A 144,179-nucleotide genomic window follows, 5' to 3' on the forward strand; every position below is an offset into this window, starting at 1 on the left:
AATTTAAAAACCAAGATTCAAAAAATGTATATATGTATATAATATATATTATGTGCATAGCAATAGTAATGTGTACCTATATAAAATTTTAAAATGAATAATGTACATATTAACAAGTTGTAACATATATGAATTATATAAATGCAACCATGTAAGAATATACAAAAGAATATAAGAATGACATACTATATAATATAAATCAATAATTATACAAAATAATTTGAAACAAGATTTACTTACCAACAATTAACAAGATACATAAAGCATAAAACTTAATATAAACATTGTATATAAAAAAATAGTAATATAGGCAAGTGTTTGAAATAAACAAAGTATAATTTAAAATTGGGGAATAAATGGTATACATAAATAGATTTAAAGAGAAAAATATAAACATGTTTGCAAGGGAATTCAAATAAGTAATTCAATTAAATTATGTATATATATATAATAAGAAAATAAAATAAAATAACAAAAATGAAAAATGAACAAAGGGAATACAAGAAATTAAAATCAACCTTTTTTTGCTTTGGATTTTTGATCTCTATCTGAAAATACAATGTTTTTTTTAATCCCTCCTTCTCCTTTACATTTGGTTTTATGATGGCTTTTATAGCCTTGTTACAACATTTTTTTTATTATTTACTATCTTATCTTTTTACAAGTGGTAGACAAAAGAGGACTAGGGCGACGCTTAGGGCGGCACATAGGGTGAAGAGGTTAGATTTTTTTCTTTTTCTTCATTTTTTTAATTTTTATTTTGGGTTGTATTTGGGCTTGGGGTATTTTGGGTTTTAGTTGAGTTTTGGTATTTGGGCTGTGATTTTATTGGGCCCCGGACAAAATTTGGGTCTTACACTTATGACAACCTTTATTTGCTAGAAATAGCTGCATCCTATAATAAAACCTTACATGTAGAATCACGTGGTATTAAATAAAAATTAAATAAGAAAACTTCAGCATCATTATGGCATAAGTGTTTAGGTCATATCTCAAAAAGTAGAGTAGAACGCCTTGTGTTTGATGGTATTTTAGAATCCCTTTACTTCACAGATTTTGATGTCTGTGTCGATTGCATTAAGGGAAAACAGACCAAAACCAAGAGATTGGGTGCCAACAGATCTTCAGACGTTTTAGAATTAATTCATATAGATATTTGTGGGTCATTCCCTACAGCATCCTAGAATGGTCAACAATATTTCATAACATTCATAGACGATTACTCATGTTATGGGTACCTATATCTCATTCATGAGAAATCTCAGTCTTTGGACGTGTTCAAAGCTTAAAAAGTTGAAGTTGAGAATCAACTCAACAAAATGATTAAAAACGTTAGATCTGATCGTGGTGGTGAGTACTATGGTAGATATGATGGTTCAGGTGAACAATATATAGGACCATTTGTGAAATTCCTAGGGGAATGTGGTATTGTCCCACAGTACACTATGCTAAGATCACCCTGTATGAATGGTGTAGTTGAAAGACGAAACAGAACTCTCAAGGATATGGTAAGGAGCATGATTGCTATTTCCACCTTACTTAAGTCCCTCTAAGGAGAAGCATTAAAGACAAAAGCTTACATTCTGAATAGAGTACCCAATAAAGCAGTTGCAAAAACACCTTATGAGCTTTGGAGAGGTCAAAAGCCTAATTAAAGCACTTTCACATTTGGGGATGTCCAGTTGAGGTAAGGCCTTATAGGCCACATGAAAAGAAATTAGACTCCAAAACAGTAAATAACTACTTTATTGGTTATTTTGAGCGATCTAGGGGCTATAAGTTTTATGATCTCATAATAAGGAATATTTTTGAGACGGGAACTGTAATATTTTTTGAGGATGTTGAGTTTGAGGGGAGAAATAAGGTTAGATACATTGCTTTTGAGGAGGAATTAGATTTTAACTCAGTTCCTACTATCACTTTTGACAATGTTCAGGTTCTCATACCTATCATTGATCAAGAAGTGAATCCAGAACCTCAACAAGACAATGCTGAACAACTCTTCATTCAAGATAAGGTAATTGTTTTCAAGAACAAATGACATTAAGGAGGCTACAAGAGAAAGGAGAAATGCTATTCCAGATGATTATGTTATATTTCTCTAAGAACATGAGGATGACAATGGAATGATGGAAGATGATCCAATCAAATTTCAGCAAACCATGAAAAGGCCTAATTCTCAAATATGGATCGATGCCATGAAAAATGAGTATAAGTCTATGCAAAAGAATTAAGTTTGGGAACTTGTCTCATTACAGGTGCAAAGCCAGTTGGTTGTAAATAGATATTTAAAACCAAGAAGGATGCAAATGGTAATATGAAGAGGTATAAGGTGCGTCTAGTAGCTAAAGGATATACTCAGAAAGAATGTATTAATTTTACAGAGACTTTCTCTTCAATTTCATCGAAAGACTCTTTCAGGATAATCATGGCGCTTGTTGCTCATTTTGATATTAAGTTACATCACATGGATGTTAAGACTACATTTCTTAATGGCGACATTGAAGAAACAATTTATATGGTGCAACCAAAAAATTTTGAGTCGGAAGACTCAAAGAATATGGTTTGCAAATTGACAAAATCCATTTATAGACTCAAATAAGCTTCTCGTCAATTGTACCACAAGTCGCATCAAATAATTGTTTCATTCGATTTTGATATAAATATTGTTGATGATTGTGTTTATCACAAATTCAATGGGAGTAAGTACATATTTCTAGTTCTATATGTCGATGACATTTTGCTTGTCGCTAATGATATAGGCTTATTGCATGAAACTAAGAGGTTTTTATCTAAGCATTTTGAGATGAAAGTTATTGAGGACACCTCTTTTGTTTTATGAATTCAGATACATCAAGATCGATCTCGAGGTATTCTTGGATTATCATAAAAAAGCTATATTGATAAAATACTCCAAAAGGTTTGGCATACAAAGTTATAGATTAGGTGACACCCCTGACGCTAAAAGAGACAAATTTAGTCTTACTGAATGCCCTAAAAGTAACCTTGAAATTCAGGAAATGCAAAAAATTTCCTATGCATCAACTGGTAGGAGTTTAATGTATGCTCAAATATGTACGTGTCCGGAGATTGCGTACATTATTGGGATGTTAGGCAGATATTTAAGCAACCCTGGTATAGACCATTGGATAGCAACCAAAAGGGTTATGAGATTTCTTCAGAGAACAAAAGATTACATGCTTTCTTATAAGAGATCGGATCTTTTGGAGGTCATAAGGTATTCTGATTCTAATTTCGCTAGTGCCAAGATAGAAAGAAATCTACATCAGGCTATATTTACCTGTTAGCTGGAGGAGTTATATCTTGGAAAAGTGTCAAACAGACACTTGTAGCTTCGTCTACTATGGCAGCAGAGTTTGTAGCATGCTATGAGCCATCAAACCATGGAATATGGTTGCGAAATTTCGTCACAAGGTTACTCATTTTGGAGAATGTAGAAAGACCACTCAAATTATTTTGTGACAATAAGTCAGCAATGCTGCATTCCAATAACAATAGGAGTTCATCTAAGTCAAAACATATTGACTTAAAGTTCCTAGTTGTGAAAGAAAGAGTGCAAAATGGTCAAATATCCATAGAGCACATTGGGACAAACTCCATGATAGCGGATCCGCTCACAAAAGGTTTACCACCTAAGGTCTTTTATGAGCACACTGCTCACATGGGTGTTACATTGTTTAAGGATATTATGATTTAGTAGGAGTTTATATATTTCATTTGTTTTATGTTTGTTTTCAAATATTTATGTATTTGGTTATTTTCTGATCAGAAATGAAGTATTCAGTTTATTCACTCTGTTTGTTATTTTGATACTGACCTCACTTAAGTTTAAGGGGGACTAGTTGGAAATAGATATGTTTAGATCATATTGCATGTAATTTCCATGCTACATATCCATACTTGATCTATGTCATTTATTTGTGTTAATATATGTGATTAGGGATAGATTTAATTACGATATATGTAACGAAAGTTGCCTTGGTTATATGTTAGCATAATTAATGGACAAGATTGTTCAGAATACCTTTTGGATATGATAGTAAAATTTTGAGCTCATAAGGTTATATAATGACATGTAATTATTAAGTAATTAGTATATATATGTGTGGTCCAAGTGGAAGATTATTGGAAAATATAGACATCACATATATAATAAGGGTGATTACATGTTATTATTTACTATCATGATAGGTTAGCCCAAATTAAAAGTGATCTAATTTTGTTAGAGTTTTATTGAGCTTCAATTATTAAATAAAGTATGGGTCAAATATGTGTAGATACTCTAGTAATTGAGTTCTAATCAAATTGTAATTAATGATGGGCTAGTTAGGAATTAGAACTAATATGCCAATGTTATAAATATTAAGGTTATGGTCCCCAACTTACACACAAGATATCTTCTATAATATCACATCCCTAGAAAAGAGAGAGCAAATATTCTCTAAATATTTGTGTGCTAATTTGGAAGATCAAATCCCCAAGATCCGTAGATTTCAAGGAATTCATGGATTCAGGTACGCTTCCGCATCTAGTTTTATTCTTCATTTATTCTTGATGATTTGACATGATAGATCCTAATTTATTAAGTTTTATTTAAGATTTATTTTACAAATCTAACATAAATGTATTTAATTGTTAAGTTTCATTGTGATGACTAATAAAATTTATGTTTTAAATTTTTATATAATTAAGAAATTAAAAGTTAAAATATATAAAGATGCTTACAAAGTTAATAAAACATGTAAAAAGAAGTTATATAATTAAAAGATAGTGGATTATGTTAACTGTGTGAAAAATTTATTTATTAATAATTATAAATGGAGTGGTAAAATATATATACATGTCTGATCCTTCTATACACGATTGTTAAAGACAAGAGCAACATCATGAGTATATTTTTTTTTCTCAATTACATTATGTTTAATAAATTAAAAAATTAAGTGTTAAAAAAATAAATATTGAAAAATTAAATGTTGAATTTAAGTTATACAAATTGTTTAGTGTAGGCTTGTCTATGAGTTGGGCCACTCAGCTCGGCCTAAAGGCCCGTTCAAAAAGTGAAAGAGTTTGGGTAAAATTATAGTTCCGAAAATTGGACTTAGACAAAAAAATAAATTCATTTTTTTGCCAAAAAATGAGCCTTGGATAAGTTTTTTTTGGCCTGAGCCTAACCGAATTTGTAAAAAAAACACTTGCTACTTTTTACTATTTTTCGTTGTTTTACTATCATTTTGCTATTATATTACTATTATTTTGTTGTTATTATTTGGATATTGTATAACTCTTGTTTTATTATTAATTTTACTACTATTTTAGAGGTATTTGCTTGTTAAGTTGTACTTATCTTAATGTTATTTAAGTATATATTTTTTAATTTTTTCATTTCTTGGGAAACATTTATTTTGATGTTTTTAATGTATTTGATATATTATGTTTTTATACAAAAAAAATTAATACAAGCGGGTCGAGCTCGAGTTTTAGCATTTTATTCGGTTCATGCTTGGGGCAAAATTTTAGGCCCATTTTCGGCCTAAGTTGGACTTATAAATTGGGCCTAAAGTCCAAACTCTGTCCGGCACATGAATAACTCTAGTTTGGCGTATTACTTAAAATTAAATACTTATTATAATTAGATTGTTTTATAAAAGATTATATAATATTAATGAAATAGGTTAAAATAAAAAATAATTGAATTTATGGCTTTTTTATCTGTATAATACAAATAAAAAAAATTTAAATACTGAAATGGTATGTCAATACCATTATTTACCAAAATGGCATGTTTGAAACAATAACAAAGAGTGGAGGGGAAGAGATGGGCGGCACCAGTATTTTTTAGTGCAAAAATATAGTTTGACTGGTGGAGGATGAGAGATAAGCGGCACCAGATTGAAATATGATTACTTAAAATATTCAGGAACTTAATATGGAAATTTGCCATTTTAATTGACTGCTAAAAATAAGAGCTTTTGGGTGCTGCTTAGAGGCACTTAAACTTCAAAAAGGTTAAATTTCTTTATAAGCCTTTCTTATTTACCATTTTCTTTTATTCTCTTTCAACACAAAAAATAGAGAGGCTTATTACCAATTAGCTCAAAAAATTTTTTTTGTAAAAAATCTAATTCCAATTGGAAATAAATTTTATTTATTTTTTAAAAAATATTTTTTTGTTCAAATAATTATTGGAATAAAATTAAATAATAAATTCTTACTTGAAATTAGAGGATCTTTTTTAATTGATTATTTTATCACATTGTGATATTTTACATCGTTGAATGGGCTCATGCGAAAACAATTAGATGATGACAAAATTATCAAAGATTGGGATTCCTTAGTTCTTTTCAAGAGCGTATGAATAGTTCCGTGATTTTGACTAAACGATTGTTAAATCCTTACGTTAGAATAAATAGAATAAAACGAATTTTTATTGGTACGATCTGACCTATTGTCATAAATCAATCCTGAACCTGACGGATCATTTCTTTTTCTGATATAAAAAATATATTATTTCACTAAGTCGATTCTTAGGAAATCTCGAATCAAACCTTTTGTCCTTATTTCAACAAAGGAAGCATAGATCTCTTCAGCGGAAGAACTTTTATTGTCTTGGTCCCAACTTAACACTTTACAAGTCCGAACTAGTTGAATACTTGTGTCAAAAATGCTCCGAGTCGGTTTGTCATTTCCATAAATGATGTAATTGACAGCTCAAAGTTGCATATTATCTTTTTCCCGAAATAAATCCTAGGGGAAGAATGTTGCTAAATTTAAACTGTGTGGTATTTCATATAATAATTTTACAAAAAAATTTATTTGAATAGTGGAATAAAATAATTTAAACAAAAAAAGTTATTTTTCAAAAAATAAATAAAATTTATTTCTAGTTGGAACCGAATTTAAAAAAAAAATTTGTATAAAAAACTTTGAGCTAATTGATAATAAGCCTCTCTTTTCTTTTCTTTTTTGGTATTGAAAGAGAATAAAAGAAAATAGTAAATAAGAAGAGCCTATAAAGGAATTAAACTTTTTTAAGTTTGGTGCCACCTAAGGCGTCATCCTAATTTTTTTCGTTCAATTAAAATGGAAAACTTACATATTAGATCCCTAAATATTTTAAATTATCACATTTTAGTCTGGTGCAGTCTCTCTCTCATCCTTCACCAGTCAGATTATATTTTTGTACCAAACTGGTGCCGCCCATCTCTCCCTCTCCACCCTTAAAAAAATATTTTTTAAACACACATCATTTTGTAATGATGATTCAACGAATGTATCAGAAAAATTATGGATGCCGCTTATCTCTCTCCCTCCACCCATTATTATTGTTTCAAACATACAATTTTAGTAAATAATAGTATTGACATGCCATTTCAATATTTAATTTTTTATTTGCATTATATATGTAAAAAAGTCTGAATTTATTCTTTATTAAGTGCTATGTAGGTCTCTATCTACATATCATTTTTCACACTTTCTTGTTGAAAAAAATTTTATAGTAAATTTCATTGTGGGCTATCAAACCCGTTTAAAAAATCAAGTTTCTAAGAATATTAAATTTTATTTGATTGAATTTTTTCAACACTTTATCAAACATGATCTAAGTTAGTATCTAATTAATTCGTGACACTAACTCAATTAAAAATTTTATAATAAATACAAATATTTTAATAATTATATTGAAACGAGACACAAAAACCTTCGGAGCCCATTCTCAATTCCACCTAATTTTTTTAAAAAATATTTTTCTTAATAGGGTTGAAATTAGAAATGTTTATGGATCGAATCATGTTAGGTTCATGCTCAGCTTGTGTATAATATTAGCATACTTTGTGTTTGCTCAAGTCAAATCTGACCCAAAATATAAGCTTATAATATTAGCATCACTTATGTTTGTAAATGATTGACCCAAAACATGTTTTAAGCTCGTCTAAATGTATATTTTTTAATTTAATATTAAAAATATTTTTAATATTTACATTATGTTATGTTATTATATATTTAATTTTATATTATATAAAATACATTATATATAAAATAAAAGATATGATACAAAAGTATAAAACAAATCGAGTTAGGCTTCGAATGTGAAAATCTAAATCAATTCATATTTTAAATAGATCTTTTATTTGTCTAAACTTCGTATATTTGTTTTTAACTCTCTCATAAGATTTCAAACTTAATTAGATAATTCGACTTATCAACAGATGTACGGAATAACCATGGTTTAGGGGAAAAAAAAACTAACATGAAGATTGATAGGTTAAGATTTGAAAATTATACTTTCAAAAAATTTGAAAATTATATAAAAGCAAGTTATTTAAAAAAAATGAGGGGTGGTTCACGCGCACGAAATGCGCGTGAAAAAATTAGTATTCGTGCGTCTGGTAAGAAGACAACCGACAAAAAAAGGGCATTTAAGTTTTGAGTTGCCAGAATTACGACTTTGACTTTTCTGAGGGTATTATTCCTCAACATTCTATTATTAAAAATTAATATAATCTTTTTTATAAAATAATGAAAAAACGATAAAAAAATATTTAAATTCAGGTAATATTTTCCTTCTTTTCTTTTCTTTTTTTCTTCCCTTATCCATTTCTTTAATTCTTTTAGATTTGTTTTATTTTTACAGTAAAAACCAAATTAATTTCTTTTGAAAAATCTCGTTGTTCCAACTAAAACTTCTCTGTTTCCTATGCAAACTCCTTCAGTGACTTTGTAATTTGGTTTTCCCAACAATGTAAGAACAACCCTTTTTTTAAATTTTTGTTTTTAGCATTTTGTTTCAATTTTTTAAATACCATTATTTTATTTTTTAAAAATAATATATTTGATGCAGAAGAAAACTTTATCAAAGCTGATGATCTTCTTTTCAATAGAAAAAGCCAAATATTTAGAATGTAAGAACTTTTTTATTTCTTTTTTGTTTTTGGATTCTAATTATTGTATTTTGCTTCTTGTTTAATGGATGTTTTAATGTTATTTTAGTGCAGATTTAAAGAAGTCATAAATGGGATTTTCCAAATAATAGCAGTGATTAGGGTCTTCAAATTTGAAGGCTGGAGATGTCTACCCAACATGGAAATTCTGATACCAAACCACCTTCTGGTAATGATTCATGCAAACCATTTAAAGACAAAAGGGCTGTCTTGCTTCTTTTTATGTTGTTGTTGGTTTATTTTCAATAATTTCTTACTTTGAATGATTATGAAAAAAACAAGAAGGAATTTGAAAGCAATGAAAAACATTCATAACATCAGATCATCTAAATTGTTGCCAAGGCAATGGATTTGGCTTATGTTGGAAACCATGTTGGCTTATGTTTTACCTGAGTTTGGGGGGAAAATGAAAACAAAACATTTTAGCTCCATATGTTGAATAATAGGTTAGATTCTTGAATTTCTCTAATCGTCCGTTGCCGATGATTGTGCTTATTGATGGTGATCTTCTATTTCTGGATCGATTTTGGCGAGTAATGATACCTTTGGTTGAACCGAAGCCAAGAGTCCTTCCACATATATTTTTTATGTTTTGTGAGCTTGTGATTAATTGTTTCCTTACTATGACATGTTGAACTTCCTTTAGCGGTTCCCCTATTAGTATTTCAATGACATTTGGCCGGGAACTTGGATTTTTCTGATAATATGTTTGGTTTATTCATTGTGTTGCACATGTAGGATCCGGTTCTCGCTTATATGATCTCCTATGTGCGGAACAGCCATATTGGAATCGACCAAGTGATGCAGATAGTACCCCTTGGAATTTTAGGGAGTTGTGGAAATCTTCCGGTATGATGGCCTTTAACTCAAATGTTACGCTTGAAGCATTACGAATGGAAAATGAAAAATAGCAATTGCAAAATGAAATGCGTCAAAGGGCATAGAACCTAATTCCAGCACGCTACACTATGTTGGTCCCTAACATGGATGCCTTTCCAGTGCTTATATACTTACAGAACCCTGTGTTGTAGTTTTGTGAAAGCACTCGTGTTTGCCTTTGTGCATTTGGATTAATTCTTTGGTTTATCCCTTTGAGGACCTCAGTCCGTGTTCGAATACGGAACCTATAGTAGCAGTAGTATCTCATTTGATTTCCCGTACAGCTATATAATTTTATCCTGATTTCTAAATTTTAACTTCTACTGTTCATTAAATAGGTGCAAAAGAGAGGCTGGAGAAATTGTTGAAAGAGTCTGGGAACGGTGTTTGTGCAGATTGCGGGACCCCAGATCCAAAATGGGTGTAAGTGAAGTACTTTGATTTATTATAAAGTTTGATTTGTTCGTTTTTAGGAAATAATTTGGATTTCTCGAGACTTAAGCTTCGGTATCTTTCTTTATGGAACTCCATTTCAAGTTTAATACTCTTTTCTTGAGTGACATGAATGCGTCTCCCAACTTTCCGGGGGTGAATTCATGTACTGAAACTGAATTCATACTTTTGAGCATATTGGTATTGGACAGGTAGCATTTCCATATCCGACACTTATCCTGAGTCCATGCCACATATGTCTATGCTCTATTTAGTAAATACTTTTTATCTCTCTTTTTCCATTGAAGTTTGTCCCAATATCTGTAATAGTGGCAGTAATTCATTTGTTAGCCCCTTTTCAGGTGTTTTTCCATTTTGTTTGTGCTTAAGTTTGGTATATTAAATCGACCTTTCCTTCTTTTTTACTTTGTTTTTCCTTTTCTTGCATATCAGATCATTAACACTTGGAGTTTTTATTTGTATTAAATGCTCTGGTGTTCATAGAAGCCTCGGAGTACATATATCAAAGGTATGGTTCTTGGATTTGGCTCATATTTTACTTGATTGAAGTTCTAAAGGATTGTATTACATTGTGTATTTAGTGAGACTTCTTAAAACTTATTCTAAGTAGAAATTACTTCTTTAAATACGATAGTCAAAGGATTCTACTGGTATAAAACCTTGATTTAGTTGCATTAAAACATCATGAATCAGCCATCCCTATGTCTGCTATGTACAGTCATTGTCATTGCAGAACACAAAAAGCCAAGAATCAAAATTATTTCATATTATTTGGACTTGCACATAGTAACCATCTTTGGTAACTGGAAGTTGCCACATAAAATTACCGGCCTTGCTGTATTAGTAATTTTTTTCTCATGGATACTCTGCATTTAAGTTTGCCAAATAGAGGCTATTCAATCAGTCCGTGGTCATTGATCTGTAATATGCTGTAGTGTTTTGATTATCTAAGTTACTCCGACTCTTCATTTTTGCTTGAAGTATCCATGTTTAACCCATGCCCTGACATGGTATGGGGATATGACATCCAAGAATCTTCAAATACATAGAAAGAATTGAAAAAAAAATGAAAATAACTGTGTCAGGTGCATACCTATACCCTACACTTACATCCGAATCCAAGTTACGTAGATGGTTACAGTGTTCTGTCCAGACATGCACTTATCTGCTAATTTTCTAATTTGAAATGCAATTATGCTAGGTTTTATCAGTGAAACTCGATGAATGGACAGACGAACAAGTTGATGTTCTGGTAAATTTGGGTGGCAATAATGTAGCAAACAATAAATATGAAGCTCTCATTCCTGAAAACCTCAAAAAGCCGACACCAGATTCATCCAATGAGGAGCGTGCCGATTTCATTAGGTAATGCCAAAATTAACTTGCCAATACCTTCTTTCTTTTTCTGGCTAGACCACTTAATTCGTTTTTCTTAATTCGTTTTTCTGAGTATTTTATTTCTTGAATGCTTAGGAGAAAATACGAGATTATGCAATTTTTTGATGGCAATAAACATGACCCCCATTCTCATCAACGGACTTCGTCTTCCTCCTCACAGGGTTCTTTGTCCAACCTGTTCAGTCAAGATAAAAGACAGTATGAGAAACAGCCGACCAGACATCGTATTGGGCAAAAATTTAGAAACAGCTGGGGAAGAAGAGACAGTGATAATCACAAGTCTGTAAGGAAGAGCAACTCATTGGTAATTATTACCTTTTCTTTTACCAATGCTTATTTTAATTTTCCGATTCCAGAAGCACTTCTTTCCGCAAGAACTAACTAGTTGGTGCGTATTGGGGTAAGAAAAATTGATATCTCTAAATCTGATACAATCTTCTATGCCTCATATCCTTCCAAATTAACTGGACTGGTACTACAGCACGGTTATTTCATGTTAGCTTTCTGGGAATATTAGTATGATCATAGAAAAGCCTTCAATGAAGTTATTTCTGCAAATTAACTGTGTTAATGTTATTTTTTCTTTAAATGTACTGTTTATAGGCAGGTATGGTTGAATTCATTGGGATGATTAAGGTGAATGTTGTTAAAGGCACCAACCTAGCTGTCCGGGATATGGTTACCAGCGATCCGTACGTCATGCTCACGTTGGGTCAACAAGTATGCTTTTATCTTTTTCACAAATTTGATGATGTTATTAAATCTTGAACTGAAACGGACAAATCTAGTGAAGCAAGTTGTCGTAAATGATCTGAATTCTTAGTAATCTCTTTTCTTGCAGTCAGTCAAGACCCGAGTCATAAAGAACAACCTAAATCCAGTCTGGAACGAAAGCCTAATGTTGTCAATTCCAGATAGCATTCCTCCTTTGAAAGTGGTGAGTTGGATTTTTTTAACACAAAAGCACGAAATGACTATACTTTGCAACGCAAGTTTTATTACACTGGTAGTACTATGTTTGCCTGTAAATCATTAAGAATATCTTTACTCGACCAAATGAACTTCTAGAGAAAATGATTAAATCTCTACCAAGACATTATAATTATAAGTTCCTGCTTTTGTCCAGGAATGAAACGTTTTCTGGTTAGATAGTGGTAATTTGCCTTTATGTTGTTCTAACTTTTTGTTTTTCTCTAATTACTCATATTTAACGCATTTCCGGACCTTTATATGCAGATTGTGTATGATAAAGATACTTTTTCACATGACGATTTTATGGGGGAAGCAGAGATTGACATTCAACCGCTTGTTGCTGCGGCAAAAGCCCATGAGCGTTCAGAGATTCAGGAATCAATGCAGCTAGGGAAATGGGTTGCGAGCAAAGACAACACCCTAGAAAAAGACGGTATAATTACCGTGACAGATGGGAAAGTAAAACAGGATATCTCTCTTCGGCTACAAAAGGTGGAGAGAGGGGTGCTTGAGATTGAGCTCGAATGCGTTCCGCTTACTCAATAGCTTGTAAAAGGGAGGAAAAATAGTCAGGTTCATATCAGAATGTCCGAAAATATGCTTGTTATGACCACTTTGAATGGATACGTGTAATTTTAGGAAAACATCATCATAGAAGGTTTTAAACATGGCTTGGTGATGATAAAGCAGCAGGCAAAACCTCATTTTATAGTGTGAAACAATGATGTGTATAATTTTGTAGCACTTAGTTGTACTCCTCAGCTTTCTTCTTTATAATGGTTCTTTCTGTTCTTTACTAGAACTCAAATATGAGCGGCATATACTAGTATGTTTGGTCTTTTCATATATTCAGAGGATCGTATCTCATACTTGTATCCGAATGTGTTGGAAGAACATAAGCCTCTCCAAATATTCCAACGGAGCAAATATAGTGAGAGTTATGCCTAAAATATGTATTGAATATAAATGCCAAAATATGGAGAATGGTTCTTTCTGTTCTTTACTCAGACTCGAATTTGAACAGAAGTTAATTATGTTTTAGTCTTTTCATATATTTCGAAGGAATATCTCATACCTACTTTCGAATAATGAAAATGGAGAACCGGAACAACATAAGCCTCTGATACTCCAATGGAACTAATATATTTCAAGGATTATAGTCGTGCCTAAATTGGATGTAAATGGCAAAATTTGGGGATTTTAGAGAAAATATAGTCCGGGTAACATAGGTGCATTTCCATGGCAACCATCCTAATGGTGAATGTACTCCCAATGTTGGAATGCAGGAAAATGGAGGCGTAAAATGGTGCGGTTTCTGAAAGATAATCCCAGTGTTCTCGTTAATTTAATAGCTAGAGTATCAGTTGCTCTTTCATGCATGCTCTTAAGGATAGCAAGTGGTCACCTAAATGTTAGTAACTTCATGTATACAATGCTCTCTCTTCATTGATTCATACCTGGAATATTCTACTGATGGAAAAGAGAGGATTGAAGATGAAGTGATTAGTGCCTACTCCAAGCCTAAGGAGTTTTGATGGTGACTGCTCACCTGAATTATGATGGAGATGGATTGTCCCGGCCAAACTAAGGGGAAGGGAATTAGGCCAGAAGCATCCCAAATTTAGGTCTACCTTCAGAAAATGGAAAGCTATTGTTTACAGGCACAGATAAGTGTAGAGAGTCTTTGCATTGTGTGGCCAAAAAAAAAAGTCCTTGTAGTATCTTATTTCCACACAGATACTTCAAGTGAACTGAAAAGTCGGAACTAACATAGCTGGAAAATAAAACAGTAAATAATCCTTGACATAACAGCCCTGATATCGATCAGTAATCAAGAGTTAAAACATGCAGGAGATAAAGTACAATATAACTTGGGCAAAAACTAAGAACAGTCTTTTAGGTAGAACAGATTTGTCATGAAAACACAACCCAGAAAATCCTAGAAACCAAATTTAAAGGAAATACTTCATAGACCAACACAACTACAGTTTAGCACTAATCATGTAACTCATGGCTCTTAAACATATTAAAAATTTGCCTCACAAGAAAGGGATAGAATGAATATAACAATATAGAAGTATTATCCAATGATATGTTTCTATGACTCTTCAATTTTCTTAAGTACCCCGTATAAGATATAAGATTATGAGCCTCCAAGTACAGAAAAACTTGGAAACAATAAGCATACCCATACTGTCACAACCAAGTCGAAGTAACATAGTAATTTGCTAACACTTTTACAGACTCCAAAATCCAAAATATTCCACCCTTTCGAGCATCTCTAAATTCTTAGCATATCAATATAGAGGCACAAGGACTGAAATGCATTGATAGAAAATTGGTACAAAGTAAAGTAGTTAGGCTATCAAATCAATGAATGCTTAAAGATAGTTGACATTTGTAGAATCTAGACATCAATCTGTCTAAAATCTCACAATCTATGCACTCAACACACAAAGCAGCTTTTGCTTACAGTTCACTCATTCCTTAAAGTAGGAATAATTCCAGAGCAATAAGCGATTAGGTTACAAATCCAGATATATATGCATTGCAGCTTCTTTGATTACAAAGTGAATTCAAGAAAAGAAGTAAAGCATAAATAATATTCTATTCTTATTATAATCTATCACAAAAATATGTGAGTCCATTACATTAAGATAGCACTAAATATTTACAATATCATATGGGAGAGAGAAATTTCGGATCTCCTCCGTAATTGAAATGCCAGAACCAAATAGGGCATTTTGATTTTGCATTACAATATTATTTGTCAACATCCAGTTGAACATGACAAACGAACGATCATCAGCTCTCTGCCAACAAAACGTTTCATGCCAAACACAATAGACCATTAAACACGACATCTACATTAACAAGCTTCTAAATCTGCTACCGAAAGGGCTCATACCGGTACACTAGACCATTAAACACAACATCTACATTCGTTAACACCTACATTCGTTAACGAAAATGAAAACTTCTAAATATACCTTAGCACCATGCAAGTACCAAAGCTTTAAGAGCAGCAATCTGGGCAACGAATCAAGCCATTCTCATTGCATTCCAAGCATCTTTTAGGCAACTCTTCATCTTCGTCAAACACTTTTCGACTCCCACTACAGTTCCAACAAGGCACAAACCTGACATCCCCACAACCTTGACAAACAAACCCAGGTTGTCTCCTTGGGAACCCATCAAGAATCTTAGCCAATTCCCCAACTTCAAACATGCTTTTAATCACATCAGCACCACCGACGTACTTGCCCTTTATAAAAACCTGAGGCAAACTCACTGTCTTCTCCTTCAAAACGCTTTGCAACTCTTTCTTGTAAGCTGCATCCATGGAGATATCTCTCTCATCGACCCAAACTCTGAACCCTCTAAATATCATCTTAACAGCATAACAATCCTCGTAAGTCCTTCGAATCCCTCGCAAACTAGTTAAATAAACAACAATTCGATCTTCAGTTCCCGGTAACCTTATCGGAGAGTTATTAAAGCTCAAAGAAAACGAGGACGAATACGCAATCGATTTCGAGGGTCTCAAAACAACTTTGGGAGAAGTTTCTTTAGGACTGGCTAAGTTCGATGGTGAAGACGAAGACTTAGCGGATTCGAACAAATTGCAAAGCTTTTTAACTTTACCTTTGACGGAATCGAAGGAATTGTAAAACCTCGAAATGGAAGCTGCTCGATTGAGAGACGAAGGGCTGTTGAGAAGGAGATGGAATTTGGGGGAATTCGACTCAGCTGCCGCCGTAGAGTTCATCGTGAACGAACGATTGAAGAACAACGACCCAGATGATGATTTCGCCTTGCTGTCTTCCATTTCTGCCATCGACCCAGATAAAAAAAATTGCAAATTAACGGAAAAATTCAAACTTTTCCGGAAAAAAAAATCAAGGTTATTGGGAATTGTAATTTGGGTTCTTCTTGATTTCGTTGATAAAACAACTAAAATATAGAATCCGTTTCAATCGGTTGAAAGAAGATGAAGGCTTCTTCTTGTTAGCTTTTTTTTTTTTAATTGTTTATTTGGAGAATGGTAACTGAAGAAAGAAGAGAGCTTTGCTTTTTTGTAGGCGTAGCAGCAAAGCAAGAAATATTTCTTGTTTCTATGTTGTTTAATTTTAAATTTACAAAATAATTTATTAAATTTTTTTTTTGGAAAGTTCTAATTAAATAAATTTTTATTTTTACAGTAAATGATTTTTTTCAAAAATCTGCTGAAAAACAATATTTTTCAAAAAAAATTGAATTTAAAATAATATTCAGGTATATTTATTTAGTCCTTCTTACGTCATTCATCGTTATAAGTAATTTTTTTTTAAAAATTTTATGTGATAAAAAAAGGGTCAGATAAGATATCATTTTAAAAACAATATTTTTTTAAAAATAATTGATGGAAAAATAAAAATCTTTGTCAAGAAAAAAAAAAGAATTCCTGATAAAAAGGAATTTTTATTAAAAAGCTTTTTCTTAATTAATTTAATTAATAAATTATTATATTAATATATGAAAGAGAAAACTTACTGTGTAGGTGAACAGGAAATGAGGTAGAAGCTGTCTCTTTTGAACGACGCGGTTTTTGGGCTTTTGCCTTTCTTTGAAGGGTGTGATTTATGGAACAAAATGATTTGTCTATTTATATATATATATTCACAATAAACTCACGTGTATAACACTTGCCACTACAAAATAACTCATTTCCTTATTCGTTCTTTAAAAAAAATAATTGCCTAATAATAATAGTCATAAAAATGGTAAATATAAATTATTTACAGTGTGCTCTCTCAGTTTCATCCCACTGTTTCTCTTTTTTTTTTTCACAATTTTACTGTGTGCTTGAAATTACTGCCCACAATCAATAAATTCAAAATGAAAAGGAAAATATATAGAGAAATAAAATAAATGTAATTATAAACAAAAATATTTAATTTTTAAAAAAAAAATTGTTAGAATTGAGCATATCTAAAATAAAAAAATGGAAATAAAAGTTTTGGATAAAATTATCTAAAAATAATCCAAATTGTTTAAATGAGTAAGTTCCAATTTAGTTAGTAAGATTAATAATATGCATTTTTTCCATTTTCTTTAATTTAATTTTGTAGAGCTGTTCACCGTATATGCTTCACCAAAAAAAACTCATTAATTTAGTTAGTAGAATGACTATTTTCCATCGTAATCTATAAAAAGTAATCCTTTTAAATTAAAAATACGAAAGGAGAGAAAATAAAAAAGATACATATATTAATTCAAAATTATGCATTTTTCAAATATTTTATTTTCTTTCTTTTTATTTTTCAACTCTACAAAACATAAAGAAAAATTATATTTTCTATCATTTTAATTTTTTACCTTTCCGATTTTTTATGTTTTCATTTTTCTTTTCACTCTATCAAATAAAATCTATATCTCAAATTTAATATAATAAAGAGATCGGAATAACAACATTATCTTTTAAATCAAAACAAATTTTGAAGAAAAAAAATAAAACAATCCAAAAAAAAATTATTATTATTATTATTTATTATTTCGATTTAAACTGTAAATGATCCGTTATAATAAAATAAGAAATAATTCAAAAAATATTCCCTTTATCCAAAGTCCAAAGTAATCATAAACAAATGAGACATGACACCCTAACCAAAGAAATTATGACCTAACTTTTGGTTCGTCGACTAATTAAACCTTACTCTCTCTTTTTTCTTTTAATATAAATAAAACAATTAAAAGTTTTAGAAGTAAAAAAATTGTAACCTAATATTGAAAATATTTCGAAAATAATTTTAATTCAGTCAACTTGATCCATAGTGACCAAATTAAATTGAAATGTCCTAATAATGAACTTGATAAAATTATTAAATATTATTTAAAATTGATATTAAATCAACATGACTTCATCAAAAAAATTCAACCATTATTTTCTTAATGAATTACTGTACCATTACGTTAACAATTCAAATTATGTTAAAATTTTGAATGGTTTAACTTTTTTAATATATATTTTAAAAAGAACTAATGTTTGGCTTTTAATGACTCTATTTCAAAGTCAAGGAAGTGGATAGGAGCTGGTGGGCGGATTAAAGTTTTGATTAAGTTATAAGCTAAAATCATTACTTCAATTTTAAATTTTTGTTCAATTTTTTATTTCCGGTCTAATGATAAATTTAATAACTAATATTTGCATATTTTGTCAAAATGGTCCGAATTATATTTTTAGCTCTTTTTAGCTATCAATCTTTGCTCTCTCTTTTTAATTTGTTTTTCTAACAGATCTAATGAATAAATTTAAGGTTTCAATTTTTATTTTCTTTCAAAAAGTTTTAATCTTTCATACATTTGTTTATTTTGTTTAAAATAAGAGTCTTTTTTTAATTTAATGTATTATTTATTTATTTTATTATTTTTTAATGTAATTATATTATTAGATTATCTAAGTAATAAATTATATCTCATTAAAAATATTCTACATATAAAATTCCGCATCATCCCATCAACTTTTTTAACAGTGTTTTCATTCAATCTGTTAGAAAAAGGATATTGAAAAAAAAAAGAACAAAGCTTGATGGCAAAGAAAGACTCAAAATACAATTAAGACCATTTTGACAAAACATGCAAACATTAGTAGTCAAATTTATGATTAAGCCTTTTTATTCCTTTTCATTATGGTTTATTTTTTTTTATTTAATCCATTTATTTTTTTACATGAAAATCAATATTTTGTGTTCTTTTTACATTTATATTAAGACAATAAAATTAGTTGATTGAGCCTTAATTTAGCTGACACTGTTAATTAGGAAAATATGAGTTCAAATGCTTAAGTACGTTTTTTTTTTGATTTAAGAGTTGAGAGATTATAAATAAAAATAAACATTGATAAAATGCGTAAGAGTGCAAAAAGTCCTCAATTTTTTTTCGAAAAAAGCAATTAAGTCATTGCTTTTTTTTTTGCACTTATTTAGATATTTAAACTTTCAAAATGTATCAAAAAGAACCTCAAACATTAAAAAAAAAGAAGCAATTAAGCCCCTACATTTTTTGCACTCAATTAGATACTTAAGCTTTCAAAATGCATAAAAAAGACCCTCAATTTTTTTCAAAAAAAAAAGAAATTAAGCCCCTACTTTTATTAAAAATTATAAAAAAAATTAAAATCAATAAAAGCTATAAGTATTATTATATTTTAATAAAAAATAAAATATTAAAAATTTATTAGAAATTAGAAAAATATATAAAAATCATTAAAAAATATAAAAATTGTAAAATTTTATAAAAATCGTAAAAAATTATAAAATATATAGAAATATAAAAATTTTAAAATTTTAAAAAGTCGTAAGAAAATTATATAAAATGTAAAAAAATATAAATTTCGTAAAAAAATTTATAAAAATTATCGTAACAAAAGAAGTATTTTATAATTTTTCTATAAATTTTATAATTTTTTATTTTTTATTATTTTTCGCCACATGTCACACTGTGTTGCGACACATGATGACTATAATTGAAAAAACTAGGGGTCGTTATTTTTATATGATTTTTTTACAATTTTTATAAAAAATTCTAATTTTTAATAAAATTCTAATTTTTTATATTTTTCTAAAATTTATATTTTTATTATTTTTAATAAGAGCAGGGCTTAATTTCTTTTTGAAAAATTTTGAGGGTCTTTTTGATGAATTTTGAAAGTTCAAGTATCCAATTGAACGAAAAAAATCAGGGGCTTAATTGCTTTTTTTAAAGAAGTTTGATGGCTTTTTTGGTGCATTTTGAAAGTTCAAGTGATTAATTGAGTGCAAAAAAAAGGTTTTTTTGAAAAAATTTAAAGACTTTTTACACCCTTAAACCTTTATAAAAAATATATATAAATAGATTTATTCAATTTATTTTATGTACATTAATCAAATTTATAAAAAAATATTTTATTAAAACCTCGAACTCCCCTTTTTTATCGGTTTAATGGACTTAAACGATCAAATTTATGATATTTATAGTTTAATAAATTTACCAAATTAAATTAATCTAATCTCATTTTATAAATAAACACAATTTAAAGCGACAAATTTTGGTTGTAATGATAGTATATACATTAATAAAACTCATTTATAAAATATAGTTTTTTTTAAATAATTTCATTTAGGTGATTATCATATCAACTCTTTTTGACACATCACCAAATTCATAAATAGGAGGATACTTGAACCCACGTCTTCATGTATTAACAACAATGTTCATACCAATCGAGTTAAAACTCAATCGATAATTTATAAAATATTAAGAAATATTGTCACAATGGTGCAGTGGTATGATTTAGTTACATTTCTCATCTTCTTATCTTATATTTTATCATATTCAAATAAAATACCTAATTATATGTTGTTGATAGGAATCACAACATATCAAAATCTGAATATAATGTAGAAATATGATATTTATGTATTAATTATGCTCACAAATAAAAGTATATTAAACCAATATATTATATTTGATTTATTAAATTTAGGTAAAAAATAGCAGAAATATATTCACAGAAGATCATGATTGCATTCAAATATAACTCATGACATCTTCTATATTAAAAAATTTGGGGGCAAAATTTATATTTTTAGCCACCATAATTTGGTTTTATTGAAACATTTATATTTTAAAAATTAATTGGATCTTTAATATTTCAATTAGGTACAAAAATTATATCAAAACAATGTTTTTATAATTGAATCAATGGTTGAGCTGTTAGGTTATTAGTTTTTGGTTTGACTAGTTAGTTCGGTTTGATTAAATAAATTATTTAAAAAATCATAAAAATAAAAATAAAAATTTAGCTCGGTTCAATTTGTACAGATTCGGAAGTCAACCTATTCAACTTCTTTATCCAAACCAGTATACCGATAGTTTAGTCCAGTTACAACAACCTTGTATCAAAGAGGAAGTCTACATGACAATGCTTTTTTTAAACCGGACCGGTTTAATTAAAAAATATTGAATATTTTAATTTTAATTTTTTTATTCAACCGGTTTTAAAGTGGTTTAACTGGTTCATACTAATTCCTGATCTAACTTATTCAATCACTTTTTAAACCGGTCTCCCGATTGGTTCCCGATCCGACCAATCCGATCCGTTTCAAACAAAATTGTTACATGATACAAGTAAAATTTTGAAATAAATTTAGTATAAAATCTACATTTTAGTTAAAAATTTTGATGATCACAAAATTTATTTTGCAATTTTTTGAACCTCGAGAAATTATAAGGAAGGCAACACATGGAGAATTGTGTAAAATTATTACACGGTACATAACACGTTTTTATAATCTTCAACATATATTTGTTTACAATTAGTTTAATACGACATAGGTATTTTAATATTTTAAAGCTTCCTAATAATGACAACTTTTTAACTAAGTAGTTTTATTTTAATTTTGTTTATATTATATATATCGTATTATTATTTATTTTAAATTATATGTTTTATTATTTAATAGATGTTATTTTTACATACATATATATATTTTAATATATAATTTTCACGTGCATACATTATTAATTATCTTTTTAAGTCAAATTAGTTAAATTAGTATAACTACGGAAAATCCATTATTCATTAAAATTTAGAGAGAGGTTAAACGTCTATCGATAGTAATTTTGTGCTTTTAATGTATCTATTTTTTTGGCTAATTTTTTCATAGAATACTATTAAACTTATTATTTATTGCTTAAATCTTATCAAGGATGAAATTAAAGTGCCAAAATTGGAAATCAAGCAAAATGGGTTAAATTGGAACAAGAAGTAAGAAAATGGGCCGAATTGAAAAAATTGTAGAATTAGTGACTGATTAAATCACATTTTGAAGTTGTCAAATTCTATAAATAGAAAAAAAGTTGATTTTAGTTGATATATTCTTAGGATTCGTCATGCTAAATTTAGCATATGAAAAGTATATAAATACCTTATATTGGTGCCATGAAAAAAACAGAATTAATGGAATTAAATACAATTGTTTTCTTTTATTTCATCTAAGGTCCGTAGCTTTTGAGCTTGTTGTCAATTGGAAGCCTTTTCTCCTTTTCCCCTATCATAATTACACTTAAATCCACTTTTAAACCCCAGTTGAGCATGATTAATTTAATGCTCAACAAAACCTTATTTAGCCTTAGGTTGGTTATCATTCTTATTAAAAATCGTGAGATATAAACTCGCACTAAAACCTTTCAATGCGGTATCATTATCTCTTCAGAATATGAGATAGTCATAATTGTCCCTTAAAGTTAATTCAATTTCAATTTAAAAAGAGCGCGTTGGGTTGAAGTTATTTGACTCGCTCGTATAGTTGGGAAAACGAGACGGTTGTTTGCCGAGTTTGAATTCTTGCAAATAAGTTGGCGTGTTCAATTGGAAAAAGCAAGTTGGATTCCATCAAGGAAGATAGTGATCGAATTTAAATGACTCAGGTGGTTGAGGTTGTTAATTCAAGTTGGGGCTTTTTTAGATTGCAAGGCTGTCGGGATCTTAAATTGCAGACATGTGTCGCATGATTAGATAATCGATAAGAGTTAGTTTGCAGGTTGTATCAAAACCAACTACACAAGGAAAAGTTGGCTATTGGGGATCCTTAATTTTATTTTGCAATCATAATTCTATTTTTTTATTTTATATTTGTTTTATTTTATTTTTTTATCAACTAAAATCCCCATTTTATTTTTTTAGCTCTATAACGCACAAGTCATGGGCACAACAGTTGCCTAGACTTAGGAATTTGACTATGTAAATAGGAAAATTAGGAGAACCAATCCTATAGGATTGACCGTACTACTTTATACTACTGGTTAATTAAGTTAGAGCGTAGGAAATTATATTTGGTGGTCAACACCCATCATCTATTGATTAAATGTTTATTTTTCCCAAAAGATACCAAATGAAATTTAGAGGCAGATTATTAGGGTTAGTTTAGCAATATTTTTAAGAAGTACCTTTGGGACAAAAAGCTCTTTTGAGATAAAAACATTCCAAAACAAACACTTTTGAAAGAAAAATACTTTTCAAATGCCAAAATTTGATCAAACGCAGAAGCAAAAAAATTTGAGCTTTTGCTGCAACTAAAATCACTTTTAAGGTGTCGAATTACTTTTACGCACACACCAACAAATTTTTTTTTTATTACTACACACCAACTAAAATAACTTTTTCTCTAGTTATTTTAACTTCTGCAACAATTCTTTGAACTACTTTTCCTTTGCCCTTCTTCTTCAAAGATACATCTTTTGATCTTTGTTCCTTTAAGGTATGTTTTTTATGTTAAGTTTATGCTTTTTTTAGGTTAATATCTAATATGATTTATATATTCAAATTACATTTTATAAAAAATAATACAAGTTATTTTAAATATATTTACCTTTTCTAATTAATGTATTAAAATATTAATATAAGTTACAATAAATTTTTTTATAATCTAATTTGATGTATTTCATATATAATAACATTAATTAATTTTAATATCATTTAAATAACATCATTATGTCTAAAATATACATTTTATCTTTTTAAAAGTATTTTTTCACAGCAATACTACACACTTAAATCTGAAATCGAACTTTTTAAAATCAATTCTGATAAATATTTTTTAAAAATACTTTTCAACAGTAATACTAAATAAGCCGTTAATTTTTTAATTTTTTTTTTATTAACAGAAGAAACCAATTGCTGTATAACGATCACCTTTGTCTGAAAAAGGGTGAAAATTGAGATATACCGGCTCGGCTCAGAAGTTGGCTCAGTTCGGCCCAACAAACTTCTATTTTGCCAATTAATTTCTTATTTTATAAAGCAAGCCTACTTCATAAAATTGGACCGCTCGATGCCAAGACCCGTTAACAAAACAGGATTTTTTTTTCTTGGAAATATTTCTTAAAACGATATTATATTATAACTTACGTCTAATTCTGCACTCAGTCCCTGCACATTTAGACTTTTGAAATTTAGTTTCTCTATTTTTAATTATATAAATTTATTTATTTGATTTGAAAATTAAAGTTAAATCAATATTACTTTTAAGCTTATTTGATTGACTATTAAAAAAATTAAATCAATTGAAAAATAATATTTTAAATAATTTAATTATTTTTTTACACATATTTGATAATCTAAAACAAAACAATTTGATAGAATTTTTTTATAAAAAAATATAGAAAATAATAAGTATATGAAAGCTGCTTATCACTTAGTGGAGATATTTCAATTAATTAGTTTATTTAGTTTAACATTATATTATCCTATAAAATTTTAATGTTTAAAATTTGATTTTTTTTAGAATAAGTTTGAAATGTTTGAATGTAGAATATTTTTTATAATTTAAAATATATATTTATAAAAGATATAATTATATTTCATAATTAATTTTAAATAATATATCAAATGATTTTAGAAACTAAATTCAGTACCTAAATTTTTAAAACTTATTTTGTCAGCACTTAATTTTTAAGTTTATGAAACAACATCTTAGTTAAATTTGAATATGTGATATCATTTGGAATTTAATTTATAAATAAAACCTTTGAATATTAAAATTTATTATATTCAAATTTAACAAAATTCTTTTAATAGCATTATTAATTCAACTTTTAATTTTTAAATTAGATAAGTAGAGACCCTATTTGGAATTAAAATTAGAGGGATTGTTGACTGAACTACGGTGGATGTAAAATCTTCAATTGACCTCAGCCTTGAGTTCAATCCATGGAAAACTCGAACACATTTACGTTATCAAAGAAAAGAGAGGGACTAAGTTTCAAAGTCTAAAAGATTACAGAGACTGGAGACATAATTAAAACTGAGATTTAATATAAAATTCTAATTGAATTGTTGAACATTCTCATGGATCTTTTTATGATTGATTGGATGAACACTGAGGCAGAAGTGAGTCAGAGTGGGACAAATGGCAGTTTTTGGTTCACTTACGTTCATGGCAGTCGTGCAAGCAACGAACTTACGTGGAGAAATACAAATAAAAAAAATATCCAAATACCCAATCGCATAATAATGGCTCCAGTTATTTTCTTTGAACTGAGTTAAATCAATCAAACTGTGGCGTACAGTTTCCGTTATTTTTCCTTCACTTTCCATTTGTTGAAGCAGAGGGAAAGTTTCAGCAATGGCGGCCATGAATCTGGTTTCAGCTGGGGTTCACTCTTTCAATTTAAAGGCCGGTAAAAGGTTTTCAATTTCCAAACCCAAGGGTTGCAAATTGGGTCCGCGAGCTGCTTTGGTAGAAGCCGGACCAAGAGGCGATGGTTCCCCGGCGGCTCTGCAAGTATCGAGAGGGGACCTTGCGGCGGACCTGCAAGCGGAGGCCAGGGCCATGGCGCGAGCCGCAAATGCCTCCGTTTACAGCCCCGAACTTCTTGCCAACAAATATGGGTCACGACCTGTCCAGGTTAGGCCCCAGAAAAATTGAAAAAAAAACACTGAAAACTTACTCTAATAATAATCAATTCAAAGTCGGTGTAATTCAATTAAGTTAATTTGGTTATATATATATATATTAAAATTAACCATTATCATTCTTCATCGCTCTTAAATTCATCACTATTTTTTTTAAAAAATGCAAGAAATAATTTATGGTTTAAATTTGAACATAATTCTTCTATCTTTTATTTATCAAAAATTGATCCCCTTGTTAGAGGTTAATTATTGAATATTGGTAAAAATTCAGAATTAGGGATAAATTTTGATTGTGAACGAATGGAATTAAGATGGGTTTCGTGTTTGGTTAATGGCGATGGAATTGATATGATGAATAGGCGGCGAAAAGGACATTGGAGATATTGGTAGCCTTAGGCTCATTTGCTTTGCAACTGTTGGTGGATCAACGGAACGGGACATTGGATCGAAACAAGAGAAAGCGAGCCATTGAATTAAGAGGCATATTTACCAGACTAGGGCCCACATTTGTAAAACTGGGTCAGGGTTTATCCACTAGACCCGATCTCTGCCCACCTGAGTATCTCGAGGAGCTGGCTGAACTCCAGGTAATTTTCTTTCTTCTACTTCTTTCGGTTTTGTAGATTATCCCACAATAATCAAAAATTGGAAATTGATTTGAATACATGTTTTTGGTGTGATTTATGAATTATTAGTTAAAAAATAAATTTATAATTAATCTATTTATTTTTATAATGTAAAAATAAATATTATATTTAAAATAGTGAAAATGATTTAGAATTTTTATATAAAAATATTTTTTAAAAAATGCAAGTATTTATTATTATTTACTTGAAATTTTATTTTTTTAGTTTTTTAAAATAATGCTTACTAAAAAAATATAAATCCTTATAAAATATTTTCAATTTTTTATTGAAAAGAAATTAATTTGAGTTTTCTCGTTAAAATTGATTATAGTAAGTGATTACGCAAGACAATAACATATAACATGTCAATGGTAACTAATGTTTACTTGACAAATGCTTGAAAATCAATTAAGCTCTATCGTTAAAGTTTATCCTGACAAATGGTTACACAAGATAATATATGATATGTCAACTGTAGTTGATATTGATGTTACAAATTCCCTCCACTACTTGAAATAATTAAGTTGATTGTGACAAATGATGCAAGACAATAGCATATGACGTGTCAACTATAGCTTATGTTGGTGTGGCAAATGCCTATCGCTACTTGAAATAGTTTGTTGGTTCGACTTTACTAAGTATTGTATGTTACTAGGATGCGCTGCCTACATTTCCGGATGCAGATGCATTCTCATGCATCGAAACGGAGTTGGGGATGCCGATCGAATCCCTTTTTTCTTCAATATCTCCATCTCCTATTGCGGCGGCCAGTTTAGGCCAAGTCTACAAAGCTCAACTTAAGTATTCAGGCCAAACTGTTGCTGTCAAAGTACAACGACCTGGTATTGAAGAAGCCATTGGACTTGATTTTTACCTTATAAGAGGCTTGGGATTTTTCATCAATAAGTATGTTGATATCATCACAACCGATGTTATCGCCCTTATCGATGAATTTGCACGCCGGGTTTACCAAGAGCTCAACTATGTCCAGGTTAGTTTCTCTACTACGTTACATGTAATGTTGGATATGGTGCGTGTTTTTAAGTCTTCTATATATCGGACTACATTTTGCACACTCATGTTTAAAGTATTGGATACGATGATTTCAGCAACCTCATTACAACATTATGCTTTTGATTCCCAATTTCGTTTTCAATAAGGAAACATCCTTAACCACTCATCAATTTCTCTTTTTTTGTTGTGTTTTCTATGTTTCCAAAGAGTGGGTTTGGATTTAGTTTTGTATTGTATTGTATCGTTTGAATGTTATTCACATACTATATAAAAAAAGGTTCACATATTTAGTTGGAGTCAAATCTCTATATCTATGTTCATACATGGTATCTAAGCAACATAGTTAAAACCTTGCAGTAAAATTAATTACTTGTATCCTTTTTGAATTTGTGAAACAAAATTCATGTTACTTAAACTCTTTATTTTTTTAAAATATTTCTACCACACATATTTGAATGCAAGTATGAGGGTATGATCCCAAGACAGCACGTTTCCCAATTCTAAGAGCATGAAAAAACATAGAAAAAAGTTAAAATTACTTGTGTAAGATACACATCCTTGTTAAACATTCACATTCGAGTCCGAGTGATCTTATAAAAGAAAATAGTAAATGATGTGCAGTTTCTTATTCTATATATGAGATGTTAATTTTAACAGGTTGCCTGCAGGAGGGACAAAATGCAAGAAAATTCAAGAAGTTATATGCTGACAAAGAGGACATCCTTGTCCCAGATATATACTGGAATTACACAAGTGGCAAAGTACTAACAATGGAGTGGGTTAACGGGGTGAAACTAAACCAACAAGCCGCCATTGAAAGCCAAGGTTTAAAGGTTTTGGATTTAGTAACAACAGGCATCCAATGCAGCCTACGACAACTACTAGAATACGGATACTTTCATGCCGATCCTCATCCTGGTAATCTTTTGGCGACCCCCGAAGGGAAGCTGGCTTTTTTGGATTTTGGAATGATGAGTGAGACACCAGAGGACGCAAGATCGGCAATAGTAGGGCATGTTGTTCATATGGTGAATAGGGATTATGAGGCAATGGCTCGTGATTATTATGCTTTGGATTTCTTATCGACTGATGTAGACGTTTCTCCCATTGTGCCAGCTCTTAGGGACTTCTTTGATGATGCACTTAATTACACTGTCAGTGAACTTAACTTCAAAACACTTGTTGATGGTTTGGGTAATGTTTTATATCAATACCCTTTTAATGGTGAGCTGATATTTCTTTTTGTCCATTTACTTTTGAGCCCTATAATTCAGTTTGGTTAGTAATTACTAACATTTTATGGAGGCTAATGGTTTGGTTTTTAATGTTGTTGCAGTACCTGCCTATTATGCACTGATATTGAGGTCGCTTACAGTGCTAGAAGGGTTAGCCCTGTATGCTGATCCTAATTTTAAAGTGTTGGCTGCCTCATATCCTTACTTTGCTAAAAGGCTTCTCACTGATCCTAATCCATATTTGAGAGATGCTCTCATAGAGTTGCTTTTCAAGGATGGCAGGTTCAGGCATGTATTTCCTAACCAACTTATTTATGCATCATATTTTATCTGTGCATTTGAGTTCCTGAAATCTAGCTACTGGGAATCTGTTGGATATATGTACATGTCTGACACGAGTATGTTTAGTTTTATAAACTTTTTTTCATACATACGGAAGGTCCTTAGAGTATTATATCATTATACCCATGTCGAAATATAAATTGGACACGAGATCAGATTAGGGTACTTGAAAAGTGAAGAGTCTGTAAACAAGATAGCTTGAAATACCTAAAATTTTTGTTTGTGACAGGTGGAATAGACTAGAAGACCTTCTTATTGAGGGAAGAAAAGACCGAGATTTCTCTGCAAAAGATGCATTACAACCTGTTTTAAAGCTACTTTTGGGACCAGACGGTGAAGAACTTAGAAATTTAACAATTAAAGAGGCAGTTCGTGTCACTGAAGCCATTATTTTAGGCTCAGTCGCCGATACATACAACTCTGCACCTTCTTTTATTCAAACTCTAATGATCAATGGCAATGGAAATGGAGCGCTTACAATGAGCACCGCTGATTTGGAAGCCACGATGGAGCTTCGGAACCAGGTTTTCAGAATCTGGGGGCTTCTGAGTTCCTCTGAAAATTTCGATCCAGCACTTTTGCAGCCTATTTTACAGGTAAGTAAACCTTTTTCTGGTATCGTTTGTTTTATGTCTAGCACTTATATGTGCCACAAATTCTAACATGGTATAAAAATATGAATATGACTCTCCATAGACGCTCTAAATACGAGAAAAAAAACCTTATAATATTTGAATATGACCATCTTAGAGGCATATCAATATCCGATACTCTCATTAAAGTCTGAATACCATAGGTTACTACAATAGAAAAGAATATACAAAAACACAGATATTCAGGAAGCCTCATTGGTGCAACGATGTTATATTTTTATGTCAGAAATTCTTTTTTTTTTTTAATGTCTTTTGTAAGTTCTTTTCTCAAAATGTTTTAAATGGTTGATACCTAGTTACACCCTGTATGAGGGCTGGGATTAATTGTTAATAGAGAGTTTAAAGTTGCATAAGTTGCTCTCCTTGGCATCTTACTTGAATACTCATTTAGATTATCCAAATTCAAGGGTGAATATCATATATGAGTAAGAGGAATATTATATTCTTGTATCTATATCAAAATATGTAACGACTTGAGTCAAAAATGTCTGTTTGCACTGAGACTTGGCAATCGCCTCCGGTTGTGCTAACATTAGAAGTCTTGTCTTCTTTGAGCACTTATCGAACCCTGAAAAAGTTAATCTCCAAAGACATTCTTCCCATGGTTCGAACTAAGGGAAGTGCACTTCAAAGGCCGGTGAGTGTGTAAAAAGAAAAATACTTTCGGTGTAAGCGCACTCACAGGCGACGGTTAGGGTGACACTGATATGGAAAGTGTTGCATTTGGCTGAAGCCATTTTCTTTATACAATTGTTACACTGAATGAAGTTGGGTAATGAAGGGTGGGTTGTGGAACAGGTCCTCCAACAGCCGGAGGGACGAAGTCTAGGGGGCCGAGTAGTTGGGGGGGTCACTCAGCGACTTGCAGCTCGCTTACTGCAACAACTTCTTCGAATACCAACTGTTCCTACTTCCTCTAGTTTATGACCATTGGATTTCCAGATAAAGGTTACAGAATTGTATGTTTATGAAACACGTTAAAATCTGCAACTATATTCTTTGTCCTGTGATTTAACATCACAAAAGATGTAACAAAAATGATAGACTTGTGTTTTGGAATGTATAGTTTTACCATTTCCAGCTATTCAGTTTATAGCTTTATTTACAAAGTCAAATTGGTGAGACCTTTGAGTCGTTGGTTCAATGATCTTATTACATACTTAACTTCAAAACTGCTAACTTGCTCCAGCTCGAGTTAAACTCAGTTTTCATTTTATATTATATGGTATTAACAACTCCGCAATGAGTTCCAAAATTTCTTTCAAGTTATATAATTTATGGAAAATTTAATTTAAATTAATTTTTTAAGGTTATGTTTGATGAATTGAAAAAAATAAGTGTTGAAAAATAAGTATTAGAAAATTAAGTATTAGTTATTTTGCATTAAATAATAAACATGTCTATCTATTTATCATTTTTTACACTTTTTTGTAGAAAAAAATCCAATCTGGTAATTTTCTAACCAATCAAATATGAATATTAAATTCATCTTTGAGTAAATGTATGGATAAATTTCTTATTTACATCATTGAAAAAAAAATGTTTCGCAAGATCGCAAATGGAGTTGTGAGTAGATGTACATCATTTAAATTTAGAATAATAATTATTTAAATATATATTTTTAGTCTAAACAAGCTAAATCTGGGATATAGTTAGGGGACTGCGGCTTGTTCTCCTTAAAATAGAAAGTTTTATTCTAAAGTTATTTAAAATTTTTAAAACTTTAAATTGGTAAAAATAAAATTATATTGTAGCCCAAAAAATAATAAATTTTAATTTAATCATTTAAAAATTATAAAGATATAGATTATTAAAATGATGAAATTATATTTTTACTATCGTAAAAAATTACAATTTAATTTCGACACCTAATTTTTTTTTACTTCGCCCCTATACTAAATCGACATTTGAAATAACATACAAAACAATATTTTTAAATATATAAATTAAAAATGTAATAAAACTAATTAAGTAATAAAACATTTTTCTCTAAATTAAATCACTATAACAAATTATTAGATTTTTTATATTTTAATATTTTATGTAAAGAAATTTTTGATAAAAAAATTATTGTGATAAATTATGTAAAATATGAAATGAATTGAAATACAGAGAAAATAATTAAAACGCGAAACAAAAATAACTTCAACATAATATATAAAAAAATATAAATTCAAGAATTTATCTATTTATAATGATAAAATTACAATACTACAATATCTAGGAAAAAAAATAAAAAATAAAAAAGAAGAAGAAAGAGAGAATTTTTTCTTTTTCTTTCTCTTTCCTTCCCTCTATTCTAATTCCTTTCTCTCATCTTTTCCCTTGCCTACAGGCTACAGCACCCAAAAGTTAAAATATTAAATGGGAAATTAAAAGGACACCTGGAGGGTTCATGGGTGTACAGATCTACAGTGCCAACCATACATCCTCTTTTTATATGATGTTTATAGATAAAGAAGAAAAACTCAGATAGATACAAGGAACTCAAACTAAGATTTAAGATATATATTGTTATAGCTCATGCATTTAGCAAGCTATCAATCCTTTATGCAGTTATAAACCACACACCAAAATGATTTTAGAAAAAAAGCAATATGTTTTTCATAAATTCAGAATATAAATCGGTAACTTAATTCAACTGCAGCTCATTCTCACAAGCAAGCTTGAAAAAATGCCAACTTGAATCATGAAAAGCTGCAAAATAATCGTCTGAAATTGTCTCGATCCTGAATTCATCTATGAATCTTCAAGCATCTAAGATGTGTGTGACTGACTCAGCTACAGATGAGTTCATAAGTGACACTTCCTGATCATAGTACTTAAATGACACATGCTGCTTGTAAGTTTCAAAGCTATTTCCGAACAGCGCAATTCGATTCAATGACTCGACTCCCCAATTTGCCTGTAAAAGATTGTTGTATAACTCTGCTTCACAATGTGGCATGAAGAAAAGTGTTGACTTCTTAGCTTCCCGCCTGCCTTGCTCATTTAAAGACAAAACGGAACAGCCAAGGTCTTCTAACACCTGAGATTCAGTTGCAGATAGAACAGGATCAAACACCTCAATATCCCCAATCCAGCTGAACTTTCTTTTCATCAAGAGTGCAAGGCTAAGTTGAAGTCGAGGAGTTTCATGAGACTCAATGCTGCCAATACCATATATCACCATTTGCAGTTGCGACTCAGATCCCAAAACCCTGTGAAAGTGATTCAAGACTTTCGGAATTTGCATCTGATCCAAGAAAGCCAGGAAAAATTGAGAGTTTTCAATTTTCTTCATACATGCTTGTATCTTATGCATAAGTTTTGATTGTCTCTCAGGGTCAATCTCAAGATCGGTTGGAACCCACAGCTGTTGTTCTTGTTGCTGTCCTTTTGCAATTGTTATTTTTCGGGAATTCCTTCTATGTCTACCCTTACGGGGTAGAACAACTGTCCACTCTCCGGTTTGAGTTGGACTCTCAAGGGCGAGAACTTTTGTAGAAGCAGCCATTGGCAAAACAAAGATTTTCTTGTCTCTGACAATCCGCCTTTTTTCCCCAAATCAATAAGGTACAAGTACTGTTAAGATCTTGGGGAGTAGTGGGTAGCATATGACTCTACATCAACTTATGCAAAAAACTCTTCTTCACAACGGGGAGAGATGATTGCACCTATTATCATTATTGCAAATATTGAATCTTAATCAGATGTAAATATAGAATTGCAGCGGAAGGAAAACAACACAAATACACAGGCAAGACACATTTGCATGCTAAGTTAGTTTGATTCGGGTGTGAGTATCAGAGACTGGCATGTTTAATTTTATTTTATTTACCATGATTTGCATGTTTTTAGAGGATCTTTAGAGGATCATATCTCCACTTCTTCATACCTACGTCTGTATATGCATTGGACATGAGTACTTCAAGAAATATGAAGAATTGGAGCAACATAGCATTACAACCAATGCTACAACATTCTTACACTTTAAACAACTTTTGAATGATGAATTTAAGTTGAACATATTTATTGCAATACTTAAAGAGCAGAAAAAGGTTTTTCAAAATGCCAGACAACCAGCATTAGTTCTTCCAAATTAAAGCCAATCATGATCATCCAGCTTCATGTTTTGTAACTTCAATGATGCATTTGAGAGAAAAACAAGATCCCGAGTCAGCTCTACTCTAATGGAGGAAAAATAAAGAACTTGAAATCTCATAAAGTTCAAATGTGAAGGAATTCTACTTTTCTTAAAGTGTCAAACATATAATATCTTAAAAATGTTTATGCCACAAGAGACAATAACACGAACAGGACATGAATATATCGATTATCATGTCAAGCAACAATCCCTAACCATAGGCTCAGTTTTTTTACAGTTTTTTGCGGTAGGGATCACATAGCCTAATTGGCTTTCCCGCTAACATGCAGATGAGGAACATAAACAAGAAATACAGCAACATGATCTGATGTCATCTTCGCTTTAAGGTGGAGAACAAAATCTATGATGATAGCTGAAAGGAACGCCTAAAATGTAATAAAATACAAGGTTGAACAAGAACCAATCTTTTGCCAACCAGATCCTACCTTAACCCTAACAGAGAGGAAGGAAAAAAATAACTAAACTGTTACTATCCCATTCCCAGTTCTCAAATCAACACATTCAAAAGAACAACTAAAGTCGGGTTTAGATATTCAAGTTTGGTAATATGAAACCAGGCATGTATTTTTCTTCTAACAATTTAACCAATACCCTAAAATTGATTGTGCAGAAAAAGGAAACAATGTTAAATTGGTCTCCTGGATGATTTCCTAGTGTGGAGCACCTTAAAAGTTAAAAGCTCCGTTGATCCGACTCGACTTTTTCGACGGCACACCGGTGCCAACGCGATTAGACACTGACGCCGATGTTTGAACTGTGTCAGATTCAATTGAAGCGGGCGATTATGGGTGGCTGTCAGTGGAGAAAGCAGATGAAGAAGATGCACAAAAAATAAAAATAAAAAAATTAGAGTTATTGGGCTTGATGATATTTGGGCCAACTAAAATCCAAAAGTATTTTTGGGTTTTGGTTAATTAAAGATATTATTAAAGAGTTTAGGCTTTCATCACAGTTTTTCATTTTCATTTTCCTTTTGCTAGTAAGCATAAGTTAAAAAAAAATTATATACCAAAATAGGTTCTGAGCCCGATTATTTACTAAAATGTGTTGTTTTTTTCATTCGGGCCTACCTGGCAGACGCGATTCAATTTTTTATATTAATTTTTTTAAATAAAATATTATTTTTTATTTTTATTAAAAATATTTAAATATATATACAGGTAAAAATACGGTCTAACGGGTTAAAATACGGGTAAAAACGGGTCGCGCCTGTCGGATAGGCGCAATTAATCGAGCCTGATAGGTAGGCGCGAATGGGCTGCCCACACAGTCTCCCTCCTACAGCAGTAGGCCGCCCACCCCGTTGCCCCTTCTGCCCGCACAGTAGCTCTCCTACCACCTCTGTTGCTGCATGCATGTAATTTTTTTGTTATTAATTATTAATTATAAAATATTTATGTTTAGTGTTTATAGTTTTGGATTAATATTTTGTATGAATGTATTTTTTTTGTTTTTTATAATTATTTTAAAATTAATTTGTTAGTAATTTAGGATTATGTTAAAATTTGTTGTGTTTGTAATTATTTTAAAATTAATTTATTAGTAATTTAGGATTAAGTTATAAATTGTTATGTTTAGTTTAGTATTTGGTGAGTTTAACATATAAGTTTATAAAAAAATTAAAAATCATTTCAATTTGAAAATGAATTTGGACAAATGATGTTTAAGCTCATTTAAATTTTTTAAGTTACTGTTAAGTATTGGTATGTTAATGGTTGTTGTTAACTCATTTAAATTTTTTTTATATCAACTGGATATCAAGATTAAGTTATATAAATTATTTAATGCCCACAAATATCAATGTTTCTAGTGTTTTGTATTTTAAGCAACAAACGTTCCTGTGGGCCCCACCATTTGCACCTCTGAGATAGGCACGATTAGTCGCGCCTCTGAGAATGGCTCAACTAGTCGCACAGAGATAGATACAACCTGTATTCGTATCTATACACGGGTCATACTGATCCGAAAATAAAAAATAATATCTTATTTAAAAAATATATATATTAATATAAAAAAAGAGTCGTGCCTGTCAGATAGGCGCGAATTAAAAAAAACAACCCATTTTGGTAAATAATCCAGCTGACAACCTATTTTGGTATATAATTTTTTTTAACTTATATCCGTAAAAAACCCATGCACTTCCACTCTAATTTTAACTAGTTATAGTCCTTCTTTACTCTTAGACGGGATGTTAATACATGTTTGGAACTTACATCCTTTTGTCACAAGTTAAAGCTTATAGTTGAGATGAAAGATCTCTGTTTATAGTTGAGCTTCCTTAGATTCAACGATATAAATTGAGTTATATCGACGATCAAGATTAAAACTTATCTACGATTGAGATTCTTAAGGGTTACAAAATCAAATCTTTAAATATAAGTTTTTATATTTACTATGACAACCCTTATTTTTATTAAGTGCTTTATTGGACCATCAAAACTTCGAGTAGATAAGTTTCTTTACGTATTCTATGAATCGAATCAGTTTGAGTTGATCGAATGTACCTTATTTAACAAATTGACATTTACGAGACTCTCTTTATGCATTTGTCAGGGGCTTTGATACTAAAGCTAATCGAGTTAAGGTTCAATAAAAAAAATTAAATATTTCAATTCACCCTTTTCAATTTTAAATTTATCTGAATTTGAAAAAATTGAATATAAATAATTAAAACTCAAATTAAATCCAAATTAATCAGATCTGAAACAACCTTTAATAGATAGATTCAAATTTAATATCTTAAAATCTAGAAACAAGCAAGGTTTGATTTACCTAAAATGAAATTAATTGTGGCAATCAAATAAAGGAATGATTTAAGCATATTTTCATAAACTGGATGATCCTAGTCCATTTTCATTAATGGGTAAAGACTAAAGGCCAGAACCCGGTCTTATTTTCTTTTCCTTGTCACTAGAAAATTTCTACTAGCTTTCCCGCTCCCAATTTCACAACAGAATTTAGGGTTTAGGGTTTTATTCAGCGCTTTCCAAGTACAGTCACTCCAATTGAATTTAGGGTTTAGGATCTGTGGGGTTTTCACAATGATGTACGGTGATCCACAACAGCAGCAGCAGAACCAGCCGCACCCGCAAGCTGGGGAGTTTCAGAGAGGTCCTCCGCCTCCGCAAATGATGCGGCAGCCATCTGCATCTTCCACTACTCTTAACTCAGAGTACCACCACCCTGGTGCTCCTCCTCCTCAGATGCCGCCTTATGACGGTAGAGTAATTATCTCTGTTTCTTTTGGTTCGAATTGGTGGGCATTGTAAGAATTCTATCGAAAAATAGTTACTTGGTTCTTGAAATTCAATGTTCAAGTTGGTTCATACTAAGGCACGTCTAGAAATTAGTAGAATACCGGGGGGGGGGAACTGCGCTTAAGGTTGAGAGGCTTCGCTCCTAGGTTTATGGTTGCTTTATAGATTCTTCTGGAAGGCATATTTGCTGCTGGAATTCTAACAAACAAGTTCTTTAGGCTTCAATTAATTTTTGCGCTTTTTTATAACTGTCTGCCTAGTTAATAGTGGGGATATTTGATGTTCTTATACTACAGGCTTTTATTGTAGTTTGCTTCTATTGGCTCTAAGCCTTGTGTATTTACACTCTGATGTTCATTTTCTACCATGAGCCTTATCTTTTGGTAACCCCTCTAGGTCTAAAAGTATGGCTACTCTCAACTGCCCGTTTAGATGAGTTACAATTCAGAGAAGTTAGGCTATCTAAATTTTAGTTCTGACAAAATTCTTTTATTTTTCTATTAAATACTTCTTTCAGCTCATGGTGACAATTTTGCTGCGAAAAGAATGAGAAAGCTGACTCAAAGGAGAGCTGTTGATTATACTAGTACTGTTGTGCGATATATGCAGGTATTTTTTTCATGTTTAGTTGTTTTCATAAGCGTTTTTCTTTCTATATCTTTCAATAAGTAGTTGCATGGTCAGATTGGTAACTCTGATTAACATCGATGCTTATGTTTGTTCTTAGATGGCTTAAATGTCTCTTCATTATTGTGCTTGTTGGCCTTCTCTTTATCAATATGGGCATTGATTTCTTTATCATAGATATCAGTTTCCTTTTATCTTCTGTAGCCTTTTGCTCAAGTTTATTATTCAGTGTACTTGACTGCTGTATTTTAAAGTTTATAAAGCTCTGTAGCATTATTATAGCCATAATTGTATCTTTATGATAGCTTAACTTATGGAGTTATGTTTCAGATTGCTGCTGGAAAATCCATTAATATGGAGGCAAAATGACTTGGTCTTGCTTGCCATTGATGTATGGTGTTAAGATGTTTTTTTTTTTGCTTCATGGGAAAAATATTAACTTGATGTCTTTTTATGTCATATTTTTCCTAGTTGCTAAGAGTAGCTCCTCTTTATCATAGTTTGGACCAATGCCAATAGACTTTGTGTTCATCACTATTCAGTTCATAATTCATGAGTAGAACCTATCATTACACCTATAATCCTTGTTCATGCTTAGGGGTGTAATGGTTTATATCCTTAGGAAGAAGGTGAGAAGGTGTTTATTTTGTTTGAATACATGTTCTCCTCTATTGATATTAAACGCAATTTTTTCCCTTTTGAATCTCAAATGATGTTGACGTCCTTATATCTAATAGCAGTGGTTTTGCAGATTCGAATGTCACAGCGGGATTCACGGGACAGGACAACATTGCAGCCTACACCAGCAGCAGCAATTGATGTTACTGAACATGCTTTTTCTTTATTCTGTTATTTCCTGGATTATGAGTTGCAAGATATAAATATGTACTTGGTTGATCCTCCATGCAGATGTTGCCGACAGCTGCTTATTTAGATAATCCATCCACAAGCTTTGCTGCCAAATTTGTTCATACATCTCTGAACAAAAACCGGTGTTCTATAAATCGCGTTTTGGTGAGATTTATTAGAATAATCTTTTTTAAGTAGGGTTATCTTTTCCTTAGCAAGTTAGATTACAATCAATCTTATCCAAGTGTTTTCTATTATTTCTGTGATTAAATGCTTCGGTCTAGCTTCACTTGGAGGAAGCAATGGAGCCCAAATTTATTTGGCATCTGACTTTGGGACTATTGTTTTTCAGTTAAAAGGTTCCATAACTAGCTTTTCTTGCTAGAAATGATGACACATGTTACTGTAATGTGTTTAACATGATACATACAAATCCAATTGAATTAACTTCTAAAATTTCGGGTTTTCTTTGTTTACCCAACAAATTGAAAATAAAGGAGGCGGTGATATCAGATGGCTAAAAAGCCAGAACCCTTCAACTTATCTCAGTGCATCTTTATCCACAAATCACTGTTAGGTGTAGTTAGGTAGCAAGTAGCACCTGTATTTATACTTGCATGCTTTCATTACTCATCTCTTGATGTTTTATGCATGATCACAGCTAAGCCTATGCTGTGCAAAAGGTTAGCTTGTCATTATTGCTGTTGATGACACTTCTTTTTGAAATTGTATCTGTATAGGACAGCGTTGGTTTATCTATTTTCTCTGGAATAACAATGTGTTTCACCCAGTTCCCGAAAGGGAAAATGTTTTTTGTTTTAAGTTACCAAATTTGCTAAGCTGCTATACCCGTTTTTTTCCTCATCTTAGTGGACTCCCACGGGTAGACGTCTTATCACAGGGTCTCAGAGTGGAGAATTTACTCTATGGAACGGACAATCATTCAATTTTGAAATGATTCTTCAGGTATTTTTATTAATTGAGATGTTTATCTTATTTAATTAGGATTACTCATTAAAGAATCCATATTGATGGCTTTTGGACTCATTTTCCCCGTAAAATATTTAGGCCCATGATCAAGCTATCAGGTCTATGGTATGGAGTCACAATGACAACTGGATGGTTTCTGGTGACGATGGTGGTGCAATAAAGTATATATTATTGTTGTTCTTTTGTGCTATTTAGCCTCACTGCTTTCATGCTTGTGGACTTTTGTTTGAATTAGACATACTTTTGTGCTGATATAATTGTGATCGTGACTTTACAGGTATTGGCAGAACAACATGAATAATGTTAAGGTCAATAAGTCTGCTCACAAAGAATCAGTTCGTGACTTAAGGTTCCTTTTCTGACATTTCTTTTTTGTGTAAAAGTTTTATCTGTATGGAAGTTAAGATGTACTGTTTTAACAGTTTTTGTAGGACAGATTTAAAGTTTTGTTCCTGTTCTGATGATACTACTGTAAAAGTATGGGACTTTGCCCGGTGCCAGGAGGAGCGTTCATTAACTGGTAATGTTTCTTTACTTATCAAGTATCAACTATAAGAACTAGTATATTTTTGTAGTAGGTATTTCCTCATTGATTACGCTAGGTATTCTGGTTTTTTGGCAGTTTTATGGTGATGTGTTTGTACTTACATATGTAATATCATTATCTTCCTGTAAAGCATTGTCTTTGACAAAGATTGTCAAAATGCACATATATTGGTATATACATGCATATACACACACACACATATATTTCTTGCATGCATGGATTCACCTAAGAGTTTCTTACATGGTTTGAACTCAGGCAGGCCATGGTTGGGATGTCAAAAGTGTTGATTGGCATCCTACAAAATCCTTACTGGTTTCAGGTATGTGTCAAGTTGATTTTCCTAGCTTCTTGCATGATCATTTTGCAAGTTGTCATTGTAATGCCATGCTTGGCTTCTCTTTAGGTGGAAAAGACAACGTTGTGAAACTTTGGGATGCTAAGACAGGGAGAGAGCTTTGCTCATTGTGAGTAAATATCTTGGTGAAACTAATAGAAATGCTAACAATTTTAATTATTTTGAGAAGTAATGCAAGTCTTTTGCAGTCATGGCCATAAAAATACAGTACTTTGTGTCAAATGGAACCAGAATGGGAACTGGGTGTTGACTGCTGCAAAGGATCAAATCATTAAGGTCACTATCCTTTTTCTCCCTGCTTTATTTAATTGATGGGAGTAGATATATAAACACATATATGTTAATATTTTCTTTTTCATATTCACTTTGTCCTTTTCAGCTCTATGACATTAGATCTATGAAGGAACTTGAATCTTTCCGAGGCCACAGGAAGGATGTGACTGGTCAGTCTTAGTGGAACCCTTTTTGCTTAAAGCATCTGGCCCATCAAATATATGCTTGAGTGCAGCATTTTGGTCACCATTGTGATAGAATTGATGAGAAGACTCTGTTGATTGTGGCTTATCGATATTATTGTGCATGATCATTTAGTTCTTTTCTTGCATGAATTCTATAAGGTTGGTACTTAAACTTATTGATTTCCAATTTTGCCAGCATTGGCTTGGCACCCATTCCATGAAGAATACTTTGTCAGTGGGAGCTTTGATGGCTCTATTTTCCATTGGCTGGTTGGGTAAGTCTTCTGATTCAAAGTACTGGCTGCATTACTGAATTCTTTAGTTTTGTCCTTTCCTCTGTGCTCCAGGTCACAAAGCTTGTCTGATTTTATTTGTTTTACTCTACATAAGGTATTTATCTTTCGGAATATACATTTAGGGTGGATTATTAAGTTGGTGTGTGGCAATGCCAATTATCAGAGACATCAAAACGTTTGAAACATTCAGTTTATAGACCTTGATGGGGTTAAACTTGTAGTTATAATCATTAAGGCTGATAATACTATAAGGGAACAAGACCTTTTACCAAAGAAAATTTATTATTTTATTGTGTATATATTTTTTCATATTAAAATTTATTTTTGATGTTCATCTAGGAACATGCTCATCTGTTTAATATACACGTGCAAGGTCCATTATGCCCTTCCATATCCAAAGCTAATTTATCTCTCTTATTTCAAATATTAGTTATATATTTATTGTTGTTCTTTGGAAGACTAAAGTAACAAAAAGAGTCTTGAACTTTATCACTTTTTTTTTTTTTAAACTTTAGCCCTTATACATTTATTACACCAAATAAGTCCTTTAATTTGCACCCAAATAAGCTTTTAACCTTTTATTTATAACCAGATAAGCCTTTGGCCTTTAATTTGTTCCAATTAACTTTTTAAAATTCGAGATATAAGTTTTTGTTTAGAATAAGGGCTTATTTGGATACAAATTTAGGGTTAAAGACTTATTTGGGTACAATAAAGCATAGAGGCTTACTTAGAAAAAGCGAGAAAGTTCAGTGGTTCATTTGATATGTTAGCGTCTTTCAGATTAATGGTAGTTGATTTATTATTATTTTAACTTATGTTTGCTAAAGATTATTATGATGTGCAGGCATGAAACACCCCAGATTGAGCTTCCCAATGCACATGATAATAGCGTCTGGGATATTGCCTGGCATCCTATCGGATATCTTCTATGCAGGTGCCCAATTCTAGACTTATGGTTGTCCTGCGTCCTTCTTGTTGATTTCCTAATATATGCATGCCATATGAAACTTAAAATGCATATGCTTCTATTTTTGACATGCTGCACTGTTTGAAAGCTGGAAAGTGTTGGCTATATATCATGTTTGATTTTCTGCTATAGAAATTGAATGAAATGTTTGGGAGAATCTCTAAAGCTGAAAAATGTCATCTGATCCTCATCTGACTCAATACCATTTCATTAGTGAACATTATCAAGTTTCTTATGGTGATTGTTGTTACTGTTTTTTCTTTTTGCTTCTTTTAGTGCTAGAACTCATTTGATTTTATTTGGATTTCTGTTCTTTTCCTTTTTAGCTGTATTTGGAATATAGAACTTGATTTATTCCTGGCCAGATCAGTATACTAATAAGCATTGAGTCTTATCAATCTGTATTATATGTCAATCCCATCATCAGGTGTTTTAACTTGTATTCATAATTATGCAGTGGTAGCAATGATCACACCACAAAGTTTTGGTGCAGAAATAGGCCTGGAGATACCCCTCGTGATAAATTTAACATTGGTCAAAATCAAGGTTTCTACTTATTCTACTGCTTTTTACTGTTTTCATCTCTTCCCAATAATCAGGAAAAGTAATAGGCGAAAAGAGAAAAATTTTTAAGCTGTTATATTTTTTTTCCACTCTACCTGAATGATTCAGTTGTGCAAGTCATTGTATTTGTTGCAAAAGTCAATGTTGTTCTGTAATTATCCCAGAGTATACTGTTTATACTTATTCTATACTTAATAGCACTATGAACTGTTTCTAGGCTATGGTGAGCAAAATCCTGCATTAGCTGGTCGCATGCCTGGTAATTTTGCTGCACCCGAAGGCCCAACAACTCCGGGGCCATTTGCAACCCGGAATGAGGGAACAATCCCTGGCATCGGAGTTCCCATGCCATTATCAGTTCCATCTCTTGATGCATCTTCTCAAGGGGATCAAAAGCAGCTTCATCCTGGTTCCTTGCCTTTTGGAGCTCCTCCTCTTCCTCCTGGACCACATCCATCTCTTCTAGCCAATCAGCAGCATGGATATCAACAAAACCCTCAACAAATTCAGCAACAGCAGCAACAGGGAATGCAACAGCAAATGCCTCCTATGCCAATGGGACCTCCAAATATGCAGCTACAACCTCCATCTCACATGCCCCTGCTTCCACATCCTCATTTACAACGCCCTCCTCCCCAAATGCCTCCTCTTGGTATGGCTTCACAAATGCCAGGATCTTTGAATCCACCTTCATCAATGCCAACATCACATCCAATGCCAATGCCTGGTCCAATGGTATGACTTTGTAAATAGCTCTACTACATAAATCATTCCTTTCTGCAACTCTGGTTTTCTTTTTTGTATATTGTTCTCTAAATGGGTCATAGTTAATTTTTTTCCAAAGAGGGAAGCTGTTTTATTCTCTACAGTTCCTTTGCTGACTGGCTGCATGCGTGGATGGCATGCAGTCGATATTTCTGTTGAAACTAGTTTTTTGAGTATGGGTTATGGAAGCATCTCTTGTAAAATTTCAAAATTTATTCCATATTTTGATTGGAAAGTGGATTTTTCCATAAGCATGCGGTGCTAAGATATTTGTTTAGATTCATTCTTTTACCAGAGACAAATTTAAGAAGCTTGATCAAAACTTATTTCAAAATTTTAGGGTATGCAAGGTACAATGAATCAGATGCCTCCTTCAATGCCACAAGGTCATTTTATGGGCATGAATCCAATGCACTCAGGATCATTACCCACCAGTGGTGGCCCTTCAGTTGGAGGTTTTCCAAATGGTATGCAAAATATGCAGGGCCCTGGAAATATGGGTGGTGGCCAAATGTATCCACAGGGTAGTGGATTCAATCGTGCACAAGGTGGTCAGATGCCAATGATGCCTGGGTACAATCCATATCAGGTAAATGATGTCGTTCACAATCTTTTGTCTTGTTCGTCTCTGCCCTTATATTTTATGTCATTGACTGGATTTATGGCCAGAATTAGTGATAGAACAGCATTCAGAAGCACTTAAGTGGGACTGATTGGTAAATGAATGAATAGCTGTCACTTTCCTTCTTTCCTGATGCTCCCTTCTCTTTATAGTAATCGGTGATAATCCAAAGCTTAAGCAGGAGTGAGGTTTGAACCTTGTCCCTGCATCATCAGTATGAGCCACAGGGCCAAAGGCTGCAGTTCCACTTCAATGTTCCCTTCAGTTTTAGCGGAATGAAAAGTTAATGGAAGCTATTGAGATTCTTTGCTCGTGCTTTTACTTTTGTTGAAAACCAATTTGATTAAGTGCTTATTTTCATTTTGTCTGGATTGAGAATAAAACCATTTATGCATCCTATTTCCTATAGGCGATGCTGCCATACTCGTTAGATTTCCACATTATAATCATATTTGGATACATACCTATATTCAGCACTCATAAAAACACACATTTGATTCTGCTGCACTGTTGTATAACGGCCGGAACGCTCCTGCATTTCTTGCAGCCTCATCTGAGGCAATTGGATTTGGGTAAAAATACCAAAGTTCGTATGATACTAACATGTTATTGCTTCCGCTTATTGCAGTCTGGTGGTCAGTCTGGTATGCCTCCACCGCCAACAGGTCCCCCACCACATGGCCAAACTCCGCAGTAAGACCTATGGTTGTAGAATGTTTACAAGTATTTATTTTGGCTTCGTTGAGACAACTGTTTTTGGTTTGACGTGGATGGAACAGTTGGGATATCACCAATCAATTGGTTTTTGTTTGTTTTTGCTGTACGTTATCATATGAAAATTGGAATGCTCGAAAGCTCAATCCTCATTTTGCCTCGGCTTCTCAACTGTACGTTTCAAGTTGTTCTCTTAGAAAGAAATATTGAACATTGGTTGACAAAATAATGATTTATTTTGTTTTAAATGTGTTTTTATGGGGATAAAAATTGAAATAACAAAGGAGAAACATTTATGCAACATTGATTGAAGTCAAATGTATTCCCAAGTATGCATCCTCCCACAGAAAGGCAATAGAGGAAGCTCAAAGAACAAAACCGAGACTTGCAAACGTTAAACACCATTTCTTTTTATATCTAAAGCTAAGCACCATTCTGAGAAATACATTCTCAAGGTCTTCAACACAAACAATGAATTGGTTTAGTAGGACTTCCCACAATGGATTAGGCTCCCTGCGCCCAAGAAAAGTCCGAATATTGCTGCACTACCCAATGTGGTTTGCCCAATATATCGAATCTTCAGCAGTCCTGGAACCTGCACAACTCAAAAATATGAATATTGACATACACAAAGCCATTTTATGCCATTGCGTGGCCAGATATATTTAACTACTACCTCCGTCACCATGGAAGTAGGAAAAACAGCAAAACACGACATAATCATTTCATGGGCTATAGAAATATGAATCATATATATCCATGATAGTTTTATCACCTCTCTTGAAATAAAAGGAAAATATTGGACATTACCTTGTACCTAATTGCCTCATAAGTCCCATAAACAGCACCTGCACAAGCAAAGTCACATAAATGTGCCTAATTCATGATCATAAACAAATTTACGTGATGTAATATGGTGCAATAAATAATTAAAAGAATTGTGTCAAAAATATTGGATCTTGGAAAGAAATATTTGCAATAAAGGTAGAATGTAGCTGCATTTAAAAGGTGGTACTAATAGCAGACCGTGTCCTTGAAACCACCTCCCTCGAGCAGCCTAATTTTATGCTAATCATCTTCATTCTTCTAACCTCTAAGGACATTCAAATTACATCTATGTTACTCATATTCAGGTGAGTGTCAAATTCGAGTACATATCCGACACAGCTAGGCCGACTCTTTCAAGTTTTTTTATTAAATTTGGACAATCCTAGGAGGATCAAATCTCCATAGATCAAACATGGGTGTCGAGCACATTATCCTAGAATTCCAACTATTTCTTTAAATACATTCTACAAAGTAGTGGTGTTGCATGTTCCTCGATAGTTGAAAACTATGTGCAGATGCATTGAATTCCAACACTGTGTCCCTAATGCTTAGAACTTTAACTTCCAACTAAAGGTCTGGGTTTGAAAGCCTTGGGAAGGACGGTTTGAGATTTACCAAATGCAAGAGGACAAGCTCCCTGTCATTAGCTGTAAAGGGATTTGTATTGTGCTTTGACATCTGCCAAAAAAGTAACAATGGCACAGTTCTAGATCCCAAAACTACAAATAACAATACTTTTGTCTCTGAATCATTTCTTTTCAATTTAAGCACACTATATTTTCTCAAGTGAACCAATTGAAACATACTATCAACAAAATAATTGCTTGATCATTTAAACACATATTCCACAAAATTGCTTTTCAATGTCACAATAAGCATAGACACTTAAGCATGAAACAAATCAAAGAATCAACAGTAAGAAGAAAAGAGAGAGAGAGAGAAACGTCAAAACAAGTATTTAGCTAACCAAAAATCATTAGTTCAGCCTTTCTTTTTCCTCTTTGGCCATCCATAAAAAAAGTTAGTAAAAGAACCAATTTTCCACATTTGTACAAAATTAAGACCATAAATATTATCCTTTATTTGTTTTTCTTTCCCTCTTATTACTAGGAAATAAGAAAATAGCATGCATAATGGTGTAACAGTGTAATAGTGTAATACTGAAAAGAAAAAAACCACCATCCATTCTTAAACAAAAAGTGGGGCTTTAGTTTCACATTGATTTTTTTATAAAATAAATAAAAAAAATTCTTCGAGTTTGGGGTTTTCCTTTTACTCGTAATTTTCTTTGCAAACAATCAGCTAAATCAGTATAGAAAAAAAGAAAAGAAAAAAGTACTATTAAAATACTTTATATATGTTATAAAAGCCTTAAATTCAGAAATCTAAACATTTTACTTCAAAAATTCTAAGCCCATAATTATAGCTATTTCTTAAAATTTATTTTTGCTTTCTGGAAATAATTCAAAGCCATAATTATAGCTATTGCTATTGTAATTCAAATAAAATTATTGGTTTCAATGTTTTCAGTAGCTAACTAAAACAGAGGAATGAGGCGTAGGGTTTTAGCGAGCAGTGGAAGAATAGGAAACTTACCAACGGCGCCACCAACAGCGCCTCCGACGGCGACCCCAGCGGTGACGCGAGCCAAGCAGCTGTCCCTTGCCATGTCGGCTCAGTATAACGTCTTCCCTTGTTTTCCGTTTGTTTTGTTTATTTAGGTTTTCTGCGAGTTCGGTTAGGCTTAGATGCTCAGATTGTCGAATGCTTCAACTTTTTTATGTTTTTGTACTATAAAACTTATTAAAATATTTAATTTGAAATTTTACTCAACTTCAAAATAGTCAGAATTAGATTTGATCATTTTTACAATGCTTAGATATTCATTTAGTCCCTCAAATTGGTATTTATAATTTAAGTTTAGGTACTAAATTAAGAAAAAATATATTAAGTGTGAAATTGAATAGAAATATTTTAGTAAATTAAAAAAAATGTTAAGTTTAAATACTAAATATAGAAAACATGTTAAAATATTTAAAATAAATATAATATTTATACTAAATTCACTAAGTTATTATATTATTTTTATATTTATTAAGAACTTTTCTTAGTTTTACAATCTTTTAGTTATATTTTTTGAATTTAAAAATTTAAAAGTGATATATAACGCTTTTTTAATCTCATCCAAAAATCCATGAAAATACCGCGTTTTTATATTATATTTAAAATTATTAAATTTAATTATATTACCAGTGTTTTCAAATATTTTTCAAAGTTTAACATATTAATCTATATATAATATATAATCTCATATATATATATTTAAAAATAATTATAATTCATTTACACTTTATTTGAAAATTTTCGTATTAATTTTAAAATAGAAATTGTGCTAATTTTATTTATAAAAAATATTATAAAAATCTTAATTATCACTTAATTAATATTAAAATTAATTAATTTAATTAGTTTTTCGTTTGAATCATGTTACTTTGCATTAATTATATAAAATATAACTATATCATAAGTTGAATATGTTAAAAATGTTTTAATTATGAATTGAAAATTTTCTATTATAATATTTAAATTATATTCAATAATTTAAATAAAAAATATTAATTAACCTTAATTACTACAATTAAAAGTAAAATATTTAAAAAATAGTTAATATTAAATGCGTAAAATCACATACAATATATTAAATACATTAAATTAAAATATATTTGTATATAATAATTTTAAATAAAAATTTTACTAGACAAAGATGAAAAATCTATATCATAGTACTGGTAGGATCTTATTGAAAAGAGATAAGAAAAAAGCAAGGATGTAATCCAACATAACCAGCAAAGATTAAACCACAGGAAGTTACATTTCAATTAGATATAGTCAAAACTTACGGTTGAAAAATCCCATGTGTTAACTTGATAGTTAGAGCGCTCATTGTCGCAGGTATAATTTGAGTTCAAGTCAGATTAGTCAAATTGCTATAGGACTTTAGTTCGAGTCAGGCTAGTCACATTGTTATAAGCTTTTACCCTTTCTTATAATTCATCAAAAAAACTTAGGGTTGAAAGTTTATTTTGTTTAATTTATGAAAATCAAATTATTTTTTGAAGAAATTTACAAATACAATCATAAATAATACATGTTTAATAAACTATAACTAGAATAGCAAACAACATAAATCACAACGAACTAAAAATTGAAATATATCCTAACATGATCCACATGATAAGACTTAAAACCAGAATTCTAATAATTGTTGATGGTGAGACTCAAACTTGAACTATCAAATCCCAAAACCTCGGCCTTTCTAATACAAACAAGGCATCATTGGCAGAATCAAATTGCTTAAACCAACCGTTTAGTAAAAAAAAAAGAAAGAAATTAAAGAACAAGCACATGCATGATGCATTCAGTTTATGAATGCTATACAATCAGACTGTTAGTAATTTCTTATGCATTTACAATCAGTTTCGAATACAAAGCCCTCCGCAGCCTAGTCATAAAGAACTCAATCAATTCCTCACAGTTTATCTCCTAAAATCCAACATAGTACAATTATACATTTACAGCCGAAATTTAAAGTGCCGAAACCAGAACTAGTACACACCCTCGCAAAACTAAAACAAAATTGAGGGCATCTTACCTTGGCTCAGTCTTGAAAGCTGTAGCCCGGAATGAACTTCGGATTAAGTAGCCAGAGTCTTGAATCTGCCAAGTCAATGAGCTAACCCTTCCCTTCCCACACCAAGAGTGGGTTTTTCAACCAAGGGAACGTTGTACCGCTGATATACTCTAGCCCTGTTTGCTGCCCACCATTGTTCTGCTTGCTTTTCGCTGAAACGCCTCCGACTGCCATCATGAGAACAATGACCATAGTCAAATGTAGTTTAAGAGGTGGGAGTGATAAACAAAGACCAACAACTAGAACAAAAAAAAATAGATTTATGATTAAAACAAAAAAAAAAAACGAGGTTAGAGAATACGGATGTTTCTAAACAGGGTCTAAGTTTTTTATTTACACTGCTCTTGAATAAGAACGCTTCAGTAAAACAACCCTGCACTCTTGTGTTTTACTTGAATAAATAAACAAGGAAGACATAGAGTAAGCAGTAAGAGGCCAATGCATCTGTTAAGTCATGGAACAGCTGGAGAACTATGGACTGCTTAATGCTTGTGCCCAATCAGAACTGAGTACTAAAGTTTCAATCAGGCACATGTTGGTTCAATCAATCCCTTTAATTGATGTTCTAATCCTTTTTTCAGACCATGAAAACTCAGAATCTCAGGCTGTTTAACTTTAAATGCAAAAAAGTTGGCAGTGGTCATAACAAACCTGAACCGAACACGCTTAAGATCTTTGATACCTCCAGGCAATGCAACAAGGGTAATGTATACACCAGGCTCATCTTGCTCAACCCATTCATCCCCATGGTTGGGTTCAACTTTTGTAGTTCTGTTCCTATTCTTTGCTGTTCCATCGGAATGATAGACATCAGTGTGGGTTGAAAGGTTGTTATTAATGGTTCCTGACCCATTAGAAATCACTAGGCTGTTTGATCCATTTGAATCCATTTCATGGCAACTTATTGGACCACTCGATTGCTCGCTGCCTGCAGAAGAAACATCCCGAGGAGGAGTTGAGCTAGAATAGAAAAAAGAGGGTGAATTGCTGCTTCTTGCTGCACCAATCGGTAATCTTTCAGCCATTTCCTTCAACTGCCATAAATAAAATAAGAAAACTAGTTAAACATTGGATGAAGTCTTGAGATCTAAGCAATCTACTTTGGCCCCAATGAAGTGATGCATGAAATTCTTAGGAACCCAAGATCCCATGTTCAAGATTGGACAATAATTAACCAAGCATTTTGCATCTTCATATAGATACCTTCTAACAATGGTCATGAAAAGTGCATAGATTTGCAAATTACAAGCAAGTAGAACTTATGGAGCTGCTGACACTCTAGCAATTGATAAGCGACTTGGGTGTTTGCAAATTTCACGAAGGAAATCATACAAATCAGGCCACCTAGATACTTAAACAAGCTGCTTTTGTACTCTTGGAAGTAGCCTTTCTTTTCTTTAAGAGCTAACTTTCCCCCTAATTTAATAGAAACTTTCAGAACTAATATTAAGCATGCATCCCCATATACATGATTGATGTAGCAATAGAGAATCTCATAAATATCCTAAATAGTATTGCTAGTGTTAAATATAAGTAGTCAAACTATGGAATTTGACACAGAAGTAGAAAGGTTGACAAGGACATAAAGCACCATTTTGGAAAGGTTTTCCCCTTCTCTTTATGATACTATTAAGAGATATTTAGTAGGTCAAAAATAACTTAGTATTTCAAGGACTTATCATCTTTGGAAGCTCGGATGAATGACATTTAAGCCCCAACAAGAGCGAGGCAGGAGGTAGGTGTTTTGGGAACTATACATGGAGCGGGTGTGGGACGATGAAACCTATAATTTGTAGATGTTTTTCCATCCTATCCAGGTCTCTTTGAGACATATGAATATTTCAAAAAGTTCTTAACTTTAGCACAGTAGAGTTTTTAAGGATTCAAAACTTACCTGAGACAATGCACAGTGGCTTATAGGAAGATCAGGCACAAATATTTTAAGTCATAGAAACTAAAGATTACCAATTATGATGTGAAAATAATAAATGAACAGTTAAAACCCTCCATAAATAGGCTTTAGGAATGAGTCAATTAACTTACTTGAGCAGTGAGAGACTTTATGACTTCCTTTGCTGCTTTGCATTTTGCAGTCTCTTCTGTTGCTACTGCTACGGCTTCCTTCAACTGTTGAGTTGTTTGTTCAAGCTCAACTTCTTGAACTTGTGCCTTGCGAGTAAGTTCCTCAACCTACATCACATAGCCAATTAGGTGCAGCAAACAAATTTAACACCCTTGTGCAAAGACCAAAAGTTTAAAGACTAAAAAACAGTTTAATTCAATCCATCCCAATATTAAAATCCAGAGCTAGCTATTTATATTGATATATTACTAACTTTATAGGCATGAATTTGCATACAGAATTACTTAACTTAAACTTCCATCCTTCCGCAGCACATTTTCTGCAAACAACTAATGCAGAAAAAGAAAAAGGGAAACCTAAGAACTATAAGGAAAAACACATTTCCCTGCAAATAATTTAACTTGTAAAATTACCTGAGTTCTTAATTTAACAATTTCTTCGCTTAGACCTTCATTTGTCCTTTTAACATCGTCCACAACAACCTTCTTTGATGAAAAGCTTGACAGAGTTGGTGTAGGTGTAGTAGCACGATGTGGACTAGCTCGTCTAGATGTAGGTGATGTTGCTCGGGATACAATTCGTGATGCAGGAAGAGAAGTGGAAAAAAATTTCTTGGATGACCCAAATAGAGCATTTGACGTTTTGGGGTTGTTTAGAGGAGCACATTGAGAAACTCCATTTGGGAATGGTGAAACTCGAGTACTATTAAAATCCAATCTCTTGTTTCTTTTGGAAGATCCACCATCCAGTTCTTTAGATGATTCAATTGAAGCATTTCGACTAAGTTGGGCAGGGGTTCTTGAATCCAACTTCTCCACCTTCTCAACACTGTCATCTGGTCCCTGATTCATACTTCCTCTTCTACTCAGAGCATAATGGTTTGATGAGCTAGTTTCAGAAGCTTTTGTGAGTTTGGTAAAACAATTATCACAAACACGATAAGGTTTGTTAGTATTTGGTGCCATCGAAGCCTTAAAAGACTTCTTACTGCTGCATGAGTTGCAGAATACAAGTCCACAATTATAACAGTTATGACGTTTTCTTTTGAAATTAAACAAAAGACGACAGCCAGAGCATTTTGATTGATCAACACTAGACACAGACTTATGAAGACAGATAGCTGCAGTAAAGCTTGTGCCACAAACAATACTCTTGACCTGTTTGTCTTTTAGAGCCTCAACAAGCCATGGAGAATTTCTATCATCTGTATCGCCATGACCTAACCGTCCATTTGCACCTTTTCCCCAAGTGTAAACTTCAGTTCTTGAAGTTAAAACAGCAACATGGTAGGCACCACAAGCTATTTCTTCAACAAAATTCTTTGTAAGCTTGCCCTCAACTCGGATAGGGAGTTTTCCATCAGCTTGAGGATTTCCCAATTGCCCATAAACAGGGCTTCCCATAGTATAGACATGACCATTGGTTGTAAGTGCAACGGTCTTGCTATGCCCACAGGATACTTTACAAAAGTTAGGCTCAACCAGAGCGGCAACACAAGTAGGCACCAATCGAGCTTCTTTGTCACCATGCCCAAGACGACCTTTATCGCCATCCCCCCAAGTAAAAAGTTTTCCTGAAGAGCAATTACTGGTCCTTGAAGGCCCAACCATAACTTCAACAACAGCAGCAGTGTGCCAAACACCGCAAGCTGCTCGGACAGTACGTAGGCCCTTGAGGGAATCTATTTCCCTGGGTACAGACAAACTTTTGCGGTCACCATGTCCTAAAACGCCAAATGTTCCATCACCAAAAGTAAATAATTGTCCAGCAGAAGTGACAACAGCTGTGTGCCACGGTCCACAAGACACTGATGAAACATGTATTCCCTCCAAAGGTCCATTTAATTTCTTTGGAACCCATTGACTTGTTTCAGTTCCATGACCAAGTAAACCAAAATTGCCTGAGCTACCACCCCATGAATACATTTCACCAGAAAGCGTTACAGCACAAGAATGGTACTCTCCGCATGCAACAAGTTCAACATTTATATTTTTAAGAGAATCTATAAGTTTTGGATGGGAGACATTGGAATCCACACCATGCCCCAGTCTGCCACCACATTCAGCTCCCCAAGAGAAAACCTCTCCTTGTTTGGTTACCAAAGCAGCATGTTGCTCACCACAAGCTATGTTCTGAACATCCAAAAGAACTGCAGATTCCAAAGCTTTAGGCAGAAGAGAATCTATCTTAATACCACTACAATCTCCAATTCTATGTATTCCTCCACCTAACACACCATCTCCAGTGCCTTCACCCCAAATAAAAACATCACCTAAAGCATCACCATCATAGTGACCAGACCCCTGACTTGAGGAACTAACAGCACTAGATAAACTAACTCTGGAAGCATCCCCATTCCAACCTTTTATGAACCCAGCTTTTCCATCTGAACCTGCCGATGACTGAGAATGCATTGATCCACAAGCAGATTCTGAAGGATAAAACACCTTGGGAGGCACAGAATACAATATTACATCAGATAATGCCTTCTCTAAACCTGTTTTAGGAGGACTCTCATGTGGAGTATGAAGGCGAAGAGAATCCATCCCATCCTATATCAGGAACAAGAGAATTCTCACTATATATATATAAAAGATTTTAGTAAAACACAGAAAATGGAAGGGGAAAAAAACCTTCTGTGAACTAGCACCACTACCAAATGGAGAGCTCAAAGGTGAACTTCTTTGGGTAGGTGCTTTGGGACTAGTTGCTTCAGATGAAACTCCATCACTTCTAGATTCAGGTCTGCCTTTCAGATGATGACCACGTGATATCAGTGCCTTTAAACCTGTAAACCAGACTTCTGCTTCATCTTTATCCTTGCAAATCTGGTGCAAAATAGAAGTTGGACTCATGGACTATAAAACAGTTTCATCCAACAAAAACTCGGTAAATAATTAACGATGCAATAATTATGCATGTATGGAGAATCAAACAACTAGAACTTAGGCACATGTGCACAATTCTCTAGCAGGGAATAGAAATGGGAAGCTTACCAAATCAAGGGATCTATCGTTATATATAAGAGAAAATGATTGATATTCTTTTTCAGGCCGAGGATACCTCTGAAAAATTGGCTGCAATGAGCAAAATTGAAAAAAAAAAAAAAAGATCAAATAAAATTCCACACGCAAAACAGTTGCGAATTTGCATTTATTATTGCTAAAACTAAAATTGGAATTCAATTAATGAACTCCAGCTTGAAATATTTTATTTGAATAAAAGTACTCCAACTCATTAAAAACTCACTTCAGAAAGAAATTGGAAAAATAACAGCTATCTAAATGCATATCTGTTATAACCTAGGAGTCATGCAACTGGAATATGTAAGCTAAGCTACAAATAAACATGTGGCTAAGATACCTGCCAGATTAGGCTACGTCACTTGTCAGTTTCCATGAAGGCATGAAACAAAGTAATCTACCTCAAGCATACCACGTCATTAAAAACTTTACAAATTTAGAATTTGGATAGTAAACAATACAAGTAAAACATCACTTGGAATTCAGGAAAAGAAAATTCTCATTCAATGATATTTAAAAGCAAAAACCTTCAAACATTGCAATTGTTACTATGAAGAATCACTTGAATTTATGTAGACTTAGTCTTTAGTGCTTGATATAACTAACACATGTAACAAAAGATAGACAAGGATAAACTTACAGTACGCTGACCAGGTATAATTCTGGTGACCTGGTTTAGTTTAAGGTGTTTTTCCTCTTTCCCAGAGATCCATATTAGAATAGATTCATCCTGAAAGAAAGAAGGAGAAGACATGTGGGAAATGAAGTTTTAGGTTACAGTAGGCTCTTGATGCAAACACCAATAAGATGACTGTTTTCACAGAAAGGAACAAAAGAAACAAAATGCAACCAACAAAATTCAGTGTGGACATATTGGAGGTAGACTATTGGCAAGCAACCGCAAAACATCATTCACAAATTGAATAAATGCCATACCTTATGAGCACATTTGAATTATCTCACATATTTGCTAAGGAAAGCAGCATACAAACAATAAAGAAAGCATTTTAAGGAAGCCACCTAGGACTGTCCTTCCCTTTACAAATAGTATTATCTTTTTCTTCTTAGTACTGTTACCTAGTTTTTACATGTCAGATTTCAGTCTCATGCTTGCTATTATCCATAAAATTGACACACAAAGATTCTTCAAAATCTAGTAAAAGCATAGAAATAGCAAAGGATAAAAGCTGTGTAATACAACAATTCCAGAAAGTAAGGGTGAAACTGGAAATTTTATATTGGGGCCAAAATTAAATTATAAAGTTGGGATGGGGGATGCAATTTTACCATTGTAAGCCTCACACATCATCACAAGCTTGATGGTTCACTTCTGTTTGTTTATTGCTTCAATGATACAGAAACTTACAAGTTTCAATGTACAATTTCCATATTTTTCACTTGTGTCCTAACATGTCACTTCTGTTTGTTCATTGCTTCAATGATACAGCAACTTACAAGTTTCAATGAACAATTTCCATATTTTTCACTTGTGTCCTAACATATAACTCTTGTAAGCAATGTTACTTATAAGACTGAATTCTTGAACCCATTCCGAAGGCTTTCTTGGTAGGAAGGAAAGAAACCTTTTTAATATAATACTTGGGTTTCGTTATCACTTTCCTACTCTGTAGTTTAACCATTGTATTAAGCCTTTAGCCTTCCTTCCTCTCAAACAAGTAACCCTAAGTGCCAACATGCATTCACTATAGGTAACACTCTTAGTTGCAACCTCTAAGCAACATAAGCCCCCACACTTAGTTGATGTTAAACAGCAACTGTTTACACAAGAAAAATAGTTGCTCAAAACTGTAAATTCAAAACCTTCATTTTGTTAGAAGTTAACTTTTCTTGCATGTCTAACATATAGGAAGCAGGAAGCTCCGGTGATAATCACCTACGACTAGATTTTGTAATCTTTCCAGTAAGGTTTATGAAACTCTAGGTAAAGAGGCTTCTAAAATTGAGTTTCTGAAAATTTATTCAAAAAAGTAATTATGTCGAGATCGCTAAACAGTCATTTTGTTGTTATTAATCTAAAATCTGTTAAAACAATCTGCATAAAATGTATCAGAGCCATTCATAACTAAGAAGAGATCATCTAACACCCCCTTCCTGGTACAGGTATATAAAAAAATTTCTGCTCACTGTCGTAGAATGACAGTTCTTCAGACATCTAACTTCCCAAAAGTAAAAAAGATCATCAACTTTTCAACAACTCCATCATGAAACATAGTTTACATAAATAGTAAGACAGATACAAAGCTAGCCGCATTCAAAGATGATTTTTACAAACAGGAAAAATAGTTAATGACTGCAGATTTATTAACAGAAATACACACAACACTTAACATATGCATCTTCAAATGCATTCGTTCTTACATTAGACAGCCTGAAGGGGCAAAATTTGGGCTTTCCTCTACGACCATATTTGAGCAATGGCGCACCTTTTTTAAGGGCAGTGATGGCCTGTCGTAAATAAATAAATAAATTGAAAAATATGAATTAAACCACAGAAAATCGAACTTGCAAACTGAATTATATATGGAAAGAAAAGATTTCTAGTTGTGGATTGATATAAGAATTTATTAAGGAAAATATGATCACAATGTGTTTTCTTTCTTTTTTATTTATTTATTAAAGGGTAGGGGAAAAGGGTGTTCAAGTTTGAACCAGGGACCAAATGTCAACAAGGATTAAAGCAACACAACACATTGGTCACTACACCTATTGCTTGTTGATAATATGATCATAATGCTATGTGCAAGTATGAAATAACTAAAAAGATAAAGCAGAACATCACATTTAAATCAGGAAGTTCACCAGACACCAAAAAAAAAAAAAAAACTAATCCGATAACAATCTCCACATTCCACTGAAGTTCTGATTTCGTATAAAATTTATGAAAATCAATATTCTGGACATCAAATTTGTTTCATCCAGAATCTCCATCTAAGCAATGGCTAATTATGCCAGTTAATTTCAACAATATTCAATATTAAAAGATTTCATAGTTTCCTCAAGTAAGGTATTGTCATCAAGTTCCATCATTCTTGTTTTAATACACCCACATTTACCAATCATAAATATATTCCCTACGTTTCTTTTCTTATCAACAAAATATTTGTTCTTCTTCCTTCTATTTCTTAAAATGTACACATTTTCTTCATCAATCGGGGCGTGGTGGGACATCATGGGTTACACATCCTTGACACTCAAATGCTTGCCTAATACAAGAAACTCAAGTTTTCCCTATCCATTGTAGCAAGTAACGATTATTCCACCCACCAACAAAACAAAATCCACCAACCACAATCATAGTCATATCCAACTCCATTAATTCAAAGAAAAGAGAAAACGCACACACACCAAAAAAAAAAAAACAATTAACAACATGCTTAACGGCTCTCAATCAGAAATCTACTCAACAAAGCTAATAATAATAGTAACAACCATTTTCCATTCTCCATTTTGTCACCAGACAAGCTAAGACATTCAAATAGGTAAGTAATAGCGTAATTCACTCTAAATAGCAACATACCAATCAATTTCCTTTTATAATTATAAACATTCTAAAAAGGATCAAAGTAAAAAGGTTTACCAACTCAATAGCCCTCTCCGGTACATCCGCCGTCCTCGATTGCTCCGCCCTCACCGCAGCCATCCCTTCCGACTTCAGCATTTACAAATAATAGCAATAGACTTTCTGAACCATACTCTGATCCATCACTTCCCAATGCACCCGCGCACACACGATCGAAACCTCTCTCACTCTTTTTCACCACATTAAACAATTTTTTAAAAAAAAAACCTAGTTCGATCGCAGCTAACCCCGCGTTTCACGTCGGCGACAAACCTTAAGCGAATCAAAACTCGAAAAAGGAATTTCCTTCAAAAATTAACATCGTTTTATTTAACAACTGAAACAGAGCTAAAATCGAAAAGACAATATAGAAACAATTTAAAAATTTAAAAAAAAAAAAGAAAAATCGAGTAAAACTAGGGGAAAATGGCAACTAGGTTGAAGCAAAGAGACAAAGGAGAGTAAAGGTAGAAATAAAGAAAAGGTGAAAAATCCTAAGATTCTCTTTGTACTTTTGTGTTTCTTTGTGCTTTAAAGGTCCATTTGGTTCAAGGGATTCTTTTTGAGAAAATGAAGGTAAATGCGAAGGAAAAAAAATGAAAAATGGAAGGCGGATCAGCTGAAAAGAGACATTAGTGGGGAAGGAGAGAGCTCAAGTAGAGTGAAAGGCGAAAAAAAAAAAAGAAAGAAAAAAAAGGAAGGAATCTGATGGAAAAGTTTGTTGAAAATGATTGTTTGTTTGGATGTAATACCGTTCAACATGTTGACTTCTTTTTTTTTAAAGTCAGGTCACCAATAGTCTTTTGCCACCTCATTTTTAACTCTATTAATAATAAATTAAATTTATAAACTGGATGACATTTAACATTCTTTTCCTTGTATTAGAATTTATGTTTTAATTTTTATTATAAAATTATTAAAAATATTCTAGTATCGTTAATGATTATTTTTATTATTGTTTAATAGATTTAAAAAGTTAAAATGTTGAATATTGAATATTGAATATTAAATATTAAATTATAAAATACTATTTAATATAAATACATAATATATATAATTAGAATCTTCGATAAATTCCAATATTAAATGATGGACAAAAGAATTTTATCAAGTAGTTTTTTTTATCTATTTATTATTATTAATTTTAAAATTTCATTGCAAAATTTTATGAAATAATTTTTATTATGAATTATCAAATATATTAAAAGTTTAAGAGTCTAGAAGCTGTCAAATTTAAAAAAAAAAAGTGATTATTTTTTTAATTAATTGAATATTTGAACTTTTAAAATATATTAAAATGGTCTTTAAATTTTTTCAAAAAAAGTAACTAAGTCTTTTTTTTTATTTGCCCTCAATTGGATACTTAAGCTGTCAAAATATATTAAAAAAATATATTTTAACCGTTAATTTTAATAGTTGGCTGTTAAAGTTAACTATATCTAATTTTTTCAATTAAAGTCACCACGTGTCACAATCATGGCGTGACATGTGACAAAAAATGATAAAAAATAAAAATAAATAAAAATTATTAAATTTTAATAAAAATAATTTTATTAAAAATTAGAATTTTTTTTATAAAAATCGTAAAAAATTATAAAATATATAGAAATATAAAAAAAACTATAAAATGTTATAAAGTTGTAAGAAAATTATAAAAAATGTAAAAATTATAAAATTCGTAAAAATTATAAAAATTATCGCACCAAAAGAAGTATTTTATAATTTTTCTATAAGTTTTATTTATTTTTATTTTTATCATTTTTGCCACGTGTAACGTTTTGCGATAGTAATGGCAATAACTGAAAAAATTTGAGGGTTGTTAATTTTAACTGAAAAAGTTTGAGTGTCTTTTTTTATATTTTGAAAATTCAATTACCCAATTGAGTGCAAAAAAAAATAATGACTTAATTACTTTTTTTTGAAAAAGTTCAAGGATATTTTTTATACATTTTGAATGTTCAAGTACTCAACTGAGTAAAAAAAAAAGATAGGAACTTAATTAATTTTTTAAAAAAACTTGAGAGCTTTTTACACCAACCTATATTAAAATTTTAATTTTTAATTAGATTGTTTTTTTAAAAAATTATCGAGCAAGTTAGTTTCCTTAATAATAAGTGGTAAGCTTACAGCATTTTTGGTTGGGCGGCTTATGAATAGATTCCAGCCTAATTCGGCGGGCCCACCGCCAAACATTAGTTTAGTTGGCTGTAATGCTATTATAGCCTGAATCTATTCAGGGTGTATTACAGGAAAAGGCTGAATAGTGATTCTCTTCCCTCACGACTGAAGAGTTATTCATTCCCATGCAAAGTAAAAAAAAAATTGCCCTTTTTCAATTTTTGCCCTCACCACTACCTAGAGAATGAAGAAGCACTACAACCATCATCTTTTCCCTCGGTTCACGGGTAATTTTTTTTTTCAAGCTCAGCTCTTGTTTTTCCATTTTGTGTTAGTGCCGACGCCATTTGTGGTTTCATTTTCTCCCGAATTACAGTTCTATGCATAGACAGATCGATTTAGTAGGCGTTTCCTGTAATTTTTATTCTTTGAACATCTTGATTAATTGCTTTTGTCAATTAGGTCGAATTGATTTTGGGTTTTCTGTTTTGGGGCTAAAGTTAGGTGTCGAACTTAGTGCTGTAACTTTTTCAAATTTGATTGATGGGTTTTGTAATCAAAGTAAGATTTCTGAGGTCGTTAGTATATTCGATGAAATGACTAAAAGAGGGTATCAACCTGATTTGATTGTTTACAGTACAATACTTTAGGGGTTGTGTAAGAGCGGTAATACTGATAGAACTGTTGGGTTTCTAAGGCTGATGAAAGGCAGAGGTTTTGAACCAATATTGTAGCATATAGTACCATCCTTGACTGTTTGTAAGGATGGGTTGTTAAAGGAGGCTCTTGATCTCTTATCTGAAATGAAGGTTAAAGGCATTAAACCAAATATCATTACTTATAGTTGCTTAATTCATGGTATGTGTGATTCGAGCCAACAAGAGGAGGCAACAAGGCTTTTGAATGAAATGGTGGATAACAATATTTCACTAAATATTGTCACATATACTATATTGATTGATGCACTTTGCAAGGAAGGAATGATTTCTAAAGCTGTGAGACCATTGACATGATGAGAAAGCAAGGCATTGAGTCTAATGTTGTTACCTATGATGCATTAGTTAATGGGCACTGCATGCAGAATGAAATGGATAAAGTTAGAAGAGTTTTACAGTTGATGATTGAAAAGGGTTGTGCACCTATATAGTTACTTACAGCACGATGATAAATAGATATTGCAAAGGTAAAAGGCTAGATGAAGCAATGGAACTCTTTCATGAAATATCTCAAAATAGACCCTTCTGAATATAGTCACACAAAACACTCTAATGCAAAGTATGTTTCAATTAGGGAGAGTTTCAACTGCATGTGAACTGTTTAGAAAGATACTTGCTTCTGGACAAGTTCCAAATCGAGTGACCTGTTTGATTTTGCTGGATGGCTTATTTAAAACAGGTAATTTCAAAGAGGCATTGAAATTTTTTCAAGCAATGCAAAACAGTGGGTTGGAACTTGATATTGTCCCATATACTATCCTAATTGATGGGCTGTGCAAAGCTAGGCATATTGAAGTTGCCAAGGAATTATTTCTTCAACTCTCAGACAGTGGTTTAAAATTAAATGTTTACAAATATGGTGTAATGATTAATGGACTGTGTAAAGAGGGATTGCCAGATGAAGCATACAGGTTTTTTGGGAGCATGGGAGATAATGACTGTTCGCCTAATCGTTGTTGTTATAATGTAATGATTCGGGGGTTGCTTCGAAACAACTATACCTCAAAGGCAATGCAACTTCTTATGAAAATGGTTGGTAGATGTATTCACTACCAACTTATTTATGGATCTCATCGTACATTCTAATAAATCAATCTTGCTTTGAAATGTTTCACAAATTGTGTAAAGATCATCACTTGTAAATGTGAATCAGTTTTTACATAACTATTGTACAGTTATAAAAGATTCTGCAAACTAGAATGAGTTTTAGTGTCTATTTTCAATATTGTTGATTTTGTTCTGACTTGCGTAATAAGTGAGAATGGTAATATTAAGAAATTAGGGGAAAACCAATATTGCTTGTGGATTTTTTTTTGCAGTATAAAGTAAAAAACTTTATTGGCGGAAAACATAAGGACCGTTGGCATTGAAATTAGTAGGAGTATTATTTTCGAAGTGCAAATTCAACAATTCAACAAAAGTTAGAAATGACTATTCAAGAAAGTGCTGTAAAATTATATCCAACATTATGTGAAGTAGAAGGTTTAACTGAGGATGAGCGCTGTTGCGCATTGAGTAAAATTCCTGATCATCCAATGCAAACGCAAATTCCAGATCATCTAAAATTATATCCAGCATTAAATTATTTGTTTCACTAATGATATTTTAGCACGTTAAATGTGTATTGCAGTTTTTAAAAAATAATAAAGTAGATTATATATTATTTTTATAGTATTATATATTATGATTTTTTAATTCATATAATAATAATTATGTTAAAATCTGGTTAAACTATTTATTATTTTTATTAAATTATTTTTAATAATAATCCTATTAAAACTTAATAACAATAATCATCTACCTAAAAAAATTCTGCTAAAGGTATTCTGGTCATTTTAGTTTTTTTCCTTATGCTATGACAACATCATTCCATTCAACCAAACACAAGAATACTATTACAGTTCTATTCCATTCCATTCAACCAAACAGTTGAATTACTGATTACAGCTCTATTCAATTACAGCTCTATTCAATTACAGTTTTATTCAATTACAGCTCTATTCCATTACAGTGAACCAAACGTACCCTTAATAACGGTATAAAATTTTAAAAAATAAAATAAAATTTGTAAGAGTTGTGAAATCTAGATTTTTAACCCTAGCAGGCTTGGCCTTGGGCCTTAAGGACTAGGCTGAATAAAAATGTTTGTATTGGGCCTCCATCTCAATTTTCCAAAACCCGGGTCGGGGCGACCGACTTTTTTGACAATTTTTTCCAATAACCCACCCACAACTTGACGCGAAAAACACAAATGCCCTTAAAGGTTAACATTTTATCTTTTATACCCTTTTTTTCTATTTTCATACCTTCTCTTTAATACTCACCTCTTTTCGCCGCCGCCGCCACTCAGCTCCCAAACTCTAAAAACTCTACGTCGCCGCATCGAATCACTTGCACCGTTGTTCCTCTGCTGTGCCGCCAATTTCAACGCCGTTGACCTAGTAAATTCCGGTTTTCTCTGCTTTACTGCTATTTTTTTCGTATAATTTTCTTATAAAAGAAATTATATTGAAACAGAAAGATGATGACGGAAGAGGAAGGACAGCCATTACCATATGTATCGGAGATAGTGTTGAAGAAAAGGAACATAAGAGATGAGTTAGCTATTACAAGGAGGACCCAGTTGGATTTGGGTAAATACGGAGCGAAGAAAAGCAAGAAGCAATCTGATGTTTCCGACATCAAAAGACCCGAACAATTCATTAAAGAGTTCAGAGACAGGGTAAATCATTGCTATATTTTAAGTCTCTTTAGCTTATCCATCATGTTTACTGTATTTTTTAAATGGGTTTTTACTGCTGATTGAATGTATTATTGTTGTGAAAGCTTTGCTGCTTTCTTTAACCAGGTTATGTTAAAGGGTGTAACTGTAAATGAATGAAACTACTCGAGTCGGGTTCTTTAATACTTGATTCGAGCAACTCATGAGCCTAGAGATGTTTTTGAACTGTTGTTTTCTATGTAATATGAATTCATTACATGTTTTCAACATTGTTTTGTGTTCGAACTTGAGCTCAAGCTCGAGTTTCAAGTTCTGTTTTTGAGTAATGATAATCCTAATTAAGTCTTGTGTATGCTTGATCAACATTTTGCATTTACACTCCTTTTAGTTGTACTTATTGCAAAGGCCATCTTAATTCTACTTTTGGGGTTTAGGAATTGGACCTGATCAGAATGAAACAGAGGGCAAAGAGACCAAAATCGATGATACCAAAACTGAGATCAAACTTGCTTTTCGTTATCCGTTTACAAGGGTAGGTGATCTTTTTCATCTTGGTCTTGTTCAGTATCTCTGCTTCCAATATTTTCCAGCTCTGATTTTTTTTTTTTTATTCCCTTCGTTGCAGCAAAAATGATATGCATCCGAAAACTAGGAAGATCCTATACAATCTGGGAATGAGGAAACTTTTCAGTGGTGTCTTTGTGAAGGCAACTGAGGGTGTGATGGAAATGCTACAAAAGGTGGAGCCCTATGTTACATATGGGTATGGAGGCAATCTTTTTTCCTTTCGAGTTTGTTTATTCTTTCTTCTAGTTAATATAAAATTGTGAATCAAATGAGATGAAAACTCATGTATGTTGATTATTTTCATCCTCTACTGTATGCATATCATTGTTTTATCAATGCCTAGTTTCATTTAATTACCAACATCTTCATATAGAGGATATATAATCATTGCTTATAGCCAGGTTTCATTTAATTGCCGGCATTTCACACAAATGATCTTAAATTTATTTGGCATTTTGGAAACTATGGACGTCATGTATGAAACGGGCTTTACTTTGGGAAATGATAGAGGTTTACAACTGTTGTAGGCATAGGGCCAAATCTTCATTAACTATAATCTTAAGCTATTTAATAAGGGTTATGTTCGATTTCCAATGGCTCGTACTTTTGTTTCTTTAACTTAAAGTTGCCATTTAAGCCGTCAATTTATCTTGCTAAGATTGTTTTATGCAGATATCCTAATCTTAAGAACATGAAGGAGCTGATTTACAAGAAGGGCTATGCAAGGATTGACAAGAAAGCGGTTCCTCTGACTGATAATAATATCATCGAACAGGTATCGTAATTGTCTTAACTGAATCTAAGGAAGAAGTTCCGACTTAACCTTGTACGAAAGTGTATAATGCTTGGTCTTTTTCAGACATTGGGAAAGCATGGAATCATATGCATAGAAGATATTGTGCACGAAATCGCTAATGTCGGTCCACATTTCAAGGAGGTTATTCATTTTATGGGACCCCTTATGCTGAGCAAGCTGGAAGATGGATTAATCAAAGGGAAGAAACAACCGTACAAGGAAGGCGGAGATGCCGGAAACCGCGGAGATGAAATCAATGACCTAATTAGTAAGATGAATTAGTTTGAACATCATAGTCCATGCATGAAAATTTTGATTTGTTGGATGTGTCCAGATTTAAATTGACAAAACAATTGTCTTTGGTTATCATTATGTCAATGCTAATTTACTACTAGTTTGTTGAGGAAAAAACAATTCCTTTTGAATCTTCCTAATTGCTGTTTTTATTTTTTGATTTATTAGCATATTGTTGTGCATTATTAGAGCATTTTGAGTGATTGGTTCCTGAGCAACTGAATGAAAGAGAAAGAAAATAATTGGTTTATTTTGTTCAATCAGCCGATAAAAATAAAACCAAGAAAAGTACCATGAGGCTCCGGTAGTTGGAGTCAAATTGCGTTTTGTCTCATCTACTCAAAAAATGGGCAAAATCTTAGATCAAAGAGAAAATTAAATTTTTTGTTTTATTCATTTATAATTGTGTTATGCGCATTGGCGTAGAATCTAGTCACAGGTCTAGATGAGAAAGAATTCTTATTTCAACCTATGGTTATTTAAAAGGCAGATTCGTCTTTGACTGAACCCCTTTCTCAAACTAACGTTTGCGATAAAAATAAATTGCTTACTTTATTTCATATTGGCAGCCTTTTTATAGGCCTTTAATTACAAAGGGAAAGTCCTAATCTAATTCCTAATTTAAAGTCCTAATAGAATTCTTAATTTAAAGTTTATAAAAAACCTAGTAAAACTAAAACTCTTAAAGAAATTAAATAAATGTAAAACTATAATTCCTATTCCTTCTTTGATATTGTTTTCTAATGAAAACATCTATATCATTACTCTCCCTCTCGGAGTTGAGCTTGTCCTCGAGCTCAAATTCAGGATAAGTTGCTCGAAAACTATCAATTGGTTCCCAAGTGGCATCTTCTTGAGGACATCTTGCCCATTGCACTAATAGTTCTCGAGTTCCCGACGACCTCAATTAAGCCAGGTATTAATAATAGCTTGTGGAGTAGGCAAGGCCTTTCCATTATATACTAAAGGTAAGTCTCTTACCGCATCTGGTTGAGGTCCCTTGTATTCTTTGAGGAAAGAAACATGGAATATATCATGTATTCTGCTGCCTGTAGGTAATTCAAGCTGATAGGCCACTGTTTCTATTTTGTTCAAGTCCTTAAAAGGACTAAAATATTTTGGCAACAACTTGTGATGCTTCTGTTTAGTTGTCGCCAATTGTCGATATTGTTGAAGCCGTAACCAAACCCAATCCCCGACTTTAAAATTCAACTCTCCGTGCCTCAAATCATAAGCATTCTTCATTCGTTGCTGAGCTTGCAAGGGTCTATCCCGAGCATTCTGTAAAAGTGCATCCCTATCTTGTAAAGCCTTATCCACAGCTTCAATCCTTGTAGAACCAGCTGAATATGAGAGAAGTCGAGGTGGATCCGTACCGTATACTAATTGGAAAGGGTGGCTTTTAGGGCAGTGTGATTTGAGGTGTTGTAGCAATACTCAACCCATGGAACCCAATCGATCCACTGTCGTGGACGATCACTAGAGAGGCATTGTAGGTACATTTTTATTGGTTGGTTAACCACTTCTGTTTGACCATCAGATTGGGGATGGTATGCTGAAGAAAAAGCGAGCTTAGAACTATTTTGACGAAATAATTCCTTCCAAAACAAGCTGAGGAAAACTTTATCACGGTCCGAAACTATGAATTCCGGCAAGCCATGAAGTTGAAAAACCTATACAAAGAAGACGGTAGCAACATATATAGCAGTAAACGGATGGGACAAGGGTAAAAAATAAGCGTACTTTGATAGTTTGTCTACAACCACCATAAGTATCGATTTCCCTTTTACTTTGTGTAGACCTTCAACGAAATATATAGAGATATTAGCCCAAACGTGTTGTGTTATTGGAAGAGGTTGAAGTAAACCTGCAAGCTTTAAAATTTTCCATTTGTGGCGTTGGCATACTAAACAATGTTGCACAAATTCTGAGGTTGCAAGCTTCATTCCTTTCCAAAAAAAATCTTGACGAAGATGATGCAATGTTTTCAATCCCCCTTCATGTGCCATAACATGTATAGAGGAAATAATAGTGGGAATAATTGGTGAAGTAGGTAAAATGTACAACCTCCCTTTGAAGAAAATCAACCTATCTTGTGTGACCCAATCAGACCCCAATTTTCCTTGTAGAATTCTTTGTTGGAGTTGTGATAATTCTGGGGAAGCTTTTATTTCTTGTTTGATGGTTTTAAGAATTTCAACTTGAGGGAATGAAACAATCATGAGGTTTGGTAAGTCTTCGTCTTTTCTAGATAAAGCATCTACAGCTCTATTCAACTTTTCTGCTTTATACTCCATTCGAAAATCAAACCCCATTAACTTGCTGATCCAATGCTGTTGTAGGGATGTCGTAAGTCGTTGGTCTAACAAGTACTTAAGACTAAAGTGATCAGTAAGGATGATGAAGTGCCTTCCCCAAAGATAGGGCCGTCTATGAGTCACTACCTTTGCCAAACCAATTAATTCACGTTTGTAGGCAGCTAACTTAAGGTGTTGATCTGCAATCTTGCAACTGAAAAAGGTAATGGGGTGTCCCTTTTGTTGCAGTATGGCTCTAAATTCGCTATCCGAAGCATCACATTCTACCACAAATTCCTCATCAAAGTTGGGTAATTGCAAGACTGGAGCTGCTGAAAGAGAAGTTCTAATTGGGTGAAAGCAACATCAGCTTTCTTATTCCAGTTGAAAACATTTTTCTTTAGAAGAGATGTCAAGGGTGCAACCATTTGTCCATAATTCTTGATGAATTTTCTGTAATATCCTGTCAGCCCAAGAAAGCTTCGTAGAGCCTTGGTAGTTTTAGGAGTTGGATCGGTGACATTTTTAATTTTAGTGTGATCAACCTTGACTCCTTCACCATGGACCGATGAAGGTTATCTGATACTCTCCAAAGAAACACTTGGATTTTTTGTAAGAACATGTTATCCCATAAAAGTTCAAAAACTAATCTTACATGATGCATAAGTTCAGTCCATGTTTTGCTATAAATTAATATGTCATCAAAGAAGACTAAAACAAACTTACGCAAGTAAGGGCGGAAAATGTCATATATTAAACTCTGAAATGTGGAAGGGGCATTGGTAAACCCAAATGGCATGACGAAATTTAAAGTGTCCATGGTGGGTTCGGAAGGCTGTCTTTTCCATATCTGTAGTTGCCATTCTAATTTGAAAATATCCCGACTGTAAATCCAATTTTGTAAAATATTTTGCCCCATGAAGTTCGTCTAACAATTCATTCACTACAGGAATCAGATATTTGTCTTTAACAGTGCAAGCATTAAGCTCTCAATAATCAATACAAAAACGTTATGACCCATGTTTCTTTACCAAGAGTACTGGAGAAGAGAATGGTGATCTATTGGGTCGAATGATTACTTGTTGTAACATTTGATCATACTGCTTCTCAATTTCATCCTTTTGAAAATGTGGATATTGATAAGGCCTGACTACAATTGGTCCCGTTCCTGGTTTAAAAGTTATACAATCGTTACATTTAGAATAAATGTGCAAATTCTACCAAGAGTTTATCCAATATTATATTAGTTAAATCCTGTCCTTGTATCAAACTAAGTCGTGGAACTTCCTCTGGTGCTGCCTTTGCCATAGTATCTTAGTTTTGTTACTGCAAATTGCATAGTTAAGGAGCTGGAATCCCATAAAACTAGACCAAGGGTACATAACCATTTAACCCCTAAAATCATATCGAACCCTTCTAATGGTATTGTATAAAAATTAGCTTGAAAGTTGTCATTGGCTACAACAAACTGTACTAATTTACAAATGCTTATGCTAGGAACCCGTTCTCCATTTGCCACACATACTTGCAGCCTAAATTTCTTACGTATTTTTAGTCCCAATCTTGGCACTAGACCTTCACGTAGAAAGTTGTGTACTGCCTGAATTAATGAGAACTATCACTGTTTTTCCTGACACCTTTGCTGTTAGTTGCATAGTAGATCAATTGCAAGTTCCTCTAATGGTATGTAAAGAAATTTCAAGATCATCTACAGCATCATCTTGCTCATCTTCAATATCTGATACTTCTATCCAAAATAACTTTTTACATCTATGTCTCATGGAGTAAGACTCGTCACAATTATAACACAAGCCTTTAGCCCTTCTTTCCGCCACTTCTGCTCGTGTCAGTCTCTTGATAAATGGTGCGGAAGAACCTATTTTGTTGTTATTCCCCATTGGTTTCTTTGTTTGTCCTCCTCCCTTTGCAAAGCTCTTAGTTGTTGGAATAATTAAAGTGTTACCAGCGTTTTAGGAAGCTGACCAGTTTAGATTGGTTTGAGATAACATCTTGGAAATGACTTTTTGTTTACGTTCCAAAGCTCGAGCCATATTTATTACAACTCCAAGGTTTCTCGGTTGTTGCATCTCAATATCAATTCTAAGTTCCTCTACCAATCCAGCAGTAAAATGGTTTACTTGTTGTTGAGGTTTAAGATCAGTAGTCCTAGCAAGTAGTGATTGAAATTGGGTTGATATTCTACTACTGTCCCAGTTTGTCTCAGGTTTGCAAGTTCTCCCAAGGGGTTATTACTAATAGTTGGCCCAAGCTTGACATGACTCTCTGCAGCGTTCCCAATCTAGATTTACCTCCTCTTTTTTAATTTGATCAAACCACAATTGTGCCTCTCCTGAGAGATGGAATGAAGCTAGGCCGACTTTGTCTTCTTCGTTGGTCCGTTGATTGCCAAAAAAAATTTCGCATCTTTTTAACCATTCTAAAGGATCTCCAACACCATCATAAGTGGCAAATTTCATCTTAGACTATTGTGGCACCATGCCCCTACCGTGTTGCGAATCTGAATTTCTTTTCCTGGCTCCACTGTTGCCCTGTTCTTTATTATTTTTTTTGAATTCCCTTTCGTTGTCTTTTGGACCGAAAGAGATAACATCGTCATCTGCTCCTCTAATGCTTGTTGCCTTGTAGCCATTTGTTCCATGAATGTCTCTAACTTGGTTGTTAAAGTTTTTTCGTCATCCATGACAGTTGGCTCTGATACCAAGTTGTTATGCGCATTGGCGTAGGATCTAGTTACAGGTCTAGATGAGAAAGAGTTCTTGCTTCGATCTATGGTTACTCAAAAGGTAGATTCGTCCTTGACTGAATCCCTTTCCCAAACTAACGTTTGTGATAAAAATAAACTGCTAACTTTATCTCATATTGGCAGCTTTTTTATAGGCTGTTAATTATAAAGGGAAAGTCCTAATCTATTTCCTAATTTAAAGTCCTAATAGAATTCCTAATTTAAATTTATAAAAAACCTAGTAAAACTAAAACTCCTAAATAAATTAAATAAATGTAAAACTCTAATTCCTATTCCTTATTTGATATTATTTTTCAATGAAAACATCTATATCAAATTGTTAAAAACTGGTGTGACTAACAGAATAATCAAATATGGATATTTGATGTGCCATGTATATTTCATGTTGACATGTACAAGAATTAGTTTTTAACAATAAAAATAAATGAAATTTTTAATAGAATGATGGGTTGATCTAATGTATTGGGTCTAATTTGCTTATTTTTTGAGTGAAAGGAGCAAAATACAATCTGACTTTTAGTATAAGGATTGTCATGGTCCTTTTACCAATAAATTCGCTTATCATTAAATCAAGAGAAAACTATCTTTACAGTTACTAAACTATTAATAAATTTATATTTTTATCACTTAACTTTAAAAAGTTATAAAATAATTACTGAATTATTTAAAATTTTTTATTTAAATTAATAAGATATTAAATTTCTTTTTTAAATTCGGCTAAAGAGCTTTCAATGATTATTTGATTATCAATATAGTGATTTAATAGCCATCAATAAATTAAAAAACATATCTTATATTTAAATCGATGTGACGATTTGTTTAGATTTCCGTTTAAAGAGAAAAAATGATTTTCAATTATTACATAATTAGTAATTTAATGATTTTGGATGTTGTTCATCCTTAAATAAAATGGTATTTAGATAATTGAGTTGTATGTAAAAATTTAAAGATTAAATAAAAGAAGGAGCTTCTAGTTGCAATCACCACATTAGAACATTTGTGTTCGCAATTTTAGGCCTGTTTGTAAGAATTTGTTAAAATATGACCACACAAATGTATCTTTCAGATAAGGAATGTTCTTTTCTTTTGATGGAAAGGTACGATCTTATTTGGACATGAAATTAGGCTTCAAATGATTAGCAAACTAATAACTTTTTAATGGAAAATCCGGATTTAACTCTGATTATGTGGATCACACATCTCTATCTCTCCAACTCTTTCTCTATTTTTGAGAAAAAAAAAATCCAAAACCGAGATTTTAGGATTTGATCAGTGAGGATAATCTAAACAAAATTGAGTTATGTTTTTCCTTATGATAATTTACATTGGAAATATGATTCTTGCTTTCAAATGAAACTAAAATCATATACACCGAATCTGTATAAGCATAGAGATGAAAGGGAAAAAAAAAGGACCAAAAAGGAGAGAAAATAAAAGAAAATTTTCCCGATAAAGTTAATCTCAAAAAACCAATAAAAAGATTAAACCAATTAATTTCCAGAGGAAATCAAACGAGTGGATGTTGTTTTATGAGAGGAATCAATGTCTTTAGATCTTCCTTTCATCAGGTGAGGCCTGAGCTTGTTTACATCAGATAATTGAACTGGTTTCAAAAAGAATTCTTCAGCTCCATCTTCCAAGCATCTGTTGATTCTCGATGGGATATTCTCAGAAGACATGATGACAACTGGTATGTCTTTGAAAGATGAAGATTTTTTGATCTTTTTCAAAAGATCATAGCCAGTCATCCCAGGCATACAATAATCAGTGATAATCAAATTCACCCCCAATCCCAAATCTTGATGATCTTGATCTTCATCAGACGAAACAGATTCAGTGTTTGAATCCCTTTGTTCATATTCTTCATCATCATCAGCATCATTATTATTCAATCCAAGAAACTCCAATGCTTTACTTCCAGAATCCACAGCAGTAACTGCAAACACATATGTATAAGGACTTAAATTGCAAAATAACATAAAAAAAAAAAGAAAAGAAAAGAAAAAGAGAGAGACCAACCTTGGAAAGAGGAAGTCTTGAGGAGCCTTTCAATGAGCTTCCTATCAATGAGACTATCATCAACAGCAAGAACATGAAACTGGGTGTCATCACGATCAATAGCCATACCCATGATTGTTGTTATGATTCAAAACAAAAACCCAGAAAAAGAACAAGGAGGGAAATGGAAAAGATGAAGGGAAAGGGGTAGATGGGGTGAGTTAATAAAAGGGGAAGCCATTGATGGGATATCTGACAGTTTGGAAAGGCAAATAAGATCGGGGGGGAGATTTTCATACAGAATCTTGCGGATCTTCTAGGTTGATTTTTGAATTGGACAACAAGCAAAGATGGTGCTTTTGTTTTTCCTATTTTTTATTTTTATTTTAAAAAATAATAATAAAGATGGGGTGTTGACCCTTTTGATTAGTGGTTAAGGCAAAGTTAATCAAATTTCTATTTTAATTTTATGGCCTTTTCGATTCTACATGGGGCCACTGTTTCAGACTTTTTCATGCACGTCTATTATTTATTTTTTTAATTTTATAGGATATGTTAATTGAATCGATTGATATGAATATTGTTATCAATGCAAGAGGATATAAAATCGAATATGTTGAAATATATTATCTTTCTATTTATAAATTGAAGTGAAATTATAAACATTTTTAAATATTAGTGTAAAAAAATAGATATTATCATAATCTAGAACGAGATTATTCAAAAAAAATTATTATACATTTGTACTTGAAATATGGGTTTATATTTTATGACCGTGTATTTTTATTTATTATGTATAGATATGACGGTGTGTAATAATCCCATATATAGTTTTAAAATACGGTAGAAATTGGGAACAAATATTAAGAAAATATGAGAGAGAAAAAGATATTTTGCTAGTGGTTTAATTATGCCTCAATCTTTGTACTTTTTAGACATTTAAAATTTACTCCCTCTGCTTTTAATGCTAATAATTTAGTCTATTAGTAACATTATTAACTGACTTTTATTAAATTTGAGTAGTAAAATATTATTTAGTTCTACAACTTGACAATTTTTTTTGATTTTTTCTGTGATAATGTGACACTCAAATGTCGCATCATATCACCACTTGTAAATTATAATTACGTTATAATATTAAAGTGTCACGTTATCATAATGACTAAATTTAACATTTTAAGACTAATATAGACTAAAAAAAAGTTTAGGAACTAAGTTGAAAAGTTACCAAATGTTCTCTTATCATTCATTTATTTCAAATACACAAATTAATTATGAGATATATTTTGTTATTTTTGAGAAGGAAACTTCATATTATTCATTTATTTTTTTGGAAAAATATTCAATTTATTATTGAATGACCAGATTATGGCAGCAAATAAAAAAAAGATTATTTTTAATGAATATATATTATTTGATTGGTTGATATATTTTAAATACATCAATCATAAATTCAGTAGGTCTTGCCTTTCACAATAGGAATATTTTAGTAAACTACATGTGAAGATTCCAAATATATATATATTTTAAAGGAAATGAGATATTAGCAATGTACATACATTTTGACTTTTAATTTTTTTATTTTTTGAAAATAAAATCAAACATTAAAAAAATGTTTATATTATAAATATATCTTAATTGCATAACAGAGAATTAAACAGTTTTAAGTAAAGATGATTAAGAGACCTACTACAACATTTACAATAAAATGTTAGAGTCAATATCATTGTCTTGACTATAACAAGCCATGTAATAAGAAGAAGTCAATGTTTTAAAATTTTGCTCCATTCTTGTTTTAAGAATAATTAAATAAGCAATTAAAATTTTAAAAAAAATTATAAAATGTTTGAAACGATTCAATCATCAATTCCTTTGTCTTAATTTCTGGTTTGTTTTTTTTTTATTTTGAGCGATTTAATTTTAATTATTCAATTATATCAACCTATTTACAATTCAATTCATTTAATCTAATTCTAATAATATGCCTAGAATCAACCACAAGTTGGGTGATGAGTCCCGCCGTAGGTTGAAATTAATGTTTGAGTAAGGTTTTTTCCTTTCCCTGAAAGCAAGATTGATATATTGTTAATATTTTATTTGTTGATATAATTTAATATTTATTAATAATAAATGTAAAATGGATTTAAGCAAAGGGTATAGTTAAGGGTAAGTACGATTCGATTCGATTCGATTCGAAAAGTGCAATAAAAAATTCAAATTTTGAATTAAGTAGTTCGAGCTATTTGAGTTAATGAAGTTATTTGGATCAATTTGAATAAAAAATTTAAGTTTTTCAGTTTAACTCGAATATGAATTACACAATTCGAGTTATCGAAAAATCCGAATAAGAAAAGGCAAAACTATGTCGTTTTGATAAATGTTTATCTTTTCTAAAATTAAAAGTCAAAACCATTAAGTTAAAAGGTAAAACTACGGTATTTTGATAAATGTTTACTCATTAAGTTAAAAGGTAAAACTATTATATTTGTTTATGTAATTAAATAATCTTATAATTCGTCTACTAGTTAAATAATCGGTTTATATAAATACAATATTGAGTATAAATAATAGGATTCGTCAACTTGACTCAATTGAATACTCACCCTTAGGTGTAGCTAGAAGATTGGCGAGAATCTCAGCCCCTAAAATTTTCCATTTAAACCTTTGATAGTGAAAGAAAATAATTTAATTAAAATTAAATATTTTATGAGTCAAACACGTGCTAACATAAACAGAGAGTCAAATTCGTGAGCTAAGATATTTAAAGGAGTAATTTGAAACCATAAATTTTCCATGGTTTGTTTGTTTTTGTTTGAATTTTGACAGAATGGTTTGCTTATTTTCAATGGAGCACTTGTGGGCCAATTGTATTGAAAATTGGCAGGAAACTTCCATTAAAATTTATCCAACTTTCAAAATTTAGGGTTTCTCATTTTTATGCAAAATTTCCAATCCCTATTCTTAATACAATTTATGTACAATTTTAATTAAGTATACAAAAATATTAATATAAAAAATATATATTAAATTAAATTATCCCTGTTTAAAAATTTAAAAATAATTTAATTGAAAATTAGCATTTTAATTTTTTTTATAAAATTGGACTAACTTTGATAATAATTGAAACCAAATTATTGAAATGAGTTTAGCTTGTACAACCATGATTTGATTTAAACCATGATGACCTTTGAATGTGAACTTAATTTGAAAAAAATATATATATTCAAAGTTTCAAACTTATTATTCTATTTATTTTTCATTTTCAATTTTTTATTCATTAATATTTAATTAGAAAATTTAAAAAAAATAATTAGTTCTAAAATTATTTTAACGATTATTAAATTAAAATATAAATTACATCACAAATATAAAATGTTTAGAAATGAAATCCTTTGGGATCACTAAAATCCCAATAAAAATGTATGAAATATTTATATATAAGGTAAATTCATTTTTTGATTCTAAAAATATTTTTAAATAAAAAAAAAGTGGTTTGCAGATGTAACAATGATTTTGTTGCTTTTTTTTTTCAAAGAAGAAAATAAAATCAAATATTCTTTACAGAGGAAATAAATAAAAAAGATTTAAAATTAAAGAATTTTATGAATCTATGAAGATTTTCTGCATTTTTTTTATTGAACTTACAATTATTAAGGTTTTTTACTTTTTATATTTCAGCCTTACTAATATACTCTTTTTAGATAATTTCTTCCAAATAAAAAAATATAATTGTAATAAATATCAATTCAATTAGAGATATGCACAGAATTTTATGTTTACTATCGATTGTAGTCCATAGATAGGTTTGAAATTATAATAGTTTCAATACAAACAATCATTATATGCAATTAACTGAATAATTTATTCAAAGACGAATACAAGAGGTGGGCACGAGCATTGAGCTTCCCAAAAATGAAAAATCACTTTTTAGTCACTTTATAGTTAATGAAACTAAAAATTTATATATAGTAACGTTCCACTTCGAGCCTTTAAAATGAAAAGATTTTTATTTAATCAATTTAAAATTGGTGAAGCCCAAAATTTTATAATTCAATTTTGATTTTCGGATAAAATTATGGATTTTAATTATATTTTAGTCACTTTTGTTTATTTTACGTTACGTTGTAATCATTTATATTTGAAATGTTACATTTTAATCACTTACGTTAACGTGCTATAACATTTTAATCATTGAGCCATTAATTGTCATTAACAGTGTTAGTTAAATCATCATTTTATTAATGTTTTAATAATCAGATTGGCAACCAAACCGGTCTGAAAATCAATTTTTTTAGTTCAATCAATTTGATCATCAATCCAATAATAATTAAATATAGTTAAAAATTAATTAAAAAAATTATAAAATCGATTCAACTAGTTCAACTGATAATTTTTATTCTAATTTTTGATTTTTTACTAATTCTAAATAGTACACTCAAAGGTCAGTTCAATCTGTACATATAAACCGATACATCAACCGATTTTCATTTCAATCAACCGATCAGATTCAAACAATACTACATTTCATTTTCAAATTTGATATTGTATTTGTTTTATTCGATAACATATACAATTTTTTTTTTGTTTGTGTAAAGCAAATTCCAACTTAATTTATAATAAGACATAGAATGTTGCTTTCGGGGACCAAATAGATCAAGTTGGCTGTATAAAAAGAAAACAATGTTAGTGGTGGTCCAAAAATAAGTCTCCTTATAATCAAATGCCATTTTTTAAAATCAAAATTGAGATTTAATTAAGATTACAATATCGAGATGATATTATAAGCATAAAGTTTCCAAATCTAAGCAAACAGTAAAATTTTGTTTAGTTGTCGATAAAGTACTCACAAAAATGAAATTGATAATTAATTAAAAATGTAAAAGAAAATACATCAAATTAATTGCTTAAAGATTTTCTTTGGTTGTGTGTAACCGGCTAAATTCAAATTAAATAAAATAGGTTGCAGTTCACTACAAGTACTTTAGGGCTGGTATCGCAACATCGAAAGTAATATACTCCTTTCCTCCTCGCTTGAGTTAGATGTCACGACAACAAAGGTTTTGGAGCAAACTTGGTGTTGCAACATCAAAGGCAGTCCACTGACTTCTTGACCTATTTGGATATCCTGCACACTTAGTTGACACATTAGTATTCCTTTAAGTCTGGATTGGCCCGAAAGTTCATAAAAACACTTAAATTTGCTCATTTTATTGTCTGGGTACAAAAATGAAAAACTACCTAAAACTCAAAAACAATTCTCATTGCAACATCTTTTCTAATAAACTACCTAAAACTCAACGTCTCCTTGCAAGAGTATTAGAGTGCATTTTCATCAAATCATCAAGTGAGACCAGGGACCAGCCATTATCCTTTTGGGCAAAAACTTTCTGGTGAAGTGAATCAACTATTACACTTATGTTACCCAAGCCTGTTGACCATTATGCATCCTTCCAGGCTTGGCCTTGAATACTAACTCATGCTATTGTGCATAGGCCTCAACTACTGATGACGTCACGAACTAACTAAAATATAACAAAGGTAAGCGCACCTATTGAATGGTAGTATAACTATAGTGAGTCGGGAATATTATATCCACGAGGACTAAAAGTACTAGTAGTTACTATCTTTTTATTATTTAGCCGAATAAATTGAAGGGATTTATTTTAACCTAATCTTAACTAATCTAATTACTAAGACGAAACAGAGAATAAAGTAGGAAAATATTGAAGAAAACCGATGAGAAATGACAATACCCAGGAAAGAATCCACCTAGACTTCACTTATTATTCTAAATCTGAATTAAACGATTTATTCACTTGTCTTGACCCGTAGAAATCCCTAACTTATGTTAATATCTTTTTCGAAAATAAAAACAACTTACTCTAGGTTGATTAATTGAAATCTCTTTCTAATTAAAACCCCTATTGTCGTATTAACTCGATCTATGGATTCCCCTATTAAATTTGACTCTAATCCTGTAGATTTATGTTGTCCTATTTCTAGGATTGCATGCAACTCCACTCAATTATGCCAGATCTACTCTTAAACAGGGACTTTTGCTCCACTGAATAAGCACAACAATCATGAATTAATATCCTGAAAACATTAAAACATGAAGTAAGAACACATAAATGAGATCAATAACAAATATTAATCATATAATTCAGAAAAATCAAATAATAAGATCCGTATTAAGTTTCATCCTCCCTAGGTATCTAGGGAATTTAGTTCATACACTTAGGGGAAAACATCTCAAAATTAGGAAAATAACAAAACATAAAGAACCCAAAAACTTCGAGAGAAATTGAATGAAGATCTTTAGTCTTGAAGGAGATCTTACTTCTGAGTTGAATCCATTGGCGTTCTTCGAGTCTTTTCTACATTTTACTCTGCGTGTTTTCTTAAGTCCTCTTCTAGTGTGTATTTATAGACTTTAGAATGCTCAAAAACCCTAAAAATTGGCTTTTTTTCCCTGTTTGGGAAACAGGGAGCGATATCGACACTGGATGCCATATGGGCATATGGCCAGCCCGTGTGGATCACACAGGTATGTGATTAGCCTGTGTAGGAATGGTCTTGGCTGTGTGGATTCTTAAATCAACCCATTTTGTCCGTTTTTGGCCCGTTTTTCGCTCTTTTTGTTCCCCTATGCTCATCTAAGTATAGAAACATGAAATTAAAGGATTAGGATCATCAAATTCACTAAATTATATAATAAATCATCCAAAAGCACGCTAAGCATGAGATTGAAATATGTTACTTTTATGGTTTATCAAATATTCCTACACTTAAGCGTTTGCTTGTCCTCAAGCAAAATCCTCAACTCACAATTAAAATTAAACTTTCTCAATTCATAATTCTCATCAATAATGTTTTATCATAATTCACAAATAATCACACATTGACAATTCAACTAAAAAAGCACTAAATATTCAAACAATCCAAGTCACACATTTTTAAAGCATGAAAACATAGCTATTTCCCCTTATCTAAATAATTAACTTTAATTCAAAACCGAAAAGATTTGACATCCTCACTAAAGATTCACTCAAATCACTCAAAATGTTTAAGGTTAAAAATTTTAGTACTCAAAAGTCAAACATGAAAAGTTATTACCATAGACTTGCATGAAAATCAAATCTCCACCACTATAAAATGAGATGATACACAAATCAAAATGTCTTTAAAGGGTTCTAATGGGTCTTGGGTTAAAGGTGTGGATAAAGGCTGAAAAAGAAGGTTAGAATCGAGATCGAATTGGTAAATTACCTAACTAGAAAATTAAACTAATACTGAATAATTACATCAATCAAAATCATTAAAGAAAAACATGAGCTTCTTCTCAGAATATGGAATTAACTACTTAAGCTCAAACTAAAGAACTAGTAATAATCGACATATATGTAATATATATAATTTTTTTGATCAATGGATAATAAGAGAAAATTTAACAACTGAAACAAAAGAACGTGGTTAGGTAGCTAACCAAATCAAATCTCGACAAAAAAAGAGTCATTAAAACGGGAACAACGAATTAAAAATGAGTTATGGGTTAATATTAATGGGTGAATCAAGAAATGGTTTGTTAGGCTCAAAGGGGTTCACTAAGGGTTAATTATGAAGGTAGGCTTATGGGTTAAGTGGGTTAAAACCTAGGTGCCTTTATCATCTCAGTATATCAAATCAAAGGTGTGATCTCGACATGTATAATCGAAGCAAGTTTTAGAATAACAAATTAATATTGACACGCTCCTAACCAATAATAAAGTGAGCAAGAAAAGTGTATGTTCTAAAGGCTCAAAATCTCACAAAAATTATGGTTTTTGATGTCAATCTTGCAAATTTCAAACTTCAAGGTAATACTTAAATTTAAGGAAACAACCTAACAAATTTTTAATTCTGAAAATAAACTTATCATGCTTGATTCTCTCATGTCTTAAAGTTTAAACAATCAATGCACAATTACCTATGAATTTAATCTAAAACACATTAATGATAATTACAAATCAATAAGAATTCATTCTAATAGTAATATGAGAAAATTACTTAAACACAAGGCATAATTCATGGATTTTCAAATAATCATATAAATAACCTCCCCACACTTAAGATGTACATTGTCCAAAATGTACAAAAATAGATTATCACAGTATAAATAGAATATCATAAGAGAATGAGAGAATTGAAACTGCCCTAAATATTGGATGAAATGCCCAAAATAGTGAAAAGCAGAATTGTAGATAAATGCTAAATGTAGAGCATGATTCTAAGCAACTGATAAGAAAATAAATACAAATATCGAAGAGGATTAAAGGATTAAAACTCGATTAGGAACAATTATTAGAAATAAAAATATAGTTCAAAATATAAAAACAAAATAAACATAAACATAAACATAAAAAATAAAAAAAATAAAAAGAAAGACAAAAGGACTCAATGGTCCTCATCATCAGACTCATCAATGTCGTGAGCTGGTGGCACTAGAGGAGCAATATGGAGATGCTGACAGATCTGTTGCAAACTCGCATCAGTACTGTCAAACTGCTAAACGCAGTACTGACGAAAGCTAGTGAACTCCTCGGAAGATACTCCTCGGAAGCTAGCAGTAGAATAAACATGGCGGTGACTTGAAACTGAAGGCTGTGGTGGATCTTCATGATAGGGAGGAACATCATCAGTGAAGTCCTTGAGGTCATTTTGAGCGTCAGAATGAAACAATCTGTACTGTGGAGGATTTACTCTTTGAGGGGACATCTGGCTGACTAGGGTGAGTGTGGAGGACTGCTCCAGTGTATCAAGAAGACCCAAGTGTGGAGCGAGGAGAGTCACATAAGGGCCTAAACAGATGGGGCCCCTCTTGTAGTGGTGGCCTGATGGCGGAAAGATAGCACGATGAAGTACGCCAAATCAATAATATAGACGTGGGTCATGCTCTAGAGATAATAGGCGTCATGAGTGCTGACGACGCTGGTGCTCTCTCTCCATCTTGTCAAAGTGTGAGCGAGGAGTGCGTGGATGTATCGTAAGGCCACAGAGAGAGAAGTCACCTTCGAGCGACTCGCGTCATATGGTGTCTGAAAATTGGTAAGATCGATCAAACAACACGAAAGTAAGCAATGTGTGTGCTAATGAAGCTGAAGAAAGTCATCGCGCTCATGAACTCCTCTACGTAAAGTCCCATAGTAGCACCAAACTCTGGGACACTCATATGTCGCACCAAACCACCGAGGCGAAAAGTGATGGTGCTAGGTCATCATGGATTGTCATGACTTGCTAGACCGAAAATATAGCACATAATTCAAGGTAAGCTTCGTGTAGGTGGGCTCGATGATGTCGAAGAACCTATCCCATGGAGCTGTGGTAATAATAGAGCACACATCATCAATGAGTCGACCCTGCTCTAACACGGCCCAATCAATGCAGCGTCTTGGATTGAGTGGTTGTACACGATGAAGCTGGTATAGATCCTCCCGGAGGCCCGCTGCAAATCGAAGATAAGGATGGCAAGCCTCGGCGGATGCGCTTGAGGAAGAAGTCGAGCCGGGACCCTTCCGCTTTTTTGAAGCAAGAACGATGATTTTTGCCTTGCCTCGTATGTTTGTCATAATGTGTCTACAAGTAAGAGACTTTAATAAATAAAATAATCACCAAATCTGCAAGAAAAAATATAAGTAATCCTAAATAATAAATTACTCCTAAAACAATATGAACAAAAACTCAAGTATGCCAAAACCATATAATAAAACTGAGTATGAATCAAAGTGATCAAAGAAAGAATAATAAATAAAAGAAAAGAATCAGTACCAAAAAAGAATCATGACTAAAAGAAAAATTAGGGAATACTAAAAATATTAACAATAGTAACTAAGAATACTAAAATATATAGGAATTAACATAGACTAATCATATTTGACAGAAGAGCAGTAAGCAGAAATAAATAGATAAAGAAACAAATCTAATGCCAAGACAAATGACAAATAGTAATAGAAACAGTGAGCAAGTAATTTAATTAAAAAATATCAATAACTATTTAAAATATAACCAGAAAAGAACTAATACTTATTATAAACACTAACAATGAAGACTAGAAAATGATTATTTATTAATGATAATACTAATGATAATAATAAAGAAATAATATATCAAAAATAACAATAAAACAATATTAATAACGAAATAATAAAACTAACACTAATTATAATAAATAAATAATTAATAAAATAAAGAAAAGAGAAGGGAAAAAATAGAAAAGGGATAACCGACGTCGATATGGCGGTGGTCGAAGGGTCTTGTGGTCGGTGGTGGAATAGGGGGCGTGCGGTTGGGCTGGGGCTCGTTGGGAGTTGATGAGAAGAAGGCGGCCGGATAGAGGAAAAATGGGGAGAATGAGGGAGGTCCGACGGAGGGAAGGGAAGGTTCGTGTGGCTTGGGGAAGAAGGGGAAGAGATGATGGAGGGGGTGGTGTGGTCGGTTATTTGGGGTACTATTTAGTTAGATGAGGGAGAAGAAAATGAGGAAAGGGAGGAGAAAGAGGAGTTGTGCGTGTAGGTTGGGGATGGTGCGAAAGGAGATGGGAAGGGAGGTTGTGGCTTGGAAGTTGGGGCCGACGGAGAAGGAAGGTTGTGGCCGAAATAGGGTGACAAGAGCCTGCGGTGGCTAAGGTAAGGATGGGGAAAAAAAAGACAGAAGAAGAAAAAAAAAGGGTTAGGGTTTTTAATGGGTGACATGGTCGTGTGAGGCTCGTGTTGGGTGACACGATTGTGTCACACGGCAGTGTGGCTCTGTTTTAGCTCGTGTGTGTTAAAAATTCAAGCCCAGTCTTCACACGGCCTCGGACACGCCTCTGTTTTAGCTTGTGTGTGTTAAAAACAAGCCCAGTCTTCACACGGCCTTGGACACGCCCGTGTGTCCAGGCCATGTGGTTTACACGGTCATGTCGCACGACCATGTGCAATCTCGTTCACTTCTCCCACGCCTATGCGACTTCCCACACGCCTGTATGGCCAGGCCATGTCTAGCACACGGCCATGTGTCTTACCCGTGTAACTCTCTGACTTATTTTAAAATTGAAAAATTTAGCTCCAGTTTTCACATGGCCTAGGACATGCCCGTGTGTCCAGACAGTGTGGTCCACACGACTGTGTCACACGCTTGTGCGGACTCTGTTAGGCTGTGTCTCTGTTGATTTTTGGAAAAATTAAGTCCCAGGATCTACACGGCCAAGGACATGCCTGTGTGTCAAGGCCGTGTGGGTTACATAGTCATGTCACTAGGTCGTGTAACCCACTGTCAATTTTTTCAAATTTTAAAAACTAAGTCAAAGGAGTCACACGGTCAGAGACACTCCCATGCGTCTAGGCCGTGTGGGTTTTAAAATTTTTTTTATTAATTAATTTTAAAAATATAATGAGATAAAATTAATAAATTAGCAATGTTAATGCTCGGGTTACCTCTCAAAAATCGCTTATTTAAAGTCCAAGCTTGACTTACCTTGTATTTGCATGGTTACAGTGGTTTGTGGAGTCGAGACTCCTCCTCCTCACTATCAATTCTATTATCAACATATGGTTTGAGTTGAGTAGTATTTACTTTAAAAGTGTCGAATTTAGAATGATTTACCTCGACTGTGCCGTATGGAAAAACATTCAGTACTGTGAAAGAAGTTGCTCAGTTTGGAGTAAGCTCTGAATCAGCAATTTGAGGATATGTTTCATCAAGTAGTACCCTATCCCCAACTTTAATTTGGTGTGTTCTATCCTTATACTCGTCATAGCTTTGTTTCGGTTCTACATCGTGTATTTTTGGTTTCTCCTTGACATGCGTCCGTCATTCGTCTAGTTCATCGATCTGAAGCCTTCGTTCTTTATTAGTCATTCTGTTTTTATCACTTGAGCTAGACCAGGGCTCTATCATCTTTTTTTGAGGAATTTCTTGCAAAGAAGGTTGAGTCGCAAGGTTACTCACATTAAAAGAAATCGTAATATCATCTCGATCACTAGATATCCTAACAAAATCACGAGCTTGGAGTTTAATCGTGTCATCACCGAGACAAAGTATTAAATCACTTGTACCTACATCTATGATAGTTCTAGTAGTTGCTAAAAAGCGTCGCTCTAAAACTAAAGGTACGTCACTATCCTCATTCATGTCTAAAACAACAAAGTCAACTAGAAATATAAATATATCAATCTTTACAAGCACATCTTCAACAATACCCTTAGGAAATCTAATAGTTTTATCTGCCAATTGAATACTCATCCTAGTTTTTTTGGGTTTCTCAAGACCTAGTTGTTTAAACATTTTATAGGGCATGACATTAATACTCGCCCCTAAATCAGCTAAAGCATTGTTAACATTTAAACTACCAATTACACAAGGAATAGTGAAACTCCCTAGATCTTTCAATTTGTTGGGTAGTTTATTTTGCAAAATGGCTGAGCAAACTGCATTGAGCTTCACGTGCGACGAATCATCTAACTTCCGCTTGTTTGCTAAAAGCTCCTTTAAAAATTTTACAGAATTGGGCATCTGCGAAAGAGCTTTAATATACGGTAAGTTAATATGTAATTTTTTCAAAAGTTTAAGGAATTTACCAAATTGTTCATTGGTGTGGTCTTTCTTAGTCGCATTGGGATATGAAACTCGAGGTTTATACACTTTATCGATCAATTCTCGCCTATTTTGGCTTACCTCAACCTTACCTTTACTTAACACACTTTCTTTCTTTGGTTCCGGTTCAGGTTCAACTAACATTTCTTCATCTCTCACAGTAATTGCATGAAGCTGCTCCCTTGGGTTAGTTTCAGTATTACTCGGTAAACTACCTTCTGGTCTTTTTGAAATCAACTTAGCCAGCTAACGCATTTGATTCTCGAGCCCTTGAATCAATGCTTGTTGATTTTTAAGTGCTGTCTCAGTGTTTTGAAAAAGAGTTTCTGACACTGAAATAAACTTTGTCAACATCTCTTCAAGGTTCAGTTTCTTATCCTGCTGGTAAGGTGGTTGAAAGCCTGGAGGGGGTTGTGGTCTCTGATTTCCTTGACTACCCAAAGAGAAGTTGGGATGGTTCCTCCAACCTAGATTGTAAGTATCACTATAGAGATTATTCTGAGGTCTAGAATTATTACCTATATAGTTAACTTGTTCGTCTTCTGTGCTAGGGTTGTAAGATCGAATTTTTGGATAGTTTATTCCTCCATTTGTGTCATATTACATCACCGAATGTACGTGTGTAGAACCATATAAACCATCAATCCTTTTATTCAAAAGTTCTACCTGATTTGATAACATGGTGACAACATCAATGTTAAAAACACCGGTTATTTTCATCGACTTTGTCCTCATGACTTGCCACTGATAATTATTTAGTGACATTTCTTCTATAAACTTATAAGCCTCCAAAAGTGTTTTATTATTCAAGGTTCCACTAGCGGATGCATCGATCAATTGCCTAGTTGAGGGGTTCAAACCATTGTAAAAAGTTTGAACCTATAGCCATAGAGGTAACCCATGGTGAGGGCACCTTTTCAATAAATCCTTATATCTCTCTCATGCATCATATAGGGTTTCCAAATCCATCTGTACGAAGTAAGAGATATCATTCCTCAGCTTGGCTGTCTTAGCTGGTGGAAAATACTTTAACAAAAATTTCTCGGTTATTTGTTCCCATGTAGTGATAGAACCTCGTGGTAGGGAGTTTAACCACTGTTTAGCCTAATTCCATAATGAGAATGGAAACAACCGAAGGCGAATAGCATCATCAGAAATGCCATTAATTTTAAAAGTGTCTTAGAATTCCAAGAAATTAGCTAAATAAGTATTTGGGTCTTCTCTTGCAAACCATCAAACTGAACAAACTGTTGAATCATTTGAATAATGTTAGGTTTCAGTTTAAAATGATTGGCAACAATAGCAGGTCTAACAATACTCAATTCAGCCCCAATTAAATTGGGCTTGGCGTAATCATACATAGTACGAGGAGTAGGATTCAGATTTACAGGATTTGCAGCAACCACATGAGGTAACTGATTATTAAGATTTTCTGCCAGCTCCTTAGTATTAATAACAATATCCTATTACTCTTCTATTGTACTTTGTCGACTTTGTCTCGCTTCTCTATGGTCTTTGTGACCTGTACTTTCGATCTCACTATCGAATACTAGAGGTCCTGATGGGTTTCTTTTAGTCATAAACTAAAGGAACTTGCTAGAAGCTAATAAAAGAAAAGTTAGTAATTTAAAATAAAAAAAATAAAATGCAATAAAAATAAAAATGACTAAAATAATAAAAATTAAGTGTTCCTAATATTTTAGTCCCTGGTAACGGTGTCAAAAACTTGATAACATCATGAACTAACTAAAATACGACAAAGGCAAGCGTACTTATCGAATGGTAGTATAGCTATAGTGAGTCGAGAATATCGTATCAACGAGGACTAAAGATACTAGTAGTTACTATCTTTTTATTATTTAGCCGAATAAATTGAAGGGATTTATTTTAACCTAATCTTAACTAATCTAATTACTAAGACGAAACAGAGAATAAAGTAGAAAATATTGAAGAAAACCGATGAGAGATGACAATACCCAGGAAAGAGTCCACCTAGACTTCATTTATTCTTTTAAATTTGAATTAAACGATTTATTCACTTGTCTTGATCCGTAGAAATCCCTAATTTATGTTAATATCTTTTTCGAAAATAAAAACAACAGACTTTAGGTTGATTAATTGAAATCTCTTTCTAATTAAAACCCCTATTGTCGCATTAACTCGATCTATGGATTCCCCTATTAGATTTGACTCTAATCCTGTAGATTTATGTCATCCTATTTTTAGGATTGCATTCAACTCCACTCAATTATTCCAGATCTACTCTTAAACAAGGACTTTTGCTCCACTGAATAAGCACATCAATCATGAATTAATATCCTGAAAACATTAAAACATGAAGTAAGAACACATAATTAAGATCAAGAACAAATATTTATCATGTAATTCAGAAAAATCAAATAATAAGATCTGTATTAGATTTCATCCTCCCTAGGTATCTAGGGAATTTAGTTCATTCTCTTAGGGGAAAACATCTCAAAATTAGGAAAATAACAAAACATAAAAAACCCAAAAACTTTGAGAGAAATTAAATGGAGATCTTCAGTCTTGAAGGAGATCCTACTTCTGAGTTGAATCCATTGGCGTTCTTCGAGTCTTTTCTGTGTTCTACTCTACGTGTCCTCTTAGGTTCTCTTCTAGTGTGTATTTATAGAATTTAGAATGCTCAAAACCCTAAAAATTGGCTTTTTTTGCATGTTTGTGAAACAGGGAGCGATATTGACACTGGATGCCATATGGGCATGTGGCCAGCCCATGTGGATCACACAGGCGTGTGGTTAGCCTGTGTGGGAATGGTCTTGGTCGTTTGGATTCTAAAATCAGCCCATTTTGTCCGTTTTTGGCTCATTTTTCGCTCTTTTTATTCCCCTATGCTCATCTAAGTATAGAAACATGAAATTAAAGGATTAGGAGCATCAAATTCACTAAATTATATAATAAATCATCCAAAAACATACTAAGCATGGGATTGAAATATGTTACTTTTATGGTTTATCAACTACCTTTCTTCAAAATCATCTCAGGAATACCATTCATTGGGGCTGTAGCTGGCTGTTGTACATGTGCGTCTGCTCTCTGCTGAGCCTCAAACTACCTCTGCTCACACACCTTAAAGATATGTAACATTCTCTCTCAAACTAGGCTGCACTACTGGTACATGTTCAGCAGCGTGAGCCATCATCTTAAGACTACAGTGAAGTTGATTATAGATGCTTTCATCAGCTAAAAGCTCCTGTGGCAGAAGTCCCTTCCAACCCATGTACCAATTTTTTATCTCCTCAAAGTTGGGTTTTGAACACAACCAATGATACAAAACCTGCAGCCACTTTACAAAGAAAAATTTCTCCATCAAATCAGCCATGAGATGAATGGGAATTGCAAAGGCCTAAGACGAAACCCAATAAAACTGGTCAAGCTTCTAATCTGCAGGGTTTATTTGGAACTCCAGCAGCGCAATCTGCAACTTGGGGACTATATACTGGTGCATAAGTTGTTCCCAACTCACTGAATCAAATTCAGTCTTCCATGGTGATAGTATAGCATAAGCAGATGGATCACTTGGGTGCCAAGCATCAAGAACATCACTCAACTTCATACGTATGGTTTGATACAAACCCTCCAACTTTGTCCCAAACTTTGGCAACCATGGATGAATCCAGACATGGATTGGAACAGTTTCCTTACAGGGATTCCATAAGTAAACTTCTCTTGACAATTTCCGCATTACCACAGTATCCAATATGGTTTGAAGAATAGGTGACGAAAGTAACTTTTCCCATGATTCCAAAAATCCAAGCATTGGTTTAGGGTTCTTAGGCTCCCATGTGTTTATGCCAGATATCCTCATAGCTAGTAAAACAACTTCCTAGATCAACTAACAATATGGTGTTGTTGTATCCTCCCAAATGTCATAACTACCTTCTATTTGAAATAAATCCTTCCATGCTGATATCCCCTCCATCCTGTAAGTTGGATTCCCAAGAGGATCCCAACCCTGAAACATTCTTATAAACAGAGGCAAAGCTAATGAACATGCAATGCAGGACAAGTTAGACAATCTATAATCATCAACATAATTTTCTGCAAATCCCTAAAACTATTTGCAAGGGACTCCAAGGTCAATTTACCAGACAAGTTCTCTTCCTCAATCTTCTAAGTATCAAGCTCTGCCAAGTCAAAAATTAACTTCAAGTTACGCTGTAACTCGGGCATTGGTTAAAAAATTTTAAAATAATATGGATGAGCCTAAAATATACTTGGGTTAGTTTCTTGCAAATATTACCAGATTTGGACAAAAATTTAGGCTCATATTTTGAGTCGAGCTGAGCTTGGGCAAACATAAAGTATGTTAATATCATGTTGAGGCCCGACCCGGCCTAACCCATGAGCACCTATATAAAGAATATATAAAAATATTAAATGTGTATATATGATACACAAACATAAAGGTGTTCATGGGTCAAGTCTAGATTGAACTTAAGCATGATATTAACACGCTTTATGATTTCCCAAGCCTAATCTGATCCAAAAAATGAGTTTTAAATTTTACTCAAGCTCGCTTATATTTGTAAATGGCTAGCCCAAGCCCATTTTTATGCCACCCATATTATTATTTTTAAAAAAAATATATATTTATATTTATTTTAGTATACTATTTACAAATTTTATATATTTTTATGGTTTTATATATAGTCATATTAATTTTTTTAATGTTTACATTATAGTAGCATTAAATATCACTAGAGATTTAATTTTTATGTGTTATAAATTACATAATATAAGACATTACAAGCTTAAAAATTAGGTTGGACCAAGTTTGAGCCTTGGAAATTAAATTCAAGAAAACTTATCAAACAATGAAAAATAGTTTACGTAGAAGCATCCAAACACCATAAAATATAATTTTATTTTAGAAAAATCAATTTATATTTCAAAAATCATTTTTTGAAAGTTGTTTTCAATCAAATAAATATATCCTTAAACACAAATATTTTGCCACTTCTCCATTTAAATTATTTTTTATTTTAATTTAGTACATATCTTATACGTGTTATTATTATTATTAGTTTCCAATTTTATATTTCATTATTTGTAGTATGTTATTTGCAAACATACACCTATATTTTAAATATGTAATTTCTACACGCATAAACATCTGATAGAATTTCTAGTTAACTATAATGTATGTCGTAACCATTTTTTTGAAAAAAACGGGGATCGACTTAGTTTTGAAAATGGAAACGAAAATTGGGAGTCGCCACCAATCTTTTTAGGTGTGATTGGATCACCTTGTAAAAGTGGTTGTTTTTAATAAATGGTTTGATTTATTTAAACAACGATTTTGGTCCACGTAAATCAAGAAAACAGGTTCGGGAGTCGATTACGCACGAGGAAGGATTAGCACCCTCGTAACGCCCAAAAATTGGTACCTAGTTGATTAATTAATGTCTTAGTGTCAAAAATTGAAAGCTTGAAAGACACTGAAATACGATCCTTCTTCGTAAAAACGCTAATTTGAAAATGACCAAATAAATTAAAACAAATGTTAAAGACTTTCTCATCTCGAAGTAATAAAATGTCACGCCCAGTAAGTTAGGACACTATATCTCAAACTTCGAGAATGAGCTTGCCTTTATTTAAAATTCATATATTCTAAATTTTTTTAAAGGTTGTTCGATTATTTAGGATAAACAAGAAAAGTCGAAACCCAGTAAGTCAGGGCACGTTTTCTCGAATTTCCTAATACCAAATATTCCTTTATTTTAAAACAAATTCTTACTTCGAGGTGACAAAGTGTCATACCCAGTAAGTTAGGGCACAACACCTCGTACTTCCGAAAATAAGTATTATTTTTTTTAAAAAAAACTCGTATAGCGATTTAAAAGAGTGTTCCGTTATTTAAATTAAATGAGAAAAAATCGAAACCCAGTAAGTTAGGGCACAATTTTCTCAAATTGTCTAAATACGAAACTTGTTTTGTTTTAGAAAGCACAATTATATGCGTCGAGTAAAGGACCAACGTAATCATAATCACATGGTGAAATGAGAAACAAATCGCAGCATTATGCATAATAATAACAAAGGTGATGATATAAACACAATAATAATGACGAGTAACATAAACTTGCAGATATATAGATACATGTATGAATAAACGAATAAATATAATGAAATAATGATAATGAGAACAAAACGAAATAAAATGAAATAAATATGATGATAAATGAAATAACAAAACAAATTGTAGTGTAAATTTGATTTTAAATCGAGGATAAGCAAATAAACATATGAGAAAATAAATAAACTTAAAAAATAATAAAATAATAATAGTGGTATAAATATAAATAAGTATTATATGAAACAAAATAATGATACAAAATAAAAAATTTTCAAAGTTCGAAATTACGTGAAAGTATAAACGAATACATAATAAAATCAAAGTATTACATATAAAAACGTAAGTGTATAAAAGAGAAACCATAATAATAATAGTAGTAGTCATAATAAAAGTAAGAATAATACTAAATATAACAATAGTGATATCAGTTAATAAAAAATGAAAAAAAAATAGCTATAAAATAAAAATAAGAACCATGGCAATAAAGAATAATGGTAGTGATAATAATAATGAAAATAAGAGTAATATTAATAGTACATTAAAATACAATTGTAAAATAATGACAATAGTAGTTATAATATATGGGTAATACATAATAGAAAGAATATAAAAATATAGTAATAATAATAAACAATAACGTATATGTGTGAACAATAATGGTAGTACAAAAAAAGAAGTAATGATAATAATAATAGGAGTAACAATAATAATATAATGATGATAAACAATAATAAAAGGAACAAAAATAATAGTAATAATAAAGATATTTAATAATAGTAATAATAACGATGATATAAATAATAATATATACATAAAAATAATAGTTATAAATAAAAATAATGGAAGTAGTAATAACAATAGTAATAGTAATAAAGATAACAGCAAGAATAATAATAATAATAATAATATATTTAATTCATTAATTTAATTAAAATATCAAAAATAAGAAAGAGGACTAAATTAAACCTAGAGTAAAAGTTCGGGGCCGGATCAAAAAAAATAAAAATAAGGGGAAGGACCCGTTTGGAGTGCGCGAATAACATGGGGGACTAAAAAGGAAATTTTTCCTTTCCTCAAAACGCTGCACTTTAATCGGGACCAAAATGTAAACGAAATAAAATTAAAGGGGCGAATTTAAAAGCATAACAAATTTAATTGAAAAATGATGAAAAAATGGAGAGGCCAAAAGCGCAAATAATCCCTCCGCTTAAAAAACAAGCGGATCTAAAGCCGGACGGGTCGGGTCGGGTCGGTCCAAGAGCAAAACGACGTCGTTTTGGGCATTTGAGGCGAGCCCCAAAACGATGTCGTTTTGGGGGCCTATATAAGTCAATTTTTTGGAAAAAAAATCATTTCATCCCTTGTTTTAAAAAAAAACTTCAAGAAGCTCTCTCTCCCCCTCTTCTTCAGCCCTCATTCCAGCCATGGATCCAGCTCCGTCCGCCGCTGTCGACCACCGTCGCCCACAGCGCACGGTGGCCGGAACTCCGAAAGGTAATTTTTTTTAAAAATATGTATATATATGTATTTAGTAAAAGGGAAATAGGTTCTAAAAAAAATAAAATGAAATAACAAAAACGAAGATAATAAACCTTTTATTGAAGCCTTTGAACTCTTCTTTGTTTTTTTTTTTGCTGCGATTTTATGCCCATATTTTTATCTCTTTCTTGTGTTTAAATCTATTCTTTTTATTGATGAAAAAAAAGTCCCTTCTACATTGTGTTTTGATGGCTTTTATAGCCTTGTTACATGCTTTATTTTACATTATCTATCTTTTCTCTTCCTTTTGCAGGTGTAAGTGGAGTGGTGGCACAGTGGTAGTGCTTGCAGACGTCGGTGGTGGATGGGATGGGGAGCAGGTGCTGAACGGCTAAGGTTTCCTTAGCTTTTTCTTTTGTTGTGTGTGTGGGCATGGGTAGGTTTGGGTCTTTGGGGTGATTTGGGCAGGTTATTTGTTTTGGGTGTAGTGGGTATTTAGTGGGCTTGGGTTTTAGGCCCAAAATTGGGCTTGTACAATGTATTTAATTTATTTTAATAATTTAAAAAGTTTTGTAACAATTTATAAAAATAAGTTATGAATATGACCTATTCTAATTAAATTGTGTGAAATTACATATTTGAGAAACAAGTTAATTAGAGTAGCTAAAAGTTTTTTAAAATACAAGTTTTTTATCTTAATAAAAAAGTTTATAGGTAATTTTAATCATAAATAAAATTTCTTATTTTAAGAAAAACCTAAAATGCATGGTAAATAGAAATGGTTTCAAATTTGAGAAAGTTATTTTAAATATAAATAAAATTAAATGAAATATTATTTATTGATTAAGATGTGGGCTCAACAATTATATTAAAGTATAAAAAGATAAGGTGTTAAGTCATAAAATGTGACCACTTATTGTGATCTTGTGATGCCATTTAGATTATTTCTTAATTTGTTTGTGTATCTTATTTTATTATATATACTCTCATTTTTAGGATGCTTCTTTCTTGTGATCATATCTTAGTTACTTCCAATTTCTTTACTCAACTTAGAGCCTCTTTATATACAACAATTATATTGTAATTGATATAATTTTATAATAAAAGTATGATTCATTTTATTAATTTATTAGAGTTCAAGTAACTTTTGATTTGATTTATATTCTCAACAAAAACTTTATTTCTCAAAATAATTAGTCCTTTACTTTTCACTAAAATGATTAGTCCTTTACTTTTCACTAAAAGATTTACATTTTGTGATTTAAATTTAATGACCAATTAAATTATGAAGTAAATTGAAAAAAATTGGATTATAAAATTATGAAACATATATTTTCATTGAATTAATACTTTGAATGAAAGTGAGAAAAAGGTTCATCTAAAAATAAAACAATAAAAATAATAAAAAATTCAAGCATTGGTTCAAAATTATCCCACAGAGGTTTAGAAATAACCTATATCCTAAATGGAGACGAATGTTGACGAATAGCAGTTGGTGAATGTTAACATGTTAAATTTACATGATTTTTTGTGTTTAAATTCGTTAATTCTTGAATTGATCCTTGCTAAATTAGTGATTTTATGTTTTAATCCTATCAAGAATGCAATTGGGATGCTATGACTAGAAAACAAGCAGAAAATGTCTAATTTGTATCATAGTCAATAAAGCGAGGCCAAATAAAAAACTTGGAAATAGTTAAGGACTTATCAGATTTCTTTTGATCTTGTAAAAGCTAAAATTAGAAGAAAATCTAATTTTATTTTTATTTAATTCTAATTTTGTGTAGTGGGTAGTTAGGCCAAATTTAGTAAATCATATGTATATAAATAGGACATTTGTAGTAGCTTGAAGATAGACCGAAAATTGATTGGATTTAATGCAATTATCCATTTTATTACTTTTGTTCAAAAACACATGTAGCTTATTCTTTTTCTTTATGCCATTTTCATTTCAATAGCTTTCCATTTCTTTATTAGTTTAATAATTTTCCGAGTCCCGTTTCTTTTCCATTGATCTCCATTTCCATTTAATCCTTTGCCATAAACCAACAAAAGCATGATTAATTTCATGCTTCACTAAAATTTTAACTTAGCTTTAGGCCGTGTATTATTTCCAGTCAAGAATCGTGAGAAATGTATCCGCTCTAAAGAATCCTTCAAATTAGTATTCACCATCGCTCCGAAATATCGGGATTAACAAATTCATCCCTTATAGTTAACTCGATTTCAATTCAAAGAGTGCACTTTGGGTTGGAGTGGTTTTAGCATAAGGTTGGGAAGACGAATCAATTGTGCTTTATTCAGATTTCCGTGAACAAATTAGGGAGATTGTGATCGAATTTAAACGTCCCGCGCAGTTGAAGCTATTAATTCGAGTTGGGTTCTTCAGAATGCAATGCTGCCGAGGTCTTGAATCGCGAACGCGTATGATTAGACAAACGATAAGAGTTGGTTTGTAGGGCATATCGGGATCAACTACGAGAGGAAGAATTGGCGGTTAGGACGTTCTTAACCACTATAACCAACTTATTGTTTGGAGGAGAAAACTAATTTTCGAGGATCGATTCAAAAACCGGAATCCACCAAGTCTAGGGTTAAGGCTTTCTAATTCTGTTTGCAAAAATCCAATTTCATTTTCTAATTTAATTTTACTTTCAATCTCTTTAATTGCTTGTTTCTACTATCTTAATTATTTAATTTCTAGACATGGCCAACTCTCTTAATTTATTTAATTTATTTTTCAGCAAGTCTGATTGGAGTCGTAGACACAACTTTCCCACGATTATAGATTCAACCAAAATTCTGTTTATAAGAAAAACACGGAAGTTGACTATAATATTCAATCCCTGTGGACTCGGCCCTACTACTCTTTACTACTATTTAGAGTTATTTTATTGTAGGAATTATTTTCTATCTCTAATTAACTGTTGTTTGATTTAGAAAGAAAGAAAGAAAGAAATTAATTTAAAATAAGTTATTAGAATTGTTATGTATTTACATTTGATTAAAAAATTTATTTATTTTTAAATTATATATTTGCATTCGATAAATTGTAAATAAATAGTAAATTTAAATTTTAGAATTAACAAAAGAATTAAGTTATTAAATTGTGTGAAAATTAAAATTTAATATTATTATATACAATTTATAAAAAGAATAAAAAAATGGAAAACCCTAACATAGTGAGGTTAATTAAGATTACAATATCAAGTTAATATTATAAGCGATAGCAAGCTAATTTTGTGTGTTTAAGGTACTTATTTGTGGTCAAACCTTGAATAGAATGCTACTAGTTAAGCTTCTCTTTCTTGTTTTAATTTTGTTAAGGACGAATTTGGAGTGTTAAAATTCAAAATCAAGCAAAATAGATTCAATTAGAATAAAAAAAAGGGGTCAAATTGGAAAAATTGTAGAATTGGTTGATTAAAAAGTCAGATTGTGAATTTATCAAACTCTATGAATAGAAAAAAAATTAACTTTAGTTGGTTGATTAAGCATAATCTTAGGTGGAATCATGCTAAATTTGGCATATAAAAAGTGTATAAATACCTTGTAATTGTGGCTTGGAAAAGACACTTGAACGGGATGAAAAACAATTTTTATTTCTATTTTCCACACGTCTTTAGCTTTTGGAAAGCTTACTGCCATTTTTTTCATTTCCTTATTTTGGTTCAATTTTTTTTTAAGAACTTTCACCTTTCTTCACCTATTATATATTTTCTATTAAAATCCATTCGTTATAAATACTCATAAACTATGATTAATTTCATGCTCAATTAAATTCAATTTACGTTAGGCTGATTATTATTTTTATCGAAAATTGTGAGATATAAATCTATACTAAAACTTTTCAACATGGTATTTGTTATTTCTCTAATATATAAGATAGTCACATTCGTCCCTTAAAGTTGATTCAATTTCAGCTCAAAGTGCATGTTGGGAGAGAGTTGTTTTGGCGTACAGTTGGGAAAGCAAGTCGGTCATCTACAGTATTTGAGTTCTCGCGAATAAATTGGCGTGTCCAATTGGAAAAAGCTAGTTGGTTCCGTCAAGGGAGATAGATAAGATTTAAACAACCCACGCGGTTGAGGGTGTTAATTCGAGTTGAGGTTTTCTAGATCGCAAGGCTGCCGAGATCTTAAATCGCGAACGCGTGTTATGTGGTTAGATAATCGGTAAGGGCTAGTTTACAGAACATACCGGAACCAACTACACAAGGAAGAGTTGACAGTTGAGGAGTCCTTGATCGTTATAACCAATTTATCGTTAAGAGAAAGGAAATTCGTTTTCAAGGATCGGTTTGAGTTTGAAGTGTACCAAGGCTAAGGCTAAGTATTCACACATTGATTTACCTGTTTAATTTAAATTACTTTATTTTATTTTTGCAACTATCATTCTGATATTCATTTTATTTTATATGTTGTCATAGGCATGATAGCTGCCTAGACTCAAGAATTTGATCACCTAAATAGGAAAATTAGGAATCTCAGTCCCTGTAGGATCGACCTTACTACTCTATACTACTATTTAATTCAATTAGAGTGTAGGAAATTATATTTGGTGATTTCGATGCCCATCAATAAGCATATAATTTCCAAATCTAATTGCAAACAATAAATTTTGTTTAGTTGTGAATAAAGTACTTAAAAAAATGTAATAAAAAAAAAACAATACATCAAATTACTTGTTTAAATTTTTTTTTGGTTGTGTGTTTCCAGCTAAATTTAAATGAAATAGAATCTGTTAAAGTTCATAAGTTCCCATACCATGTCAAAATATTTATTTTAATTTTTCTTTTATTAGAAGGAACATTTTAGTCTATATGTCTAAAAAAATTTAAATTTTAGTCTCTATACATTAATTTTACTGTTAATTGAATAACATGACTAACAAAAGTCGATTTCATTAAGTCAAATTTAAAAAATTACTGAACTTGAAAATAAATAGAATGATGTGATGGACAAAACTACAGATAATATGTACAAAAAGGAACAAATAGAATTGAAAGCAATTTGAGTAAGCTTTTGGTCATTGCCTTCTACAGACCTTGATGATCTTTCTATTAAGTTTGTTTTGATAAGTTGTTCATTTTCTCCCCTTCTATTACATGGATATGGGTTGTTGTTTTTGTTCATTAAAAAGTGAAAAGTACATAATTTAGGTGAAAGAGATAGAAATTTTTTCCATTTACTGATATAAGTTTACTATGTGTTTGCTTAAATGACTGAACTTTGTGATCATAATTCAATTTAATAAAAAAAAAAACTTAAGTGCTGCTTAAAAATTAATATTCTTTGTTGTGGAGACATTCAAGTTAATGTAACAAATAGTCATAATGCAAGTGCATATATGTACACACCCTAAAACAACACAAACTACATGGACATTCCACATGTAAACCTTAACATTTCAAATTTCAAGTGTTAAATAGTAGTTACCACATAACATTTCGAACAACTAAACATCTAGCAATGTCTCGAAGGAGGCCATTGTATAACCTTTTGCAATTGAGAGGTGAAAATATTGTTATATCTTAATCTCTGGGGCCGAGCAATAAGCTTAGTAAACCTCTCGGGCACACCTCTCAAAAGCACACCTACGCTTAGCACTCATGAGGACCTCATTATTAACTGTCACTTCTGAGTCCAACTATCATGTCTTATTTGAGATGATTGAAAGTATGTTCAATTGCCACCTTATGTAGGCCTATAGTAGCAAGCCACTTGGCCACTTTCCTCTAATCCACTTGTAAGAACTCGACACATGGGATAAGGGTCACTGCCTCTCCCTTCCCTTAACAGACACATTCTTCCTTTCTCTCCTTCTCCCTCGAGCACCTTCCTCGGCTGCTCTCCACTTTGCTTTGAGCGAAGTGAAACATTCATCTTCATTTCCCTTTCCACCTAGCTTGATACATACATCAACAATAAGATACACTAAAGTTATCTAATTTAAAAAGAAAAAGAAATATTTTTCTTTATATAAATAAATTATTTTTCTTTATATTGCAAAAAGGGAAAATTATATTTCTTGATTTCTCTTTTATTACAAGCTGAGTTGAACAAAAAACCATATTTTTTTTTAGTTGTGTGTTAGGGTCTCTTTTAAAATCAATATAAATGCAATTTTTCCTTTTTGCAAATCAATTGATTAAATACATTTTATCTATGTTGTTTTTTATTTCCTTCCAAAATCTAATCCTTTTTTATGTAAAACACAAAAAACAAAAACAAATGAGTGTTGTTGTTTGAGTCCATTTTTTATACATTGTTAGTCAAGATTTAAACTTCTTGACCAGAATTAGTTTTTTTTTCTTTTTTTTAAAGAGAGTTTAAAAAACTGACTTGTTTTGTTATGTTACTTATTTTACCATTATGAAAATTTATCAATATACTAAAATTGTCAATACATGTTTTGGTATGTTTCATATTCGTTTTACATTTTATGAACAGAGTTTGTAATTGTTCTTTTTAATAATATCATCTCCAAAATTCGAGTTTACCTTCTCTATTTGCAACTACATCTTAATTCAATATATTTTTTTAACTGCGAGATTATTTGATAAATTGATAAGTTGAAGTAGGAAGACATTGATTACATGTTCCCAAAAATAATTATTCTCAAATTTCCGAAAAGCATGCCCTGGTAAAACTATAGGCCAAAGCAAAATGGGCCTTTTCTTTTTTCTGGTGCAAACAACATAGGCCTTTGCAGAGGGTTCATTTATCAAATAAAACTGAGTGCAAATTATATATTAAGAAAAATAAATAAGTAGTAGTCATTAACCAACCAAATAGTAATCTTTCCTATGAACATTTACCTATAAAAAATATTACATAAATAAAGATATATAGAAACTTTGTAAGTGAACTGAAAGTGGCCTAATTAAGAGTATTATTAGCTACAAACAAAGAAAAAAAAAACTAACGAAGCATTCATATTGATTTCTATAGCCTCCAACTCAAGGGAAGTCTCCACTTCTTATGCCAATGTATTGACACTCTTGGCCATGGTGATTGAGATCCAGAACTATTCGACTCAAGAGACCGGCCACCGATCGCTAAAGGTAACCATACATACCTCGAATCGTTTAATTCAGCCGGATTCCATCGATCTGCCATAAAAATATATGAACCTGGAAGGCCTAGCAGAGGAAGCACAAATGTACTCTGTGACAAAAATGTTGTAAGTCGAAACATTTCCTTCCCTCCGATGCACGGGTCACCAATCGTCTCCCAAGGTCCCATGATCGACTCGGCTGTATCTACCTTTGCTTCATTCGGTGCCCATCCAGTGCAAGCCGATGTTATCATGTAGTACGTCCCCTGGTACTTGAAAACAGCAGGGGCTTCTCGGCGTTGTCCAACTAGAGTCCTTCGCATATTAGGCTGCACGTCTAGATAATCTTCGGTTAAAGGTCCAATGTGAAGTTCTGTATTCATTTTAGATGAATAAATGATATATGCCACACCATTGTCGTCTTTGAAGATGGTCATGTCCCTACTATCGAATCCATGAGGCCTTTTACTACCGAGATACTGAAAAGGACCTGTTGGGCGATCGCTGATAGCAATGCCAACAGCAGCTTTCCTGTAGTGGACATCGTCAACATGCATCCACATTACATACTTTCCTGTCTTGTCATTGTAAATGACTTTTGGGCGTTCCAACATGTTGGATTTGTGGGTTTCATTATTTATCTGTTGTGCAGACAACACAATACCTTGGTTTAGCCATGTCCATAAGTCCTTGGAAGAATAGCAACCAACTCCTATAACACCCACCTGCAGATTACAACAAAAACAAAATATTCAATATAGGATCTAATATGCAATGAAATGTCTTTCTTTATTAAACTTACTTGTCTGTATTCTCCATACCAATAGTATGTATGCGATGTTTCATCATACAACACACCACCTCCATGAGCTTGAATGGGATTCCCTTGAGTATCCAACCAAATGTGGCCTGGACGGTAGTAGTGGCTACCATTTGCGGGATGTATAGCACTTTTGATATCTGGAAAGAACAAATGCCGAAGCGGGGAATTCTCATCCAGAAATTCATCGATCAAAGGTTTAATAGCAGCCTGTGGGGAATGCTTGTGTCTCAGAGGAGGAGGGCCCGAGGGCTGGGGAACATGTACATTTCTATGGCTAGCAACAAAGTAGAGTTGGAGCATAAGCAGTAACCCGACCATAGCAACCCTTGACCATCTATACCCTGCATTGCATTTATAAATGAATAAATTGCATTAAGTTACCACCTTTTCTGCACGCACGAAACACCAGTTACTAGAAAAAAAAAAGTACACAGACAACATATTTAATTTCAGTATCAATCAACTATGAACGCACACAAGCCTGAAGAGAGGGTTGCAGAAGCTCTACTTGCAGGGGTTTGTGGGCCGTCGGCCATAACGATGGCTGGAAAATAAAATAGAAAAAGCAAAGACAAAAGAGTTGTTTGTTAGAGCAACCAAAGGTGGTGAACCGAATAAACAAGAGAAAGGATTGATGCTTGTGATTATATATAATAATATAGAATTGTCTTGCCGCATTTCATTGACATGGCCGAGACTTTATACTTGGCAAGTGGAAAAGGAAAAAGTAATGCAGTCGTTGCTACATTTAAAACTCTTTAATTTATTTATTTTTATAAAATTAAATATAAACTAATTCAAAAGTAAATTAAGAAATTATTACATCTATCAAGGATAAATATCAAATTTATACATCAATTTTAATTTACTGTGCAATTTAAACATGAATTTTAATTTGGTGCAATTATACAAATGAAACTTGAATTGTGGTTCATATGTATACATGAAACATACATTTATTTTCATATTGGATTAATATAATTATTTGCGTATGCAATATATCAATGTAAAATGGTGCTAATTCAATAATGTTGTTAGTGATTTGTGTAAATTAAATAAAAAAATTATGTATAAAATCATACAAAATCATGGTATTCATATGGGCTTTATGTTGTTTATTATTGTTATTAATATTGAATTATCCTTAATTATGGGATATGGCGTAATGGTTACTCATTTCGTTCTTAATTATGTGGTTAAAGGTTTGATCTTTGCTTGTTCAAATGGAGTACATTTTGTGGCTAACAATTTAGTTATATCAGCTCTTTTTGACACAATTCTAAAATTACTCATAATTCCTCCCCAACCTATAAATAAAAGGATAATACGCTTCAGCGCACTCGAACCTGCGTTCTCTTACATTGACAACAATACTCATATCGGTAGATTACATTACAATTTTGAAGGAAATTAATATGGAAATAGTGGAACCTAATTCAAGAAGCGAAATTGTTGGCACATTTGTTTTGCATGATTCCTAACTTTGGTATTTAGTGTGTTGGAATGTATGATTAGACAACTTCCTGTAAATGTTCCTTAAATTCTCCATAACTCTAACTAAAACATTATCATAATAATAATGAGAATAGAGTAAAGTTCAACTAATTCAACTTCAATTGATTTATTCTATTAAACTACTCGACATTCATGATTTAAATTTTGGATTATAAACAAATTTAAATTTATCAAATAGAATTTATTTTTGAAAATAATGATTGAATGTATGAATTATTTGAATTAAAACCTTTTTTTTTTATAATTAGAGATTGAGAATGAAATTATTTGAGATTGAAGTAATCTACAATATTTATGATTTATTATTCAAGTATTTCTATTTCCTTAATTAATATATTGAGTTAAATTAAATAAAACATATTACAAAACCAAATTAAAATATATTAAGCTAAACTAGTTACAACAATAAATTAGTAAATATCATCTTAATAAAATTTCCATTTTATTGTTTTAGGAATATGCAAGGAGATGTATTTATATTCATTATACATTACCAACTTAAACTAAGAAATAGGAAATGGAGGAGCTTAACTAAACAATAACAATAATAAAATTCATGGTTACTATCTACTCTTTTAATGTATTTATTGAACGCGATGGGTTAATTATTAAGTTCGTTCAAATGGATACTTTTAAACAACCAAGAAAAAAAAATCATTCTTTAGGTTGTACTTGTGCTCCTACTTTGTTTAACTACACCAACTTAATTACTAAAATGAAATCCATAAATTTGTACTAACAAAATGTAAAAAGCTACATGGATGTGGCAATGGCAGACATATACCTTAGCCTGTTGAAAATGGTAAATTTCTTTTATGGTCCCTTTAAAAAAAATGAAAGGATAAATTAATATAAAGATAAAATTATGCTTTTGACTTCCAAGATGGTAATATTTCACTCTAATCCTTTTAAACATTTTAGAATGTTAATAGATACAATAATAAAATTATATTTTAACTCTTAAAAATTTATAATTTAATCTTCATACCTAATATAAATTCCTGGCTAGTTGCTTGGAGAACTCCAAAAATAGTTAAAACCATTTTATATAATACAAGAAAAGGCTAAAGACAAGGGTTTTAAAAAATTTTGTTTGAATAACATTTTTGTGAACATGGACGTAAAATCTTCTAAAGAAAACAAAGGAGTTTTAATATTTGTAATTACTTTTTTGTGATTTTTATTGTAATATAAAAAATAATTAAAATTATTAATTGAGTCTTAATTCAATTGGTATAGATATTGTTGTCAATATAGGAGGACGTGTGTTCAAGTACGCTGAAGCGTATTATCCTCTTATTTATGAGTTAGAGAAGAGTTATGAGTAATTTTAGATATTATGTAAAAAAAAATAAAAATAAATATACTAAATACTTCTTTTTGTTCAATAATAAAAATACATCTTTAAAATGTGACAGTGAAAGATTCATGGTCATAACGAGAGTAAGCTTAATCTCCAAGTTTGCTTTTTATTGTTCTCTTTCGTTCACTAGGGTTTCAATTTTTGTTTAGCTCAATTTATTTAATATAAAAGAATAAGGGTCAAATTGAAGATTAAATTTATTGTTATGTTTTAAATATAAATATCAATTTTATAATGTATAAAGATGAGTTTACTCATTTTTAAGTAAGGATCAAAATATAATTTAAAATATAATACAGTAATTTCTAAGATACTTTTATTTTTGTATTTAATAGATAATGGTGGATCGACCAGCTGAAGGGCCCAGCCCAAAACATCATGCCTACAAGGGTTTTATAATTCAGTCTAATCCAGCCCAAAGAAAAAACTTATTTAATAATTAGAAGTAGTTAACTCAAATTACTATGATTCCCCTCATGCTTCACATTAGGTTAAATATTTATTTATTTTTTTAATTATAGATAAAAAATTTAAATTGTAATATGCTTTAAATTTTTATACTATTTATATATTTTAAATTTAGTTTTTATATTTTTACTTTTTTTAGTTTAAAATTATAGATCTCTTTGTTAATACTGTTAAAATTAATTTGTTAAATTTGTTAATGTAACAAATTGAAATTTTATAAAAATACTCACTTGGTATTCATGTAGCAAAATGACATTGTAATTAGACCTACCCGCCTAGGCTTGAAGGTCCACTTGAAAAATAGAAGGGTTTGAACAAAAATAAAAAGTCCAAAAATGGGTTTAGGTAAAATTTAAGACTCGTTTTCTATATGGGTCGTTCCTTGGACAATATTTTTTTACTCTAACCCAACCCGGCCCGACCTGAATATATTATATTATAAAAATAATTATATTTAAGTATAAATGTTAAATATTAATTATATATATTTATATCAAATCACTAATCCAATAATAATTAAACTTATTACCTAAAACCTAAAAAAAACTTACCCAACTAAATAACCCAACCAAAAATATAAAATTTTAAAAATTATATTTAATATAAAAAATTTCTTATATTTATTTGTGTTTTTAATATAATAAAATGACTATTATATTTATGGTAGTGTTTTTTAATATAAATATTTTTAAGGTATTTTTAATGTGTTAGAAAACTTTTATTTTAGTGGTTTTTTAATGCATTTAGTGTATTATATATTTTTAAAATTATTTTAAAATTAAAATAATCTAAAAAATTAAATATGAGCGAGCCAAGTTGGACCAGGGTTTGCTTGAAAAATTGTCTACATACCTTGCATGGGCCTGACTTGACCTGGCCCATGAGCACCTCTAATTGTAATGGACTTTAATTTAATAAAGAATTTTAGTAATGTTAATAAATCTTAAAAATTCACATCAACATTTTAATTGGAATAAAGTATTTAAACCAACTAATAACATTATAAGAGTTGAGGTATAAAATTAATTAAAAATTGAAGTATAAAGATTAAATCTCCGAACAAAGTATGAATATTAAAATGGGAAATTAATTATTTTTAGATAATCTAAAAAAATTAGAATTTAAATTTAAATATTATATTATTATGTAAAAAAAGAGAGGAGATTTCAAGGAATGTGTGAAGGCTCTTCTTTTATATATATATAAGTAGTATAGATTATTAAAAAAAAAAGTAATAATATAAAATTAATTATTGTTATAGTTGCTTAAGTAATGATTTGGGGCATCGTAGCAACTTATTTCAATGAGTTCATCCATTAAAAACAATTGAGAAGAATAATGATATAAATGAAATTACCGTATAATGATTCTCTAATTAAATTAAAGAGCTTTACTTTAGTAAGAAGTTGAATAATAAATAAACAAAATAAAAAGTTGATCCATTAAAAATAAAATTTAGAGGAGAATAGTGTGGATACATGTTGACAATGTCCACTACATCAAAGCTATTTTAACAAATTGATTAGTGCCTACAATTTTTAATTCATCCTATTAAAAAAATTATTTTAATTACATAGAAGAATACATTTTTAACTTAATATAATTTATATGAATAAAATATAATAATAAATTGAAACAAAATATAAATAAAAATTAATGTAAATTTATAAAATTATAATTGAAATTTTGAGAGTTCTATTTTAGTGATACAAACTTCATATAATCACTATCTTAAGATATATATTAGATTAAGTGTATTTCTGATAAATTATTAAAAATAATTTAATATTTAATTTTTTAATTTTTTATTTAATATAAAATTTTCAACAAAAAAGTGTTATAAGATAAGTAGTTCGGTCGTTACTTAATATAAACTGAGATATTCAAATTATTATATTTATCTTTTATCCAAAACTATCTAAAATAATATAAAATATATGTATATTAATAATATTAATTTTTAAAAACACTAGTCTTTCAAAAATCAATATTTACCTTTTATCAAACGACATAATTATATTCCATACTTATATTTATTATTTTACCAAACAATTTTTAATATAAATTTAACACTTATAAATTTTAGCTATAAAAATTTAGTATTTAATATTATAATCACTAATTTTTTTACATTTTATTTTTAATAAAATATTTTAATTTTTTATAATTAATATGAAATAATCATTATTAAAATATATAAAATATTCTAAAATAATTTTATTTGCATAATATTTAAAAGAAAATGTTGTAGATCTTTATTTTTATTTTCCACTTTTATTGTTTTGATATCTGATATATCGATATAAGTAAAATATTATAAATGCAATAAATAATAATTTTATTTTTACTTTGATAGGGTTATAAATAAGGTAATTTTTAATATTTTGTTTTAATTATTATTAATAAAATAATAATTATAATAATAATGATTTTTAGTTTTTAGCTTAAATATTATGCTAGAATTAGTTTTGATTTCTAGTTACAATGAAAGTTGCAGCTTGAGGTATAATTGGAAATTGGAAAAAGCTTACTTTATTTGTGTGGGCAAATTTTCTTTTTTCTAAAACGATATGGTCTTTAGTTCTTGGACTTTGGAAATTGCTTATGGCCGATCTATAATGCTTAAATGTGCAATAATCAAATAAGTAAAGATTGAATCAAAGCCTTTCAATATAATTCAAGTTTCCCATTTAAGAAAATCAAATCGTATTTATTACGTGATTACTTATGTAAGAATGTGATTGTAATTGACTATAACTTATCAAGTTAAATTACTTGCATGTATGCACGACTTGTATTAAGTTAAAATGTATTGAGAGAGCGGTTTATATTTGTTCAAATATGAACTACTATTTTGAGTAAAAAAATTGTAAATAAGTACAAGTGAGTCATTTGGTTTACATTTAAATTTTATAAGGGAAGTCTTAAATGAAAGTGGTTCTATTTAGAGTATAAATGTGAGCTTGCTACATGGTGAGTGTGTAAGACTTAAATCATAGCTTGTAGTTGTTGAAGGATAGTGCATTGACTCTTTAGGCAAGACCTCACAAATGTAAAAAAATTCGATTTACATAAACAAGTTCTTTGTGACCAACTCTTTTTTTACTTACTGTTGTCTCTTTATCTAGTTGTAACTAATTGATAATGCATGTAATCAACATATATTTATTATTTATTTTAATTAATTTTGGACATGAATTTGACCTAATTTGACACTTAGTCAATCAATTTCTATATAGGTAAAATTATTGTCTAGTGTGTCCAACAATGAACAAATATGCTAATTGCATGAAAGTTTTGGCGTTAGATTTTAGAATTATTTTATTAACACTTTTTATATTTTTAAACTTATATTTTTTTATTTTAAAATTTATAAATTAGGATTATTATATAAATAAAATTTAGTTAGAAATAATAGGGGCGCAAAACAGCCAACCCCAATACTTATTAGGTTTTATTTATTTTATTATTAATATATATATTCTTAGGAATAGAAACCACAGAGGGAGGGGCATTAGGGGCAACTAGATCGGATTATGGGTAGTGTAGCATCCTTAACTCGGCCTAAACGTTATGGCTGAATCTGGAAGTGTTACAAAGAAGGGTTTTGAAATTAGGATTACTTTGATAAAACTTTGTATAGTTGTTTGATAAATCATCCAAGTTTTATAACCCATTTTCGTTTATATTATAACACCCCTACCCGTATCCGTCATCGGAACAGGGTACGAGGTATTACCGGAGCTTACCGAATCATTATTAATTAAGGGAAAAAGTAAAACAAAGTAAACATGTAATATTAAATAAATTTGAATAACATGGTAATTAACTTACCGCTTCTCTATATTCAACATAATTATGCAAAGCATAATTATTCGAATTGATCATGAGCCCTAATACCTATTCTTATCACATTGTTAGTCATATAATTCATATAAATATCAAGAAACATGTATGGGCTTAACTTTCATTAAATTTCTCATATGCATATACTTTTACACATCATTTATTCACATAACTTTTAACAATCATATCTATGTATTTTAAATACGCTTTCATAACAATTTGTCTTGATTTTAGACTATCTCACATTGGAACTTTACTCATAAAATCATTTAAAATACTATCTTTATACAAATAGTACACTTGAGTTGCACAATTCTATAATTATGAATAAACACATTTATAAAATATATTCCATGTTCATACATCATAGTCTCATGTCTCCATATATCAAATTTATAACCATCATTTTCTTGTGTTTCAGATAAATACATATAACCATACATTAGCATGTCATTCACTATTTCTTCCTGTCTATCACAATTTCAAATTATTCTTTAACATATATAACATTTAATTCAAACATGAATTTATAACATTTTTCATTTTAACAAAGTTTAACATTTACCAAATATAATCGAGCAGTGATCAATTTATGCATAAGTCACTCACATATTTTCCTCCCCCTCCTTTCCATTCCACATAACACACTTGTAAGTAACATTATCTATATTTTTTACTATTTACTTATACAGATATTCAAGCTGTCTATCTGCGTCATAGCCACTAAATTATTTTTATCTTAAGCTAAAGAACTCCGAATTAAGATCTGCTAATTTTCCCTGAAACTAGACTCACGTATCTTCTTACCATAAAATTTTCAAATTTTTTGGTTTAACCAATAAGTACAGTTTATTCTTTAAAATCACCCATGTTCTGCTGCCTGACAGTTCCTATCCTTTTTCACTTAAAATTAACTATCTCCTCGTACTGGATTTGAATGATGTTCCTGTTTGTTTCTATTGAAAATAGACTCATTCATGATTCTAAACATATAAATTTAAGCCCCTAATTATTTTTCTTCAATTTTTTTTATTATTTTCCAAAGTCAGAATAGGGGAACTCGAAATCATTCTGACCTTGTGTCATAAAATTTATTATATTTCATGATTTACAATTCTACTGCTTACATCGTTTCTTCTATAAGAAACTAAACTCAATAAGATTTAATTTCATATTTTATTCATCCTCTAATTTGATTTCTAAATTTTTTTGTGATTTTTCAAAGTTAGACTACTGTTGCTGTCCAAAATAATTTTAATGCAAAATGTTGATTTCCATTTTACCCAAAATTTCACAGTTCATACAATTCAGTCCTTACTCAATTAACCCCCCAATTGAGCTAATTTTTCTCAGTTAATACTTTAGTCTATCATTTTAAACTACTTCATAACCCCTGAAAATTAGAACTTTAGCACTAGATCTTAATTCCAAACTCTTTCATAATTAGGTCCTAAAATCAATTTCCATCAATTTTACTTAATAAAATCATCATACATCAAAATTAAAGCTTCAATTATATATTTATTCATCATATGCTTCCAGCACTTATCCATAGCAACTTTAAAAATTAGTCATGGAATCAAAAACTAATGGCATAGTAAGTTGGACCCAATTGTAAAAGTGTAAAATCTTAGAAATTTCACGGAGAAAGCAAGAATTAAACTTACATGAAGCTAGAGTATGAAAACCAGCTTGAACCCTCTTCCATGGCTGTTTTTTAGCTGATGAAAATGAAGAGAATTCTAGATATTTCATTCTAGTCCCCTTTTTATTTAGTAAATTTTGTTATTTTCCCATTTTGCCCTTATTTCCTCAATTTCCTGATTTTTCTCTGCTTGTGCCGCCCAAAGTATCTCCTTTAGGCTTATTGGCACTTTAGGCCCTTCCTCATTTGACAATTGAGCTATTTAATCCTTCTAGCAACTTTTACACCTTTTTCAATTTAGTCCTTTTTATTTAATTAATCACCCAAACGTCAAAATTTTCTAACGAAATTTTAGTACTACCTTATTGACACTCCGTAGATATTTATAAAAATATTTATGGCTCGGTTTATAACACCGAGATCTGGATACTTTTTTTTCTTAATTTCTTGACCAAATAAATCTTTATAAAACACAATTTACTAGTTCAAAAATCTTTTAAAAGCAACATTTGACTCATAAATATTAAATAATATAATCTATGAGCTTATTTTTTGAATTTGGCAGTCTCGAACTACTATTTTCGACATCGCTAAAATTTGGGCTATTACATATATAACTTTTACTGAAAACATTGTTTAATTAATTCATTTACCAATACATAATTTACAGCAGAAGTCTTAAAAATTGTTATATTTTGAAAATCCAGCTCGTATTTTTTAGAAAAAACATTTGTTTCTGTAAAACCGTGAATCTAGTCAAATGTCGCAATAAAAGAGTCAAAACGCATCCAAAACCAAATAAAAATCAAACAGTTCGGAGAGTCTAATAATTAAAAAAATCCCAAAAACAATCCTTAATTAAATAAAAACTATTATTTAAAGTCAGTTCACACCCTTGTGGTCGCTGTGAGACTCCGTCGTACCAATCCATCTAAGTCTGTAGATTACCTGTATAGAACAAACAAACAAATGTGAGTTTTTGTAAACTCAATGTGTAACCTAACAGAAGCAGACATGCAATATACACAAAAATCTCATATACAAACAGATACAGAGTCAGACTTAGGTCTATAACAGATGCAGATAACAGAATCAGATAAACATAGCAAATATCCAAAATCCTACCCCCATCCTCTACACACCATCTCCGACCATCCCATCTCACCATGTGGGGTTAAAAACACCCACCCATCCCACACACCATATAGTGTCGATGCGACAGAATCAGATAAACATAGCAAATATCCAAATTCCTACCCCCATCCTCTACACACCATCTCCGACCATCCCATCTCACCATGTGGGGTTAAAAACACCCACCCATCCCTACACACCATATAGTGTCGATGCGACACATGACAAAAAATATGCAGACAAGCTGTCAGAATATAGGCGAAGAGTCGCCGTATAGATCACTTCCTCCGCATATACAATTCCCACCCCAATCAATGATACAAAATACAGATACAATAACATCATGCATAACATGCTCATATACAGATAACATATATACTTAAACAGAACAGTCAGATATACATATCGGTGTCCTACTCAGAGTAGACTATCAGAATATCAGATCACATAATTTAGGATTTGGTCAGCCCTTACCGGCCCTACGATAGGCCTATAGTCGATCGGAACGACCCGTGCAACCCTAGGAAAAATTTCAGAATTATGGGTTCACATGCCCATGTGGGCCCACACGCCTAAATTGGCCTTGCTTGTGTGGCCCACAGCCTGGCCCAAAATCTACACGCCCGTGCGACATTCCCGTGTGGGCCCACACGCCTAATCTAGCCTAGCCCGTGGGCCTACACGGCCACACTCACACCATCACACGGTTGTGTCCTTCACACGGCCAGGCACACGCCATGTGGTGTTGACAGAATATTTTTTGAATTTCGTCGATGCTCTGTTTTTCACGTTAGGAGTACACACCTAGTTTGATTTTGATGCGAAAACACTCCCCAGACCACCAGAACCTAAAATCGAGATAACCATTCCCAAAATCAATATTAATCCTCAATTAAACCAAGCCAATTAAAATCGACAATGAAGACATTCAAGTGTTCGATACTTACCCAACTTCTCGAACAAAGCCGACTACAATTCCGTAAGAGGAAAAATTCGTTCCTCTCGATTTGCTGCCAACAATGCAAAACCACTTATCGAAAAGAAAAGGATTGAAATGATTCATGACAGTTAAAGAGAGAAAAAGAAAAATGATTCCTTAACCTGCACGAAAATCCACCCTTTACACTTACCTAGTCGCACCACAATATCAAAGAACAGAAATACCAAGATTGGCCGACAAGATTGCGACAAAATTTAGGAGGCAAGGGAAAAAGAGATTTTTCCAATTAATAGGAAGGAAAATGACAAATTTGGGGATTTTGGAGGTGAGAAAAAGATAACAAAATAAAAATAAAAGTTAAAGAATATGACAACATATCCCTAAATTTCCTCTCCTCTCTAATTCACTAACCACTCAGAATTTCAGCTTTACTGAAACTCTATCAGAGACTCAAGACAAAAATTAACATCCACGCTTGTGCAAGGATTCAAACACAAAACCTCCAGCAAGCTAACTCCTTACTACTCGAATCAATAGGCTCATTCTGATATGGGTTTACAAACAATATATCATAAGCCCACCCAATAGGGATAAGGTTTGAATCAGAAAAAATAACAAAATTTTCCAAATGTGGGGCTTGAACCCAAGACCTCATACACACACCCAAAACACTTAACCATTGAAGTAGATACATATCTATGTTAGATTTCACAAAAACAAATTTAAATTATTTAGGGCATTACAGGTAGGGTTGGATCGAAATAAAATTTTAGGCCCGTTTTCTAGGTTCGAGTTTAATTGACTTGAAAAATAGGCCTAAAATTCTGTCCAAGTTCGACCTAGATTAAAAACACTAAACTCGAGCTCAATTTGATTCGCCCATATTAATTTTTTTAGATTAATTTTTATATAAAAATAAATTTTAAAAATATAAGACATCAGAGACACTATAAATATTAATATAAATATTTTTCAACAAATTGAAAATACATTAAAAAAAATTTACACTTGAATAACATTAAGATAGTTGCAACTTAGCAAGCAAATGCCTTTAAAATTGTAGCAAAATTAATAATAAAATAAGAGTTATACAATATTCAATTAATAATAACAACAAAACAACAAAACAACAAAACAACAGGAAAAAAAATTTTAACTTATTCAGGTAGGCTAAACCTAGGAAAAAAAGCCTACCAAAAGCCCAACCCAGTGAGAAAATAGGATTAGGTTTATTCTTTGAATATTTAATTTTAATAAATCTTTCGCTTTGAATATTTTCTTTAATTATTCTTGAATTAGTTTGATTTAGCTTTAGGTTTATTTTTATTCAATTTTTAGAACCGTATGATTTGAAATAGTAAGTAAAACCTTCATTGTGGTATTTGTTATTTTTTTGATTTAGGAGATAAACACCGTGGTCTTATAAACTTGAATTGATACCAAGTCAAAAAGAGTTTGTTGATTCGTCGTTGATAAGAGTACAATTAGTTGGACTCATCAAGGGAAATAGCAATCAGGCTTAAACGATTTGTGTGGTTGAAACTGTTGATTCGAGTTGGGCTTTTCTAGTTTACAAGGCTACCGGAGAGCTAAATCATGGGTATGTGTTTTTTGGTTGTTCGTTTGGTGGTTTGAGGCATCATTGATCACTATAATTAACTTATCGATTGAAGAAGAAGATTTGCTATCAAAGATCGATTCGAAACCAAAGAAAAATTCGAGCCTGAAGCTAGAATTTCATCACATTGATTTATTCAAATTTATTTTATTTTTGTTTAGTTTTGCTATTATTTCAATTTCAATTACCTCTATTATTTTTACTTTTATCAGATTTAGATTTTCTTTTTAATTTTTTTTTTTGCATAGATCATTACACATCGTGGGCACGACAACTACCTAATGCGTAATTTGATTAAATCGAAATGACAATTTTAGATATATCAATCTCCTACTCCATACACCACTATTTCTATACTGCTTAGATGTAGAGATATTATTTTTTATAGATTCGACACCCATCACTTACCATATATCTGGATGTGTGTTTGCCCGGCAAAATTCAACCAACTTTCACATTAATAATATTTTATCATATTTACTAACTGATAAACATCGAAGTAGAAGACGAAATGCTCGGTTAAATTATATGCATTATATTTCTAATATCCGTAATAATAATATTGATAATGATTCATAAGAAAATATTTAATGTTTAAACATGTTGAGTTATCAATTCAAGATAAACTTTCTATTAAATATTTAAGGGATAAATCTCAAAATTATATATGAACTTTGATTTAATATACAATTATATACATAAACTTTAATTTGGTATAATTATACACATGAAACTCTAATTATGGTTCAAATGTATACTTGAAACTTTAATTTTGATTTAATCATACACATTTAAAGAAATAAACACATCAAATTATTTTTATATTGGATAAATATAATTATTTATGTATCCAATATATAAATATAAAATAATGATATATTAATAATTGTGTTAAAAATTTATAAGAATTGAATTAAATTAAAATTTCATGTATAAATTTATACAAAATCAAAATTCATATAAATAATTACACATTAAACTATAATTTATGCATAATTTTAAGATTTATCGCGATATTTAATATATAAATCTGTTGAGTTATGAATTCAAGATAAACTTTTAATGATCTTCTTCTTAATGTATCAGTATTATCATCATCATCAATCAATAAGCGATTCTTCCCATAAAGAAAAATACTGCTAATATAAAAAAGTAATAGGAATGTTATTTATCAAATAATAAAAAAATTAATAAAAATTGAACACATCACATACTAATGAAAATCACACTTCTTTTTGGTAATGAAAACAAAACCTATAAAATAATCTTAAAGTTGATTTCTCCCCATCATTCTTACTTGAATGAAAATGTTTGCTAATACCTTTATTTATAGAGTGAAATCTTAGTATTAATGGGTATATAATCGTAATATTAATTAAGTGATAATCAATTTAAAATTATAAATAAAATTTAATATGGATCTAAATTTTAATTAAATATAATAGTTATAACACTAATAATAAAAAAATATTAACAAAATAAACATAATAAAAAATTTTATAATAATTCTTATTTTATATTAATAATATTTATCATATTTTTTAAAAGAATTGTGAAACTAAAAAAATTACATCCACAATTAGATTACTTTTTTATTATTATCATATAATAATTAATAATTTATGTAATATCTATATATCATTTATCTGAAGTTTTTTATTTATTTATTTATTTAATTATATAAAATGAATTAATTGTTAATTAATATTAAATTTGTTTTTATCACATAATAATTGTAACACAGTAAAGTGTTATTCTAATGTCAATTTAGTAATATAACAAATAATAAAAAATATTTTTATTAGTTCAAAAGTATCTCTAAACTCATATTGTTATACATATTATATTATAGCAAATAATATTTTTTTTGAATAAAGTATTAAGTAAAATCTATGTTTGTTTAAAGGTTAAAATATATTTAAGTCCCTAAATATTTTATAAATTTAAAATTTAATCTTTGTACTTTTATTTTTAGATTTAGTCCTCCTAAATTTTAGATTTTGAAATTCAAGTCCAACTGTCAATAATGTTAAAATTATTTTGTTAAATTCATATTCATTACAATATCATATTTTTAGTTATATTACTATTAAGTAAATATATATATTTTAAAATATCATACTGGCAAATTAAAAAAATATTAACAATTAGAATTAAATTTTAAAATAAAAAATAAAAAAATTACTTTCTTAAAAACAAAAATAAAAATTTTATAGATAGAAGTATAAAATATTATAACCTTGTTTGAATCTAGAAGTGATGAATTTGAATATGGAAACAAGATATTTACATTGAAAGTAAATTTGTTTGTAGATGGGATTTATGAATGATTTTATATGGTTGATAATGTAGGCTCCTAGAAGTTCTCCAAGCCACATACAGACATCTGATATTGGCAGAAAATAATTAATGATTGCACATGTCACGTCCTTTTCTTCTGATTTCATATGGTTTTTTAATTAAATTTAAATAAAATATTTTTTATTATTTAAGGACTTCAATTAAAAATTTTAAAAAAAATACCAAATTGAGATAATAATATAATATATAAATATTGTAAATTATTCTTTCAGAATGATGACCAAATTAACATTGATTTATAAATTTTAAGAATTTAATTTATTGTTATATAAAATTTTAAACTATCAATTTAATTTTTTATCACGATTAAAGGCCATCTTGCTTGGTGGATCAATGGGAGCAGAGGATAAAGAAGTCAGTCACCTTGAGGGAGGCCAAATTGGAAAAAGGCAGTGAAATGTTGAAATGCATTGGACCACACCAAAACACAAAGGCATTACGTGCCTTCCTAATGTGCCACACAGTCCAAATAACAAGCATTGTGAGGGTGAGGGTGAGGGACCCAAAAATCGAATGAATCTCACCGTAGAATCCAACCACTTATTGAAACTTACATAGCCTTCACGTCTCGGCTTGTAAATGAAGCATGAGATCCCCTCCCCTTCACAACCCAGTTGAATGGGCAGAAAAAAAATGCACGTGCTCGATTGATTCCATCTAGGATACAGGGGGCTCAACTCTTTTTCTTCACATTGCAAGAGTATCAACAGCATTATGACACTCTCTAAATGAAGTTGTTGATTTTAGGAGTCGTTTCAACCTTCCAAAGTTGGGGACTATCCATCTCTAACACCTTCGAGTTAATCAAGACTAAACTCAAATTATAAAATAAACAAGGACATTTATAGCTATACCAGAAAATTTTGGACTAACCTTTTTAGTTAGTAGCATTCATTATGTTTTCGAGCGAACAACATTGCATTATAATAAAAATGACTTTCAACAACATTAAATTCACAACATTTAAAATAGTTAAAAATTATTAATAAGTAATTAATGCAAAAATTGTTGCATTATATCAATGGTTGGTATTTGTATATTGACAGTGTATTTTTTTTATTTTCTTATATCTTATAAGAGATTTCTCAACTCTTGATTTTGTTTGTAAAGTTTAAAAATAGTATACCAAATATTTTTTCCTAATATTAAACATTATGTAATACTTTTTTATAGTAATCTTTATATGTTGCTTTTTAATGTAGGGTAAACTAACTTAATATCACTGAACTATTAATAAATTTACGTTTTAGTCATTTAACTTTAAAAATTTATAAAATAACCATTAAACTATTTAAAAATTTTATTCAAGTCATTAAACTACTTACAAATTTTTATTTTCGTTATGGGACTGATAATTAAAAAAAAAACCAATTAACAAAACTCCAAACAAACCTTTAAAACCTTTGAATTTTGCAAATCAGGCAACTACTAAATCTAGGTACCCATCAAATCAAAATGTCATTTCCCACATTTCATTTCAAGCCTATTTTAAGCAAACAAAATACATCAGTAATGCTCCTCCTGGCCCTCAAGACAATAAGAAAAAGGAAAATGAATTCCCTTCGGCGAGTGAACCCATAAAGCCTTCGAATTTTGCAAGATTCTTTATGCTTGTGTTTACTGGCAAGGCATCATTAAAGCTTTCAAAATCGCGAAACCTAAAATAGCTAAGATTTTTAGATTAAGAGAATTTTGATAAACTCATCCAACAATAGTGACCATCTTTGCAGTAGAACTTCCCCACCAAAATTCATTGGGAAGCACATTAAGATCTTTAGCAGAAAGAACGTAGCAGACAAAAACATTACATATCATACATTAATACAAATTTTGCTTTTGCTTTGAACTTTTCCATCACTAACTCAAGTGCAGCTTGTTTCCCTTTTCCCCAAAGTGAAGGAAGTTGAAGATGCTTGCCCCATTTACTTGGATCATTTACAATGAGGAGATCACAGAGAGTTGTGCAAATCCTAAAAATGTGTTTGTCAAGAAAAAGACTACCAGTTTGGCAAAATTGGTAAGTGTCGTAGTAGCATTCTTAAAAGACTAATAATCTCCCTTTACCCGTCCACTATTTTCAACAATTGTAACTTTTCTCATTTATTCTTTTTCACGGGGGGAGCTCTATTGGTAGAATTTTGATTTTTTTTTCCTTAAAAGATCTTCAATTCCTTCTTTGGGACGGTTTGCTTTTGCTTTCCATCAATCCATTAAAAATCAATTAGCATGCTTAGGCTTTGATCGGCCATATTTTGACATGACAAATTATGCTTTTTAAACACTTAGAAGAGCTTATTTTAGGTGATTTGTGGAGTATTTTAATGTTTTTATGTATTTAGGTTAGATTTCATTTTTTATGACAAATTTTAGTTAATTTTACATGCTTAGGTTAGATTTAATCTTTTATGAAAATTTTTAGTTAATTTTTACGGGGGTCAAACTGCTACGTAGGTAGTTCAAGGTCAGACTAGAGAGGTTTGAATGCTTATGCAAGACCTTGTTAATGTGCTTGTCAATGACTGGATGGTATGTGTCTCTTACTACTAGATACTCCTCAGATCGATGAATAGAACCGCTCGTGGTCCACCCGACTAAACTATTACATATATGCCTTAAAGGGTTTCGAAACTATCATCTTGGATAATTTCCTCATATATATATGCACTATTGATCTTGTTGGTCCAAAAACACAACCCACAATGTATGCTTTGTTAGTCAATACTTTTGCAACCCCTTAGATTTATCCTATGAGTTTGCTAGGATATATTTGACGAACCCAAATTGTCATTTCACCCTGTTAGGGTCCTCCTACTCCATGATGTGGAAATAGATGATGGCCACTCATGCCCTGAATAACACATATTACTTGAAAGCAGTCTACATGATGACAAACACCGCATTGTCCAAGTATAACATCCATTGAAACTGCAAATTTATACAAATGCAATTATATTCATTAATAGGAGAAATGAATTGCATTGAATGTGAATTCAACATCCACATACCTCTTCATTGGTTCGTCAATCGATTTCTTTTCACATTCAAGTTAAGGTCCCTCTTATAACATGTATGATCCAAACGGCCTCTAAATCTATTCAAATATTCAAAGCAATAAGGGATAGTAAATATTGATGGTTGAATAAATTTCAAAATATTATACGTGATTATATTTTTTTTACCTTCTATTGAGAAAGAACTTGCATAGTTGCGAGTGGATGAGCACTAACCACAACATTTGCATCTATGCCCTTATTTGTAGATGTAGGAAACAACGATTATTTTGTTGATAGGTTCTCGCATCACCCTACGAAGTGCATTGTACAAATATATCATAGTTGCAAAACCCTAGTGAAATCTACAGCTGGTTGTACCAGAAGACTCTAGTAGAGAAAGACATTTGCAATGAATCTTGTTGCCAGACATTTCTAGCGTCAACATTTCTCCTACCATCCAAAGCATCGAAGCTCTGACATATTTATCCATATTTAAGAATTTTAAATTATGTAGAGAACAAGTAATTCGATCTTTTCACTATTCAAAAAATCACTAAAAAAATAATATGACCAAAAGAAAAATCTTAAAAATATTCCAAAATAAAAAAATATGAAAAATGGATTGAAAATTTTATCATATTTACAATATAGTTTGCAATGTGTTCTTCTTGAAACGTTGATGTAACCATTTTTCCCATGAAAAGAAGTACAAAATAATAAGTTTAAATTTTGATACGACTATTTTACCATATACACAATTCTATTTTTAGATTTCATTGAGAGAGAACGCTCATGATTGTTAAGGGATAGACACTAACCACTACATTTGTATCAATGCTCATGCTTGCATAAGCAAACACTAACTATTTAAACCATCAATTGGTTTTCTTATTGCCCTGATAGTGCTAGACAACAACACCAAAGTCGCAGAACCCATCCGAACCTACCGTCCATCTTGAAGGACTCTAATAGAGAAAGGTATATACAAATCGACCTTGTTGCCAAACTTATCTGGCAACAACATTTTCCTTATCATCCAAATCATCTAAACTCTAGCATATCAATTAGTCTCCTCTCAATTGCATGTAGTTGAAGGGGTTGGTTTGACAAGCCTCTCAACTATATACACTTCATCTGTTTTCCATTAAATTATTCTCCGACTTATTCTTAGACAAGACAACACCCAATAATCGATGGCACTTTTACGTCACATCAATGTTATTGGCTTTGGATACCGCATGCTTGTCTATCGAAAAGTAAGTTATTAAAGTGGCAAGCACCATCAATATCATACTAAACTTCGTCATTGTGGATGCCACATGTAAACCAATCGTCTTCAAGCACCCTTCTATATGTGCATAGACTTTCGAGAATTTTAGATTATGTTAAACTTGAAGAGCTTGATCATCTCTTTGATCAAATAATGAGTTGAAACTTAATGAGAATATAATTTACAACTATATTTTTACCCTTACTATGTGTATAACAGTGAAGCAATCATTTTTTTCCTGATAAAAGAAAGTTCAAAATACCAATTTTATTTTGAGCTTCAAAAATTGAGAAGATTTTGAGTGGGAAGAAAAGAGATATGGATTAGGTATTTATAGAATAGAAGTCGATAATTATAAGAGTCGACTTCCATTTACGAAATGATTTTATTGAGACAATAGGTAAATAAATTTATGATAACTATTATATTGTTGAAATTTTATGTGTTATAATCATATTAAATATAGTATATATTTACATAAATTTTGATAGGGTGAAATATATTTATCTATACTATTACTATTATTTAATTCTTGAATGAGTTAATGTTACGAGTCAGTCAAGCATTAATTTAATTAAAAAAATTAAAAAAATCATTTCATATTTAAAATAAGATACATTGTTAATGAGCACTTTAGTTTCTTATTTAAAAAAATAAAAAAATAAAAATTTTGATATTTGAGCCACACCAATATCATTGGTAAACATTAAATTTACCATTCAAGTAAAAATTTATTTTGATTTTTACAAATGTTTTAATTTTATTATGCTTATTTTATTACCTCCATCAATATTATATATATTAATAATGTTATTAATTAAGTTATTGTCACAAATTAATTTGACACTAACTTAAGATTGATGTATTCATTTAGTATTCTTAAATTGATGTATTTATGAATTTAAAATTTGTTTCACATGTATTTAAATCTATTTTTGATTTTAATATATTACATATTTCATGTATTATTAATTAATTTTAAATCATACATTTATTATTTATTTTATATTATTTTTAAACATCAATTTATTATTATAAATACATAAATTTTACATGCATATAGATGTGGCTTCCAGATAGAATTTTTAGATTATTATTATTATTATTATTATTAAAATCTTTAAGAATTGACTGTTATATTAAACTCAGATTATTTCGGAAACAAGCCTAAGTCATTATAAAAAAAGGGCCTTCCAACACTTTTTTTCTTTCTTTCACAAAACTCAAAAATTAAAACAAATCCCTTCTTTGAGAAAAAAAACTATATTTTAATAAAGAAAAAAACCATAAAAAATAAACAAATAAATTTGAAGACCAGGGAAAGAAAAGGGAGGCTGAAGATTCCCATTCAGAGGCTGTCTCCAGGCTAAAACAGAGCTCAGTATCAGCAGCCATGGGAATCATAACGATAGCCATTGGAGACGCCTTGTTAACCTCGATGTGGGTATTTTCCATGCCGCTCTTAAAGATTTTCACCTCCAAAATCGTCGGTTTCCTCGGCGCCCAAACGTTGCCTTTGGCGACTCTTATGGTCTCGACGGTCTTAGTCAGTATTTTAGTCATGATTTTCAGCTTTATCGGCAACGTTTTCGGCGGCGCAAGCTTCAATCCCGCGGCTTCTATGACTTTCCACGTTGCGGGTCTCAAGAAAAACGACTCCATCCTCTCCATGGCCGTCAGATTCCCAGCTCAAGCCGCCGGTGGAGTCGCAGGCGTCAAGGCAGCTCTGGGTTTGATTCCCGCGGAATACAGCAACACCCTGACCGGACCTTCCCTGAAAGTGGACTTACACACCGGAGCCGTCGCAGAAGGACTGTTTACATTCGGACGAAGCCTTGCACTGCTGCTGATAATGTTTATGGGTCCAAAGAACGGGTGGGTTAAGCAATGGTTGGTGTCTTTAGCGACGGCGATTTTGGTTCTAACGGGCTCCAGATTCACGGGAGCTCCCATGAATCCTGCAAGTGCATTTGGATGGGCATATGTTAATAATCGACATAATTCATGGGAACTGTATTATGTTTATTGGATTGGTGCTTTGTTTGGGGCAACTTTGGGAGCTTGGGTTTTCAGATTCATGGTTTCTTTGCCACTTCCACCACCAACCAAGCAGAAAAAAGCTTGATTTTTAGGTAAATGATTGACTAGTTTTATTAAAAATAAAAAACCTTCCTTTATTAATAAATCCTGGCATTTATGATTCACTTGTTTCTTTTACTGTAAATTATTTGTGGATTACTTTATCAAACATTAAATTAAATAGGATGGTTGAATTAATAAAGACAGATCATATGAAAGTAATTTTTGTTGTTTAATTTGAATGTGTATGAAGGATGGGTAGGAATGGTAGGTAGTAGGCTTTGGTTCCATTATAATGCTCACTTACCTCAATTTGCCTTTCTTCCACAAATAAATAAATGACTTACCCCTAAATTTCTAATTTACATTTATATTTTACTATTTCTATTTTCTCTTCAAATATTATCAATAGATTCTATTTATTTTTTACAAATATATTTATGTAATAAATATATTTTTACAATATATTAAGGGTTATGTGCTTAAAAAAAATGTTTCTAACTCCAAAATCACTTTTAGAAGAAAAGCTGTGCAGAACAATTACTTTTGACTGGAAATTTTGGCTTTTTAGAAGTACTTTTTATAAGCACTTTTGAAAAAGAAAAGTTAAAACTTTTAGCTTTTCTTCCCCAAAAATAATTTTAGTGCTTATTTATTTTTTCACCCCTCCAATAATATATAGTACTTTTCTTTTTTTTTCTTGGTACTTAATTATAAATGTGTTAAAATCATTAATTAAAAATAAAAAATATCTTTTAAAATATTAATTACAAATATTTAGTGGTTATATTTAAATATTTAAAATATAGTTTATATATTCTAATTAAATTTTATAAATAATTAATATTTATTACTTAAAAATATTTAAAATTTATATTTCATATGTTAAAATATTAACAACAAATTATAATAATTTTTTTATATTCTTACTAAAATATAATAATATTAATTAATTTAAATTTTATTTAAATGCATATTTGTTACTTGATAATAACATGTCTAAAATGAACATTTTATTTCTCAAAATCACTTTTGGCCAGCAAAATTAAAATTTTCAAAAGCACTTCTCAAAAGTATTTTTCCACAGCACTTTTCAAAAGTATTATCAAATTAATCCTAAGAGTCGTAGTTTAATAGATTTAATTCAATTGTAAAATTATAAAAATATTTATTATTTTTATAAAGTATCAGATTTGAGTATATTTTTTATTTATATATAAAATTATATAAGTAATATTGAATAAATTATTGAATAAAGAATTTTATATGGTTATAGTAGATGCATGGTGGAGCCCTTGTCGGCGTACCTAATAAAAATGATGCTGAATCAAATTATTGCTGACGTATGACAGCAGTTGAGTATTAAATAGGAATTAAATTCCTAATCTTTGAATTTACTTCTTGGAAGTTTGTTTCTTTTTCCTTCCTTGCAAATTTGGAACTTCATATTTTATTATTAGTATTATTATTATTATTAAATTTTTCTATTTTATTATTTATATTTGGGGTTTGTCATTATTTCTTTATCATTCTTTCTTGAAAGTACAATATATTTTACTACTACATTTAATATTTTTTTGACTTTAAAATTTGGAAGCAAATAAATTAGGAAATAGACAGTGGGTATATTTATTTATATTTAAAGACAACATAAAATTTGAGAGAGTTTAGATAAAAAGTTAAATATAATAAAAAAAGTAATTTTAATATGATATAAACATAATAATGTTTATCATTAAATTAATGTAACAAAATTTATAAAAAAAATGTTTTTTTTAAAAAAAATCTTAAATACTATTATTGTTAGCATAAATAATGATCGACAATATAAAGTAGTGGAAAAGATCAAACATAAATATCTCCAGTTATTGCTTGAACCAATTGTCAAAATTTAAATGTTGTAACACCACTATCAGGCAAGTCAAACCACCGACGAATATGTCAAATTTAACTGTACGAAAAACTAAAATCTGCAAAAGTTTTCTAAGTACTCGAAAACCTCACTAGATGGATTCTTTATCTTTGAAATTAATTTTCCTTTTTCTTTTATTTTTGGTGCTTAGGGATCTTATACTAGTTCGTATTTATAGCGGTGGTTCCCCATAAAAAACCACCAACTATATGTCTCACTATCACACATACAAGGTAGTTCCCACTAACCACCATGCAACATGAAAGTGGAGGGTATGAAAACCCCATTAGTAATTTTGTGAAAAATTTTCTAATTGGAAACGAGCCCATATTTGGCAGATGTGAACTCGAGGATAGTGAAGAAAATTACTCGATCAAAGTGTTCATCCTGGACAAATCAAAAGGTACGATCTTGATTAAGTATTTATTACTTTAGATAACACAATCAAGTTCTAGTTTTGGAAAAAAAAAATTTAAAACTCTGATTTTTTCCTCAAATTTATTTTTCGTTGCATTTTCCAAACTCGTTTTTCCAACAATGCCAATCGTATCTTGACATCATATATAAACATTCTTTTACAATGTAGTTCAACTCTCACCTTTCATACTAATTTATCACCGGTCAACCCAAAATCAACATACATACACAAATAAAATACACAACTTACTAAAGTGTCTGTGGGTCGAGCCGGCCCCAAAATTTGTTTTAGGCTTGTCCCGAAAAATGGGCCTAAAATTTTACCCAACCTCGACCAAGATAAAAATACTAAAATCCAAGCTCGTATCAGCCATCCCGTATTACTTTTTTTATTATATTTTTTATATATTTTTTAAAAATATATATATAATACATAAAAAATATTAAAAATATTAAAACAATGTTTCCCAACAAATTAAAAATAAATTTTAAAAAATATTTATACTTAAATAACATTAAAATAAATGTAACTTAACAAGCAAATATGAAAAATAGTAATAAAATTAAAAATAAAACAACAATTTTTTATACAATATTCAAATAATAACAATAAAATAGTAGCAACATAATTGCGAAATGGTACCAAAATAGTGAAAAAACAAGAAAATAATAAAAAACAGCAATAATAGTAAAAGAAAAAAGCAATTTTTTTATTGTTTTCATATTCGGGTCAGGCTCAGGTCAAAAACGCCTTACCCGTGACTCAGCCCATTTTTTAAACGGGTTTTATTTTTTTGCCCAAGCCCATTTTTGGGCCTATAGTTTTACCCCAACCCTCTCACTTTTCGGGCAGGCAGGGTAGCTTGACCTATGGACATATCTAACTTAAACACATTTATACCATATGAACTAACTATTGGATCTAGTGCCATGTGTGAAGTATATTTATTTGTAAACTTGTATTTTTTTCTAATAGGTTGGCTAAAAAAAAACTATTTATTGTAATTAATAATCTTTTTATTATTATCCTCATGTGGTTTTTGCACACAAAATAAAATAGAAACAAATATTGCTCATTGGTTATCTAATGTTTAATTGATACTAAGAGGTATTACGTGGTTAGGTCATAATATGAAAAAAACTTGTATTGGTAAATTAACCTAAACATGTACATAGTCTAATCGGAAATGAGCAAACTAGTCGAAAGACTAATCTGTCGTCTATCAAGTCCAATTGAAGAGATACTTTATCTTGGCATCAGAGCAAATGACTCTCAAAAGATAGACATTGATGTGATTGACTGTACTGATGGTACATCGGACTGAACCCAAGAAGAATAGATCTGAATCCGTTAATGGATTTATTTACTTGTGATGTTTATAGTGTGACATACCTAAATCCTGAATAGATGACGGGCAATGTATGCATGACTTGTACACTTTGATGTAAGTAAAAACTTGAGTTCGAATAGATAAGGAACCGAAAGTTGGTGCGTTGCCTATACGACTTTTGTACTATGTAGTGTCATTCACAATAGTGAAATGTATAGCCCTAGACATAGGTAAATGATATCCTCCCATTGGTATTACATGGTTGATGAAAAGTAAACGTGGCTATGAGTCGTTTGTCTTTGTGATGAATGACTTGGTACAATTTGATAATAATTGACTTTTCATGAACGACGATGTAATAATTACGATACGATAAAATAAGATTATATTGGGAGAACAAATATTATTCCAAAGAGATTGAGGATATCCTGTGACCCCCAAAAATATTTTTTTATGTTTTTGTAATTGTTTAACACAAAATGTGTATCTGCTTCAGTGGTTAACTGTTCTGGAAGTGTCTGAGAGGTCTTGAGTTCAAGCCTTGGTTTTAGCAAATTTTCGTATTTTTTTAACATAAGCATTATACTTGCTCAGTGGGCTTATATTAAATTACTTGAAAAATTATATCAAAATGAGCCTATTGGTTCAAGTGGTAAGGGAGTCTGTGTGTTGTGTGGAAGTCTTGTGTTTGAATCCTTGTGCAAGCATGGGTATTTATTTTTGATCAGTTATGGGATAAAGTTTTGGTGAAGTTAAAATTCTGATAGTGAGTGGTTATTGTACACATCAATTTTGCCCAGACCCATTTTAACCTAAACCCCAAACCCAATCAAACCTAACTACCCAAGTCCAACTAAACCTAAAGCCCTGACACAAAAATCTAAATTTTCAAACCCTAGGTGCACCGCACCTAGGGCCTTCGGCCAACCACTCTCTGTCCCATCGCCCATACCACTTGCCCACTGCCTCCACCGCCGTTCACCTGCAAAAATCAAAAGGAGAAAAGACAGTATAAAGAAATAATAATAAAACTTGTAAAAAGATGGCTATAAAAAGCCATTCAAAAATCATGCAAGGGGTTGGATTTTTTTTGGAAGCAATACAAGCAATAGATTTTTTTAGCACAAAAAAAAACAAGTTCAAATATATAAACAACAAATAGCAAATCGAAAGAAGAAATCGGAAAAAAGGTTCAAAAACGCGCAAAGGTCTAGATTTTCTTTTTAGTTTACTTTTTTTCTTTTTCTTTCCTTCGAATATATGTACATATATATTTTCTTTTTTTTTTCTTTCTTTAAAAATAATATATATAAATATAGCAAAAAAATAAAAAATTTTACCTTTTTGGCGATTTAGGGCCACCGTGTACGGTGGCCGGCACAGCGAACGATGACCGGTCCGGCGCCTGGGTACTGACAGGAGCTTGGCCGGAGGGAGAGGACCTTGAGAGAGAATAGAGTTTTTGAAGTTTTTTTAAAAAACAAAGGAATAATGAGTTTTTTTTTAATTTTTTGACTTATATAGGCCCCCCAAGACGGCATCGTTTTGGGACTAGCCTTAAATGCCCAAAACGACGTCGTTTTGACCTGAACCAGACCGACCTAACCCGAACCACCTATGATTACACGTGTTTTTGAAAAAGGGGCTATTTGCGCATTTAGCCCTTTCGCTTTTTTACAATTTTATGATTAAAACTTTCGTTATTTTTAATTTGGCCCTGTAATTTTGTTTTTTTTATTTATTTTAGTCCCGTGCAAAGCGCTGTGTTTAAGTGGGAGGGGATATTTTCTCCTTTAGTCCCTACTTATTATTCGCGCATTCAAATTGACCCTTTTACTCTTGGTTTATTTCAGCTTTGCCCTAAAACTTCGTTATTAGATTCAATTTGGTCCTTTTCGTTACTTTTGTTATTTTATTATCAATTAAATATATTATTAATATTAGTATTATAATTATACTTATATTTATTTTATTCTAATGCTATTATTATTATTATTTCCATTATTATTATTATATATATATTTTACTATCGTTATTTTGCAAACATATATTATTATTTATATTATTACTATTATTATTATTATTATTACTATTTCTTTTACGTCTATTTTTATTTACTCTCTATTACTATTATTATTATCTTAGTATTGAACTAATTAATTTCATATTGTTATTATTATATTATATATTTTCTTTTTTTTTGTTTATTTGCTTATTACTTTATTATTAATTTAGTATTATTAATTATTAATTATTATTATTATCCTTATTGACGTGCCATCACTTTATTATTAATATATATGATTATTACTCTTGTTAACATATTATCATTTTCTACTTTGGCTTGTTGTGTCATTATTATTATTATTATTATTATTGTTATTATTATTTTTTTTGTTATTATTAATTTTAATTCTTTTAATACTACTTTAATTATTTTTAGTTAGTTTAAGTTAAATCGTTTGTTTATTTGTTTTTATTTAAATTTTATTAGTTTTTTATTGTATTATTTTTTTTATTATTTGTTCACTTGCTTATTAATTCCTTTTTTATTTTTACTTTCACCCGTATTATTGTTATTTTATTACTTATTCATTTACTTGTGCATATATATATTTTCCTTTAAATTTATTTATGTATCTAATCTGTTTATTTATGTATATTTTATTTATATTAAACACTTTCATAAACTAGAGTATTTGTACATTAGGTTTTCAGTTTCATATATATCATTAGTTAAATCAATTTATTTTGTTTGAAATTATTCTATATATTATTATTTTGAATTTCTTTTTACATAATATATATTTTAATAATCATTCATATTCTATTAGTTTTATATACATATAAGTTATTTCAAATTCATCAACTCATCAATTCATGTATTATGTATATTATGTGTTCCTCGATTCATCATTATTTTAAAATTGTCTTATATCACATTGGCTTCTAATTTCTATTTTGTCTTATACATTTTGCATTGATTGTTTCATATTATATCATATATATTATTGTTGCATATTGTTTATTCGTTTTTGTATTGTTATAACAATCGTTCTCTATCCATGCTTGAAAAATTTAATATAATTTTCCTTAGATTAATTATATTTAATTGCTTGTTTTGTTAGTTGGCTAAATAAGGTTATATTATATTCATGCACCAAGTATTGTATGTGTGCACATTATTTCATGTTTTTTATTTTTAATTTTAGTCTACAAATGTTGCATTATAATTTTCAAATTTTTAAAAGCAATCGTTCCATTTTATTCCAAGTAAAACTAAAGCGTCTTGAGCTAGCTTATAATGGTTTATTTAAAGGTTTTCAAATAAGGCAATATTCGATGTTTTAGAAATTCGAATAAATCGTGCCCTACCGTGCTGGGTTTCGATTCTTCGTTAGACTAAATCATGGGACATCCTTTTGTAATTTTCAACGTGCAAGCCTTTGGGGATAAAAAATCAATCATATTTTCAAAGGTATGAAGAATCGTGTCCAATCGTGCTAGATGTGATGCTATATACCTTCGAAACAAGAGAATTTTGACGACCACTTGAACCACACAAATGTTTTAAAAAAACAAAAGAAAAAAAAAGAACCATATTTCAAAATATTTTAAAGTTTTAGACATTAAGACATTAATTAATCAATTTGGTACCAATTTTGGGCGTTACGAGGGTGCTAATCCTTCCTCTTACGTAACCGACTCCTGAACCTATTTTCTCGATTTTCGTAGACCAAAATCGTTGTTTTAGTAAAACAAAACATTTTAAAACAATTAAATTATTAGGTGGTCCGATCACACCTAATAAAAGATCAGTGGCGACTCCCATGTTCATTTTTGTTTTCAAAACCAAAGTCGATCCCCGTTTTTTAAAAAAATTGTTTCGACAATTATGATAGTGTAGGTAGTGAGATTTGAGTAAATCTGTTTCCCCAAAAATCCTCTTCAGAAAAACTGACGTTCTCTTCCTCCTACCTTGCTATTTTACTCATTTTTCCTTCTACTCTCTGTCGATTTCTTTTTCTCCTTCTTGCTGCCAATTTTGTTTTGATTTCCTACCTATTATCAAGTTTCTGTGACTCGTTACATCAGTGCTTTTGATTACGATTCGAATCGATAAGTTTGGATAAGATGGTTTGCTTTCCATCCGTTAATTATGTCATTAATATGTGTCGTTAATGCTGATTAGGTGGAGATTCAGGGGCTTGAAATCGTTTAACTGAGGTTTAGTTCTGTGAGAATTACTATTGTTTGACCGAATGTAAGATTTAGTTGCTCGATGGATGAATAGCTTGATTCGAGTTCGGTTTAGTTTGATTTTAAATGGCTAATTAAGTGCTTGTTGGTCAATTTTAGGTGTCGTGAGGTTCAGAAGTGTTTTCGCTGCAAAATAGTACCAGGTGTGTACCCGAAACGTAGAAAAACGAGATTCGACGAAAGCCAAAAAATATCTATCGACGCCACATGGCTGTGTGATGTCCGGTGTGTGGTCGTGTGAGCAACATAGGCTAGGCCAAATTAGGCGTAAGGGCCACACGGGCGTGTGGTAATTGGGCTAGGGCGTGTGATCCACACTTGCAAAGCCAACCTACGCGTGTGGGCCACTTTATCTGAATTTTTCCCTAGGGTTACACGAGCAGTCCCGAACGACTGTGGGCCTACTATAAGGTCGGTAAGGGCTAACAAACAAACTCTAAACTGTATGATCTGTTTGACTGATATCCTATACTGAGCATGATAGAATTGTGCATGTATGATTATTGATTTGTATGGCTATCTGTGATATGATTGATAGCATGTTGAGCATGTTAAATTGCATAATTGTTTCTGTTTCTGATATTGTTATTGGGGTGGGATGATGTTTATTGGAGGAAGTGTTCTTTAAGGTAGTTTATGCCTATTATCTGGCAGCATGGCTGCATTATATCTATTATGTGCCGCATTGGTACAACATGGTATGTAGGGTTGAGTGGGTGTTTTAAACCCCACATGGTGTGTAGGGATGGTCGAAGATGGTGTGTAGAGGATGGGGTTAGGAAATCTGATTTCTAATTCTGATTTGCACATCTCTATATGTGTCTAAGATAGGCTTAGTCCCGAATTTGCATCTGCATCAGTAATGGGCTTAGGCCCTAATTTGTATCTGTCTGATGTTTGATAATCAGTATGTTTGCATATCTAATTCTGTTAGGTTACACACTGAGTTTATGTAAACTCACCCCTTTTCCTGTTTGTTCTGAACAGGTAATCCACAGAGTTAAGTGGATCGGTGCAGTGGAGGACTCGACGGTGACCACCCATCTTTACTATTCTATTTTGTTTTATGGTTTTATTTAAGTTTTGGCATTGAGATTGTGGAGGTTGTATTTTCTGGGACTCTCTGGACTCTTTTAAACTGTTTGGCGTTGGTTTTGGGTTTTTGGTTTAACTTGCTTATAACTATGATGGTTTTACCTAGAACATGATTTTCTTAAAATGTAAACAGTTTTCCTTAAACACGAAAATTTTCCTAAGCTTTCGCTAAAATGATACGTTGTAAGGCAAGTTGACTAATTGAGTATACGTTTCGAATTAAATGACAACAATTAAGGGGTTATAAGCTTGGGGATTTTATCGAGTCAGCTTCGTTTTCAAAATCCCTTCCATGTGGCATCGCCAGATTCGGCCATAACATCTAGGCCGGGTTTGGGGTGTTACATATTCTATAAGGGTAACACCTTATGACAAGGTTATTAGACAAGCATTGATCAAGTTGCTTTCATAATGGTATGTCGTTGGGAGAGCTCAGTCACGATTCTATATTAGAATGACTTCGTGACTAAATGAGTTTATAATTAATAGTGAAAAGTTGAAACTTAATAATAAAACATTTGAGCCCTAATTGTCTATGTTCAATCGATCCCTTCGCTAGCTGGTTGAAACTAGAAATGAATTACATGTTGAATCAAATGAACAAAAATGAATTCAAATGGTGAAAATGGAGAAATAAGAAATCATTTGGAAATAGTTGTGGTTTTCTCTAAAATGAAAATGAAATAGAAAATGAATTTATGTTTTTCAAAAGTTCAAAAATGGAAATAAATTATTTGGTCATAGTGAATTGTTAAATGTGAAAATATTAAATATATTTTCTAATAGATTCTTTTATGGTAAAGTTTTCATGATTTTAATAGAATTAGAATTGACTTAAGAAAAATATTTAATAGAAATCTATTGAAGTTTATTTTGGGAATAAAAAAATAAATATTAGGTTGAATCAAATTATAGAGTATTCGGTTGAAAGCTTAGAAGTACTAGTAATTAGACTCGATATAACTAACCCTAGTAAAAATAGCTAGGGTTTTGCCACTTATGCTCCTAGTTAGACTAAGAGTTCGTTTTTTAGTTGAAACAAACTTCTACAATTCAAAAAGGATTCTACCTTCTCTTCCTATAAATAGATGGCATTGGTAGGGTTATTCACAAAACTTTTAGATATCTATGTTTTACTTGAAAATATAGAGACTTTTATTCTCTTAGAATTAAATATCTTTTCCAAAATAACGATTATACTGGTTTTTATTTGAGAAGAGAATTTTCGTTTTCACCTCAAAAGAAAAAAAAACTATTTCTAGTTCTGTGCTTGATTTGATTTTTTTGAGCTCAGACTCGAAACGGTTCGTGGTATGAGAATAGTGGAGAAAATTGTTTGGTTGAAAGCCGAAAACGACATGGATCCATCTATTCGAAAACACAGGTGCGAATTTGAGCTAGAGCTTATTGTTATAAATATTACAAACCGGGTCATTTTTTAAAATTTTATTTATTCGTTATGCAAGAAAATTGTTTTCAAACTAGATTTTTTCCACCACTTACCTAGTCAAAACAACAAACAAGTTAAACCTTCACGAACTAATTGACAATTTTAGTTTTTCCTTAATTATCTCTATTTTGATCCAATTCTTGATCTAATAAATTATTTTATTTAATCCATCAAATAAAAAATTTATACAATATATCATGGTACGATTGAACCTATGAAAATTTGTTTTTCAATATACCTATGAAAATTTGTTTTTCAATATCCTAAATTTTTACATTTTATTCAATTTAGTCCCTAAAATTAAAATTACTATAACTTTCGATCTTGAGCTTCGGTTTTAAAATTAGTTTCAATTACATCCCTTATGGACCGTCTACTATCTGTTATTACTAAAATTTCACATAAATTTTATATTTTATTCACATTAGTTCTTTAGTGAAAAGTTAACAATTAAACATTAAAATCCAGTCTTTTTTCACATATATGCTTAAAATCTATCAATTTAACATCAATTTCTTCAAACAATCAACAATGAAAACTTTCAAAAGCTTCAATAGTTTTGCAAATTGGTACATGAGCTGACTAAATCAAGCTTTGATGACATCAAAAACATAAAAAATACAAGAAAATGATTTGAAATTTATTACCAATCAAGGGTCGAATGTTTTGAAACGCAAAAGGGTTTTCTTCTTGTTAAATTTCAACAAAAATGATAAAGATGAAGAAAAGATGTCATCTTTTTTTGTATTTTGTCTTATATATTAAACTAGTTTAATTATGATTAACTTGGTTTAATTAATAATAAACTAACCTTAATTAAGATAAGTGGAATATGTCATCAAATGTCACTAACTCATGTTCCAAAATGGTTTAATTACCATTTTGGATCTTTGTTAATTGCAATTTAAGTTCTTAAGTTTTTGGTCAATAAAAACTCTATAATGATAAGACTTTTACAATTTAGTTCTTCTACCTAGATTAAATAATCAATAGACAAAATTGAAGGACTCAACTTTAATATTCTTTTTGACCAACTCCATAAATATTTTAATTTAATATTTAAAGGCTTGATTTAAGAAAATGGGGGTTTGAAACTGGCTTTTTTGACACCACATAAATTAAGCTATTACATATATGACAACTATACCTAACTCATTCTAAGACCATTAATAGGGTATTTACTATTTCAAAACATATATATTTCTTATGCCACAAGTCATTACATAGCAATTTCTTATCATATTCAAATCATTTACATATAAATACTCATCAGTTCATATCTTTCTCATGCTTTCTTATCATATCTAACATATACATCTCATGTTCAATTTTTTTTTTCTTTTTGCAACAATTCATCATATCTACAAGTTTATACTTTCATCACATTATATAATTTAATCATAGCATAAATTTACAATACTAACTTAATCAATTTAATACTTATCAAGTTATGTATTGAAAACAACTCATGAACTCACAAATCAGAATATGTTACTTGTCTATGACCTTTGCCTTTCCTTTATTTCAAGACGACTTTACGTCGTCTTTAGCCACATACATAAATTCGATAAAAAATAATATCAATTTCACACAAACACATGAGAAACTCAACAATTTAACATAATTTGTACTTTATTCATTTTAGTCCCTATATATGAAATGTTAATATCTTTCATTATGTAACATCTTATCAAAATTCAATTTCATATTCTTTCATCAGGGACCTTAAGCTTTCAATCTATAACTGATTTTTTAACATCTTTTAATTTATTCAATTTAATCTCTAATATAAAAAAATAACTGTATAACTAAACTTTAAATCTAAGCTAATTTCAGTATCTTCTAATGCAATCTTAATAAAACCTAAACTTAATAATTAAAAATCCACCATTATCAAGCTTAAATTCATCAAACCTTTATAATGGTAACTTAACATACACTTGATAATTTCAAAATCTAAGGTATGAGCTATGTAAGACCCCAAACCAAGCCTAGATGTTATGGCAGAATTAGGAGATGTTACGAAGAAAAGTTAGAAATCCATCTTTTTCTTTAAAAACATCGTACTTCTTTATTTTAAATACATGTCGTTATACACATTAGTGGAAACCATCGATTGTTTACTCTTTCAAATAAAATAATAATTTGTAGCGGAAGTTTTATAAGCCATTATATTTTGAAAACCGAGTCTATTTTCTCAAAAGCGTCAGATCACATAAAACAATTGTTTTGTAAATTGTTTTGTTGAAGGTCACAAGTAATCTCAAATCAATACCAAATCCAAAAACAAAACCCAAAATTCCAAAGAGTCCCAAAACTACAAAATTCTCAAAAACCAAAAATTTAAGTAAACTTTTAAAGTACATCAAATTTACAGACAAGTGGTCACAATTGAGCTTCCGTCGCACCGACCCATCTAAGCCTGGGATTACTTGAACAGAACAGACAATAGAAAGTGAGTTTTAAAAACTCAGTGTGTAACTCAACGGGAATATAAATTTAGATTCTATCGTACAATAGAACTGATTAGATGCAGACATATATCTTTTACAGAATCAAATTATCAACAGAATCATACAGAAACAGACATGCATAGTCTTACTCCCATCCTCTACACACCAACTCTGACCATCCCAACACACTACGTGGGGTTTAAAACACCCACTTAACCCTACACACCACATAGTGTCTGTACGACACTTATCAAAATAATCGCAGCCGTGATGCCAGTATATTGGCAAGATATCGCCTTATAGAATACTTCCTCCATAAATAATATATCTCGCCCCACAGTCAGATACAACAAAACATCAGATTAAACAGAATTATCAGACACTAGATACTAGAATTATTATATCAAACATGCTCATCTAACAGATAATAGACATGCATATACATAGTAGATCACAGAAACATTTTATCAAACCTCATGCTTTAAGGCTTATCTAAGCTCGTACTGACCCCACGGAAGGCCAACAGTTGATTGTTATGACGTGTACGACCCTAGGGAAAAATTCTAAAATTTAGGCCCACATACTTGTGTGGGCCTTACCTATGTGGCCCACACGGCCTGGCCCATGGCCTATATGCCTGTGTGGCCCACACACTCAAATTGGCCCTGTCTGTGTAGCCCACACAACCACACACACCTGTCACATGGTCATGTGTCGTACACGGCCTACCACACGGCTGGGCACATGCCCGTGTGGAGTCGACAGGCCAGATTTTCGACTTTCGTCGATCGATGTTTTCTTGTGTTATCATTACACACCTAGTTCGATTCGATACAAAAGTAACCTCGAGATCACCGAACCCTAAAAATAGCATTCCAACGCTCAATTTCAGTAAAAATATTATGAAACTCAAACGAAAATTGTCCAAAACAAAGCCTCGCAATAACATCCAACGCATTCGCACACTTACAGCTGACGAATAGAAAAAACACTATATGGATTAGGTCGTTGTAGCGAAATCCACTACTTCACAGTCTTCTCCTACGCAACACACTCACAGAGATTAAACTCCCTAATTACAACACCAACACGTCAATTCAAAAGGAAAGAAATTCGAACGAAATGAACTTACTGACTTACCAAGATGGGCGAAGAATAATTGAATCACCGAACCCCAACGATTAAAACAGAGAAAACAAAGCAAAAGTTGCAGAGAAAAGAAGGGAAAGAAGAAAAAAACAATGTCAGAATAAAAGAAAGAAAGGGGGATTTTTGGAAAAAATTAAAATTAAAAAAAAATTCAAACTAAAATCCCAACTCCCTACAACACCACTAACTACCAAATCCCACCAAAACTGACCACTAACCTTATCCAACTACCACAGACTTCCAGTCCTATCGAACATCTACTACACAACCGGTATACATTCACAGAAGCAAAAACAACATCCTTCGTTCAGTCAGGGATTTGAACACAAAACCTTAAAATAAACTAACATCTTACCACTTGAACCGACAAGCTCATTCTGATATGAGTTAACCGAAAATATAACATAAGCCCAACCAATAGGGATGAGGATAGGATAAAAAATAACAGAAATTTCCAAAAGTGAGACTTAAACCCAAGATCTCAAACAAATACCCACATCACTTAACCACTGAAGTAAATACTCATTTATAACAGAATTAATAAAAACAAAGTTAAATAAATCAGGGCGTTACAAACTAACTTAATCAAACTTAATTAATTGAAAATTTATAAAATTTTTTAAAAAATAACCTTGATACCTTGGTCGATTATGGGCGGCAATGGCAATGAAAAAACAAGTATTTTTTAAGGGACGGCAAAAACTAAGGGAAGATGATGGCTTTCATCTCTCTCCCACTAACTTGGTATTTATAGTTAGATTAAGGAACTAATTAAACTTAACTTAATTAAATGATTATAATATATAATTAACTCTTTTGATTAAAAAAATAAGCAGATGAATCATCATACTCCACTATCCATGTTATATAAAAGGTTAAATAACCATTTGACCCTTGGTTGAATTCTTAATTCAGTCCTGTGACATTTTTTAATTTAAAACTTGGTAGCGATTGGACTTTACAATTTAATTTTTGTACTATAATTAATCATTTTCTTGATCCAATTACTTGATCATCTAATATTATAATTTCAATTTAAAATTCATTACTCTTTTTTCCATGATTTCATTGACTCAATTTATGGATTTTGACTTTGAAATCACATTTTTTGACATTGACTAAAATCGAGTCATTACATTACACAGGTAATTACACTCAAATCACTACAGGAAAACAGACTTTTAACGGCGTTTTTAAGCACCGAAAAAAAGTCGCTACATGTAACGCTGCTAAAATTAGCGGCGTTTGTTTGAAAAGAGCGCTGCTAAAGATCATGATCTTTAGCGGCGCTTTTATAAAAAAACGCCGCTAATTTGCCCAGTTTTGTAATATGTATTTTTGCACCTATATTCAACCCTCCTGTAAGAAATTCAACCAAAAACAGCAAATATACCATGAAATCCAACCAAAACCCGCAAATTTAAATAATACAAAATTATACGAAAAATATATTATATAAATTGTAAATGAATATTCAAAATATTCTTACAATAATGTTAAAAGTTACAAGAAAATAAATGTCTAAGATGGCGGATTTTGAAATTGTTGGAACATAGTCATCATAGACTGAAGCTGTAGCTAGAGTTCATTGTATTTTCTGTTCTGCTCCGCCTCCCTCGCTGCTGCCTCCGCCTCCCGCGCTGCTGCCTCCGTTCTAAGTTGAGAAATTTGCTCATCTGTGGTAGCTTGTATCTGAAATATCTGATCTTTTAGCCTCTGGACTTCAGCTTGACTTTGACTTCCGGAAGGAATGTATTGGTGCGAGGTGGATCCAAAATATTGGGTCGGGTTAACACTAGATCCTTGAAATCTAACCCGACCATACCTTTCATGACCCAAAACTTCATTAATAATTCTGTTATCAATATCCTCAAAATTAACAAAACCATCAGTCGAAGCAATCGCTTCATACTCTGCCTTCTTATCTTTTAGTTTCTCTTAATAAATCATTCAAAGAGTTAGAAACGAAATATACAATAAAAAAGAATACAACATAACATTATTTAAATTAAACTAATAAAAACGACGAATTAAAACATTATAATTAAATATTATAAATATTTATAATGAATCAAATTTTATTAAGTAAATATACCATAATTTCTGCAGCCTCAGATGTAATCGGAGTTCCATCTTTTTCCTGTGCGTAATGTCAAAAAGCTGAAGGCGTCCAACTTTTTGACCAGACGAGGCTTCCTACAATATAGTAGTAAAGATATTATTTAATAGTAAAAAGTCATTAATACTTGATAGAATTAATAAATCCATAGTACCGCGGCCTAAGCTACACAAGCAAAACTTCTCGACCTTACCGTGTGCGTAAATTTTTGTTTTTGCCTGCTGCTTGTTCCAACTCGCTCACGGTCCTACATAATGAAATTATTATTATGTATATAGTAAATACTATAAACCAAAAAATTTATAAGAGTTTGTAAGTACATAATACCTCTCCTTTCTTCGAATTCCAAAATCGAACCGCATCTTCCCATTGGTACCTCAGCATTCTCGGTGGGACATTTTGTAATTTTTCTTCGAGGCTTATGGGTTTTTTAAAATATTCTTTTTTCAAACTGCTTTTATGGTCTCTCCATTTTTTACCCAATGCCTTCTTGATATAGGCATCAGAGTCCTCTAAAGCAAACCTCTCCTAAAAAACACAAGTTTAGTAATTAAATATAAATGAAACTTAAACCAAAGTATTATAAATTACATTAACGTTTTGTTACCTTAATATTAGAGAGAGCTTGATTTTTATTGCTATCAGGCATGTTATGCCATGATTCGTTGTTGATGGGCAACATATTGGCATTTCGTGCTATAATGCCCAAATAGCCTGCTAAAAGTCGAGCTTCTTGTCCAACAGGCTGACCATGGCTGTTTCTAGTTACTTTGACACGCTCGACAGAATTTAAGTTATATAAATTTGTTAGGAGCGTACGTCCTCGACCTCTGCGCGTCCCACCATTTTCAGCTGAAAAATAATATATTATTACTATATTAAATTTAAAAATAAATCAGTAATAAAATTTAAAACAATTTGTAAAATAAACTTAACATTACTTTGAAATTCCACAGACTCGTCAAGTGTCTCCGGCACACTTGAAGATCCAACAACTGCCTGCTGTTCAGTACTTACTTCTTCCGAATTTGTAGTATTTTGTACAATACTAAGATCTCTTAATCTTCTTCTAGGCATTTTTCCTACAACACATAAAATAGTGAAAATTTTAGTAAGAAAAAACAACAATAGTAAATATAAAATAGTTAAATTATATAACATGACCAATGTTAAAATTATAACATTACATATAAATAAAAAATCATAAAATCTTACTACATCATAAATCGTAAATATCTTCGTCCACATCCTGACGAACCCATTGAAATTGTGTACTAGTACTAGGGATATTTTCATTTAAGTTTTGTTCTGGAAAAGGCAAAGTTTCTGATCTTTCAACGATGTCATCTCTACTTCCATTCCCCATGTCAAACAAGTCTCTAGGGGTGTTTCGGAGTACAACGTACCAACCCTCATCAATTGGATCTTTCGAGTAAAAAACTTGTTTAACTTGAGAAGAAAATACATACGGCTCGTCTATCAAATGTTCTCCAGTGTGAATTAATCGAGAGAATTCACCATTGTAAAACCAAACTGATCATTTTTAATTCCACGAGCAGTATTAGCATCAGCCCAATCACATCGAAATAAGACAACTTTCCATTTTCCATAGTAATCCAACTCAATAATATCGGTTAGAAGTCCGTAATACTCCACATTTCCCTCTACAGGATTACTGTCCCTAGCACTAGCGTAACTTGTAATTAAAGAATTAACAACTACTCCACAATTTTGAGTTCTCCTCAATCTCTCGCGATATTTGGTATGAAATCTGAATCCATTCATGATAAAGCCACTATATCTTTTAACTACTCGATTCAGACCATGGGAAAGCCATTTAACTTCGTCATTAACGACATTCCCACTCCAAACCTATTGAATCAAAAGTAAATTGAGTAATTGTAAATGTTATGAGAAAACATTATTATTTGTCAATAAAATGTTGAGTTGCATACCGTTTGGCTTAACCATTCATGAAAAGATTTTGCGAATAACCTATTAATCTCGCGATGTTGTAATCTTTGTGAGCGTGAACGAGATCTTAAGACTTGTTTGTACTCACTATGTTAAAAACATGTTTAATTCGTTAAAAAAATAAACAAATCAAAAAAAGATGAATATTTATCATATTCTAGAACTTACTTGCGTAATTGTTCAAGTGCATCGTGGTGGAAAAGAACATATCTATGTGCTTGTATCCAAGATCGGTCATCTAATTCTACAATTTCAACTTTGCCGATTGGTTCTCCATAACTTTAGAATAAATAAGTTTCGGCCAAGCTAGGATCATTGAGTCCGACATTTCTACTTGGTCTATTCAATCTTGTTTCAACATCTTCTAAATATCTAGAACAGAATGTCATACACTCCTCTGCCAAGTAGCCTTCAGCAATTGATCCTTCCGGATAACGCTTGTTACGGCAATAAGACTTCAATTTGCTTAGGAACCTAAACACCATATACAACATTATTAAAACTGGTAACTATAGGTATAAAGGTGAATGCCTTTGAAATAAATTAGCACCTTTCAATTGGATACATCCAACGATAAAAAATCGGCCCAACAATTATTGCTTCACGAGGGAGATGAATGACAAGGTGCACCATAATAGTGAAGAAGGAAGGTGGAAAGATCTTCTCCAAATTGCATAATGTCAAAGCGGCTCGATCTTGTACTTTTTCAAGTTCTTCAACATTCATAACTTTGCCACAAATTGCTTTCATTATATTGGACAGTTCAATTATACAGGACGTTACCTTCTTTGACATACAGCACCGTAAAGCAACTGGAAGTAGATCTTGCATCAAGATGTGATAGTCATGTGATTTTAATGAATATAGTCTTCGATCTTTAAGACTTACACATCGAGATATATTTGATGCATACGCATCCGAACCTTTATATCCTTCAACACCGTGCAGAACATTTCTTTCTCTTCCTTTGACATTGCAAAAATTGTAGGCGGCAACCAATATTTTCCATTAGGAAGTACTTGGGGATGAAGATCACGCCTAATTCCCATGTCAACTAAATCAAGTCGACTTTGAAGATTATCTTTTGATTTACCATCGACGTTCAAAATTGTCTGGATGATGTTCTCGCAGACATTCTTCTCAATATGCATCACATCAAGATTGTGGCGTAATATGTGATGCTCCCAATAAGACAACTAAAAAAATACTTCTTTTCTTCCACAAGTCTGCCTCATTAGGGTCATCCTCCTCGTCAGATTCATCATCAGATTCATCCCTCGATCGTCTATTTGTTTGCCTGTTAGATGGTTGATTCAGCTTCCCGTAACTGAAACCATATCTTTTAACATGAATAAGATTTCAGATCCAATGGTCTGCTCAGGAGCTTTTTTCAACTCTTCAGTATTGTCAAATAAAGCCCTCTGAAATCTATAGCTATGATTTTCATCTAACCACCGACGATGCCCCATATAGCAGAACTTCTTCCCATTATATAACCACTGTGAATACGTTTGAGCCGTACAACAAGGACAAGCATAACGTCCTCTGGTACTCCAACCAGATAAATTCGCATATGTCGGAAAATCATTAATTGTCCACAGCAAAGCAGCACGTAGGTAAAAGTTCTCCTTTCTCAATACATCATACGTCTCAACACCCGCCCATAAATGTTTTAACTCTTCAATAAGTGGCTGCAGATATATGTCAATATCATTTCTGGGGCCTTTCTCTCCGGGGATAATCATAGATAATATGAAAGAAGATTGCTTCATGTAGAGCCATGGAGGCAAATTATAAGGAACAAGGACCACAGGCCAAGTACTGTACGAGGTGCTCATGATTTTAAAAGGATTAAATCCGTCAGATGCTAACCCAAGCCTTACACTCCAAGGATCACTTGTAAAGCTTGGAAATTTATTGTCAAATGATTTCCATGCTAAAGAATCTGCAGGATGCCTTAATAATCCATCATCCATTCGTTGATCATAATGCCACGTCATAAACTCTGCTGTCTTTGACGACATGAATAGCCTTTGAAGCCTTAGGATTAGCGGGAAATATCGTAAAATCTTGTTCGGCTTCCTTATTGACTGTGGCCCATATTCATCCTTGTTAACATCTTCTGCATCTCTATTCATCCAACGAGATTTACCGCAAACATGACAAGACTGTTGATTTCTCCGATCACCCCAATACAACATGTAATCATTTGGGCAACTATAAATTTTGTTGTACCCAAGGCCCAAATCTTTTATCACTTTCTTCATGTCTTTACATGATTGAGGGATTTTTGCAAACGGGAATATTTCTCTCAAAAGCTCTAACAGCATTGTCAAAGAGTTTCCGGTCTACCCTCCCAAACATTTTAAGTGGAAAAGGTGAATACAGAATTGCATTTTCGAAAATTTTGATCCCTCATAAAGTTTTTCATTCATTTCACCAAGTAACGTGTAGAACTTTGCCGCTTCTTCATTCGGTTGTTCATCCGGTACACTTCTTCTCATTTCCATAAAAGTATTCCCACAGATATTATAATCATCGGATGCAACATAGTTTGGTGGAAATGATTGGAAACCTTCACTCTGCATATTAAATGCATCCCGCATCATACTTTCCATGTCATCTTCTCTAACATACTGATGGTAACCACTATAAGGATGACCCGGATTAATCGTCGAAGAGGCTCCACTAGGTGTACACTCTCCATGGAAAATCTATTTTTTATACCCCCGAATGAAGCCATCAACAATTAGATGTTCATAGACAACTTCACGATAATGCCAATAGATATTGCCACACTTCTTACACGGGCAAAGAATCATATTCTCTTGGCTTGAATTGTGAAATGAAAAATCTAAAAAAGATTGCACTCCATTTTGATACTCGTTGCTTGCCCTTGAGAAATTCATCTAAGTCCTATCCATTTCGTAGTTGTTGAAGTCTAAAGTTGGCAATAAGTTACACGGGTAAGTTGTTTATTATGTAAGTCTTGATATGATATATTTTTATGTTTTATGTAAGTTATGTAGATTATGTAAGTTATGAAATTTGAACTTTAAACTATATGCTTTTAAGGAAATTATTAGATTAAACTACATGTATTAGTTAAGTTATGTAAGTTGTTATGTACGTTATGTGAGTTATGTAAATTATGTAAGTTATGTGAGTTATGTAAGTTGTTATGTAAATTATGTAACTTTAAACTATATGATATATGTTTTTTCCAAGTCTTTTTGAATTTTTTAAGATTCATCATACGTGGCGTTGTTACACCTAGGGAGGATCCGTTATATCTTACAGCTCGATATAAGGCAACTCGTCAGGTTTCCAGCCTATATACTTTGAATCTTTAAAATATTTAAAATAAAGTTGGAGAGAAGGTCAGCTATTGTTGTAATTTTAATGGACAAGCAAGCTACATGGTAATAAATATTCAATAGTAAATGAGCTCGATAGAACTTTTTTCAAGTCTTTTTGAATTTTTTAAGATTCATCATATGTGGCGTTGTTACACCTAGGGAGGATCCATTATATCTTACAGCTCGATATAAGGCAACCCGTCAGGTTTCCAGCCAATATACTTTGAATCTTTAAAATATTTAAAATAAGGTTGGAGAGAAGGTCAGCTATTGTTGTAATTTTAATGGACAAGCAAGCTACATGGTAATAAAATTAATTCATACTTAAGTTGAATCAAATAATAATTAAGTTGAACCAAATATAAAAACTTATTCATACTTATTCATACTTCAAATAATAATTAAGCTACAAGAATCAGGTCTGGTTCAAGTTTATTTAAAGGGCTGCAATTCATACATTTAAAGGGCTGCAATTCATACATTTGATTAATGTTATGAAATAAAAGGGTGTGCTTGTTTTTTATCCCATAAAGGATATCCCACATGCGCATATTATTGTAAGTTGAACTATACCTCATGGTTAAGTAAGCAAAATTGTACATACACAGACAAGCATATCTAAATAACCAAATTTCACTTGCAACATAACCAATTCATACATTGCTCACTTGACTAACATTAATCATTTTTCATGTCATTTAGCCAAATCAAAACATGTCAATTTCATATACTATAAAT

General features: G+C 31.3%; 12 protein-coding genes, 1 non-coding gene and 1 pseudogene across 19 annotated transcripts; 7 read left to right on the forward strand and 7 right to left on the reverse strand.

Moving 5' to 3' along the window:
• Positions 1–8,476: 8,476 nt before the first annotated feature.
• Positions 8,477–13,433, forward strand: LOC121207581 (probable ADP-ribosylation factor GTPase-activating protein AGD11). Of its 2 annotated transcripts, none has more exons than XM_041077910.1 (11): positions 8,477–8,758; positions 8,858–8,918; positions 9,007–9,126; positions 9,696–9,806; positions 10,175–10,259; positions 10,722–10,797; positions 11,491–11,654; positions 11,763–11,991; positions 12,291–12,407; positions 12,529–12,624; positions 12,924–13,433. In XM_041077910.1, exons 3-11 carry the CDS (start codon positions 9,084–9,086, stop codon positions 13,203–13,205), a joined length of 1,203 nt encoding a protein of 400 aa, XP_040933844.1. In that variant the 5' UTR covers positions 8,477–8,758; positions 8,858–8,918; positions 9,007–9,083; the 3' UTR covers positions 13,206–13,433. The 2 variants fall into 2 exon arrangements, with proteins under 2 accessions (XP_040933844.1, XP_040933843.1); XM_041077909.1 differs by having other exon boundaries at positions 8,611–8,758; positions 9,012–9,126.
• Positions 13,434–15,248: 1,815 nt separating this feature from the next.
• LOC121207582 (uncharacterized protein At5g39865) lies at positions 15,249–16,772 on the reverse strand. The gene has a single exon (XM_041077911.1). It carries the CDS (start codon positions 16,495–16,497, stop codon positions 15,676–15,678), a length of 822 nt encoding a protein of 273 aa, XP_040933845.1. The 5' UTR covers positions 16,498–16,772; the 3' UTR covers positions 15,249–15,675.
• An 8,874-nt stretch (positions 16,773–25,646) lies between these two features.
• LOC107915132 (protein ACTIVITY OF BC1 COMPLEX KINASE 3, chloroplastic) lies at positions 25,647–31,048 on the forward strand. The gene is made up of 7 exons (XM_016844279.2): positions 25,647–26,086; positions 26,454–26,681; positions 27,376–27,711; positions 28,403–28,958; positions 29,071–29,257; positions 29,541–29,907; positions 30,763–31,048. The coding sequence occupies exons 1-7, from the start codon at positions 25,805–25,807 to the stop codon at positions 30,889–30,891; spliced, it is 2,085 nt and encodes a 694-aa protein (XP_016699768.2). The 5' UTR covers positions 25,647–25,804; the 3' UTR covers positions 30,892–31,048.
• A 1,326-nt stretch (positions 31,049–32,374) lies between these two features.
• LOC121207584 (protein SENSITIVITY TO RED LIGHT REDUCED 1) lies at positions 32,375–34,965 on the reverse strand. Of its 2 annotated transcripts, none has more exons than XM_041077912.1 (2): positions 34,776–34,965; positions 32,375–33,620 (listed from the first exon to the last, which is right to left on the reverse strand). In XM_041077912.1, exon 2 carries the CDS (start codon positions 33,458–33,460, stop codon positions 32,714–32,716), a length of 747 nt encoding a protein of 248 aa, XP_040933846.1. In that variant the 5' UTR covers positions 33,461–33,620; positions 34,776–34,965; the 3' UTR covers positions 32,375–32,713. The 2 variants fall into 2 exon arrangements, with proteins under 2 accessions (XP_040933846.1, XP_040933847.1); XM_041077913.1 differs by having other exon boundaries at positions 34,703–34,923.
• A 1,985-nt stretch (positions 34,966–36,950) lies between these two features.
• LOC107939237 (flowering time control protein FY) lies at positions 36,951–45,277 on the forward strand. 2 transcript variants are annotated; one of them, XM_041077914.1, is made up of 18 exons: positions 36,951–37,330; positions 37,886–37,977; positions 38,747–38,815; positions 38,905–39,009; positions 39,715–39,810; positions 39,913–39,995; positions 40,112–40,183; positions 40,257–40,354; positions 40,641–40,700; positions 40,785–40,845; positions 40,925–41,012; positions 41,116–41,179; positions 41,391–41,469; positions 42,338–42,427; positions 42,918–43,006; positions 43,242–43,759; positions 44,130–44,378; positions 45,040–45,277. In XM_041077914.1, exons 1-18 carry the CDS (start codon positions 37,153–37,155, stop codon positions 45,106–45,108), a joined length of 2,160 nt encoding a protein of 719 aa, XP_040933848.1. In that variant the 5' UTR covers positions 36,951–37,152; the 3' UTR covers positions 45,109–45,277. The 2 variants fall into 2 exon arrangements, with proteins under 2 accessions (XP_040933848.1, XP_040933849.1); XM_041077915.1 differs by lacking the exon at positions 45,040–45,277 and adding an exon at positions 44,564–45,027.
• A 118-nt stretch (positions 45,278–45,395) lies between these two features.
• On the reverse strand, positions 45,396–48,018 carry LOC107939366 (reactive oxygen species modulator 1). The gene is made up of 3 exons (XM_016872728.2): positions 47,550–48,018; positions 45,936–45,973; positions 45,396–45,720 (listed from the first exon to the last, which is right to left on the reverse strand). Exons 1-3 carry the CDS (start codon positions 47,620–47,622, stop codon positions 45,607–45,609), a joined length of 225 nt encoding a protein of 74 aa, XP_016728217.1. The 5' UTR covers positions 47,623–48,018; the 3' UTR covers positions 45,396–45,606.
• A 1,325-nt stretch (positions 48,019–49,343) lies between these two features.
• Positions 49,344–59,037, reverse strand: LOC121207585 (PH, RCC1 and FYVE domains-containing protein 1). 3 transcript variants are annotated; one of them, XM_041077918.1, is made up of 10 exons: positions 58,349–59,037; positions 57,130–57,216; positions 55,391–55,480; positions 54,724–54,804; positions 54,361–54,555; positions 54,225–54,279; positions 52,141–54,119; positions 51,688–51,834; positions 50,296–50,678; positions 49,344–49,811 (listed from the first exon to the last, which is right to left on the reverse strand). In XM_041077918.1, the coding sequence occupies exons 1-10, from the start codon at positions 58,427–58,429 to the stop codon at positions 49,679–49,681; spliced, it is 3,231 nt and encodes a 1,076-aa protein (XP_040933852.1). In that variant the 5' UTR covers positions 58,430–59,037; the 3' UTR covers positions 49,344–49,678. The 3 variants fall into 3 exon arrangements, with proteins under 3 accessions (XP_040933852.1, XP_040933850.1, XP_040933851.1); XM_041077916.1 differs by having other exon boundaries at positions 52,141–54,279; XM_041077917.1 differs by lacking the exon at positions 57,130–57,216 and having other exon boundaries at positions 52,141–54,279.
• Positions 59,038–60,488: 1,451 nt separating this feature from the next.
• Positions 60,489–62,278, forward strand: LOC121207587 (putative pentatricopeptide repeat-containing protein At1g12700, mitochondrial). Its single transcript, XM_041077919.1, has 2 exons — positions 60,489–60,735; positions 61,844–62,278. Exons 1-2 carry the CDS (start codon positions 60,693–60,695, stop codon positions 62,248–62,250), a joined length of 450 nt encoding a protein of 149 aa, XP_040933853.1. The 5' UTR covers positions 60,489–60,692; the 3' UTR covers positions 62,251–62,278.
• A 1,129-nt stretch (positions 62,279–63,407) lies between these two features.
• On the forward strand, positions 63,408–65,761 carry LOC121207588 (60S ribosomal protein L7-1). Its single transcript, XM_041077920.1, has 6 exons — positions 63,408–63,605; positions 63,682–63,886; positions 64,321–64,418; positions 64,512–64,649; positions 65,126–65,228; positions 65,313–65,761. The coding sequence occupies exons 2-6, from the start codon at positions 63,686–63,688 to the stop codon at positions 65,529–65,531; spliced, it is 759 nt and encodes a 252-aa protein (XP_040933854.1). The 5' UTR covers positions 63,408–63,605; positions 63,682–63,685; the 3' UTR covers positions 65,532–65,761.
• Positions 65,762–72,035: 6,274 nt separating this feature from the next.
• Positions 72,036–72,992, reverse strand: LOC121207589 (two-component response regulator ORR10). Its single transcript, XM_041077921.1, has 2 exons — positions 72,624–72,992; positions 72,036–72,540 (listed from the first exon to the last, which is right to left on the reverse strand). The coding sequence occupies exons 1-2, from the start codon at positions 72,733–72,735 to the stop codon at positions 72,095–72,097; spliced, it is 558 nt and encodes a 185-aa protein (XP_040933855.1). The 5' UTR covers positions 72,736–72,992; the 3' UTR covers positions 72,036–72,094.
• Positions 72,993–86,106: 13,114 nt separating this feature from the next.
• LOC121209113 (small nucleolar RNA R71) lies at positions 86,107–86,213 on the forward strand. The gene has a single exon (XR_005904230.1). It is a non-coding gene; the product is annotated as a small nucleolar RNA R71 (small nucleolar RNA).
• Positions 86,214–88,320: 2,107 nt separating this feature from the next.
• Positions 88,321–89,423, reverse strand: LOC107915530 (septin and tuftelin-interacting protein 1 homolog 1-like; annotated as a pseudogene).
• A 10,139-nt stretch (positions 89,424–99,562) lies between these two features.
• On the reverse strand, positions 99,563–101,353 carry LOC107915959 (uncharacterized). Of its 2 annotated transcripts, none has more exons than XM_041077922.1 (3): positions 101,199–101,353; positions 100,670–101,031; positions 99,563–100,592 (listed from the first exon to the last, which is right to left on the reverse strand). In XM_041077922.1, the coding sequence occupies exons 1-3, from the start codon at positions 101,224–101,226 to the stop codon at positions 99,756–99,758; spliced, it is 1,227 nt and encodes a 408-aa protein (XP_040933856.1). In that variant the 5' UTR covers positions 101,227–101,353; the 3' UTR covers positions 99,563–99,755. The 2 variants fall into 2 exon arrangements, with proteins under 2 accessions (XP_040933856.1, XP_016700624.2); XM_016845135.2 differs by having other exon boundaries at positions 101,166–101,351.
• Positions 101,354–120,961: 19,608 nt separating this feature from the next.
• Positions 120,962–122,047, forward strand: LOC107915140 (aquaporin SIP1-1). Its single transcript, XM_016844288.2, has one exon. It carries the CDS (start codon positions 121,237–121,239, stop codon positions 121,966–121,968), a length of 732 nt encoding a protein of 243 aa, XP_016699777.2. The 5' UTR covers positions 120,962–121,236; the 3' UTR covers positions 121,969–122,047.
• Positions 122,048–144,179: the final 22,132 nt, after the last annotated feature.

Source organism: Gossypium hirsutum, chromosome A10 (genome assembly GCF_007990345.1).
Source record: "Gossypium hirsutum isolate 1008001.06 chromosome A10, Gossypium_hirsutum_v2.1, whole genome shotgun sequence".
NCBI classification, from domain to species: Eukaryota; Viridiplantae; Streptophyta; class Magnoliopsida; order Malvales; family Malvaceae; genus Gossypium; species Gossypium hirsutum.

Excerpts from the sequence above, each read along its gene's own strand:
- LOC121207581 (XM_041077910.1), top strand. The coding sequence starts at position 9,084 with ATGTCTACCCAACATGGAAATTCTGATACCAAACCACCTTCTG. Across the intron at positions 10,798-11,490 it reads TCGGAGTACATATATCAAAG|GTTTTATCAGTGAAACTCGA; the intron begins GTATGGTTCTTG and ends CAATTATGCTAG. Across the intron at positions 12,625-12,923 it reads GCATTCCTCCTTTGAAAGTG|ATTGTGTATGATAAAGATAC; the intron begins GTGAGTTGGATT and ends CTTTATATGCAG.
- LOC121207582 (XM_041077911.1), bottom strand. The coding sequence starts at position 16,497 with ATGGCAGAAATGGAAGACAGCAAGGCGAAATCATCATCTGGGTCGTTG.
- LOC107915132 (XM_016844279.2), top strand. The coding sequence starts at position 25,805 with ATGGCGGCCATGAATCTGGTTTCAGCTGGGGTTCACTCTTTCAATTTA. Across the intron at positions 26,682-27,375 it reads AGGAGCTGGCTGAACTCCAG|GATGCGCTGCCTACATTTCC; the intron begins GTAATTTTCTTT and ends GTATGTTACTAG. Across the intron at positions 28,959-29,070 it reads ATATCAATACCCTTTTAATG|TACCTGCCTATTATGCACTG; the intron begins GTGAGCTGATAT and ends ATGTTGTTGCAG.
- LOC121207584 (XM_041077912.1), bottom strand. The coding sequence starts at position 33,460 with ATGGCTGCTTCTACAAAAGTTCTCGCCCTTGAGAGTCCAACTCAAACC.
- LOC107939237 (XM_041077914.1), top strand. The coding sequence starts at position 37,153 with ATGATGTACGGTGATCCACAACAGCAGCAGCAGAACCAGCCGCACCCG. Across the intron at positions 39,010-39,714 it reads GTTCTATAAATCGCGTTTTG|TGGACTCCCACGGGTAGACG; the intron begins GTGAGATTTATT and ends TCCTCATCTTAG. Across the intron at positions 40,355-40,640 it reads GGAGGAGCGTTCATTAACTG|GCCATGGTTGGGATGTCAAA; the intron begins GTAATGTTTCTT and ends GAACTCAGGCAG.
- LOC107939366 (XM_016872728.2), bottom strand. The coding sequence starts at position 47,622 with ATGGCAAGGGACAGCTGCTTGGCTCGCGTCACCGCTGGGGTCGCCGTC. Across the intron at positions 45,974-47,549 it reads CGCTGTTGGTGGCGCCGTTG|GTGCTGTTTATGGGACTTAT; the intron begins GTAAGTTTCCTA and ends TTGCTTGTGCAG. Across the intron at positions 45,721-45,935 it reads ATGAGGCAATTAGGTACAAG|GTTCCAGGACTGCTGAAGAT; the intron begins GTAATGTCCAAT and ends TGAGTTGTGCAG.
- LOC121207585 (XM_041077916.1), bottom strand. The coding sequence starts at position 58,429 with ATGCTGAAGTCGGAAGGGATGGCTGCGGTGAGGGCGGAGCAATCGAGG. Across the intron at positions 54,805-55,390 it reads TTATACCTGGTCAGCGTACT|CCAATTTTTCAGAGGTATCC; the intron begins GTAAGTTTATCC and ends TGCTCATTGCAG. Across the intron at positions 51,835-52,140 it reads TTGTTAAATTAAGAACTCAG|GTTGAGGAACTTACTCGCAA; the intron begins GTAATTTTACAA and ends TATGTGATGTAG.
- LOC121207587 (XM_041077919.1), top strand. The coding sequence starts at position 60,693 with ATGAAGAAGCACTACAACCATCATCTTTTCCCTCGGTTCACGG. Across the intron at positions 60,736-61,843 it reads TCTTTTCCCTCGGTTCACGG|GTAATTTCAAAGAGGCATTG; the intron begins GTAATTTTTTTT and ends TATTTAAAACAG.
- LOC121207588 (XM_041077920.1), top strand. The coding sequence starts at position 63,686 with ATGATGACGGAAGAGGAAGGACAGCCATTACCATATGTATCGGAGATA. Across the intron at positions 64,419-64,511 it reads TTCGTTATCCGTTTACAAGG|CAAAAATGATATGCATCCGA; the intron begins GTAGGTGATCTT and ends CCTTCGTTGCAG. Across the intron at positions 64,650-65,125 it reads GAGCCCTATGTTACATATGG|ATATCCTAATCTTAAGAACA; the intron begins GTATGGAGGCAA and ends TGTTTTATGCAG.
- LOC121207589 (XM_041077921.1), bottom strand. The coding sequence starts at position 72,735 with ATGGGTATGGCTATTGATCGTGATGACACCCAGTTTCATGTTCTTGCT. Across the intron at positions 72,541-72,623 it reads CAAGACTTCCTCTTTCCAAG|TTACTGCTGTGGATTCTGGA; the intron begins GTTGGTCTCTCT and ends ATGTGTTTGCAG.
- LOC107915959 (XM_016845135.2), bottom strand. The coding sequence starts at position 101,226 with ATGGCCGACGGCCCACAAACCCCTGCAAGTAGAGCTTCTGCAACCCTC. Across the intron at positions 101,032-101,165 it reads AACCCTCTCTTCAGGCTTGT|GGTATAGATGGTCAAGGGTT; the intron begins GTGCGTTCATAG and ends AATGCAATGCAG. Across the intron at positions 100,593-100,669 it reads GGTATGGAGAATACAGACAA|GTGGGTGTTATAGGAGTTGG; the intron begins GTAAGTTTAATA and ends TGTAATCTGCAG.
- LOC107915140 (XM_016844288.2), top strand. The coding sequence starts at position 121,237 with ATGGGAATCATAACGATAGCCATTGGAGACGCCTTGTTAACCTCGATG.